The 119,983-nt window shown below is 54.5% G+C and overlaps 7 protein-coding genes across 9 annotated transcripts; 4 read left to right on the top strand and 3 right to left on the bottom strand.

Annotated features, from left to right (window-relative positions):
- Positions 1-947: 947 nt before the first annotated feature.
- On the top strand, positions 948-17,237 carry STMN3 (stathmin 3). 2 transcript variants are annotated; one of them, XM_059480592.1, is made up of 5 exons: positions 948-1,211; positions 11,056-11,151; positions 11,498-11,673; positions 12,156-12,347; positions 12,826-17,237. In XM_059480592.1, the coding sequence occupies exons 1-5, from the start codon at positions 1,193-1,195 to the stop codon at positions 12,883-12,885; spliced, it is 543 nt and encodes a 180-aa protein (XP_059336575.1). In that variant the 5' UTR covers positions 948-1,192; the 3' UTR covers positions 12,886-17,237. The 2 variants fall into 2 exon arrangements, with proteins under 2 accessions (XP_059336575.1, XP_059336574.1); XM_059480591.1 differs by lacking the exon at positions 948-1,211 and having other exon boundaries at positions 11,034-11,151.
- A 3,891-nt stretch (positions 17,238-21,128) lies between these two features.
- Positions 21,129-36,953, top strand: GMEB2 (glucocorticoid modulatory element binding protein 2). The gene is made up of 10 exons (XM_059480763.1): positions 21,129-21,199; positions 23,797-23,953; positions 28,637-28,734; positions 29,458-29,585; positions 30,945-31,048; positions 32,277-32,434; positions 33,616-33,687; positions 34,166-34,303; positions 34,837-34,959; positions 35,135-36,953. The coding sequence occupies exons 2-10, from the start codon at positions 23,823-23,825 to the stop codon at positions 35,779-35,781; spliced, it is 1,599 nt and encodes a 532-aa protein (XP_059336746.1). The 5' UTR covers positions 21,129-21,199; positions 23,797-23,822; the 3' UTR covers positions 35,782-36,953.
- A 459-nt stretch (positions 36,954-37,412) lies between these two features.
- HELZ2 (helicase with zinc finger 2) lies at positions 37,413-67,180 on the top strand. Its single transcript, XM_059480546.1, has 20 exons — positions 37,413-37,475; positions 46,655-47,800; positions 47,895-48,078; positions 48,458-48,565; positions 49,117-49,640; positions 49,973-50,605; positions 51,733-52,516; positions 52,921-52,996; positions 54,276-57,786; positions 58,607-58,692; positions 59,022-59,153; positions 59,396-59,563; positions 59,779-59,920; positions 60,389-60,505; positions 60,932-61,124; positions 61,918-62,052; positions 62,287-62,505; positions 62,768-62,924; positions 63,427-63,594; positions 64,071-67,180. Exons 2-20 carry the CDS (start codon positions 46,800-46,802, stop codon positions 64,193-64,195), a joined length of 8,463 nt encoding a protein of 2,820 aa, XP_059336529.1. The 5' UTR covers positions 37,413-37,475; positions 46,655-46,799; the 3' UTR covers positions 64,196-67,180.
- A 716-nt stretch (positions 67,181-67,896) lies between these two features.
- On the bottom strand, positions 67,897-68,865 carry FNDC11 (fibronectin type III domain containing 11). Its single transcript, XM_059480489.1, has one exon. The coding sequence runs from the start codon at positions 68,863-68,865 to the stop codon at positions 67,897-67,899; it is 969 nt and encodes a 322-aa protein (XP_059336472.1).
- A 12,133-nt stretch (positions 68,866-80,998) lies between these two features.
- On the bottom strand, positions 80,999-97,470 carry STK35 (serine/threonine kinase 35). Its single transcript, XM_059481119.1, is given in 5 exon segments — positions 80,999-83,568; positions 89,771-90,518; positions 95,757-96,166; positions 96,168-97,116; positions 97,212-97,470. Coding segments are annotated over 4 exon segments (2,331 nt in total). The 3' UTR covers positions 80,999-83,568; positions 89,771-89,805.
- A 3,119-nt stretch (positions 97,471-100,589) lies between these two features.
- Positions 100,590-104,685, top strand: PDYN (prodynorphin). The gene is given in 4 exon segments (XM_059481120.1): positions 100,590-100,644; positions 100,647-100,983; positions 103,750-103,897; positions 104,134-104,685. Coding segments are annotated over 4 exon segments (1,092 nt in total).
- A 1,417-nt stretch (positions 104,686-106,102) lies between these two features.
- On the bottom strand, positions 106,103-117,044 carry LOC132078758 (tyrosine-protein phosphatase non-receptor type substrate 1-like). Of its 2 annotated transcripts, none has more exons than XM_059481077.1 (8): positions 116,906-117,044; positions 110,413-110,772; positions 109,892-110,203; positions 109,431-109,778; positions 109,074-109,172; positions 108,651-108,672; positions 108,239-108,278; positions 106,103-107,580 (listed from the first exon to the last, which is right to left on the bottom strand). In XM_059481077.1, exons 1-8 carry the CDS (start codon positions 116,976-116,978, stop codon positions 107,326-107,328), a joined length of 1,509 nt encoding a protein of 502 aa, XP_059337060.1. In that variant the 5' UTR covers positions 116,979-117,044; the 3' UTR covers positions 106,103-107,325. The 2 variants fall into 2 exon arrangements, with proteins under 2 accessions (XP_059337060.1, XP_059337059.1); XM_059481076.1 differs by having other exon boundaries at positions 108,651-108,675.
- Between the last annotated feature and the right edge of the window lie 2,939 nt (positions 117,045-119,983).

Here is a 119,983-nt window from a genome sequence, read left to right on the forward strand (position 1 = left end):
CAGAACAGGAAGCAGTTAAAAGTCATTAAAAAAACTTGCAAACAAATTTTGAAAATGTGTGGATAGTGTTCATTTTATTCTGAGTTAGACATTTTCTCTATTTTTCTTTTCTTCTATGACAGTGTTATGACACTCTGAGATTGGGGAAAAATTAGGAAAGTAGAAAAATCTCTGGTCTTTCTAAGTGAATTTACTGTGGTTTCTACCCCTGAGCAAGCCAGAGCACTGGCAGGTATTCCAACAACCTGTGGTTCTCTGCAGCAGCTGGAATTGTTTGGGAGTGTCTGCATTGCAGCGTGCCAGGAGATGTGTGGGTTTGGGAGGATTCCTTGCTCCCAAGTGTGTGTGGTGCTCTAAAAGCACAGAAGCATTGGCCCCTGGCAATACCCAAAAATGGAAATGATAGAAATTATAGAAAACAGACAGAAAATTAAAAGAAAAGAGGTCCTGATGCCTAGGGAGGGGGAGAAACCCAGAGAATCTCACTGAAATCAAAAGGCTCCATTCTGCTCTTTCTCCTCTACTTTTACAGCAGTTTCCATCTCAAACTGCAGCTCCTTTAGTGCCTCAGTGCTGGTGCAAAAAAAAAGAACTAATCCCATGCCTAAAAACCTGCTGGGATCCCTCCTCCCTGTGCTGTTTGCCTAAAGCTGCTGCAAGGTTTGGGGTTTGGGTTTCACACCTCAGCCCAGTCAAGCCAGACCCCCAACCTGGCCCTGCAGGTGAGGGTTAAAAAAAAGAAAAAAAAAAAAAGAAAAAAAAAAAAAAAGAAAAAAAATCAATTATTTTGCTTAATTCTGCTTTCAGCAAGGGAAAAAACAGTTTAGCCCATCTCGAGCAGACAAGAAAGGGAGGAAGAGGGGAAAAAATCCTCTTTTGCCAGCGCCCGGCTGGGTGTGTCTCGCCCCCCCCGCCGTGGGGCTGCGTTCCTGGCAGGCAGGCTTGCCTGGGAGGGATCTGCCGTCAAAGCCACCCAGGAAAGGAGGCCTGATACGCTCATTAATATTCTGAACTAGTGACCCTGCTTTTTCTTTCCGCCCCTCGCCTTTCTGTGGGCGCTCCAGCCTCTCCCCGCCGCGGATGGCTGCAGCCCCCTCCAGCTGAGTCAGTCCTGCCTCCCGCAGCATTGCAGCACCTCCGCAGCTCCTGCGCTCCCGCCGCTCCTGCAGCACCGCTCTGCTCCCGCCGCAGCATGGCCAGCACCGTCTCAGGTAGGACAGGCGCCTTCTCGGGGCTTGACATCAACGCGCTTCTAAAATCATCGAGTTTGATATGGTTTTTTATCATTATTCTGAAGGTTTGGATTGGGGTTTTTTGGGGTTTTTTTTTTTCCCTCCGTGGGTTTCGGGGGAGTTCTGTGCTGAGGAGGCAGCTGGTATGGCAGCATTGTTCCCCTTCCTCCCCCATACACACACCCCTCTGATGCAAGATAGCAGGTGGGCTTTTTATTTTAATATGAATACACGTGTGATAAACTTGCCAATTTAAAGTATCGTTGCCATTTCATTGTGCCATTAGAAGATGCTGCTACGTGCCAATTAAATATTCTTTTTGTAACATCGTAGAGCTTTTTTTTTTTTTCCCTAAGAAAAAAATTGCACACGGTGCAGCTGGATGTAAGGAAATCAGAAATTACATTTTGTGTTGTGAAGATCATGTATTGCCTAATTGGGTAATGCCCTAAAAAATCCCCCAAAGCCAATTAGAATAACCTGGATGGGTTTTTGTGTATTCTCCGGGTTTCCCAGTCCCAGATTTCTTGCACAGCTCACATTTCTTGGTTCGAAGATGCTACAGGGGAGCGGTCCTCTGATGGCGTTGGGTGAAATGAGATGCTGCAAGGGAAGCCCTTCCTCCCTCCTGCAGCAGCGCCGGCAATCGCAGCGCGGCTGCCCGGGAGCCTGCTCGGGTCTGCCTTCAGGATGGCAGCCCAAGGATGCTGTGCTGCTTCGGTCCAGCTTCCTACAGACCCATCTTGCCCCCTTTGACTGGGAAAGAGAAATTCAAGTGGCTGAAACTGAGAGTGTGGGTGAAGGAGAAGCTTGAAATGGTACCATGAACAGTGGGTGGGCTTAGAGGGTCTTTTTCTTTTAGAAAACCGATTTTTTTTTTTTCTTGGAATGACTCTGAATTCTGCAGTCTACAAAGAGGGGCTTGGGAGGGGGGAGTGAGATGCTGGAGGGCTGAGCAGGAGTGACAGACAAAAAGGAAGAGCAGGCAGTGCTTTGTGCCCCCCAGGCAGGGACCCAGCCCGCAGGAAACCAGGCAACACTTCTTGCTTCTTTCCCTGCCCTTTGCCGAGGTTTCCTGCCATGCATTTTCTATTCCTTGCTCTTTTTAAAAGACCAGTAAATGCAGGGGAAGGAAGGACAGAGAGATGGAGGGGTGTGTATGTGGGGGGAGTATAAGGGCGCAGCTGATCCTGAGTGGGCTTTGCATGCAATTAAAGACATAAAACAGCACTGTAAAAACGTGTTTATGATAGAAAACCTCCAGCTATTGTATATATTCCTGCGAGTATCCCTGTCTCGATAGCGTCTGCAGCAGTGCACTCCTGGGAGGTGCCACCCATCTCCTGCCTTCCCTGCCGAGCAGGGTTGGACCTGGTTTGCACAGTGGGGGTGGCAGGCAAGGCTCAGGCTTACCAGCCCTCTAAACCAAGGTTGCACCGAACTTGAGATGGACGAGGTGGTGGATGAGACACACGTAGGCAGAACATGCGATTTCCAGTTGGTGCATTCTCACCCTCCCAGCCCACTGCATGCCCACAGCACATCTCCTTCTCTCAAAGATGCAGTTTTACTGTCAAAGAGACTTAAGATCATGAAGGAGCGTGAAATGGGGCTTCCTTGTGACTCAGATCAAGCAGAGAAGCAATTTCAAGGAGTAGGAAGTCGTGGAAAGCAGTGCTGTGGCGGCAGGGAAGAGAATAGGGCGCTGTGTGCCAAGGGAGGGTCGGGGCTGAGCCTCGCCCAGCTGCCTTTGCGGGAGCAGCTCCCCATCTCCCCATCGCCCGCAGCTCGTACAGCAGCAATGGAGAGCAGCCTGGAAAAGCAGGAGAAAAAGAACTACGAATCCTTCAATTAACGAATGAGTCTTGTTTGCTTTCTTCATTATTCCTTCTTTATTCCCAGTTCCGTGCGGAGGGCAGGGCAGCTGCAGTCTGCGGCTGCTGCCCGGGGGCTTTTTAACCCCCTCGGGAAGATCCGCTCGGTTTGTTTAAACAAACAACCAAACCCTGGGCATCAGAAGAAGCAGGGCTGCCCTCTCTGTTTCCCCCCTGTGCCCTGGGGCGGTTTTTCCCGGCCCCGGGGCTGTTTTGGGGCGGGATGGGCGGCACATGCTCAGTGCCCGCGGGGCTGCGGTGCCGGCCCCGCTCCGGGCAGGGCAGAGCCCCCGCGCCTCCTCCCGCAGCATCCGCACGGGGCTTTGTGCTTTTGTGCACCTCGGAGCGGCCCGTCCGGCTCCCCAGGGTTGCGGGACTCCCCGCACGGTGGGGTGAATCAAGGGACGTGAGATTCTGAAATGATGCGCAAGGTGACATCCCCACCGGCTGTCTCCGGCATTGGCGTGTCTGGGGAGGGTGGAGCCAGGAGGAAACGCCAGCCTGGCGTTCCCGGCCTCGTGGCTGGGCATGGGAAATGGGCCTTGGCAGAGCACAAGGTTTTCCCGTCCTGCACTGAAATGTGAGAGCTGAGGGACTTCATGTGACTCTGGGTTATCCCCTGATCCCTTTTCTGGGTGGTGTTGAAGGACACCATGTGGTGCTGCCCTGTCCTGACATTTCTACTGCCCACGCTGGAGAGTCAGAGTCCTTTCTATCCAGCTCTCCATCTCGCTGTGCTCTCAAGAAATAACTAGTGTCTTTTTCTTTGGCTGTTGAAAAAGGCTATATGGCCTTAAAAATTATTGGGAATTCAGTTTCACATGCCGAAAGAGCCTATTATTGTAGGCTTTTTTTCCCCCCACCATTGCACCCAAACAAGGGATCTAAATAGTTAGCAAATACTTGTTCTTTCTAAAATACAAATAATATCTTGTTTAATGGCGACATGTGGACTCAGGGAAGATGCTTCAGATATCTCAAAGGAGCCCTTTCTTGTAATCTGTCATTGTTGGTTCAGATCTGTTGAAGGCACTGTTTTATCAGATGAACACATTTTCCTTCTTTTGAGTAAAAGCTGAGATTTAGTGGTCTGATGTGGCAACCAGAAGGCTGCAGATAAGGCCATTGTGACAGCAGTGTGGGCAGCAGAGGGGTGAACGAGGCCAATGATTCTTCATGACAATCCTTGGGGGGACCTGAAACTCACTCAAACTTCTGTACCCCTAAATTAACTGGAAAAACATGCCTGGCTAATCCCTCACAGCTGTCCTACTGACATGGGCTTTACTCCTCCAGATGTGAGTTATGTTTCAAAAATTGAAGTCTCCCCTCCAGAGGGGAGTTAAACCAATGGGCTGTGATTTAGAAAATACAAAAGAACCAAAGGGCAACCAAAGACCATGCGCATGTGCTGTGGCACTTCAGCATCTCCCAAATGGTGAAGAGCTGCTCAGCATATTTCCAAATAATCCTTTTATTCTTTCAAGGTACCTCTACATGATTATTGCCCTGCTAGAGAATCTTATCTCCTCTGAATTTTTTTATACAAATAGTACCACTATATAATGGGGAAATACAATAATCCTCAGTTAATGAGAATGAAACCAAGATCCAAAGAAGCCAAATGACTGTGGTTACAGAGCACATCATGGCACATCACACACCTGACACATCATGGCACTGGGCTCTGTCCTTGGCTGTCTCATGAGCTGCTGCCTCATCATCTCCCCAGCTCTTTCACAGCTGCTTGTCTCACCCAAACCTCCCCATCCAAACCCGTGTTTGCCTCAAATCCACAAACACTCTGGGTTGGCTGCTTCCATTGGGTTCCTTCCTCTGCTTTATAAAGCAACCCAGGCCATGCTTCCCTCCATCCAACAGCAACCCCAGCCAGGGCTCTGCTCCACAGCTTGGGCCCTTCTCTGTTGCTGAGCCCACACAAGAGGAGATTTCCCTGGATATTCTCTCACATGTTCCAGTGCTACAGCTCCAGTGATTTGCTGATGCACAGCCCGGGTTGTTGTGACATTCATGAGCTGCCAATAAAAGCTGGGGGGAAGGAGGTGGGTGATTGGAAACCACTCCTGGGCAGTAGTTTAGCAGATGTCTGACAGAAGGCAGAGTAAACCTCACATCTGCCTGCTCTCATGGATGATTCCACATGAGCCCATGGCAACTGCCGGGCCTGGATCTCATGGTACCATCAGTGTGGGCTACAACTACTGAGCTGGCAAGAAAAAGCTCCAAACCCCTCAAAAAACCAAAAAAAAAAATCAAAACAAAAACCAACCAAACAAAAAGCCCCCCACAAAACAAACAAAAAAAAAACCCCAAACAAAACCCCATTAGTGTTTTCCGGCTCTGTAAGATCTGCTGCTGACTTGTTTGTGGAAGCTGGGCTGGCCAGTATTTTTATGATAGGATTCATAGCAGGAGAGAATATCTGGAGCCTGCTGCTCCCTCAAGGCTTGTTGAGGACTCTGGTAGCTTTTGTTGTTTGTGTGGCATTGCAGTCTCTGGAGGTCTGGAGTACTGGAGGTCTCAGTTCTGTCTGTCTTTGTACCTTCTGTTTAAGCTTTGACTACATTTATAATTGGCCTGTTCTTATTTTTGCATGAGATAATATTCATTATGGAAGCAATTTTTACTTCTCCAAAGTTATCTTCACAAACCAAATTATTTTCTTGTAATAACCTTCCTCCGACCCTGCTATCAGTCAGAGCACATCCACTCTCATCCATTTAAATTTCACATAAATTAACCTTGCTCTTCCTCTGCTTCACTGTGACTGATGCCATGTCAGTGTTGTGCTGAGATGGCTTCCCTCTATTTTGATGGATGCCATTAAATACCACCCCAAAACCTGGTAGCAATTTAGCTTTATGTATTTAGGAAATAGAAAGCAAAATTTTTAATGAATAATAGGTTTCAAGCCCCACCATCCAGGCACATCATGAGCAGGAAAATGAATCCCATTGCTCCTGCACCACGCCATTCCCAGCTGTTCCTCCATCTCTGGCACCAGCAGCACTTGGGGAGCAGCTGGATAATGTCTCCAGGGCTTGGCTTGGAGATAAACACTTTACATGGATCGATGGTGTGAGCAGCAGAGGGGATGTGGAAATGCAGGATGTTCCCTGCAGAGGGAGCACAGGAAAGGAGTCTGGAGAGGGCTGGGAGCACCCTGGGCCTCCTGGTGCCTTGGTGAAGAATCAGGACACCTGGTGAAAAAATGTAATAAAGATTGATTGGCTGATGGGGTGTGGGGTGGGATACAACCAAACCAGAATCAGCCTGTGCTGATTGCAGGGCATAAATGTTCTTAAGGGTTGAGGAACTGGCTGTACCTTTATGGATTGTAGCTTAATCACTGCTCAAATTCCTCTAAAACCAACAAAATGTGAGTTCACTCCACTTTAGAGGATGAGACACTGATATATTATCTCTAACTTCTGCAGTTTATTCACTTCTCGGTTTACACAACTCAGTCATTTGCAATGTTTCACCCCAATTCTGATGACAGCAGTGAAATGTCATGACACAGTGATGAAGATCCTACCAGAGTGAATAAATTTGCTGCTGAGGCAAACGAATGAGAATGAATTTTGCTGAATTTCTCCTTCTATTGCAGTGTTTGCCTTAAAAGAGAAGTGAAATGTCAGTAAGTCACACCTCAGTGAACAGCCCTAATCCTCTGCCCACCAGCAATACAGAGTTTTTGCTACACTTCTGAGACTGAAGCAAGCTTTGGTATCAAGTCCCTGAGGACCTGAGTCAGATTAATTTATACAGAAATGAAATATTTGTTCAGTGCAAGCTGAATTTATTTTTCCTAAGTTAACAGAAGTAAAAATTCTAATAGATCCTCAAATAAAAAGTTCAGCATTCCCTGTCTAATTGTTCTTAAAATATGTTCATTTGTGCACTAGAGCCCTCCTTTTTGGGCAGGAACTCCTTGGCCATGTCAGATTCTGGCCAGCCACATGTCTTTTCCTGGTTCAAGAGTTTTGTCCACTGGCATAAATATGTCCTCAAAATCTTAAATCTATTGCAAATGGGAGTGCAGATATTTCTGAAGCAAATTCTAGTGCTGAGGTTGGCTGGTTTCACCCCTGAGTTTTAAGCAGCTGTGACTGAGCCCAAGTCTTGCTTCAGGATATCTCAGGTTTGATATTCACTTCACAGGTTCCTAAATAGCAACCCAGAGGTTATGGGTATTTATTTTAGAATCAGGGGATGTACCTCTCCTCACAGTTTGCCTTTTCTTGTCTTAGCCTGATAAAACAATTACTTGTCACAGGATGTGTCATGAGCACCAGGCCACCACTGTGCTGCTCCTGTGTCCCACAGGTGTGGGGGACACTGCTGGCTCTGGGGCACACGTGTGGGGCTTTCAGGGACTCATGCAGCTCTCAGGGCATGCACCAGGGGCTCCTCAGGGTGTGAATGTCATTGAGGGGTGTGTTGTCTGTGATCAGAGAAAGGAACAGAGCTGGGGAAGGGGCTGGAGCACCAGGAGAGGCTGAGGGAGCTGGGAAGGCTCAACCTGGAGAAAAGGAGGCTCAGGGGGGACCTTCTCACTCTGCACAACTCCCCGACAGGAGGGAGCTGCCGCATGGGGCTCGGCCTCCTGTCCCAATTAACAAGTGACAGGACAAGAGGACATGGCTCAAGTTGTGCCAGGGGAGGCTTAGATTGGACATCAGGAAAATGTTCCACCAAAACGGCTGTCAAGCCCTGGCACAGCCTGCCCAGGGTCCCAGTGGAGTCACCATCCCTGGGTGGATTTAAAAGCCATGCAGAGGGACACCTGGGGACATGATTTAATGGTGGGCTTGGCTGTGCTGGGGGAACATTGGACCTGATGATCTTGGAGAGCTTTTCCAATCCCAACAAACCCGTGACCATTCTGTTCTCCTATGATTCTATAATTTCAATTACATATGGAATTATATAATTCTATAATTCTTCTCTTCATGCCCGGCCCCGCATGGGAGGTGCTGAAGGGACAGCTCCTGCCGGGGTCCGGTGCCGGTGCCGGTGCTACGGGACAGCTCCGGGCGGGCAGCGCAGCCCCGGCGGCTCCGGGGGTCCCGGGGGTCCCGGTTCCGCTGCCCCTTCCCGCTGCTCCCCCGGCAGTGGGGGCTGCTCGGGACCCTCTCCCGCCGCCCCCCGGCCCCGTGTGCCGCTATTGGCATCTGCGGGCTGGTGGGGGACGGACACGGAGCACAGCCCTGCAGCAGCCCTGGCCTTTGTCCCTCTGCTCCTCTTCGTTTTAATTGGCAGAGAGGGACGGTCAGCTTGCTCTGCAGGAGGGAAAGCAGCACAGGGGAGATCCCGATGGAATGGAATGGGATGGAATGGAATGGAATGGGATGGGATGGGATGGGATGGGATGGGATGCAATGGAATGGAATGGAATGGAATGGAATGGAATGGAATGGAATGGAATGGAATGGAATGGGATGGGATGGGATGGGATGGGATGGGATGGGATGGGATGGGATGGGATGGAATGGGATGGGATGGGATGGAATGGGATGGGATGGGATGGGATGGGATGGAATGGGATGGAATGGGATGGAATGGGATGGGACGGGATGGGATGGAATGGAACGGGACGGGACGGAACGGGATGGAATGGAATGGAATGGAATGGAATGGAATGGGATGGAATGGGATGGAATGGGATGGAATGGGATGGAATGGGATGGAATGGGATGGAATGGGATGGAATGGAATGGAATGGGATGGGACGGAATGGGATGGAATGGAACGGGACGGGACGGAACGGGATGGAATGGAATGGAATGGAATGGAATGGAATGGAATGGAATGGGATGGAATGGAGGCAGCTGTGAAATCAGCCCGGCAAAGCTCCCGAAAGGCAGGGAATGCAGCATGGAATCACCTGTACCAGTGCTGCAGCCTGTGAAACACAAAGCACTGTGCTCTGTGACAAGTGCTGTCAGACAATTAAATTGAATTAAATGAGGGGGTCGGGGGTGTGGCACATCTGCCTCATGCCTTGGTTTCACCCAGGACCAGACATAATGGAGGAGCACCGACCTTGTTGACTGGTTTGTTTGTATTAAATGAGGATGTCTAAATGATAATAAATGATAATGCCTCTCATCTATTCCCAGGGATCCTCCTCAGGGCTCTTGGCAGCACATTAGGAGATGCATTAGCTTCCTGCTCCATGCCACGACTTTGGGCCTCTCAGAGGCTCTCCAGAGGTTTTGTCATTAAGAACAAAATCAAAGATGTCTGGCTGCCACTGCTGGTGTGGCACTATTTGGTTTACATTTGGCAACAGGACTGGGCAGGAAGTTCAAATCAGAATGGGGGGCGAGCTAAAAAAGTGTTCAGTCAAGATCTGAGCTTCAAGGATGGTGGTTTAGCAAAAGAAGGATGCTAGTTATGCTGCAGTTCTGTACCTAGGAGGAAAAATCAGTGCAAGCATGGAAATGGCATAGGTTTTTTCCCACTCAATTAGCTGTGGGAAGACAGAGGAGAATACCTGAAAGATGTTCCTAAGGGCACGTGATACACAGGATGTTACTTTTCTGGGGAATTGTTCTGTGTCTAATTTCTCTTCAGATCACAGAGTTCTGGGGATTTCCCTATCCTGGCCCGGGGGAGGGTCCTGCTCTGAAGGTGGCATTGGAAGCTGAGCTGCAGAGTCACCTCTCTCTGGAGCATGAAATGGAGCTGAGGACAGAGGGGACAAACCAAGGGCAGAAGCAGCAGGATGTGAGGGGAATCCAGGGGCAGGGCCAGGGCAGGAGAGCAGAATGTCTGTGCCTGTGGCAGGGGCAGGAGGAAGGGCAGCACAAGGATGCTCAGGGCAGGTTATCAGGACATGCAGCCGTGAAAACACTGTCCCCATGAGCCTGGTGCCACCCAAGGAGCCAGCCCAGGATAGAGCCTCACCAGCAGCACCCAGTGCTGAGCCCCAGCTGCTGACCTGGCTCGTAGGAGTGATGCTGTGAGAGTTTCACTGATGTGATAAAGGCCATGACAGCCTGGCAGAACACCTCACTGGCTTCAACTCCTTCTATTCTGAGGTTCTTTGTCAGCACTGTGCAAACAATTCACTGTCTTTTGCTGAACTCCAAAAATACAGGTGAATTTTGCCCCAGAAGCAGATTGCTGCAATCTGTGTTGGGGCAGAACTTGGATGCTGTGGTGCATCCTCCAGTCACAGGAGCAAAGAGCAAACTGGAGGGCTCACAGCAGCAGAAAGGATTGAGTGTTTGCTGTCCTTTGCAGAAGGACAGGTCACAGACTGTGACTGTTATTGTGGTCACAGACTGTGCCATCCTCTGCCTGTGTGGGCCATGGTGAAGGCAGAATACACCATCCACCCACATCCTCCCTGAGCTGCTGCTGCAGGGCAGGAGGTGCCTTGTGAAGCTGGGGTCCAGCTCTTCCCCTGGTTCCAGAGCCCCTGAACAGTTTCATCACCCAACTGCCCATTTGTTCTCCACATTGCTGACCTCCTCCTGCCTCTTCACCCTCACCTCAGAAATGCTGAATTATGAAATATTCCCAGCTGGCCAGGGGTTGAGCAATGCTTCCAGGTGTCAGTGGGCATCATTTATCTCAGAGACTGGAAATTCCACTTCCAGAGAAAGGGTGGGGCAACCGTCCCAACATGTTTAACTACACAGGCTGCAGCTCCCAGCTCCTTTGGAGGGAAAACCCTGCACAGAAACTCAACCTCTGGATGTGTTAAATCCCTGCTCTGTGTGTTCCCATAACATTTGCCACACTGGCAGCTAATTTAGGCTGCTCTAGATCAGACACTCCTGGGATTTCCTGGCTGCATGGAAAAGCTTCCATAGAGTCTCATAGCTGCAGATGGGATACTTGCTTAATTTCTCCATGAAAAAAAGATGCTGTTGCCATTAGAATCTCTCTCATGGCTATTTCATATTTTTCAGCCTACAAGGAGAAAATGAAGGAGCTGTCTCTGCTCTCCCTCATCTGCTCCTGTTTCCACACCCAGCCCCATCCCAACACCATCTACCAGTATGGAGGTAGGTAACCTGCTCCCACAGGAGCTCCAGCAGTGTTTGGGTTGTTCTCCCACAGGCAATGTGGGAGCTTGCCAGAGTCAGAGTCTCTCTGCTTCATGCAAGGGTGACACACAAGGTATTAACAGCAATGTGACCTTTCTGTAATTATGCCATGACTTTAAATAAATTGCATTTGCATGGAGGGAATGAAGGTGATCACTAATCAAGAAATTCTGGAGATAAAATAAAATCACCCAGACTGGGACATGGGAAGATCCTAATTCCTGTGTGAGGAGCTTGACGACCTCAGGTCACTCTCCTGAAGGGCACAGGTTCACAGAGTCACTGTTGTTTTTTCCCCACAAAGATATGGAGGTGAAGCAGCTGGATAAGAGGGCATCAGGCCAGAGCTTCGAAGTGATCCTGAAGTCCCCTTCAGATTTATCTCCTGAGAGCCCAATCCTCTCCTCCCCTCCCAAGAAGAAGGATTTGTCCCTGGAGGAGCTGCAGAGGAGGCTGGAGGCTGCAGAGGAGAGGAGGAAGGTAAGGAGATGTCCTGTAGAAGCAGTGACCTTTCTGCTACTAATTGCCCCAAACCCTAAAACTCAGCAAGATTAATCTAAAACAGCTGGGAAGTGTTCTGACACTTGTTATTCCACTGTAAATTGTCAGGTGAGACATAGGAATCATGGAGTGAGGTTCTGCAGTGTGATTTAGGCAGGGAATTCAACTCCATCCTCATCATCACCATGGGATCACCAAGGCACTTGGGGACATGGGTTAGTGGTGGGCTGGCCAGTGCTGGGGGAACTGTTGTCAATGATCTCAGAGGGCTTTTCCAACCTAGACAACTCTATGGCAGCAGGGAAAAAGCACCAAAAGTATCCTCCAAGCAAGAAGATTGTGTTATGGGGTGGAGGGGAGGGTGGCAGAGTGGTTTGAGCAGAGGAGGGAGTCAGGAACCCTCTCTGGGGAGATGAGGGCTGGGAGAGCTTGTCCAGCAGCCTCACCCCATGCCCTGGCAGACCCAGGAGGCGCAGGTGCTGAAGCAGCTGGCGGAGAAGCGGGAGCACGAGCGGGAGGTGCTGCACAAGGCGCTGGAGGAGAACAACAACTTCAGCCGCCTGGCCGAGGAGAAGCTCAACTACAAGATGGAGCTGAGCAGGGAGATCCGTGAGGCACACCTCGCTGCCTTGAGGGAGCGGCTCCGCGAGAAGGCGAGTGGGACCCCGGCACAGGGCTGGGGGCTGGGGGGGCTGGTCCTTATGGAAAATGGGGTCTGGTCCCAGGGTGAAGGGTGCGAGGGACAGGGTGTCTCCTTGGTGGTGGTTGCTGAGGAGGAGCTCTGCTCCAGAGCAGCGTGAAGAGGGGGTTATGTCCTTCAAGGTTGGTAGAGAACAAAGCCTGGATAATCTGATAAGTGCAAGTCCAAAGCCACAGTGTCAGGCCCACCGTGGGCTGTGTGGCTGAAGGGTTTTGCAGGAGAGAGGAGCCAGGAGCGTGTTCACTGGAAGTTCCATCACCTCCAAGCTCCCTCTTCACTCCTTGCAGCTGTAACTCCCACACCCTTGGGATGTTTTGGATGAGAAACTGGTCTCTTTTTATATGTCTGATGCAAATCCTGTGTACAGGAGGAAAATATTGATCACAAGAGCAGAGCGTGTTAGCCCGGTGTCATTTCTCCCATCTTTGCAGGAACTGCACGCGGCCGAGGTCCGCAGGAACAAGGAACAGCGGGAGGAGATCTCTGGATAAAGGGCTTTTCTACACATCTAGCACCTGATTCCTGTTAACAAACCAACCAGTCGACCAACCAACACATTTTATTTTGTTTGTCTAGATGCAACATTCGGTTCTCCATCCCCCCTCCCCGGTGTTTGTCCCCCAGCTACACGCTTCTCTCTGCATCCCTAATTGTCAGTGCTTGTGGGGATTCACAGATCATAGGGACCTCTAAGCAGAATAGCAGCTAGTTCACATCAAATAGAGAATCAATCAGTCAATCAGCCAATCAAACAGCTTCTTTGGAGGGTTTTGTCCTTTTTTTAAAAAAAATATTTCTTAAACGGATGTAAAGAAAAAAAACAAACGAAGATATTAATAAATTCAACCATCAGTGTCACAGAGATACGGATTTCTTATCCGGGGCTTTTCCTCCTCTTGGTGTTTGCTCTGAGCCAAATATCAGTTTCAGAAAAATGGGAAATAAGTGATAATTTCTGTGTGTGAAGCAAAATAGGGAGCAGTCTCCTGTTTGCCTATGGTGGGAGAGAGGAAGGAAAGGGACGGACGGCTCAGGAGTTGCAGTATGCAGAACCCCCATCTTTTGGCTGCCTTCAGAGCCAGCCCAGGTAGGCAGTGGCCACAGCCCTCACCTTTGGGTGATTTTTGAGAACCTGTATGGAAGCTGAGGGGCTCCACCCAAAGCTTGGTGCCAGGTGTTACATCACAGCAAGTCCCTGTCACGGTGGGCACTGCCTGGTGCCCTGGCTGGCCACTGAGCCACCCTCTCCCCAGCTGAGTGGGGACTGAGAGGTCTTGGCTGCTCTGCCTGGGAGAGCTGTGGGTGGTGATTGCATTTCCAGCTCCGTGGGAGCCCTGGAGAGACCCTCAGTCCTCTGTGGGCTCCCCAGTGCTCCCACCAGATAGGATTCTACTCTGTTAGGAAAGCAAATCCAACAAAGACGGTGCGTGGTTGTGAAATTGCCTTTTAGTGAACAGAAGAATCCTTCCCTCTTTCCAGTGATGGATGTGGCTCTTTGGGGCCATCACAGGGTAGATTGCTGGAGACCAAATCCTGGGGCTCTCTTCTGATCTCCACTGAATTCCCAGCTGGATGTGGGAGAGATCCCTCCATGGCCATGGCTTGATGTCAGGGGACTCTGCTCCTAAAAGGAAGGGCTACCTTACTCCCAAAGCCCTCCTCCTGCTCTGAGGGGACAATAGGGCTGTTAGAAAGCTCCTGTGCTGTCAGTGACAAAAGAAAATTAGATTTAGGGCAAAGAAGGAAACTGAGGGTTGAATTTCTTATCAGTAGCTAATGATCAGTTTATAGTAGCAGCTGTCTTAGATAAGCATTTGTGTAGAGCGCGGCATCACCGCCAGCATCACCTCATCCATATAGTGACAAGAAATTTTAAAAAGTTTAAAAAAAAATTTAAGAAGTAATTTAAATGAAATGTTTGTGTGTAAGAAATGGTTGAAACTGTCAAATGTCTGTGTCCCACGTTGGTGGGATCTGAGAAGGTATCTGCGAGATATTAACCCTGTCCTACTCTCTGTGGTGCTGAGTGTTTGCTTGGTGTGTAATTCTGACCTGGAGCTTGTTGTAAATACTGTTTTTAGTACTATGATTATTATGATTATTATTATCAGAAATGTTGTACTCATGAGCAAGAGTTGAAAACAAGAGAAATGGCCATTTTCACTCTCTCCTGGGGGCTCAGAAGGAGTCGGAGGCTGGGCCAGGTGAAGGCAGGGTGCCAGTGGGATGCTGGAGCAGAGAGCAGATGGAAAATGATGGAATTGGGAGCTGGAGGCAGCCGAGTCCTGCAGGCAGGGCAGTGAGAGCGGGGACGGCTGCTCCTCGTGCTGGGAGGAGAAGGAAGGGCTGAGAGAAGAATAGAGGTGATGCTTCAGTTCTAGTACATCTAATTTAGTGTTGATCTAAACCTCCCTGTGTGGAGGTTCCAGGTGGTTCCCTGCAACCCAGCGGAAGCTGGAGGATCTGTCAAGTTTAGCATGTGCTGGAAGAGAGCTGTAAACAGGTTGTGCTGGTCAGAGCCATCCTCCCAAACAGCTCCTGAGTCTCCAGGCTCAATTCCTGCCTGGATCTTCTCTCTCAGTCCCTTGTGCTGCCCTATGTCCCTCTCTTCCCCCTCCCTGGAGCCCAGATGGGTCTCAAGTGGAGACTCATTCTTGCAATAGCTTTTCCTGGCAAAAATTCCCATGGCAAGTGCAGAATGGCCTGGCAGATGGTGCTCATGCAGGTGTGAGCACTGGGAAACTAATTTTTCTCCCCTCCATCAGGTTGGTGCAGTGAGGGACAGTGGATATGGCTGGGAAATGTGTTCCTGCAGGAGAAGCTCCTGCAGGGAGGAGCAGGGAGAGCTGTGCATGGGTAAAGTCAGGGAGCTGCTGCTGAGACATGTTGTGCCAAGGAAGCAGCCTCAGCTGTGGAGCCAGAGGCTTCACGTGTCCCAGAGCCGAGTTTGCCTGGTGCAGGTGGATTGATAGGGATGTTCAGGAGCTTGTCCAGTGCCACTGGGCACTATCAGGGAATTGTGTGACTGCTTTGGCTGCATGGTGTTGGCTGGATGAGGGGTGTCCACCCACTGCTCCAAACCCATTGTGGCCAGGAGCTCATGCAGCGCTGTACCCAACCTGCAGCACGTGGCATGGCCAGGATCATGGCTATTCCATGCCTTCCCATATCCCTTCATGCTATTGGCTATGTGCAGCTGCATACTTCATGCCTCAAATGAGACTAATTAAGTATCCTCATTAACATCCTTACTGCCCCAGCCTGTGTCATTCCTGGAGCATTCCCATGTATTGTGGATGTGGACACGGCATGCAACTCCTTTAGTTCTTGGGGTCACCTTCCTTACTGGGGGGTTTGAGGTCTCCACTGATCCCTGAAGGTGTTTATGAATTGAGTTCTGAACCAACAGTTTCCAGCCCCATTTTAGCAGCATCATATGGACATGGGAATGTGCCTTGTAGGGGGAGCATCCTCAGAGCACCCACCCACCCTGCCTGGGCGTCAAGTGGCAGCAGTATGAGGGAGGAAAGCCAGGAGGGTGACATCATTATGTGCATGCATAGGCCTTCCAAGAGCCCTCCTGGAGAAGAACCTTTGATTTGGGAAGAATGAGGAGCTGAAGCTAAAATGAGCTCCCAGCTGGCACCAACAGCCAGGCAATGGGTGAAGCTGTAGGAAAGGCACAACAGCCCAAACTACAGCTCTGTGCCCACATTATTCCACAGAGCAGAGCTCAACTCTGCCTGTAAATAGGCACTTCCAAGGATGCTGGCCCCTCTGACTGCTTCTGGACTGAGCCTATTCCTTCTTATTATTTTGGAGTCAATAAAAATCTTGCTCTAACCCAGTTGTGGGGTTCCCTTTGAGTTGACCTTCCAGGGCCAGTGGGAGCTGAGGAGTTGCATGCATCCTACCTCGGGGGTAGGTCGGTATTGCTGCTCCCTTTCAAATGTAAACTTCAGCTTGCTTGCTTTAGCTTAGCCCAGCGTGACTCTCTGGCCCTGGCTCTGCAATCCTGTCTCACAGGGTTTGTTCTGTCCCTCCCATGGCATTCCTGTCCTGGTGGCAGTGGCTGTGCACCCGGCCGTGCACACGCGCACAGAAACGCATCCGTGGAAACCATATATGCACATTCACTCTGATACCACTTGAAATGAGTCAGGGAATGGCTGTTTATGGTGCTAGAGATTTCTTACTCTCCATGCTAGGGATGAGATGACACAGCAAGACCAATAAAGTCCACCTTTGTAGTCAGTTGTCTTTAAGTAAAGCAGCAGAGGGGCGCTGGCCCATGCCTATGTGTGGGTGCCCTGTGGTCCCCGGGGTGCAGGGATGCAGGGGACAGCTGGGCATCCCTGCCCTGGCATCCCCTGTGCCTCAGTTTCCCACACCCTTTGACAAGGGGACAGAGATGCTGCCTCCCCACAGGAACCACAGGAGAGCTGATGCCTCCACATCTCTAAAGTGCTCTGAAATGGAAAGTACCAAAGTATGGAGCAGGGATAGGCAGCTGTGCACGCCGGGAGGAACACCCCGGCCCGTGGCTGCAGGAGAGGGTTGGAAGGCGACTGTGTGGGCACAGGGCTGAGCTGTCAGCCCAGGGCTCAGCACCCCGGGCAGGATGTGCTCCTCCTGCCACAGCTGGGGTCACATCCCTTGGGCTGGGTGGGGAGCTGGCACAGTGTCATGGAAAGACTTTCCATCCCTAACAGAGCCTTGTCCGGTTCCCTTCGGTCTGCCACGTGCATTTCATTGTCAACTTGAGGTTGTTGTTGTGCAAAAGAAGTGATCATGAAAAAAAAATAAAGGAAAAAAAAAGAAATAAAGTTGGTATGAAACTGTATGTGTCCGTCTCTCTCCGGGTTGTTTCAGTTGCAAGGCTTCTCTTTGTATTGTAAGAATACTAATAAACAGCATTAAACAGAAAATTGACCTAAAGATTTAACAAAATAGACCTTAATCCTCTGAATGCTCAGTGACTGCTTTTTCACACAGCATGAAAGAGACAGAAATTGACAGTTTATCACCATTCTCAGAGGGACAATGTAATAAATCCTTTAATGAGGGTCCTGCTGCCACTCCCGTGGCTGGGAGTGAGGGTGTGCAAAGTCTTTATGTAGGAAGATCGAAAAAGATACAAAAAAGTTACAAATACAAGTGCAGTTCTGGAAACCACATGAGCTTCTTTATTTAAAAATCCAGTGTTTTCTTTATGAGCTTTTCCTGAGAAAGGATCCAGAGTGGGAGGGAGCAGGGCTGCAGTGCTCAGGGAGATGGACCCAACCCATGAGACCCTGCATGGCCAATGCTCCCAATCCCATCCCTGGAGTCAGGTACACAAAAAGATCCAAAACTGAAAACAGGGAAGTTTGTAATCCTCAAGGACATGTGTGAGAGGGTGCCTGGGTGCTTTCCTTGCTGCTGGGGAAAGGTTCCCCCACCTGCATTTTGGGGAGGGTTTTTGCCACCACAAGTGGTGCCCAGTGTCACTGGCCACTGTCCTCCCTGTCCTTGAGGGGATATTGAAATGGCAGCATCCTCCTGGGCTGTCCTACATCGTGTGATCCCATCAAAATAACCAGTGTGGGAGACTCTCCACAGAGCGCAGCAGCACTGGGGCACAAGGAGACAAACTGAGGGGAAGGCAGGAGGGATTTTAATTTTAATTCCCTGTTCTGTAAGGGCAGGGAGGAGAGTGCCAGGAGAACGGTGCCAGGACAGTGCTGGGGCCATCACGGTGGTGGCAGTGGCAAGCAGCCCATGCCTGATGCTTTTCCCACGTGTCCTCAGGATGCTGCTGCCCGCACAAACAGGAATTCTATTTTTGCAGCTTGACCTTCCTGATTCCGGAGATAACAACCTGACTGCAAACGCAGCGTTGCTCCCTTCTCCTCTGAGATTTGATACAGCCCAGTAACCCAGGCTCTTCTAAAACGTGGATGTAGCAAAGAAACCCCCTGCATTTGTCTTAGGAAAACAGGCAGAGCCCTTGGTGCCAGACAATTCGAGATATATTGATGAGACCAAGCATGGTCAGCTCCCAGCTAGTTAATTCAAGAGACATCCTTCATCCTTTTGTTATCTGAAGGAGAAAACCACATAGGCATGGGATCTGCTGGGGCAGGATGGGGCAGGAGGAGCAGATGGAATTGTGGAGAGGCTCCCACCACCTTCCAGCCCTGCCCACCATGCAGCCCTGTGGGGCTGAGTGCTGAAGATACAATACTGAAGGCTTGAACCACACTCCAGCACCCACAAAATCATAGAATCAAGGAATGGTTTGGTTCCTACCACTTTTCACTGCCTCAGGCTGCTCCAAGTCCTGTCCGGCCTTGAGAACCTCCAGGGATGGGGCAGCCACAGCTCCTCTGGGCACCAGGGTCCCCCCACCCTCACAGGAAAGAATTTATTCCAAATATCCGATCTCACCCTGCCCCCTCTCAATGCCCCTGTCTTGTCACTCCGTGCATGTCAAGAGTTCCTTATGGAAAAAATCAAAACCAAGAAAGCAAAATACCTACATAATTCTGGGAGGGATCCCTACAAAGTGCTTGAGTAAGGGAAGGGATCAGAGACTCTGCCAGGATGAGTGCAAAGGCTCACCTGGGCAGGCAAAACCCAGAAATGTTGCAGAGTGATTTGGTTTGAAAGACAACAGCTCACCCTGTTTCGGCAGCCTCACTGGCACCATGGCTGGAGCAGGTCTGCCCACTGATAAAGGGGCAGAGCAGGGAGCAGATTGGGTGCCAGGAGGTGAAATCATCCCATCCTCTGTGCGAGGAGGAGCACAGGGACCTTCCTGTGTCCGGGGATCTGACAGGAAAAGCCAGGTTTGCTTTCCAAGAGGGAAAACTGGAGTAGGGCAGCATGACTGGGGGTTTGCTGCCTTCTTACCACCTTGATAAGGACACTGCTCTTGGGCACTGTAGGGAGATGGTTTTAGTGGAAAAAGGGACCTTTTATCTGTCCTGTCCCACCCCACTGGAGTCCAAAGGATGCAGCAGTGGCATTGGTAGAGAGACAGATATGCTTCCATGGAAAAGGGAGTCACCATTTGGGTGGGTGATTTAACATTGCTGGTTATCACTGGTTATCTCAGGGAAGGAAAAGAAATACAATTCCTTGTGGAATTAATATCACTTTAATGGTATTAGCTGGGGTAGACTGGTGAGGGGGAGCATGAGGGAAATAGAGGTGGCAGCTGGTTATAAGGCAGGGTTGGTTTCCAGAGGACAAAAAAAAAAAAAAAGAAGAAGAAGAGCCTTAGAGGAAAAAAAAGCCCAAAACCATTAAATAAACCACCACAAATACATCAGACAGGATCATTAGAAATTTGTGTAAAAAAATACTAAACAGACCAAACGCCACCTGAACACCTGTCAGGAAAAGCCACCCACCCAGTAGCTGTGAAAAGCTGACAGAATGGAAACACAGCAAGTGCTTCCAAAAGGGATTCACGATTTTTGGGGCCTCTGGCCTCGCTCATCCGTTCCCAGAACGTGTTAACCACCTACTCACAGAAGAAGTGCAATGTGGTAAAATCGTGCTAAAAGTCCTCCCTGAGAAATTCTTGAGTGCCTCCTAAACCCTGGGCCTCACAGGCACAGAAATGGCAGAAATTAACCAAAACTTGTGACAGCTTGTGGTGGCTGGGGAAACACAGAGAGCAGTCACAGCTCGAGAGTTAGTGCTGGTAAGGACCAGCAGCAGCTTGGGATGGCTCAAGGAGGAAAACAGCCTTGAAACAAACTGCTCAAGGGCACTTTTTAAATGCTGGAAATGTTTAAATGCTGGCCCCAGGGAGACCTTAAAGTCCCTTCCAGTGCCTAAATAGGCTCCAAGAGAGATGGAGAGAGATTTTGGACAAGGGCCTGGAGTGACAGAGCAAGGGGGAATGGCTTCACACTGACTGAGGGCAGAGTTAGATGGGATATTGGGAAAAAATCCTTCCCTGTGAGGGCGGTGAGGGCCTGGCACAGGCTGCCCAGAAAAGCTGTGGCTGCCCCATCACTGGAAGTGTTCAAGGAAATGCTCAGCCAGGAACAGCTGAGGCCTTTCACAAAACCCTGGAGAGCCACAGAGGGACACAGGAGAAAAAGTGTCATGCAGGACCCCAGCTAGGGACAGGTAGGGGACATGGGGGCACACAGGAGATACAGTCGGGAGACAGGCATGGGGCACACAGCCCGGGGGCGACATACAGGGGACACGGGGAGCCTGCAGAACCCTGGAGGGGGACACGGGGGGCACGCAGGAGGGCAAAGGAAGGCACACCGTGTACCCGGTACGGGGGCAGACAGGAGACACGGGGAGCGTGCGGGGCACACACAGGGGACACACACAGGGGACGGGCGGGTACCGGCAACCAGGAGGAGGGCACGAAGGGCACGGGCCAGGGACAGAAGGGAGACACGGGGGGTACGGAGGACACAGGGTGGGGACACAAGGGGGAACACGGGGGGAGGGGGGGTGACATGGGGGATTCCCCCGCAAGACCCCGCGCGCGGGGACCCCCCGGCGGCGCGCGCCGCGCCCCCTCCCACCCCCGCCCGGCGGCGGCGCAGGCGCAGAGCGCCCGCCCGGTCCCTATTTCACGGGGAGCGCGGGCCGCGGCGCCCGCGCCAAATAAGTCTCGGTAGCCGGTGCGGGCCGTGCGCCTGCGCGGGGCCCCAGAGCCGCGCGGCGGAGCCCCGCTCCCCCCGGCCCCGCCGCCGCCGCCCTGCCCGCGCCCACCGCCGCCCGGCCCCAGCGCCCGCCGCCGCCGCCGCCGCAGCCCGAGCGGGGCCCGCGGGACGCCGGCCCGAGGTAAGCGCCGGGCGCGGCCTCGCCCGCCGCGGGGCCTCCGCCGCACGCGCCGCCCGGGTCCCTGCGGAGCGTCAGGACGTTACGGCGGCGGCGGCAGCGCCCGGCCGCCCGCCCGCCCCGCGGCCCCCCCGCCTCCTCCTCCTCCTCTTCCTCCTCCTCCTCCTCCTCCTCCCTGCCAGCGGGAGCGCGCCCACGCGCCCCTCTCGGCCCCCCGCAACCCCCACCCCCTCCCGCGCGCGCCGCCCCGCAACGGGAAGCGGGGGGATGGGGGGGGAACGGGGACACTGGGGCGACACCGGGGCACCCCCTGCCCGCCCGCCAGCCTCGGCACCGGGGCACCCCGGGAGACCCCCCGGCAGCCTCCATGTGCAGCGCCCTCCGCCCCCGGGCACCCCGCTCTGCAAACCGCCCCCCAGTATCCCCCAGCCCTGCAGCCCCCCGGGCACCCCGCTCTGCAAACCGCCCCCCAATGTCCCCCATCCCTGCAGCCCCCCGGGCACCCCGCTCTGCAAACCGCCCCCCAGTATCCCCCAGCCCTGCAGCCCCCCGGGTATCCCCTCTCTGGGTCCCCCTGTGCCGCACTCTGCCTTCTTCACCCCTCCTTGGGGCTCGCCTTCGTCCTGCATCTTCCCTGTCGCTCTCAGGGCAGCCCCCCAGTCGTGCACCCCCAGTTTGTGTCCCCCCACCCCGTGCAGCTGCAACCCCCCGCCTGTGCTGTCTGTGCAGCTCTCCATCTCCTCTGTCCGTGGATCCCTGGGCACCCTCTGGCACCCCATGTGCAGCTCTGTTTAACCCCCCTAAAACCACCATGCATCCCCTCTCTCCATCCACACTGCATCCCCCTCTCTGTGCACAGCCTTGTACACAGTGTAATCTGGTCTCTCTGCCCTCCTGGTGCTGCACCCCAAAGATCTGTCTCCTCTCCCTGCTGTGCTATGCTTTTTTTCCTTTTATGTTTTCTTCCTCACTTCACCCCAAATCTTTCCACATCCCTTGATGCGCTCTCAGCCCCCTGCCAGGTGCACCAGGAGGGACAGGCATGGACACCTTGAGTCCTGGTAGAGCTGGGGTGCCCCTTGTCCCCCTCCACAGCCCCACTGCCGGTGTGTTTTAGCCACTTTTTCGATTACTTATGGTTCCAGCCCACTTTTCCTCCATTCAGTGCTGGTTCCTGCCCAGAGGCATTTCAGCAGCACACGTGGGGTTCAGTCCCGTGATGCTGGGCAGGATGTCTGGGGCATCCTGAAGCTCAGGAGTGTTGCGAGTGATGGTAATCACTGAGTGGGATGGGTTTTACCCCAAAATGAAGGACAAGGATAGAGATAGTGTGACAACAGAGATTGGAGGGGTTGAGCTGAGGGCAGCTGAGCTTCGGTGCTGCTGTGGAAACTGAAGTGCTTCTGCTGGTGGCCTTGTGCTGGGCTGGCACAGAGGGGCCATTGGACAGACCCTGTGGGCTCTGTGGAGGTAAGGAGCAACTCATGGTGTCCCTGTGGGTCAGGCAGGTGTTTCTGAAGGCCATGAACTTGGTTGTGAAGTCACACTGGCCATGCTGGGTCAGTGCTGTGCTCCAGCCATGGTCTGGGGAAGTGGTGGGAGCCAGTTGACATCTCTGCTGTGCTCTGTGCTACTGCTTGGAGTTCTCCATGGGGGTCTGAGCCTGGAACAGCCAGACCTGGGTGAGGTGTTCCCTTACCTGTCTCTGTGGGGGCTGCACCAGTGCTGTAGGAGATGCTTTGTGGGCACCAAGTTCTCCTTACCTGGGCATGGGCTGATCCTCAGCATTGTGGGCAGCAGGGCAAGGGAGGGGATTGTTCCCCTCTGCTCTCCTCAGGTGGGACCCCCGCTGCAGTGCTGCATCCAGCTCTGGGCTCCCAGCATCAGAGGCATGTGGAGCTGCTGGAGCGAGTCCAGAGCAGGTCATGGAGATGCTCTGAGGGCTGGACACTTCTGCTCTAGAGACAGGCTGAGAGAGCTGGAGAAAAGAAGGCTCTGAGGAGACCTGAGAGTCCCTTTCAGTTCCTTAAGGGGCTTCAAGAAAGCTGGAGAGGGAATGCTGTCTTACATCTATTGCTGATTTATTAGAAATGCACACTTTGAAATAGTTTCCAGATGTCACTGTTTCTGCAGGCTTGACGTGCTTTTTTAATTTGATTTTTTTGTGTGTGTGTGTGACTTTGGAGGAGGGAAGAATCCCTGTTTTACTGTGGAGGAGACAGTGACAAGCTCCTCCAACAGTGTGAAATCGTGAGATAGTTTGAAATACATTTAGAAAAGCACCTTCAAACTGAGTATCTTCACAGAGTTTATGATGGATGCCAGGAACATTTATTTTTTTTTGGACCTCTTTCACACTCTGCCCTTCACCTCCTGCACCCCAGTCCCACCCATGCCCATCGTTCTCACCCAGCTTGCAAAGGGTTGGGTTGAGTTGGGTTGAGCTTCCCCTCATCCTCCCTCCTGCGATGGAGCACTTGGGGATTCGCTCATCCCGTTCAGAGCATGATGTCCCTGCAGTCCCTTCTCTCCTTGCTCCCAGGACCCTTCCATGACCAAGCTCACCTTTTGCCTCTGGCATTCCGGAATTTCTCCCCCAGCAGGTGGTGACTGAGCTGGTGCCGCGATGGCGACGCCGGACGTCAGCGTGCACATGGAGGAGGTGGTGGTGGTGACCACGCCGGACGGCGCCGTGGACGGCGCTGCCATGGAGGAGGTCAAGACAGTGCTGGTCACCACCAACCTGTCCCAGCACGGGTAAGAGATGGGGCTGGTGCACGCTGAGGGGACGTGCTGGAAACCCTCCCAGATGGGATTTATCCCCCACTGCTTCCTCCTGCAGCCCTGCTCGCTGTGGGCACCTCAGCGGTGGCCGTGGAATGTCCAGCTCTTTGCTAGGGCTTCCACACCAGGGCTCTGCGGCTCTGGGCAGAACAGGCTCCATTCTTTCCTTCTTTTGAGGTGGGGAAAAATGATTGACCCCAAATACCTTTTTCTGGATTTCTGAGATTTTTCTGGATTTCTGAGAGTTTCTGGATTTGGATGTTGGAGTAGACACAAACCCAGCTGGAACAGGACACCAGAAGCTAAATCAGTGTTTTTCTGCTACTTATTTCATGATGGCTATGCTGAGCTCTGAACTCCAAGAGACAAGTTTGTCCTCACCAGGCTGAGGGTGGTGCAGCTGAGCTCCCCTTCCCTGAAGGCTGAGGAGGTTTGGGGTCGGCTGGTTTTTGGCTGAGCTCTGCAGGAACCTCTACTGCCAGCAATAGGAGTGAGAGAGCTGTCCTTGAAACAGTGTTGCCCTGAATGGAGATGCACTGCTCAAACAAAAAAAAGCGCAGATCTGATTGTTCAAGTGCTGCTGTTTTGCCCAATTTCTGCCTTTTTTGTTGGCATTTTATATTCAGGGCTGCTGTTTGTTCAGGTCTGGTCTGTTCAGTGGCAGGTTGGCCATGGCCAAAGAGCCTTTCTTGAAGGCCCACATAGCAATGGACTTTATTTCTCTGTGGTTTTTTTTGGGTGGAACAGAGCCCAGAGCCTTTTGTGTGTTTTGTTCAGTCAGTGGGCACAGAATCCAAGTTCACACCTGGAGCTGCATCCAGACAGGCTTGTCTGAAATAAGTGGGTGTTGAATGGCTGTTTATTGCTCTCCGAAGGTGTTTGCCTGCTTTTCTCAAACGTGTCTTTGTGTCAGTGCCCTGGGGCTTTGGGCAGGGCAGAAGGTGACAGCTGAGTCCAGGGCCGTTCCCCTTGTGCTGCTTCAACTGAGATAAAGCCCATTAACAGATGAAATTTTGGTAAAGAATGGGCAGGACAGGCAGAGGCAGGAGCTGTTGGTGCTGGGATGGGCAGGACCTGCCCTGCTCTTCCTCCACACCCTGGGTCTGTGTTTCCAAAACATCTTCAATTCCCAGAAGAACAGTGATGGTGGGGAAGAAGGGCTGTACTCCTCTTGTTTTCTGTCCCATGGAGACTCCATTGTCTCCCTCAGTGGAGAAGCAGCCAGATGTGACTCTTGGGATGTGGCTGTTCTTGGATGCAGAGTGGTTCCTGGTTGTCATGTGGCTCTGAGCCTCTTCAGACCCATGTGCAGCATTGTGGTGTTGTCTGGGAAAATGGATCATGGCAGAGGCTGGCTCAGTCAGTTGGTTTCCTTTCACTCTTAGTTCCCTTCCTGTTTTTCTTTGGAAATCTCTTCTCACCCTCCCAGTGTCCCCTGGCTGGTCAGAAGCAGGACAGCTCCATGCAGCACAGGGAGGAATGCTTTCATTTAGTGACAGCTGTGAGCAGAGACGTCTTGGTATGGATGAAGAGATTCCCTGAAGGTTTTCCATGCATCTCTCTGGAGAAGAGCCCCTGGACAGGCCCTTTGCTCCCCCATTCTTGGGGATGGTAGTGGGTTAATAGAAAGGGTGTGAATTTTGGCATCACAGAGTAAAACCTGCCTGACTCCCCTCACTGAGCAGGGCAGTGGGGCTGCTGGTGGGTGGCAGCACGAGCCACCATGGTCTCTCTGTGGCCTTGGACAGTTGCCCCCACCAGGCTCTGCTCCTCCAGGGCAATACCACAGTGGTGCTGGCTCTTTCTCCCTTTCCCTCTGATTTCCCTCTGCAGCCCCAGCTGGTGTCAGGAGAGCAGCTGCAGGCACGGGCTGGGATCCCTTGCTGTTGGCTCAGTCACTGCTCACATGGGGAGCTTTCTGTTTGCTTGGTGTGACACTTAAACCAAACTCAGCTTGGGGTTGGTGCCTTTTTCTAGTGCTCATCTGGGTATGGATTTGCTATTAAAAAAACCCCTCTGTACAACCAATTGTTAAGAGCTTAATTAGTTCATGTGTTCTTAAGGAAAAAGCTGAGGGAAATGGGAAAGTAATAATGAGCAAGAAGCTTTTCTCTTTGGTCTGTGAGAGGAGGGGATCTGTGCTTGATGCTCTGATGAGGTACATGTATTTCTGATCAGCACAGGATTCTGGGGGAGAATTTTCTCTCTCAAGTTTCCAGGCAAGGCAGGAGCAGAAAAGAAAGGAGACGCCAGCCCGCAGAGTTATCTGCACATGCTTTCTTCTTCCCATCTGGTTTGTGGATCCTCCTGGGGAGGAAGATGAGAACCATCCTCCCCTGCCTTCGTCATGGCAACTGGCAAAGGCAGGGCCAGCTGGGGGGCTGCACTCCTGGGGCTTGGAAGGTGTTCGTGTTTTCCCTTGCCTCTGCCTCAGTCTGTTTCCCTGGAATGGGATTGGAGAAACAGCATGGAGACACTCGCCTTTTTTTGTGGTTTTCTCTCCCCCATGTGCCCGTGGCAGACACAGACTTCAGTTGCCTGAATTTTTCATACAGGCTGGGAGTTGGTTTGTTTGTTTTCCTCTGGAGGTTAAAGGTGTGGGCTGGGTTATTCCTCCCCATCCAGTTGCACCTTTTGGTCATTTTTCGGAGCGGTGCAAATGTGGTGGAGTCCTGGAGGAAGCTCTGAAAGGTGCTGACTTTTCTGCTGGAGGGTTTCTTCTGGGTAAGTTGGTGGAGGTTCTTGATCTGGAGGCAGGTCAGGGCTGTGGGGTGCTGGGCTTTGCATGCGAGAAGGGGTTGCTTCCTCTGGCACCCTGCTGAAGTGCCACTGCTGCAAACTGATGAAAAACCCCAGGTTAGAATTCTTCTGTTCTTCTGTCAGACTGCCACTTGTGTAATAATCACCTGGGTGCAAATGCCTTGGCTCAGAGTTTACCTTTTTGGGTCCTTTCACGTTCCCTCCCCATGCTCTGCCAGGGCTCTGGGCTGGTGGTTGCTGTGAGCTGCAGAGGCAGAGTTGTGTCCATCTTCTTTCTGTCACAGCAGGAGCTGTCTCCCCTCTCTGGAGCAGCATCTGAGCCACTCACCTGGTGAGGCTGGGCTGCCACCCACACCATTCCTTATCTCTGTGCTGCTCCCCACAGGGACCTGCCCTGCAGCTGCTGAAGGGAGGGATGCTTTGAAGCTGCAGTTCCACCCTGGAGCTGTGTGTTAGGAGCCCAGAATGGAAAAACCAGTTGCTCTTGAATTTCCTTGTCCCTGTGGCATAGGGGGTGAGAAATGTGGTTGCCAGTGAGTCACTAGGACTGTCTTTTAATTCATCCATGGTACCAAAGGGAGGGAGGTTCAGGTTTATTTTCTCTGTGGAGTCTTCATAGGGAGTTTATATGGCAAAGTATGTGAAAAGCTAATTGTGTTTCTCCCCCTGCCCCTGTGGACTGAGCTTTCTGCAGCTTCAGTAACACCACCAAACATACATCTTAAAAGGAGGGTGGACTTAGATTAGATATTGGGAAGAAGTTGTTCCTTGTGAGGGTGGTGAGGCCCTGGCACAGACTGTCCAGAGAAGCTGTGGCTGCCCCATCCCTGGAATTGTTCAAGGCCAGGTTGGACAGGGCTTGGAGCAACCTGGGATAGTGGAAGGTGTCCCTGCCCATGGGAGGGTCTTGGAACAAGATGAGTTTTAAGGGCCCTTTCAGCCCAAACCATTCTGTGTTTGAATGAAAACCCATTAGGAATGGTCCCTGCTGAGCACTGGCTGTGAGGTACAGGTGGATCCATAGGGGCACCAATGTGGGCTCCCTCCCTTTGGGACCTCACCTCCAAAGCCAGGGGGGTGAGGAGCATGTCCCACATGCCAGCCAGAAGTGCCTGTGCCCTCTGAGTGTGGGAAGCTCCTTGGAGGGGCTTGGGGCTCCATATTCCTGTACCTGGGATGGGAGACCAGCGAGGCAGTGGGTGCTGTGCAGGACCCACTGTGTGACTCCATGGGCAAAGCACCCAGAGAAGATGGAGATCTCAGTGTGGGGACAATGGAAACAGCTGAACAGCCAGCTATTAATGAATGTCATGGATATATCAAGTTTTAAGAGCCTCAGAGATTGTATTGCAAGTGTCTGTAACTCATGTTATGTTATCTCTGCTCACAGATCTGCTCTTGGGGTTTGTCCAACTCCTTTATAGTGTCTCCGTGGCTCTTTGAGGTCCTGCTTCCTCCCTGGAGCATCCTGCATACCAGGGGATTCAGCCAGTGCATTGCCCAGACAGCAGCAGCATGTTTCACACATGTTTTTCCTGGGGAAATCTCAGGCAAAGCTTCCAAAGGCTGGCAGTGACTTCTGAGCAAGGGGCTGTGCTGACAGCATCTCTCCATGCCAGCTCTCCAGCATGGGCCGGGCTGGAGGCAGATCCACAGGGCTGGGATTAAAGGGGAGGGAGAGAGAGCTGGCCTGGCTGCTGACAGGGGCTTGTCTGCTGTGGGGTTCTTCATCTCCACATGAAAAAATGGAGCTGAGCCTCTCAAACCCAGAGCTGACTCTTAGCTCTTGTGGGAAAATGTGATCCGAGGGACTTGTGAGGCAATGTCTCCACAGGGCATCGGGGGTGGGGGTGGCACAGCCACATGGCTTAAGAATGCCTCTGCCTCTCTTCCCAGCGGTGACATCAATGAAGACACTCTGGAGACTGAAAATGCAGCTGCTGCAGCTGCTGCTGCCTTCACGGCCTCCACAGACCTGAAGGAAGCGGTTCTAGGTAGGTCAGCTCTTTCCACAGCCCCTTGGTGGCAGCTGCAGCCCCCCAGTGTGCCCCAGCCCTGCGCTGGTGTCGAGTGGGACACCCCAAGCACTGCTGTGCAGAGCTGCTGGGGCTCGGGGGTGTTCTCTTGTGAGCCTTGGGGATGCCAGTGATGCTGTCCCAGCATCCAGGGGGCTCGGTGACCTGAAGGGAGCTGGCAGTGGCTGGCTGGGCTGCTGCTGCCCTCTCCTGGTCCGGGATGTGTCCCTGTGTCCGGCCATCCCTGCTCCTGCCATTCCAGGTTGCCACAGGGGTGTCAGTTTTGCAGCAGCTTGCTGGCTTTGGTTGCAAGTAAAAGCAAGTTTAGGGAGCAGAGACTGATCAGCTGGGCTAATATTGACTTGAAACCAGTTTTACTTTAAAACCAAGGGTGACTCCACCCAGATAACATCATTCTCTTTTATCAAGAATGGGTGACTTCTCATTTTCCCTGTGCTCAGCTGCAGCTGGATTGGCATAAATCTTAGTGGGCTGTTTTACCTGAGAAATTTGGGTGTTTGGATACTTTCATAGCAAAGTGCAAATGAGTGGTGGCCACAAACCCCAGCACACCCCACCATGCATCATCTACTTGGTTTTTTATTTATTTCTGAGTTTCAAAACTGTCATTGCATGTGTGGCTCAGGAGCTGTGGCTCATGTTTCTCTTTGATCTGTCCCTTTCTCTGATCCCTGTGAGAAGTGAAGATGGCTGAAGATGAGGACAGTTTGGAGGCAGAGATTGTCTACCCCATCACCTGTGGGGACAGCAAAGCCAACCTCATCTGGAGGAAGTTTGTATGCCCTGGAATCAATGTGAAGTGTGTGCAGGTGAGAACAGAGAGCCCAGCACTGGGCTTGTGCTTTTCCCTTGCCCACACTGAGAGGTGACCTGGCTTGTCCTGGTTGTGATAACCTTTGATCAGCTGCTTTGCATTTCATCCATGTCATGGTAGGAAAGGATGACATTTTCCTGGTGCTGGGTACCTGATATTTGTCCTGACAAAATTATTTAGTTCTGGCTGGAGAGATGGTGCCTCAGTTTAATGTGTTATTGAAAATTTGAGAAATTTGGGCACTTGCAGTGTCTGCTCAGTTGGAAAGTTTGAGGAGTGTATTGATTGAGGACCTGCTGAAGAGTTGCTGCTGTGTGCTGGGTAACTCATGGTTAAAATTTACATGAATTCAGGAACATGCCATGAGTGAGTCATTGCTGGCATTTGTACACAGCCTAAACAATGCCCTGCTGAGGGAGAGTCTTCTTGGGCTCCCAGAGGATAGTCCTTGCCCTTCCCAGCAGAGGTGGTCTCCTCTATCCATGAGACAGAGGATAGATGCTGCTGCCTCCTAAAATCTGTCCTCTCTGCACTGAAGCCCTTGTCCTTGTTCAGAGATGCAGTTTCTCATGCAGTAACTGAGTTGCTCTATGTTGGTCAACATGGCCATGGAAAAGAGGAGGCCTGGATTTGAGAAATCCTTTGAGATGGGCTGTAAGGCAGCTCTTAAGAAAACTGGGTCATGATTGGACTCAAGGATCTTGGAGGACTTCTCCACCCTTAGTGATTCTATAATTCTGTGATCCTGCAGGTTGCTGTTGGGTTCAGGCACAACTGGGTGTGTAGGGCAATAAAAGAAAGGAAGAGTTGGCAGGTGTGTGCCAGCTCCCTGAAGCTGGTTTGCAGTGGCAGTGGGTGTGCACAGCTAGAGAGGCCAGAGGTTCCCTGATAGCAGTGGTTGGGCTTGGGAGCAGGAGGTCAAAGACCAAATGGGCTTCTTCTCTCTCCCCTATGGGGCATAAGGTGCCCTGGACCCAAATGTTGGCAGTGCAGCCCAGCTTTCACTGAGTGCATTTAGTGGGAGCATGAGCAGCTCCCTGCTGCTAATGACACTCTGCACAAGCTCTGGGTGTTTTCCCAGCTGTCCTGCCTGAGCTGGGCAAACTCACACACCCCTGGAGCAGCTGTTGACTAACCACTGGTGACAGCTTTAATCTTTCTGACTTGGGCAGTGTTGTCTGGGATGGGGAGTGCCTGTTAGCCATTTGGTTTGGGGGTGCTCAGTGGCACATGGAGGCTGCAGACACTGCCAGGCACTGGGAAATGCCAGCAGGCTGCAGCTGAACCCTGCTCACAGGACACCCTTGGCTCATTTATGGCTCGTGGCACTGATGTTGCACCCCTGCCTTTGCAGTTTCATGATCACCTCATCAGCCCCAAGGAGTTTGTGCACCTGGCAGGGAAGTCGACCTTGAAGGATTGGAAGCGGGCGATCCGGATGAACGGGATCATGCTCCGGTCAGTGCCTTCCCCTGTGCCTCTGGACACTGCTGGGGGATTGTGGTGGGGGGAACACAACCTTTGGAATGGCAGTTCTGCTGCTGAGGGAGCAAATGAACCACTATAAATGTTTGTTGTAATGACAGCCTGGTCCCAAATGGGGTCAGTTCAATGGCTTTGTTCTGTCCTTGTGCTTAGGGAATAATTGGGGACAAGAAATACTTCTCTTGCCTTTTCAGGCCTTGAACCACACTGAGTTTCCAGCTGGTGTAGGGACATTGGAAATTTTAATGGCTGTTGGTGGTTGGGCTATGCTGTCTGAGGATTCTCAGTGTGACTCACCAAATGAAATCAGTCTGGTCATCACCAATGCTCTGGTTGCATCACTCCTGCTTGACATCACTTCTAAATAATTCCTTGGCAAAAAAAAAAAAAGGTTCTTTATTGCAAACATTTCTCTTCTCTAGTATTAACTACAGTAATTCAATTCCTCTATGGTCCTTCTGAGCACCAGCCTGAAACTGTGATTTAATTAAAGTCTTTCTCTGCCTTTGGACAGGATTAAAAAAGAATCACCTCTTTCCCCAGGAATTGTCAGTGGTTTTGTGCTCTTTTCACAGGGTGACATTGCCTTTCTCTGTATTATTCTACTTCAATGCAGGCATCTCCTGTATTCCTTTTAAGCAGCTTTTGCCTCACATAAATTTTGCATAATAGGTTTAGGCTTTGTCAAGGCAGGGCTTTGAGGGGGGGAAAAACACTTCAGGGGAATGTCTAAAGGCAAACCCAACATCCCATGGGAGCACATCTCTGGAAGCTTAGGTGGTTGTTGGCCAGCAAGGCTGGGAATGTTTTGGAGATAATGTTCTTGGATTGGAAGATCCTGTGTGCCAGTGTTGGCACTCCCTTTGAATGAGAGACCTGATTTTAGTTTCTAAATAGGGGTATGTCCTGTCTCCTTTTGAGCTATAGAGTCAAAAAGGCAAGAAAGAAGCTTCCTGTGGTCTCACTCTAAACTGAGACTCCAGCTGATCCTTTGGTTGGAAGCTGGAGCTTTGGAGGGGATGTGCTGGTGGCCCCAGTTAGGGGCTCTCTCTTCCCCTTCCCAGTAAGGCTCCTGCTGGCTCTGCCTGCTCTCCTGGTGTTTTGGGACTCAGAAGTTTGGGGTGAAAGCTGCCAGGAGCAATCTCAGAGCTCTTAGTTGTTGCTGATGTGCCTGTCCTTGCGCTTGCTCTCTGTCTTTCAGGAAGATTATGGACTCAGGAGAGCTGGATTTCTACCAGCACACAAAGGTCTGTTCCAACACCTGCCGGAGCACCAAGATTGACCTGACAGGAGCCAGGGTGTCCCTGACCAGCCAGACATCAACAGAGTACATCCCTCTGACTCCTGCCTCTGCTGATGGTACGTGCAGCCCTTCCTCACCTCAGCAGGGCCTTTGGCACAGCAGAGCCCATGGGTGCCACATAACCAAGGTTCCTGTAGCTGCCCCATCCCTGGAAGTGTCACAGGTTGGACAGCACTTGGAGCAATCTGGTCTAGTGGAGGGTGTCCCTGCCCATGGCAGGGGGTTGGAATGAGATGAGCTTTGAGGTCTCTTCCAACCCAAGCCATTCTCTGATTACATTCTATAATTACAGGTAATTGTTTCATTGGAAGATGTTTTAATTTTTATATAGTTCTGTAATTAACACCTTTAGCCCCTGAGCATTAAGAACAGCCCTGAAAGTGCCCCACACCCCAAGCTCCTGGTGGTGCCTCTGGGACAGGATAAGCCCCTTGGCTGGCTCTGCAGAGCACCCATCCACCACATCCTGGTATTGTGGTGGGGAAGCTGATGCTGATGCACAGCCCAGCCCTCTCCAAGAACCTCTGTTAAACATGAGCTCATTAATGGGAGATGTTTGCCAGCTGCTGGGCTGTGCTGAAATAACCAGAGCCCTGAAAGCTGTGGAGTAAAGGAGCAGAGGGACTGGATTTAATGGCTGCAACTGAGCGTTCCAAAGGCTCTGCACAGCTCTGTGGGGCTCTGGCCAGATTCCCATCCATCCTGCTCCTGCACACGGCATGAATGACGCCTGTTCCCCGGCTCTATGGTAACAAAACTGCTGAGATTGGCAGAGCTGGAGGGAAGGAGGGATCCCCCCTGCATCCCTGTGCAGTGGGGGGCTGCTCTTCCCTTGCAGAGTTTAGAAACCCTCCAGACAAATGGTAGCTGGGTAAAAAGGGCTGCCAAAAAAATCAGACTCTAAATCTGTTTGACTTTTGCCCTGAGCAGAGCTGGTGTGTTTTCAGGAGGGAAATGCTGCTCTCAAGCATGTGTTCTTGTGCTGCAAAGGTTGCAGGAGCAGTCCCTGGGGATTGCACTCTAATGTAGGAAAATAAGTACAGCTGGCACAGCAGCCACTTGGATGTCTCTGTTCAGCGTTGAGATCTGCATTCAAACAGATGTGATCCTCTGCAATACAAAGGAGAAGTACAGAAATGCAGCAATGGAGTGCTTCCTTTGGAAACAGCCTGTGAAAATACAGGGAAAAATCAGGACCTGGGAATTTTTTTCTCTTCTCTTTTGCTATTGGTTGCAGTGAACGGATCCCCAGCTACAATAACCATAGAAACATGCGAGGACACCAGCGATTGGAGCACCAGCATTGGAGGTATGGCCTGGCATCATGCAGGGGTGGAGGAGATGTGGGCAAGCAGGGAAGCAGCAGAGTAAGGAGCAGGAAGGACCCTCTTACCAGAGCAGCCTTGCATGAGCCTCCACTGGGATTATTCCTTCTGTGCTGATGGAACAGCTCTGTGTTACATCCCTCTGCAGCCTCGTGATGAAGTTGTTTCCAAGCACCAACATATCAAAGCCAGAGAGCCAAATGTGCTCTGGGAAAAAAAAAATTCTTATCAGAAGGGTCATGAAATCATTCTCCTTGGTGCTACTGCCTGTAGCAAAGTGTCCTGTTGATGTGGGACAGGGTGGGGACAGCATATCCTCCTTTGTGTCCATGCTCTGCGTGGGCCTTGCCCCAGCCTGGCAAGAATGCACCCCTGCAGGGGTGTCCACAGGGAACCCATAGCAGATTACCATTAAACCCTGCCGAGGATTTTGAGGTTCTCCCTTGCTTCCTCTTTCTCCAGATGACACCTTTGCTTTTTGGCAAGGTCTGAAGGACAGTGGTCTCCTGGAAGAAGTGATCCATGAGTTCCACCAAGAGCTGGTGGAGACCATGAAGGGCTTGCAGCAGCGAGCACAGGATCCCCCACTGCAGCTTGGGGGTAAGGTCCTGGTCATGGGTGGTCAGTCATCTTGGGAGAGGGACTTGTGGATGTTTTTATCCTTAGGGGTATCTGGATGGCATGATAGGGATGTAGCTTATCATAGGAAATCTCATTTTTGACTGATTGATGAAGCTGCCCTTGGGGATAATGCAGGTGACCTCAGTTCTCCAATTCCCTGTGCATGAGGCTTCCTCCCTGCTGGCTCTGGGTCTGGACAAATGCTTGGCTTGGGAATTGAGGTGGAATTTAGGCCATTGGAATAATGATGCAGCAAGCAGCTACTGTGCCAGCAGATTTCTTATCACCCCTGCTAGGCAGGAGAGGACTGTTTACACGGCCAGTGACCTCTTGCCCTTTCTCATGGCTTCTGCCTTCTCCTCTTCCCCAGCCTCTTGCATTACCCTCCCGCAGATTTTGGCTGTCTCAGCTGGACATGTTTGTTCCTGGACATGTTTGTGGCTTTTGCCAAGCCACAAATAGTTTGCTCAGGGAGTTTTGCTTCCTCAAAGATTCTGTGTCTTGTTTTTAAGACGCTGTTTTACTCAACAACGTAGTCCAGAACTTTGGGATGCTGGATCTGGTCAAGAAGGTCCTGGCCAGCCACAAGTGCCAGATGGATCGCTCGAGGGAGCAGTACACACGGGATTTGGCAGGTATGGACACAGCAGTGCAGCACTGGGCATTGCTGCCTGTGCACTTCCTTTTGGGCTGAGAAAGTGGGGGTTGTGTTAAAGCTGGTGGTGTTAAACCAGCCACACCAGGCATTGCCACAGGCCTCTGGGAAGCTTGTCCAGGGTCCAGGCTGAGCCAAACCTCTTCTCTGTCCAGCTCTGGAGCAGCAGTGTGACGAGCACCGCAAGCGAGCGAAGGAGCTGAAGCACAAATCGCAGCATCTCAACAACGTCCTGATGACCCTCACACCCGTCTCTGTTCCCACACCTCTGAAACGCCCCCGGCTCACCAGGGCCACCTCCGGACCAGCTGCCATCACCTCCCAAGTCCTGTCCCAGCCAGCGCAGCTCACTGTCACCCCTGGTGTCCCAGTATCCCAGATTGCCAACCTCCCTCTTGGCAAAGTGGTCTCGGCCCTCCCTCCTTCGGTGCTGGGGAAGAGCCCGGCCCAGCCCCCCGCCGCCAGCTCCCCGGCCTCCCCTCTGCTGGGGGGGTACACGGTGCTGGCCTCCGCCGGCTCCACCTTCCCCGGCACCGTGGAGATCCACCCGGACGCTTCCAACCTGACGGTGCTGAGCACGGCTGCGGTCCAGGACGGCAGCACGGTGGTGAAGGTGGTGAGCCCCTTCCAGCTCCTGACCCTTCCAGGACTTGGCACGACCATCCAGAATGTGACACAAATAGCTCCCGGCGGGAGCACGGTGGTGACTGTCCCGTCCGGGGCCGCTGAGGCCGCCGGGGACGAGCACGCTGCCGCCGCCATCGAGGTGACCGCGGTGGCCGACGAGGCGGAGCAGAAGTGAGAGGGGGGACTTGCCTGGAGGGACGCTGGCCGTGCCACTCTGGGGGGAACTGCCTCTTCTCTGGCTGCGCTGTGGGACGAGGAGCGGTGTCGTGAGGGGCACGGCCTAGCGAGACTCAGAGCAGCTCGTGTTGGGAGCGAGGAGGTTCAGGTCAGAGGGAAGGAGAGGGGAGGAAGGATGCCTGGAGAAGGCAAAGGCAGAAATGCTCTGCCTTGTTTGGAGGAGGGAAGAAAAAAAGAGCTTATTTTTTTATAAAGCTTTCCTCCCCTGTTCTCTTGGAGTAGCTTTCCTGCTCTGGGTTGTCAGCCCAGCCTCTTTGGCTGGCACAGCTGGAGCAGTGTCCATCAGAGGAGTGGGCAGGAGCAGGGAGAAGGTGGTAGCAAAAGGAGGCTGCCGAAGGGGGTCTGGTGTGCAGGGAGCTGGCTGCTCCCCATCCCTAGGGGCTGCAGGAGTGGAGAGGGATGCCAAGAGCAGGAATTCAGTGGATGTGTACAATCATTGACACCAGGAAGAGCTCTGGCAGCATGGGCACAGGCCCTGGGAGTTGGGTTTGTGCGTGACACTGGCTTTGGGTGGAAAAAACAAGTGGGAGCTGTTGTGACAGTGGGCATGGTGGTTGCCCAGGTCTACTGGGGAAGAAGCAGCAAGACAGGAGCCCAGAGGGCTGAGAAGAGCTGTGACTTCTGAGGATTTGGGGTCTTTTTCTAGTTTTCTCAAAAAAAAAAAAAAAATCCATTATTGGGATTTTTTTAAGCCACTGGCGATTTTTAAGCAAAGCCCAGGTTGGGAAGCTCGTTCTGCATGGCAGAGCCGTGCTGCAGAGCGTGCAGAGCTGTGCCCCATGGCCATGCTCCAGGGAGCTCACACTTCCTCACGAGGGCAGACCCTGCTGTCCCCAGTCCCCAGCATCCCATGGGAGCAGGACACTGCCGTTCCCTCCCTGCTGGGGTCAAGCAGCCGTTCTGTAACGGGGTGGTCAGCCCCCCAGTTCTCCTACAGCCACCCCACTCACTGCAGCTCTCACCAGGCCCCGTGCCAGGGCCTGTGTGTCTCACGCTGCCTCTGGCTGGGAGGAGTCGGGTGCTTGGAGTGTTGGGGTTTCCCAAACTTGATCTGGCAACAGCAGCAACGACAGGTCACTTTATTGAGTAATAAATATTTTTTTGAAAGAATGTTAAGTGGTTTATTGTGTTTTCTATGTCCAGGTATAACAGCTGGGATTGTGAAATGGGGCTAAGGCAGGCCAGGAACACACTTTACTAAATATAAATGTCCATGTCCTCTGTGTTCCCTCTGGCCGTGGGTGTGCAAGGAACCTGAAACGTGGCTCCAAAGTCTGGTCGTCCGTGGCACAGCTGGGACTGGCTGCACCCAGTGCTGATAACCACTGGTCCCCAGCCTGTGGTTAGGAGAGTTTTGACACGTAATCAGGAAGAAAAGTGATCTATTCCTCTGAAGCATTAGATTTTGTTTCGTTTTGGCCAAGACTCAGCTGAGGCCGTAGTTGATGAGGAGGAGTCCTGCCTTATCAGAGGTTTTTCCCTCCCAGCTGGCTGCTGCTGAGATATCACCGTCATATCTCTGTACTTGGGACAGCAGTAGCGTGTCAGACTGAGGACATATAAAGGGTTGTGATCACCCTGAGCTGCCTTTTGCCTCTCCAGCGTGAGCAGCAGTGCTGAGCCACACCTGAGGTGGGTTTCCAGCTGAATTCCCCCCTTCCTGTGCTGCAATGGTGAGTGAGTGAGTGTCCCTCAGCACAGGGACACCTTTCCCCAGCAGTGCCAGGGCTGGAAAGCCGTGCTGCCTTTGCCCAGCCCTGGAGAGCTGTGGGCTGAGCACACTGCTCCAGCCATCTCTGCTTTGGCCAAACTCATCTGGGTTACCCAGAGGCTGTGGGAGAGGGAATGTTCAGCTGGAAAGGGGACTGCTGGAGAGACCTCCTGGCTCCTCTTTATAGGTATCTGAGAGGTGGCAGTGGAGTGTGGGGTGGGATTTGTGTCAGCTCTGTGTTGCTGTGGGCAGCAAGGGCAGAGCAGAGCAAGCAGAAGGCTCCGTGTACCTTTACCTGCCCTGGAGACCACAGATCACCTCACCGGCAAAGCATTCCCAGCGTGGGTGTACTCTGCCCTGCACAGCAGCTCGTCTTGGGATGTAAACAGCTCCCCAAGCAATAAAAGCTGGGCAGGCAGATTTGGGCTGGTGCAATTCTCCCCTCCCTTTGCAGCAGCTCTCGGGGCAGCCCTGTCTCCCTGGAGGGAGCCCTGGGCCATTCAGGGATGTCCCGGTGCAGTGCTCCCCTCCTGGGCTGGCCGTGCAGCTCCGGGTGTGCCGCGGTGCTTCCCCGCCCGGCCGAGGGCAGCCGGGGCTCGCAGAGTCAGCAGCTGGCGGTAGGATGAGGGCTGAGAAGGAAAAGCAAAGAAGGGAAGTTGTCTGCAGCGATTATCAGTGTCTGGGTGCGTGGCCTTAGGCTGGATGTGGCCGTGGGCGATCTGGCGACATTCCCCGGCCGGGGGGAAGTCCCGTGTGAGCCTGGCAGCAGATCCTGGTCTGGTTTCAGCAGGGGTGGTAAAGCACTGCTTGTGAACAGCACATCCCACCTGTGGATCAGCCTCTCCCTCCCCACGGCACTGAGCCCTGGGGCTCTGCAGGGGGACCCCCCCCAGCCCCTCCAGGGGGCTGCACCCTCACTGGGGGCTCCCAATGCTGCAGTGGGTGCACCCAAACTGAGACATTGCTGTGGATCCCAGTGGGACAGCCTGCCCTGTGGGGTCCCTGAGTGGATGTTGTGCACCCAAAACTGGGACATTGCTGTGGATCCCAGTGGGACAACCTGCTCTGTGGGGTCCCTGGGCAGGGCTAGGGCTCTCAGCATCCATTCTATCAGCCTGGTGCTCCAGCACTGCCTTCCTGGGGTCCCCTTGGGTGCTCAGGCTGAGATCTGCTCCCCTTTCCTCCCGTGGGGAGCCCGGGGCTGCTCTGCTCACAGCCAGGTGTAGAGGACTCGAACCCAGAGACAAAGTTATGTAAGGGCTGCCGATGACTCATGCCAAGTCCCTGCTTTTCCCTGGATTGTGCGGTGAAGGAGCCTCAGCCACCTGCATTTTCTCCTCCAGGTATCCACGGGAGCAGAGTGCAGTGTTGGGGAAGAGCAGAGGCTCCCACTCCCCGGCAGCACTGCCAGCAGAGCTTTGCCACGGTCCTGCCTGGCAGCTGCCCGTGGTGCCAGGGGCTGTGAGAAATCACCAATTCCTCATTCTCTGCGTGTCTCCGGGCAGGTTGGGGCTGTTACCGGGACAGGAGATGCTCCAGCATCCTGGCGGGAATGCTCTCCCAGCTCCCAGCAGCTTTCCGGGACGAGCAGGGGGTGCAGCGCACAAAGGGCAGCGCGTCTGGCGCTGGGGCGGGGAGCACAGCGATGGTTTCCTGGGGAAACCGCTCCGTGACTGCCGGCCGTGCCGCCTCAGGAACGGAAACCGAAACTCACGGCTTTCGGCTCGGCGTTTGTTTGTCTAAAATCGGCAGATCCCGGGTTTCGGCTCTCCCCCGCCCTAAAGCTGTGGATGTGGTGACGCTGCTTTGCCTCCTCCCTGCTTCAGCAGTGCCTTCCTCCCGCAGGCAGCGATGGAGGGACGGCAGAGCCGGTGCTCCCTGCGCTGCTCCTTGCTGAGCGATGAGCACGGCCGGAAGCTTTATATAACACAGTGAAAGCTGTTTGTTTGCTTCTAGAGCTGGAGGGAAAATATCCCACCTGTAAAATCAGTGAAACCTCCCGATATCCCACCTGTAAAATCAGTGAAACCTCCAGATATCCCACCTGTAAGTCCAGAGTGAAGCCTCAGTGCCAAGGCTGTTCTGCCTGGGTGAGCTGGGCACTGCCCGTGCTGGCTCGGGCACCTCAGGGGAGTGGTGCCAGGTATTTTGTTTGTTTTTCACTGTTGTCTGATGCTGTCACAGAGACCTTTGCTGTGGTTTAGAGTCAGGGCTGCAGAGAGGATGATTCCTGCCCCAGGCAAACAGGGATGGACTCCATCACTATGGACCACTCTGATACCTGGGCTGGGCTTTGCGCGGTCACTCCTTCCCAGGCAGGGATGGGATTGGTGCTGCTCAAACCATAACAGTTCCCAGGGCAGCTGCAAGGACAAAGCTGGGGAGCCCTTTCCCGGATGGGAACACTGAGCACAGGGGCTCCATGGGGTCAGATCCTGCTGTGAGGCTGAGCCACCCCCAGCTCCTGGCTGGCAGAGCACAGAGTGCAGCAGAGCCTGACAGCTGTGGCTGTCCTGCCACTGATCCAGCAGTGACCAGGGCGTTGTTGCACAGCCCTGGTGGCTTTGCTGCCCAGGAATACCTGGTTCCCAGACACCCAGTGCTCTGCTGGGATCCATCCAGTGCCCTCTGCTCCGGTGGGATCCATTCAGCACCCACAGACGACCCGGGCTGCCCCAAGTTTTTGCTGGGAAAACCCTTTCCTTGACTCTCCAGGGTGCTGCTGGATGGGAGCAAGGTGAGAGCTCCCTCTGAGGCTCCCAGTGCCTGCGACTGCACAGAGCAGGAAGGTCAGAAACATCGTTTCTCTTTTTCCACTGGTGCTGACAAACGTGCCAGGTACCAGCCTCTGCCTCTCCTTCCTTCCTGCTCCCGTGCCTGCGTGCCCCACGGGCTGGCTCTGTGTTTCCTCCTCCCATTTGCTTTGCGGAAAAACTTTTGTCGCTAAGGCGGCTTTGCTTCAGGTGGCACCACCAAGGAGGTGCCCATCTGTTGCTGGAAGGATTGAGCGGTGTCCCCATCAGCAGGGACACTTTGCCTCTGGGGCCTGGATTTCCAACTGCCACTTGTAGCTGGAGGTGTGTTCGTTTTCCCCGGTTGTTTCCAGGGCTTGCAGCTGCCTTCTGGCACGAAGATAATTCCATTAAGTGGGAATGCTGGGGCTTGACGGCAGTGTTTGGCACAGCAGCTGCTTTACAGGTCAGGGCTCTCTGAAGCCTTGTGTCCAGGCTGGGGAGGTGGGGCTGCTGTTGTGGTTTCCTGGGGCTGGTGCTGTTAGAGGAACTTCCTGGGATTTTGCTGGGGTGCGTGTGTTTTGGGGTCATATCGGGTTGCAGGGTTTTTGGTTCTGTGTGGTTTATCCCGCTAATTTGCGCCATCACCAAACCGCGCAGGGGGAGGGCTGGGCTGAGGTGCTAAACTGTTGTGGGATGGGTTTGGTGAGGTGAAAAGGGGCTGAGAAGGGGCTGCACAGCCCCGGTGCTGAGGATCCCCCACTCCTCGGGCGCTGAGCATCAGCTGATGGTGCTTGTGTGGTAACCCGTGCCCACAAACCGGGGTGCGGGTGTTGCCCCCCGGCTGCCGGTGCTGCCCCACGAAACAGGATGCAAATGAGACTCGGCTGCTGCCAGGGGTGTATTTGGGGTTTGAGGTTTTTTTTGGCTCGAGGCTGAGCTCTGCAGCGGGCGCATCGCGCCAGGCGAGGAACCGAACGGAAAACGAAAGTGGTGATGAACAGAAAGGAGGGTAGCGCTCCGCACCCACCCCCGCCCCCCGAGCCCCGTTAAAAGGAGGCGGCCGGGGGCGCCGGGCTGAGGACCGGGACTGCTGCTCAGTATTCACTTCAAACTCCGGTACCGGCTCTGGACGGAATCTGAGCGCGGGGAATCCCGACCTGCGGGTGAGCAGCGCCCCCGGAGCGGCCCCTCGGCACCTGGGGGGCAGCACCGGACCGGGGGAGACTCGGCCCGGGATGCGCGGGGATGCGGGGCTGGGACGGGACTGGGTGTGAGGCTGGTACCCCCGGGAGCGCCCGTCCTGGGGATTCACTGCGCCATGCGGGCGGTGCTGTCCCGCCGCTGCCGGTACCGGTACCGGAGTCTGCTGCCCTGAATGCCGGTGCCCGCTCCCCCTGGTGCCCCTTTCCCCAGGTGCCTGTCCCTCCTGTCCGGTGCCGGCTCCCCCCTCCCGGTGGCGGTCCCGGTGCCCGCTGTGCCTCCCGGCGGTGCCAGTGCCGCCCCCCTCGCCCGGTGCCCGCCCGGTGGCCGTGCCGGCTCCTGCTCCCCCCGGTGCCGGCGGGCGGGGCGGGGCGGGGCCGCCGTGATGCAATTTCCGTGAAGCCCGGCCCCGGTTTGAATGCAGGGAGGCCCCAGAAGCGAAACTACCGCCGGCGGCGAGTCCCGGTCCCCGCGGGTCCCCGCAGCGCGGCGGCGGCGGCGGTGAGAGCGGCGGGGGCGCTCCGGGGGTGCGGGAGCTCCGGGGACGGGCGGTCAGCGGAGCGCCCGGGGGGCTGCAGGAGCGGAGGTGCCCCCGGTAGCCCCGGAGCAGCCGTGGGTGCTGCAGGACCAGCGGGATGCTGCGGGCAGAGCGGGGAGCGCATCCCGCTCAGCCCCGGCCCGGCTCGCAGCGTCCCTGCTGCGATGGGACGCGTTCGGCAGGGCAGGGTCGTGGCCAGGGTGCAGGTTTGAGGGGCAAAGCTTTGTTTGGAGGGTGGGGAGAACCCTGGGGGTGCACAGTGATGCCTTCTGTGAGCAATCCCCGACCGCGATATTCTAACCCTGCTGCCGCCTCAGAACTCCGGGAATGGCATCTGGGAGCTCCCGGTGAACTTCTTACAGTTGGATAAAAGCAAACGCAGCATCCGGGGGTCCACGTGTCTCAGGGCTCCGCACACGCTGCAGGGTCTGTGCCTGCACACACTGGGGCAGTGGTGTGGCGGCGGTCACTGCAGCAGCCGGGCTGGTAGTGCCGAATCTTGGGCGGGATGTGGAGGGAGCTGTCTGGTTGAAAAAGGCTGGGAAAGAGGGGCGCCAAGAACTCTGGAGGCTGTTTTTGCCCTGGAGGGAGATTCCAGAGCGGTGTGGTTTCGGTGCAGCCAGGAGGACTGCGGGTGGTGGGGTGGCACTGCCCGGCATCTGCCAGGCAGCTCCTCTGCCACCGTTCCCAAACGCTCCGGGCTGCACTGACCGCTGGCGGGGTGCTGGAGATGCTGGGAAGCTCTTGCACTGTTGCTCTGAGTGCTGCTTGCAGCTGTAGAAAAACTTCCAAGGGCCCGTGCTCGGCTAGGTCCGGTAACTGGGATGTGGGGCTGCAGCCCCCCAAGGCACATGGACGTCCCCTGTCCCCATCCCACTCCCAACACTGACCCACATCCCTTGCTCTGATCGAGGGGCACTTGGCTTACTCCAGCGTAGCGCGTTGCCCAACGTTCTGTCAATAATTAATGAAGCCAGGAGCTCGGGGAAGGGCCACCTTCCTCCTGGTGGGACAGGATGGGTGCAGAGCATCGGGATGCAGAGGCACAACGAGCATTTCTCTACCACGGCCGTGCTTCCCCTCACCATTTCCAGGGAAATGTGATTATCTCTGGCCACAGCACTGCCCTGCAAGGCGCCTGCCAGGGGCGATGCTCGGACACAGCGTGGCCCGGCCCTGACCCACAGCGTTTTCCTGAGCGCAGAGGAAATGCCATCAGCGAGGCCATGGTGTGCTCTGTTTGGGTTTGGTTTGTGGCAAGGCTGAACCAGAGCTGGGCAGAGCATGCATGGGGCTGTGTTGGTGCCTGGGAGAGAGGTAGAACTCGCCCAGATGGGGCTGAGGGTACAATAAACCAGCCTGGCTGGTACAATAAACTGTCATGGTGACTTGTCACCCAGCAGCAGGGCGTGAGTGGCTTTAAATGCCAGGCTGAGCCTTTCAGGATCAGGGTAAAAAAGGTTGCTTTCTCTTTAAATATACAAAATTCAGCTTGTAAATAATGGTCTGTGGCTTGCTGGTAAATACTGCTCCCCTTCCGCTCTTACCTGCCCTGAAGCAGTTGGATTTTGCCCTGTTGACATCACTTTTATTCCCAGTGGGACGGTTGTCTTGGGGCACACCTCCCCGAGCTTCCTCGTGCTTTGTGTCTTCCCTCCACCCGAGCTTGGATTGCAAAAGTTCCCTTAGCATTTTCATTTTCTTTTTTTTTTTCTTTTTTTTTTCTTTTTTTTTTCTTTTTTCCTTTCCTAGTACAAGAGTGCTGTAGAGAGAGAAAAGCTTTAATTTGGCGTCAGCACTAGTGCTGTGCAGAGACTTTGAGCGGGGTTTGCACTTCCTCTTCCCTCCCACCTCCAGACCCAGAGCATGTTCTGGCAGTTTGCTCAGAATCAAACGCCTTCTTGAAAAAAAATAAACAGCAAGGAAATTGACCCCTTTAAAGGTGGAATATTCCCTCTTATCTTTTTCCAGCTGGGATGCCCTGCCTAGCCATGAATTCCGGTGGCACCCCAGCTGTCCTGCTCGGGATTTACGGGCGGTTCTTCAGCGTTCAGCCGGGCGGGTCGGTACCGGCGGGACCGCGTCTCCCGTGAGCTCTGCGGCCCTGGATGTGCCGGGACCGGGAAGTTCGGCTCCCTGAGCACGGAGCCGAGTGCCAGCCATCAGGTTTCGTCCTCTCCCGTGTGTGTAGCTGAGGTTTGCTGGAGTTTTCACAGTTACGGTGTTGCACGGATGTCGCACAAGCCCCGAGCGCCTTTCCCAGGAGGGCTCGGCCGGTGGCGGAGACTTCCAGAGGGAGGAAGGAAGGTGGAAGTGCTGAAGGGAGGGATGCCGGAGTGTTCCCGAAAGTGCCGAAATCAGTTCCACCGGGAACGCGCTGCCCTGGCCAGCTTCAGAGCAGCTGGAGGCTGAGCGTGTCCCGTGTCGCGCTCCGGGTGCGGGTTCGGGAACAGCCCGGCCCCGCTGCCAGCGCCGCCCTCCGGGTCCCCCTGCCCTGTGCCGAACCCCGGGGCAGCTGAGCCTGCGGTCACTCTGCCCTGGGGTCCCGCCTGGCTCCAGCCCATCCCTATCTCCCGGGGAAAGCCCAGTGGGAATGCTCCTTGGAGCAAGCAGCCTCCCCAGGCTCAGACAGGAGGGATTTTGGCCCCCACGAGGTGCAGGGTTTTTCCCTCCTGCAGCCCAGCCCTCGGAGCAGGCTGTGTCTCCCCAGACTCTGCCTGATTTCCATTGTCTGGGGATTTTCTGGTACTCACAGCCCGGAGCAGCTCCAGGGGGTCTGCAGCCCCCTCATCACTGTGCTGTCTTTGCACAGTGGGAATCAGAGGAGCATCCCTTGATGCCCTTGGGCATGGGACAGATTGTTCCACTCTCCCTCCTCTCTTCATAGGTGCTTATTTCCAAATTTTCCCAAATTGTTTCGTTCCGGTGCAAAGCATTTTATCTGCATCAATCAGCAATTAGGCAGCACCAAAACCTCAGCTGTGGCTCCAATTTTTCTTTTTTTGTAGTAGAACCAGAACAAACAAAGAGCTCCTGACCCCTGGACTACAGAAAGTTTTATTCCAGTGACCATGACCTTGTTTCAGCCGGAGGATAGGAATACCCTGGCTGTCTGCTGGCCCCAGCCAGCCCGGGGTCACTGCTCTTCTTTCACTGCCAGCCTGCAGTGCTTCAAGTGCAGGTTTGGAATTGAAGGCACAGAGCTGACTCTGGGTGATTCAGCCCTGGATGCAGAGCCCATGGCATGGCACAGTGGCGTGGCACAGTGACCCCAATCAAGACAGCGCTGGCGTGGGAGTCTGCCACGGAATCCCACAGCTTCCCAGAATGGAAACCTGCAGCTCTGCCCAGTGCCAGGCTTGCTGCCAGGCCTTGAGAGATAAACTGAGCGGGTGTTTATCTGCCGAGCACGTGTCTGACCTGATGCACACACACAAGTAGGATTAGATGGCTCCTTCATGGCTCAGCAGCAGGTGGATGCTGTGAGGAGCTCTCTGAGGGTATGCTGGGAATGTGGGTGATGCTCCAGCCACTTCCAACTTTGTGTTTGTTGTCTGGAGCTCCAGCAGCCTCAGCACTCCCTGGCCACTTTGCCCAGCACCCTGTTTATCCCAGAAAAGAGCAAAAGATACTTAATTAAAAATGCAGAAGCAATGCAGGATTTGCCTTCCTGCTCCATTGTCCACTGACCCTCAGCTGTAAATCCTGCTCTTCCCTGGCATTGCCAGAGAGCCAGTCTGTGGTGGCTGCTGGCCAGGAGCCCAAGTTGGGTGCTCAGCATGAGGCTGTTGGCTTTTCTTGGCAGCACACCCTGCCCAGAAATGTGCCCCGGCATGTTCCCTTCACCCTGACCACGTGGCCCGGCCACCAAACCCTGCAGCATCATTCCCAGGCCTGCTCCTGGCCTCTGGTTACCCAGGAAACTGATGGCAAATGCCAGAGCTGGTGGCTGGAAGGGGCAGTGAGCCGTGAGTTGCCTTCCCCGCTGCCAGGGCCGAGCTCTCCCAGCCAGATGTTTGCGGAGCTGTCGGCCCCTGTTCCAGCATGCCCATCTCCAGCTTTGGGTGCTGCAACCCAGGAGCTAAGAGGCTGGTTTCTTCATTAATTAGTTCTAATTAATCTTTTGTGCTATGGGGTGGATGGGCTGAGGGGCTGGAGCTGGGTTCCTCCTGCTCAGCGTGGAGCTGCCTGGCCAATTTGGGGAAGAAAACAGGATAAAGAAAGAGAAAGTTGGCAGGAGGGACCCAAGGTGGGGCAGGTGCTGGCAGCAGGAGGAGGAAGTTGGATCATGTGTCCATGCTCTGGGGCGATCGGTGGCTGCTGTGGGGACCGTGCTGGGCCCTCTGGAGCAGTTACTGCTTTGCCACTTTGGGTGGTAAATGCTGATGGTCTATAGGGACATTGGGGACCAGGCTGAGCCCTGCCAGGAACCAGCACCACTCAGCAGCCTGATCCCTGAGCAAAACATTCCCCTGGGACCTGGGCTGGTGGGGAAACAGAGCTAAGGGAGAGCTGAGGCAGAAGTTGCCTGGGTGAGGTTCCTGGCTGTGCCAGTGCCTCTGTGTGCACCTGCCAGGGACTGTCTGATATTTCCTGTGAAGTCACTTGTTCCTTGTTCCTTTGTCAGGCTTCATGAGTTTGCACCGATGACCAGCAGGTATGCAGTGAGCTCGGACAAGGCCACTAGCTCCATGGCACCTCCTCCCCACGGTGGCATCACCTTCTAAGATCTTCCCACCATTAATTGTGCCCTGCTCAAGCTGCTGCCCAAGATGCCAACAGCCAACGGCCCAAAGGTGCCACTGGGCAGCCTCCTGCAGCAGCTGGAGCTGCTCCTGGTCTGCTCCAAGTGCAGTGTGAAGGAGAACGAGATCACCTACCACCCTCAGGAGGTGGAGCACAAGTGCATGTACGAGATCCTGCTGGCGCGCTGCCGCAGCCGCCGGAGCACGGCATGGAGGAAGGTGTCCCGGCGGCCCGGCTTCCCCAACCCGGCGCGCTACGCTGTCTGCAGGTACTACGTGATGGGGCTGGGCTGCAGCAGGCACAAGAACCAGTGCACCTTTGCCTGGAGCGCGGAGGAGGCCATGGTCTGGAACTTTGAGAGGGAGCACCAGCTGGAGCGGCGCTGGCTGAAGGCGGCGGTGCTGCAGGCGCAGCTGGGGGGCCACCCCGCTGCCACCCCCCACCTCACTGCCAGCGCTGCCAGCGAGATCACCAGCGAGTTCGGGGGGCAATTCCAGGAGATCTGCAAGCAATGCTTTTTTGGCTGCCCCCAGCGCATCACGGCGGGCGGCTGCGGGTGGCTCTGCGAGTCCCACCGCACCTGGGACCCGCTCCTGGTGCACGCCGTGCTGGACAGCCAGAAGAAGCAGCAGTACACGGCCATCCGGCCCTGCCCCGAGTTCATCGAGAAGCTCTCCTACTGCCGGTTCGTGTCCCGGGGCCAGCCCTGCCGGCACGGCCCGCAGCGCTGCCAGTACGCCCACAGCGACGTGGAGATGGCCGTGTGGGAGGCCGAGAGGGAGCGCGGATTGCAGCGCTCCGACCTGCTGCCGTCCGTGGGCACCGGCAGCACCAGCGGCAAGCCAGCAGCACCTGAGCCCGTGTACTTCTACTGTCACGTCTGCCTGGTGACCTGCAGCTCGCAGGAGAGCTTTGAGAACCACTGCTCCTCCATTGAGCACGTGCAGATGCTCTCGGCCGACAGCTCCATGCAGTGGGTGCACCGCGCACCACCGCTTGGGCTGACCAAGTTCTCACAGTGCAGCAGGTAAGGCGTCCAGCAGGGAAGAGGGCAGGGGCAGCAGGGAGCTGCCGGCTCCCTGAGGATCCCCATGCCACCAGGAACGCCTCTCTCCTGACAGAGCGGAGGTGTGTGAAATGGGGAACAGCTGCACCAAGGCTCATTCCAAAGAGGAGCTGCAGGAGTGGATCCAGAGGGTGAAGGTTTCTGTGAAGAAAAAGAAGCAAGCCCTGAAGGATGGGCTCTTGTCCTACCAGGACCGGCTCCTTGCTGAGTATCGGAAGTGCTCCAACGAGGTGTTAATTGTGAGTGGTGGGCACAGGGTGGGAGTGCTTTGGTCCAGCACATTGCAGGAATCCTCTGGTGTGAGAGCTTGGGAATGGAGCCCACTGCTCACCTTCCTAATGGGAATGCAAAAAGGGATGTGGCATCCTCCTTCCTCCTTTGGAGACAGAAACCTGAGAGCCTGCTTGGGGGGTACTCGAGCTATGCCATGGGTCCTCTTGCTTCCCAAGGCTGCTGTGTGGAGCAGCAGTGGGTGAGGATGGAATATGAGGATGTACTCTTGATCGCTCTTGGGAGGATGTAGCGTAAAGGCAAGGATGAGGGAGGCACTGTGGAGGGCTGTGAGGTGTGTCCCTGGGATGCTGCCTTCAGTCCCTCTCCTCTTATGACTCCCCACAGATGGCTGAGCACGTCGAGGGTGTCAAAGTTGTGTGTGAGCAGCCTCTGCATATTCAGCTGGAGGACAGGAAGAAGAAATACCAGTGGCATTTCAAGGTCCACTCTAAGGTTAGCTCAGTCTTTGCAGGGTTTTGTTTGCTTGGGGGGGTTTTAGTTATAATTTCTGCAAAGGGCAGAAGGGTGGGGATTCGGGCATGTTTAAATGAAAACATGTGCTGGGTACACAGGAGCTGCTCAGGTGGTGCCTGCACTGGGACTGTGTGCAGGGCATGCAGCCACTGTGTCTCCTGTTTTGTGCAGTGGTCCTGGGGCAGACCTGGCTGCTCTCAACACCTCCCCTGTATCATCACAAATAGCAACATTCAGTTGATTTCCTGACCAGGATTTTGTCGATGTTGGGGGCAAGAGCCTGTCTTCTCCAAAGTAGATTTCCCATTTACTGCACACTCGTTGATATTAAACTGAAACCTGAGGTTCTCTGAGACCTTAGAGTAATTGCTGTGTGATTGCATGAGGCGTAAGCTGTGGTGAGGTTGACACCTCAGAGTTTGGTTCCTCTAGCAGCTTTTTCTAGGAAACGTTGCTGGAGCACCTCACCAGCTGCTCGGCTCTTCCCGTGGGCTGCCCTCACTGTGTCCCTGTCTTCTCCTCAATGGCAGATGCACCTGCAGCACGTGGCCCTGCTGAAGCGGGACCCTGGAATCAACTTCTGCTTCTCGGGGAATGGGCTTTCCCGGGGCCTGCAGTACCTCCGTGGGGACCACGTGGCCACCGTGTCCTCCTCGCCCCGCGTCGCGCAGGTGGAGGTCAGCGTGGAGAGCTGCATCCTGGGCATCTTTGAGCAGTGGGTGGTCTTCGACTTTGGCCAGCGCCCCGTGCTCATGCAGAAGCTCAGGGTGAGGGTGGGCCGGCAGGAGGCCCCCCAGCACGTCCCCAGCACCAGGGAGAGCGCCCGCCCCGTCAACTTTGTGCGCTGGGATCGCGGCAACCGCATCATCGTTCCCAGCATGCCAAGGACTGCAGAAGACATGGAGCTGCTGGCAAAGTACAAACCTCCTGCTCTGGCACTGGATTACCAAAGTGAGAGTAGGGAAGTCGTTCCCATCACCCGGCTCAACTATCGGGAGAGGATGCATAGATTCCTCTTCCATGAGGAAGAAGCTGAGCAGGCTCTGATTGCCAAGTAAGTGCCAGATGTGAATCTTTTTGGAGATCCCCTTCACTAGGGACCACAAGCCTGTTGCTAACCTTTGGGGCCATGCTGCTCCTGGGGTCTTCTGTTCATTCTGGGTTGGGTCTTGTGGTGCCTTTCCAGAAAACTGGAAACAAGAAGCATGGCTTGCTGGGTCTCATCCTGTGGCCATGGATTAGCTAGAGCATGATTTCTCTCTGTATGTGCTTGGGGGGCTGGCAGACCCTCTCTGGGTGTAGATGGCAATCCCCTCTCCATGGAGGAGGTCCCAGCAGCTGCCAGATCCTTTCTCTGCTCTTCATTTGGGTGTTTCCTCCTTTCAGACTCAACCTGCGTGTGCTCATCTCGCTGACCCCCATGCTGCAGAGCCTCTCCATGGGGGCGAAGTTTGCTCTCTCTGGGGAGCTGTTTGCTGAAGTGCCTACCCCTTACAACCTCTCACCAGACACGGACGAGGGGTACCTGCTCAGCAGGTCTGTGCCCACCGCCTTCCTGGCGCTTGACCCGCCTGTGGACAATCGGGTTTATGAAGTTTTTGTGGAGCATAAAGCCACCACAGAGAAGACCATCTGGCTACAGATACCAAGCAGATGCTGCTTGGAGCTGAACTTCAAGGCAGACACCTCCCATAAGGTGGAGATCCAGTTCCAAATAGACCAGCTGCTGTTCCGGCAGTGGCACCAAGCTGTGGACAGCCTGTTGGATGAGAAGCTGGTCCTGCCAGATGTTGCCAGTTGCTCCATCCCCTACTCTCTTGGGTCCCCACAGAGAGGGAACAGCAAGCAGAAACAAGCCATCTCCTTCATCACGGGCCAGCCGACCACCAGCCGGCAGGTCCCACCTCTGCTCATCTATGGGCCCTTCGGCACAGGGAAGACATTCACCTTGGCCATGGCCACCTTGGAGATCCTCAGGCAGCCCAACACACGCGTGCTGATCTGCACACACACAAACAGGTTAGCAGGGAAGAAGCAGTGAGAACTGTGGGCAAGCTGGTGCATTGCTAACTGAGGGGGTGAAGGGGAGTCAGGGTGTATGAGACAGAGTTGAGCTGCGCTTTTCTCAGTGTGCACTTCAGTTGCTTTTTAAATTAAATTAGTTTTTGTTGAATTTGTCTTAAACTGCTCTACTTCCTGTTAGGAGGAAGTCTAGCATGGGTGGAAGTCTTTGTGGAAGAGCCAATGCAGACTTACAGAATCCCTGAATGGTTTGGGTTGGAAAGGACATTACAGCTTGTCCTGCTCCAAAGCCTTCCCCTAGGCCGCGTTGCTCCAAGCCCTGTCTATCCTGGCCTTGAGCACTTCACATATTCCTGCCTCGTCATAAAATGGGAATGTGGATGGAGAGAGAGTTCTCTCCAGCCTTTACTGTGTACTCCAAGAAGTAGAAAGCTGCTGCCTGTCCATGCTGGGATAATGTTGTGCTCTAGTTGCCCTTGAAGGCTGTTTGGCTCTGTATGCCAATCTATTGACTTTTCCAGGGAGAGTTTGGGGAAGAGAAAATGCAGATCTGGTCTGAATGCCATTGGATCTGCCTTCAGAGAAACCAGGCCAAGACTGTTAAAATTAGAGCAGTTACACTGAAAAGAGTGTCCACATCTGATCCTGCGGGCTGTTGCTGGCTGCCTCAGTTTTAATGCATAATAGATGGTGACTGCTAATCTTAGCCTGTTCCAGGCTGTTTGCTTGCACGGAAGCTTCTCCTGTAGGTCTTGTCTCACCAGGGGATGGGGATGCTTTGCTGTCAGAGGAGAGCTCCTTGTCACTTGGCCCTGCACAGCATCAGGGGCACAGCTTTTGTGAGGCACATCACATTTTTCCATAAGAGTGTCAAGAGTTGTCGTAGTCTCAAATACCAACTCCTATTTTAAATCATGCTGTTGAAAGAGGCTGGGAATTGGTGACTGCGTAGGCACCCACTCCTTTGTGCAGTTGTGAATGTCTGCTGTGACAAGTGTGGTGTCACCAGAGCCAGGAGAGAAACTGCATGAGCGTTGCAGAATGATGAGAGAGAACTTTGTGTTGCAGAATTTAAGAACAGCACCGACGATTCCTTGACGCTTTTCCCTTTTGCTCCCCTGCAGCGCTGCTGACATTTACATCCGGGAGTATTTCCACAGCTACGTGACCTCGGGGAACCCCTGGGCCGTTCCCCTGCGGATCATGTACACGGACCGGCCCGTCAGCACCATGGACCCCATCACCCAGATGTACTGCTGCCTCTCGCCGGACCAGCGCTCCTTCCGCCGCCCCACGCCGGCCGAGATCGACAAGCACCGCATCATCATCACCACCTCCATGCTGTCCAAGGACCTGAAGGTGCGCCCTGGCTACTTCACCCACATCATGATCGACGAGGCCGCGCAGATGCTGGAGTGCGAAGCTTTGGTTCCGCTCTCCTACGCCACTTTCAAGACCCGCATTGTCCTGGCTGGGGACCACATGCAGATAACCCCAAAGCTGTTCTGTGTTGGGGGTGGGCAATCTGCTGATCACACCCTCCTGAACCGGCTCTTTCAGTTCTACCAGAAGGAGACGCATGAGGTGGCCAAGAAGAGCAGGATCATCTTCAATGAGAATTACCGTTCCACCGCCGGCATCATTGAGTTCATCTCCAAGCATTTCTACGTCGGCAAGGGCAACGCTATCCACGCCAGTGGGAACATCCCACCCCACCCCGAAATTTATCCCCTCGTGTTCTGCCATGTGTCTGGTGTGGCTGAAAGGGATATCTCCATGATTTCTTGGCAAAACATCTCTGAGATAATGCAAGTGGTTGAGAAAGTGAAGGAGATCTATCAGAGGTGGCCAGATGAGTGGGGTGTCCGGGATCTGAAGAAGATCTGTGTGGTCTCCCATGGGACACAGGTACCTAGAGGAATTCTGCATTCCACCTGAGGGGGCTATGCCTGCACTGCTGACTAAACACTCCCTAAGAAAGACCCTTTTAATCTATTTATTTGTATTTGTGCTAGTAAAAGTAGGAAATCTGGGGTCTCCTGTGCCTTCAGTGTTTTTTTGAGCACTCTCCGTTTAGGTAGAGTGTCTTGGGTGGTTGGAGCAGAGATGGTGGGATGGCTTAGTTAAACACTTCTATCAGCATCTTCTAGGCAGGTTAATTACAGAGCAGTGGGAGCTCTGGCTGAAGTCAGCCCACATGTGTGGCTGCTTTCAAGTAGTTTGGGAAACCTGCAGCTGGGCAGGATGAGGGACTCTGGTGTTTGGTGGGTGGCCTTTCTGAGCTGAGATCAGTTGTGCCTCTTTCTTACCAGGTTTCTGCAACAAGACAAGAGCTGAGGAAAAAGCAGCTACAAGAAGTGGTGGTGGAAAACTATGAAAATTTGCCAGGTTTGTGTTTTGTGCAACAGTCCCTCATGCCTGGCTGCATTTTGGGGTCTTCTGTGTGAGAGTCATACACAGCTTTTGCAGTCATGCTGGTGGACATGAGGGTCCATAGCAACTACAGCCACGGGGTAACAGGCAGGGGGAAGAGACACTGGGGTGTTAGCAGAGGAGTTTCCAACACCTTTACATTTTCCTCCTTGTTAACACGCGAAATATTGGCTGTTGTTGTGGAAAAATACCTCTCTGGGAGGTGCTGCCAGACAGAGCTCCCCTGCCCTCTCAGTGTCTCTGCCACCACCACAGTCCCAGTTAGGAGGGAGTGCCTGGAACTCCTTTGGCTGATTTCCATACCCTTCTGGTTGGTAGAGCTTTGATTTTGTCTTTTCCTGCGTGAATAAGATTTCTCACTGAATTAAATCTCTGCCCAGTTGATTACTCATTTCAAATATATGGACTTTGCTTTGTAGGAGGGTAGAAACCCTCTAAGTGCCATCCTAGAGACTTGAGTATGTGTGAATCATGTGAAACCCTAAGTACCAGTGAGGGAGGCTAGTGAGAGAAGGGAATTGAAACCAGGATGGGTACCAATCACAGAACAGCTCACTAGAGGAGGAGTCTCCTGCTCTGGATGACAAGAGGCTGGTTTTGTCCTTAGGGACTTAATTTATGACTCATCCGTGTTTGTTTTCTTTTTTTTATTTTTGTTTTTTTTTTTTTTTTATTTTTTTATTGCACAGCTGGGACTCCTCGTGGTGAGAATAACTGACCCCAGGGGGTGTTTGTGATATCCACACCCTTTCTTTGCAGTCTCTTCCCAGCTCTGACATCACTAGGATGCCTCTTGTTGGTTGTTATTTGTTTTGTGACCAGCAGAGCTCTTCCTGAGGGGAGAGAGGGATCCTTGCAAATGATCACTGCTCTTGTTCCTGAAAGTTCCTCATGGAATTTGAGATTCACAGCAAACTCTACCCCTGTTTGCAAGGAGGGGCTGCTGGTGGCACTGGGCATGCTGGGCTACTCTGTGGGTGCTTATGGCTGCACTGGTGCAGTGCTCTGCCTTTATCCCATCTCCAGGCTGTCCTTTCCTCCCTGGTGTGTGGGTGGTGGTGCCTGTGATGTCCACCCTGGTTCATGCACAGAGGATCTCAGGATCCCCATGTTTCGCCAAGCAGGGTTACATCAGTCCATGGCCATGTGACACAGCGTAGGCAGGTGGCAGCCAGGCAAGGTCTTCCCTGCTGGGATCTCATGAGTGACCTTTCCCTTGTCCCCTCTGGTGCAGGGCGTGAGTTTCGGGTCATCATCATCAGCACGGTCCACACCAGCGAGAGCCTGCGCATCTCAGCCTCCCACCACCTCGAGTTCTTCAACGAGGCCAGAGTGCTCAACACCATCATGACCCGGGCTCAGTCGCTGGTGGCTGTGGTGGGGGACGCCGTGGCCTTGTGCTCCCACGGCCAGTGCAGCAAGGTGTGGAAACGGTTCATCCAGCAGTGCATCGACAAGGGGAGCATCTTCCCGGAGAGCCTGACAATGGCTCACATCAAACAGGCTGCGTGCGACAAGGAGAGCTGGAGCAGGAGCCTGGAGGGGGAAAAGGACGACAGCGACGCGGAATCCTCGAGCTCTGACTATGACAGCATGAATGCTGATGATCCCATCCTGCAGGAGCTCTTAGATGAGAGCAAGAACATGCTGGTGACAGTGTCTGATGAAGGGCTGCTGAATGTGAAGGCCGAGGCTTCAAAGCAGTGGAAAGACAAGCGGGAGTACGTCAGCTTCTCCTCTCAGATGATGCAGCAGTACCAGCATATGCACCCCCAAATGTACAAGAGGTGTGAGCTGATCAAAGAGGCGTTCGACAGAGCTTCTGCCTTCACCCTCAATGACTCCCCTGCCATGAACATCCAGATCAAAGGCAGAGTTAACTGTGGGACAGCATTCACTGGGGACGAGGTGCTGGTGGAAATCCTACAGAACAGCACAGGTGATGGCAGCAGCCACCGCCCACAGGGGAGGGTGGTGGGCATCCTGAAACGTGCCGAGAGAGAACCCACCTTCATCTGCATGATGGATGAGTTTGATCCCCGTGTGATGATACCCATCGATCCCACTGTCACCAAAATATTCGTCCCAGGGCTGAAGGAGAAACCCAATGTCATCCCCATCCGCAGGTTTGTCAAGGGGCAGTACAGAGTGGTCAGCTGTGAGAAGATCAGCCAGGAGATGAGGAGGTGCCAGTTCTTCTGTGTCCAGGTCATCTCCTGGAGGGAAGGGTTTTACTACCCTTTGGGGATAATAACAGAGGTACTGCAGGCAGCACTGACTTTGGAAGAAGGCTTAAAGATCCTCGCCTTGGAGTATGGTTTGGAGAAGAAATACCCGGCTGCTGTCACCAAAGAGTCAGCCAAATACACCTCCAACAACAACATAAACCTCACCAAGGAAGCTCGGAAGGACTGTCGGAATTACATGACCTTCACAATTGACCCTGAAGGTGCCAGGGATTTGGACGATGCCATCAGCGTTAGGGATCTTGGGCGGCACTATGAGATTGGGATCCACATTGCAGATGTGGCTGGCATCATTCCCAAAGGCAGTGCCTTGGACCTGGAAGCAAAGAAGCGAGGTGTCACCTTCTATGCTCCCAAGCAGGAGCCTCTGTGCATGTTCCCACCCAAAATCAGCCAAGATGTCTGCAGCCTCCTGCCGCAGAAAGACCGACGGGTGATCTCCTTGTTTGTCACCGTAGAGAAGGAGACTGATCAGATGCTAAAGGGAATCTTCACCATCTCCGTGATCCGCTCGGACAGGCAGCTGTCCTACGAAGAGGCAGAGCTCTGCATTAAGAACTGCTACAGGGGATCAGCAAAAGCCCTTTGTTTTGATACCCTGGAGGACTGCATTGCTGTGGCTTATCACTTCTCCAGGATCCATCGGAAGTCTCGGCTACAGGAGGACTGTTTCTATGACCGGCTGGATGAGGAAAGTTCCCCAGGTAACAGGGGGTCCCATCAGATGATAGAGGAGTTAATGATCATGTTCAATAGTTTCGTGGCCGAGTTCCTCACCAACCAGGAGGTGACCAGAAATGTCACTCCTCTCCGGTGTCAGTGTGAGCCAAGTCTTGCACAGCTGTCACACATGAAAAACAAGTACAGCCACATCATTCCTTTGTCTATTCATCTCTTGCATCACCTTGGAGAAATGCCTCCTGCTCAAGACTCCCCTAAAAATGTGGAGTTCAGTCTTCTGGGCCCCATCTGGGAGCACCTGCAGTCAGCTGCTAATGCCCGTGACTTCCAGAAGATGCTCGACCTCGTTGTCACTGATGACATCCACCCAAAGCTGGCCCCCGTGGTCCTGGAGTTCAGGAGACTGCTCAGCCGCTCCTACTTCTGTCGCTCCAACTCCACCGTGCAGTCGAAGGCAGGCCATTACTCCCTGCACGTTGACTCCTACACCTGGGCCTCCTCTCCCATCCGCCGGTACATGGACGTGGTGGTGCAGCGGCACCTTCACTCTGTGCTCCGCAAGAAGCCCCTCATCTATTCTGCGGACGACATTGAGTTCCTCTGTCACGACTTCAACAGGAAAAATAGCCAGGCACTGACGTATGAGAAGAGAGCCCACTCCCTGCAGATGGCCAGCCAGCTGAAGGACCAAGTCCTGCAGAAGATTGCCTTTGTAGTGGATATTGAAGAGATGAGCAGGTTCTTTAAAGCCCTGTTTCCCCTGAACAACGAGAGTCTTCCAGATCCGCAGAGAATTAGCTACAGGTCCCTTCAGCTGATAGAGCAGCCTGTGTTCATCCAGCAGCGGAGCAGCATCAGGCTGGCCTGGAAGAGGAGGATGTACTCTGCAGAGACAAAGGAGCAGAGCCTGCGGGAAGGACCCCTCTGTGACAAGAGTGTCACTCTCTTCCGCACCCAGACATGGCAGGAGGTGCTGATGGCCATCAGGAACGAGGAGTTTGACAGGGCTGCATCCCTCCTGCGGCAGAGCAAGGAGCTCTACCACCGGCACATAGGCTGGGTGAGGAAGAGCTCCTGCTCCCACTACATGGAGCTGTCCCTGGAGCTGAGCGCCGGCGACGCGCTGTGGTTCCAGCTCACCACCGACATCAGCCGCGGCTTCCTGGTGCCCTTCGTGCAGCTGTGGTGTGTCACACCGGGCTTTGAGGTCTGCCTGCAGCACATGGAGAAGCCAATCGACTGCTTCTCGGCCTACGCCACGCTGCAGTCCAAGGACAAGTACAAGAGCGCGACGGAGTACAACAAGGTGTGGATGCCCATGAGTGCCATGGAGTCTGCGTCGTGTGCCGTGGCCGAGAATGACTCAATTGTCCTCCATGATATTAAAATAAAGTGGGCAAACCAAAGGACGAGCAAAGGACAGCTGCAAGGGAGCTTTGTGGTGAACAAGAAGTGGTTGGAGGACTGCTCCATTGAAGTGGACTTCTTCCACTGTTACCTGTGCATTCGTTTAGGTGGGCTGAAGCTTCCCAAGAGCCCTCAGAGCGATGAGGAAAGCCTCAGCCATGGCCTCCAGAACCTGTCTTTGCTTGACAATGGCAAATCAGAGAACAAACTTGTGGTTGATCCCGATACCTACACCTGGGTGGCTCACGGGGTCACAGAGGAGTTCAACGATGACGAGAAGTTGGACAGGACTGGTCATCAGACTGTGAATTTTTACATCCACTACATGTCTATGGAGACCATCCCTGTGGAGATCTCACAGGACTCTGCAAGGTTCACAGTGGAGCTCATTCCAAAGATGCTGCCAGACATGTAAGTGGGCTCAGCAGTGTGCTTTGGTTAACCTGGCTTCCCACAGGACCCCTCTGCTGCACCCCCAGGGGCTTTCCTCACTGCTGTGGCTGATCCCCTGAAAAACCTGCTCTTATCCTTGCTCTGACTGGCCATCCTGTTGGTCTGTGGGTTTTTGGTGGGGGTGGCAGCACCCTTTGTGCCTGCTTTCCAGAGGGTCTCATTCTCTTCTGGTTGTCCCTGAGAATGGGGAGACAGGGGAAGGTGGTGAAATTTCCCTGAGCACCTGCTTCTTATATTACTGCAATATGTGTTTTAAAAGGCCAAATGAAGCCGTGGAGTGGGATTTGCTTAGTGGAAGAGTTCCCTGATTTCCAAATCATTCCCCTTTGCTGCTGCTGCAAAGCAAGTTGTCCTCTTTTTAAATCAGAGCTGGTGTCTAGTTTGCCCTTCCTTGCACACAGCACAGGCTGCTATGCACCCCCAGTGCTGTAGCATTCTCAGGGCAGAATATGCTTCCTTTTGCATTGTGAATTTTAGGAAACATTAGAAGCTAACCCAATAAAAGGGTGTGGGCCATAACAAAACAGACTTGGAAAAGGAGTTGTGTTCCTTGCTCTCAACATCTTTGTGGGCTCAGCTCTTCAGTCAGTTGAGAAATGGTCCCAGATGCAGAGGAGCAGAATAAGTTTATGTTATTTGTGGTTTAAGTTCTTTATGGAAGGAGCTAATGTAACAACAAAGAGAGTAAGAATAAGTAAGGCAGTTAAGCAAAGCTGTATTACAACTTTTGCTATTTTATGCAACATTCCATTCATTCCTATTTTTCCTTGTCTGTCAGACGGAAAGAAAAAGCAATTTGGAGGCTCAAGTATGCCTCTGACCTTGCTACAAGCATTGCCCTTGGCCTCGAACCTCCTCAGAAACGTAAGTGCAAATATTAACCTTTCTTACCTTGTGGCTATTTACTTCTGGCCAGGCAGGTACCCTGGCAGTTTCTGTGGGTGATGGGAGTGATGCTGCCATGTAATTTGGGATACTCTGCTGGTGGCTGGCACAGCTGAGATTGTCATTCCCAGGACTCACAGAGATGGTTCATGGGCAGAGAATCTTGGCATGGGACAAGGATTATTTCTAGGTGGTCTTGTAATGGACCACCATCACTAGGTACCTGCTGCACCCTCTTGCTGGATCATTTCTGTGCTGCCCTCAGTAACCTTCTTTAAATTTGCTTTCTTGGCTCTTTGCTCTACCAGTGACAAAATCCAAAATCCTGCAGCAAAAATCCTTTGATATCCCTGGCAGCAACTGGAAACTTAACAAGAGTCAGAACCAGGCTGTTCTGGATGCTCTAAGAAAATCCTTCATGCTCATCCAAGGCCCACCAGGTAAGAGGGGAGAGCAGAATACACCTGCTGTGGTATGAATGGCAGGTGAGAGGTGATCTGCTGCTTTCCATTGGACCCTTGGTGAAGCCAGATGAAGGGAGCATGGGTTGGCATCACCCACAGCTGTGCAAGGCAATCCCCTCCATTCTTGATTTTATTTTGTGGCTGATCAGCTGGATGCAGGTCAGAGCATCAATGTTGTGGTTAAAATGTTCTCAGCAAATTCCTTTTTTTTTTTCTAGGCACAGGGAAGACCGTTGTTGGAACTCACATTGTCTACTGGTTCCATAAACTGAATGAGGAGAGTGTTGAGAAGGACCAAACACAGTGCTTGGAAGATAAAAAGGACAAGAAGAGAAAGTGCATCTTGTACTGTGGCCCATCCAACAAGTCTGTTGATGTTGTTGCTGGTAACTATCATCTTTTAAGCCCCTCAAGTGGCATGTACTGGTGGGAGGGAGAACACGTGGTGTGCAGGTGCTGAAAGTGGGGCTGGTCCTTACAGAGGACCCTGCACTGCAGGGCAAGGACCAGAGACGGGATGATGAGAGAGGGACAGGGAGAGACAGGCCTGAGCACCACCAGTGCCTGGTGCTGTCTGAGCAGACCTGCCCTCCTTCTCCAGAGATGCTGCTGAAGATGAAGAAGCTGAAACCACTGAGGGTTTATGGGGAGGCCATTGAGACGATGGAATTCCCATACCCGGGGAGCAACCGGAACATCTCCCGTAAATCCCTACGGGATGCAAAGCCAAAACATGAGCTCAGGTAGGATGGCATGGCCCTGCAGGCTCCTAGGGTGCTGGGGAGAGGTGGCTTCTGCATCAGTAATGCTGAGAAAACCACAGCAAATAGCTTCATTCCACCACTGCAGAGCAGCACTATTAACCTGCTTTCTAATTAATTTGTAATTAATTTTTTCAAGTGAATGTGTACACTCTAATCTGGCACCTAGTCAGGAAATCCAGGTTGTTGAAAAGTCTCTATTTCCTTTTGGAACAGCCCTGAACATCTCTGACTTCATTCCTGCTTGCAGCTGCTAAAAGGAAGCAGTTGTATTTTATGTTCTCAAGGTTGAATTATTTGGTCTACAAAGATGGGAAAGTTTGGCTGTGAGTTTTTTTAGCTAATGGGGTTTCTCCACATAGGCAGGTGGTGTGATCTGCTTCACTGTAGAAAAAATTACTCAGGTCTCAGTGTTGAGGGAAAATATTTATATATTGACTCTTTATTCAGTGAAATAATCCTGCACCATCGCATCCGGCGGGCGCCCAGCCCCTTCTGGCAGAGGATCCGTCACTTTGACGCTCGGGTGAAGAACGGAGAGGAGATCACAGAAGAAGAAACAAAGGAGTGAGTAGGAAGAGACCCTGGTGAGAGATGGGTGACTTTGGCTGTGTGCCACCTCTGAAGCACAGATTAATAAACTGTGTGTTCAGAATAATGATAAAAAGTGATGAGCTCAAGGTGACAGGTACAGCACAGATCCTCTGAATCACTTTTGCACTGGTGCTGTTGTCCTTTTGGACCAAAAATTCCTATTCTGCCTGTGTGACCCTTGAATCCTTCACCTGGACCCCCTGCCCTGTTGAGCTCAGGACAAAGCACATTTCCTACAGTGTCCATCCAAAGCCCTTTTCTGGGAACACCAGCTCATCCTGGGGAGGGAGGTGAAGCCATAATCATTTGGGAAAGCACAACCTCTGCCTGGTTCCCACGTGAAGCATCTGGAGGTGTTTCCCTTATGCATTAACCTGGTGTTTTCTGCATCAACACTAGGTACAAAGTTTGGTTGGCACAAGGTCGTTCATATCAGCTGGCGTGTCACGATGTCATCCTGTGCACCTGCTCTGTCTCGTCTGCCAGCGCCCTGGAGAACCTCAATGTGAAACAGATCATCATTGATGAGTGTGCCATGTCCACAGAGCCTGAGACCCTCATCCCCTTGGTCTGCCACGGCCGTGCTGAGAAGGTATGTCCCTGCCAAAGATGTGTCTCTGGGACAGCTGCTCAGGGCTCTCAAACCCTTTCCATCCCTTACCACGCTGCTCTTACAAGAACTGTTAGGATTTTAAGGTTTGTGCTTCTTTATGGGATGGGTGTCGCTGCCATCGAAAAAATGTTCTGGACCAGGTACAAAGTATTAACATGACAAGAAGCATAGACAGAGTTTGGGCTGTTCAGCCTGGAGAAGAGAAGGGTTCAGGGAGACTTTAGAACCCTTTACAATGCCTAAAGGGTCTCCAAGAGCAATGGAGAGGGACCTTGGACAAGGGCATGGAGTGACTGGAGAAGGAGGAATGGCTTCACACTAATAGAGGACAGAGTTAGATTGGATATTAGGAAGAAATTCTTCCCTGTGAGGATAGTGAGGCTCTGGCACAATTTGCCCAGGAAAGCTGTGGCTGCCCCATCCTTGGAAATGTTCCAGGACAGGTTAGATGGGACTTGGGGCAACCTGAGATAGTGGAAGGTCTCACTGCCCATGGTATGGGGTTGGAACAAGATGAGCTTTAAGGTTCCTTCCAACCCAAACTATTCTGTGCCTCTTGAATTCTATGGTTCTTTGTGTTCCTCCCATCAGATGGAAACATTATCTAGGACAGCATCTTTACGTCATGTCCAATGTGGTCTTTGGCTGAGGTTGCTGTAAATGTAATATAAATAAGTAGCACCAGATATCTGTGTGCACACAGCCTTCCAAAGAGCTGATGGCCTTTGCAGTGCCTCTACCTTGCAGCTGAGGTGTCTGCTCTTCCTTCCAGGTTGTTTTGCTGGGGGATCACAAACAGCTGAGGCCGGTGGTTAACAATGATGTCTGCAAGACCCTTGGCATGGAGACGTCTCTCTTTGAGCGCTACCAGGAGCAGGCCTGGATGCTGGACACGCAGTACCGCATGGTGAGGCCCTCCAGTGGGTTGTCTTCTCTCCATCACAGAAAATCCAGGCTTGCCTGAAGCATCAGATAGTCTCCATTAGTGCTTCCCCTTCCTAGACACGGGATTGTATGTAGGAATATGTCAGTGCCAGCTCCAGCAGAATGGCATTGTGCTGAAGCCTGCCCAGAAAGACGCTGCAGGCTGAAAAGTTCATTGGCTTTTGTTCACCTCAGTTTCCCTCCCTTTCTCTGCCAGCACAAGAGCATTTGTGAGTTCCCATCCCAGGAGTTCTATGAAAATCGGCTGAGAACGTGTCCCCAGCTCACTCGGAAACCCAGCATGCTCCACCACAGAGACAACAACTGCTGCCCCATCATCTTCGGGCACGTGGAAGGGAAGGAGCACTCCCTCATGATTTCCACTGAGGAAGGAAACGAGAACTCCAAAGCTAACCTGGAGGAAGTGGCGCAGGCGGTGAGCAGGGTCCTGGGGAATTGCTGGGGATGCAGAAAGGAGGGAGTTGTGCTGGAATCATGGAGGGATGATAAAGATACAAAGATCAGCAGTGTCTGCCTGGTGCCTCCCGGCTCTGGAGCACACCAGGACGCCCTTGGGCAGAGGCAGGTGTAGGGCAAGGTGATCGCAAGGCAGGTGCCATGGGTGGCCTGGGGAGGGGTGCTGGGGGTCTCTTCCCTCCGGCCCCGCTGCCGGGTGAGCAGGACGCTGGTGTCTCCAGGTGAGGATAGCCAAGCAGCTGACACTAGATGGCACCATCCGGCCGGACAGCATCGCCATCCTGAGCCCCTACAGCGCCCAGGTGTCCGAGATCAACAAGAGCCTGAAGAGGGAGGGCATCCGCGGGGTGACCGTCTGCACCATCACCAAGAGTCAAGGTGAGGGGACAGCAGGGGCAGGGTTGGGCCTGTCCCCTCCTGCCTTCCTGAGGAGCTGCTCACAGATACAGTCCTTGAGCAAACCCTACCCCAGGGTCATTGCAGCCGTGGAAGACCAGATTTCTGGGTGATTTGTGATTATAGTAAATCCTTTGAAAGCCTCTGGAATGCTTGGGCAGGGTGAGGCTGCTGAAGGCTGGGAGGTGAAAGATCTCTAGTGAATTTCTAATGAAAGGTTCCCTGCCCATGTCAGGGAAGTTGGAACACAGAATGTCCCTTCCAAACAAAACCATTCTGTGATTCTGTGCTTCTACATCTGAGAAGGGTGTTAGAGAACTGCCAGAAGACATTTGTTCTCTTTGGAAAGCAATGACCAGGAGTGCAAAGGCCTCCAAAGCTGGAGAAACCCATAGGGTGGAAGTAGAGAAATGAATGTCCTGCGGGGTAAAGAAATGCTCAGATGCTTCCTTCTAAGAAAATCTGGTTTGTTTCCACTTTCTAGGAAGTGAATGGAAATATGTGATCCTGTCAACTGTACGCTCCTGCCCCCGGTCTGAGATCGATAGGAAGCCCACAAAGAGCTGGCAGAAGAAATACCTGGGCTTTGTTACTGACCCAAACCAGGTCAATGTTGGCATCACACGAGCTCAGGAAGGACTCTGCATCATAGGTTGGTATCCTTGGAGCATGCACAAGCCTTCAGGGGAATAGGATTCTTGGATAAAGGGATGGTGATCCAAACTATGACAACCAGTGATCATGCTTTATTCTTCTGCCCTTTAGTCTGGGGTTTTGAAAACTGGGGAGTCTGGGCAAAGCAGGGTTCATTCCCAGCTTGAATACAGCAACTATAGTTAGTTTTTCTCACCCTTTGTTTTGGACCATGTTGTTTCTGTTGCTTTCAAGCTAGAACTCTGTCCCAACAAAAATCTAGCTGCTCATTTTGCTCCTAAACACACAGGTGTAGGCTGTGATGTGTAGGGAAGCTGCTCACAGATATGACAGCACAGAAAAGGGAGCTGGGATTTCACAGATACCTCCCTGCAAGTGACCCAGCCCCCGCTTAGCTAGAGGTTATAGACAAAAACAGTATCAGCCAAGCCTCTTCTAGCCACTCACCTGCTGTCCCCATCCTGCTGCCCACAGGGAACCGGTACCTCCTGGAGTGCAACCCTCTGTGGAAGAGACTGGTCCAGCATTACTACCACCACAACAGCTGCACTACAGCCCAGGAGATCCGTGTCAGGAGGACCCCAGCCCTCTCCCGGTGAGGAAGGGCTCTCTGCCTGAGCTGCATCATGTGTGCCTTGGGAAGGACCAAATCTTTCCATTATTCAATGACCCATGGAGCCAAATGCAGCGGGGGATCTGGGAGCTTCCCGTGACAACTCAGCTTCAGCGTCTGCTTCAGCATCTTGAGGTGTTTTTAATCAGTGCAATCCTGGGCAGGAACTTTCAATTCTAGCAAACCAAAAAGGCATTGGAAATGGATGATGGGCATGTGACTTTACTGATGATGATACTATTTTTGTAACCAAGCTGCTCAGCAGAACCCTCATCCTACTGCAGCTGCAGTTTGGGGGGACCAAATAATTACTCCAGCTGTCAGGGTTGCACTTTGGGGATCAAATGCTCAGTCTGTTCATCGGGGGGGGGAACGACTGCAAGCAGTGGAGCAGCACAGCAAGATGCTGTTTGCCATGGAGGACCAAAGCTTCTGAGTACTGCCTCTCATTTTAAATCCAAGGACAGGAGATTTTTAAGACTTTTCACTTTTTACTTTTTTTTTTTTTTTTTTAAGTGAAGGAGGAAAGCAACGAGAGATGCATGCACCACTCTTTGTCTAGCCAAAATGATGTTGTCTGAGCGTGTAAATATCACAGTGGCAAGGCCAAGGTGATTTTGTAAATAGATTTACGTGTTCTTTGTAGGAAGGAGGTTGTCCTCACCAGCATAAAGGCAACAAAAAGCGGGGACCTCTCCTACCAGGAAACCTTGGGATTTGTCAGCACATTTTAAACTGTTCAGAATTTTATTTGAAATCTCCTGTTAATCCCCCCTCCCTTTCCTACCCCACTTTTTTTAAAGCTGCTTTTAATTTATTAACTTTTAACTCTGTGAATTTGTTTCACAGCCTTATGGCCTGAGTTTTTAAGAGCAGTGAAGGAGTGTATGTGTATAATGTATTTTTATATTTTCTGTAGCCAAACTGCTGTGAGCTGGAAGCTGTGGTTCACCAGAGAGGCTGCTTTCACCCAGTGACATGTGGCTGGTAGAGATGTATTGTGAATGGAGCCTCTGAAAATCATGGAGCTGCTTTTGGAAGCATGACAGTTTTGAGGGAGGGTCTTTTATCTCATTTCAATTCTGAATGTATGAAGTGCCTGCCTCAGCTCTCCCCAAACCACATGCTTGGCTGTCTTTGGGTGTTCATGTGGGATGGAGCTGAGATGCAATCACACAAGTTTCCCTTGTGGTGTGGATCCCTGTGATGTCACAGCGCTATGGCAGGAGGAATTTTGTGCTGTTTGCAACTGAAATCCAGCGTGGCTCTTTCCCATGTGGAGGAATGGCAATAGGAAAGTACTGTGTCTGTAAAAGTCTCTGTTTAACTCTGTGTTTCTTCTCATGACACTGTGTAAGACTTGCCTCCAGAACCTATGGAGAGGTTTTGTTGTTCTCCTCCTAGTTTAAACTACCTTCCTGCAGTCTGCCCTTGCGGGGTTTGAGCTGTATGCCAAAGACCACCCAGGCTTGCTCTTGTCCTGCTGAAGCATAATAGTGGGCATATGGCTGGCAATTCCATGAAGGATAAAAACCCACAGGAAGTATCTCCTGCTGTTCTAAAGATGCTTGGTAAAAGTTGGTAAGGTGTAAAATTAATTGTTCCTCTTTGAAGTCATCCTGTGTGGGATCTTAAAAGACTCTGCACCAGCCTGATTAGCAAAATATTATTGCAATTCCAAAATAAGATTGTCTGTGGATCATTCTGTGGACTACTGTAATAAAATAATCTGGTTCCAAAGATGCTATGGAGAATTGCAAAAAATGCTGGAATTGTTGGGATAACTACTTTAGCATGGTACCAGCTTCATTTAACAAAGCCACCTTGGTTCCTTTAGAACCAGTGGGTCTCATTTTCATTATCTCCTTTAAGTGAAGAGTTTCTCCCCTGGGTTTTGTGCTGGTTATTTCATACATGTAACCCAAACAAGGAGTCTCACCCCAGATTTGTGGCTTAGTCAGTGCTCTTGGGGGGTTTGGCCAAGAGAGAGTCCTCATAAAGCAACTCCCTTTGTCCTTAGTGGGAAAAAAGTGTTTATTTTTACTCCACGGAGGTAGAATGAAATGTTTTGCTTGGTCTGTGTTGCAAGACAATATACATGTTATTTTTTTTTCCTCTGAGGATGTATTTTATAACTGGTGATTAGGAAATGCACCCAAGCAGCAGGTACAGCCAGGCTGGGCCCTCGGGCTGCTGGTGCTGTCAGCAGGTTCCTGGAGACCTGGTCATGAATAGTCAGGGATAGCAGAAAGTGCAATTAAACTTTTTATAGACTGTAGCTGAGTATCATGTTCTTGTCCTTATGCTCATGGAGTGAATCATAGAAATCAATAGAGGAAAAAAAGTTCAAATTAGCCTGCTTTCATTTGCATGCAGAGTTTTGAATTTACTTTTGGAAGAATTTTATGTTCAAGCAATATTCTTAAAATACCAAACTTTTGGTAATCCCAATAGGAAGACCCTGGCAGCGTGGTGCCCAGGGCATCTGTCCAGTCACAGGCTCTGTGTTCTCCACACTCAAAGACAAAAGCACATGGCTGCAGGACACAAATGTCAGTTCATCCAACAGCATTAACTTAATTTCCTCAGCACTAGCTAGAGCTTGAGCACAAATTGAACAAGGGGAACCTGTGCAGGCAGCCCAGCATCAGGCAGGCTGGACTGTTTTTGAGGATATGGACAGATCTGTGTAGGACAATCAATTTACTGCAATAAATCGGTGGGGTTTTTAAAAATAGAAATGAAATGTCAAGTGTCATGAAGTCTGAATTAAGGAACTTGAAATGGGGCAGGTTTTTATCTTTTGTATGTCTATGACTCGCAGCAAACCTCAAATGACCTTTTGGATACCAATATTTTTATCTGCTTTGACTGTTCATAAGAATGAATCTCAACATTCCTTTTTTGATATTTAAGCCATAATTGTAAAAATTATTTGAATTTATTTAAATAATAAATTTTATTACTAAAAGGTCTGTTTATGTGGTGGTTTGACTAGAATCTGTGTGGGGCAGCTTTGTTTGGACTGAACCAAATGGTAAAAAAGAAAATCAACATTAACTGCAGGTTTTTGGCAGAGAATAATTTTTTATATATTGATGCATTACCCTTTCCTGTTTGTTGGGAGGCTTGGGGATTTATTGTTGGGTTTTGGTTGGTGACTTTTTCTTTATTAAAGTGATCTTTTCATACACTATAGAGGTACCATGCTTAGGTACCTATATGGCACAGGGTGTAAAGGGTGAGAGAAAGCAGTGACAGACATACCTCTGGGTGGGTGATTTGAAGAGCTTAAGAATTCAGTTTAGGTATTTTGGAAGAAGGACAATACAAACCCAAAACATCATTGGAAGAAGTTGACACTGATCATCCTTCAGTGGATGGAAAGCACTGAATGGTAGAGATGCTTCTGTCTCCTGTGCTCTGCTTCAGAGGTGTCCTGCAAGATTTTCTGGTTCTGGCTGCTCCCACCATTGCCTCTGGCAGTGGGACAAAACTCTTGAGTCCCAAATGTTGCCTAAAGATGTTATTTTTTGTGAGAAATTTTGAATGGATTACTGCAAACCTGGAGAGATTTTGGGAAGGCACCTGTACAATTGCTTTTGAAAACAGAACGAGTTTGATTTAAAACAAACTGTTTAAACAATTTCTTTTTAATTACTCTTATTCATCTTTTTCATTAAACCATTAAACTGAGGGAGTCGGTCTCGTGAGCCGCCTCATCAGGCTGCGGTTGGGGGCTTCCTTGGTGTCTTCAGCAGGGTGAGTTTTTGTCTTCAATATAATGCAGTCGTGCCACTGCGAGTAGACGAGCGTGTGCGTGTCGGATCTCCTCACTTTGAACTCGTACAACCTGCCAGGCAGCAGGTGGTTGATTACGCACGGGTTGGAGATGACTTCCTGCGTCCGACCGTATCCTGGTTCTGTCTGACTGTCATCTGTCACCAGCTTGATCTCCAGCTGCCATCGTTCCAGGTGGGACTCTTGACTCTCAGTGAACCACTTGAGCTGGGCCCAGGTCTGGCACGCGAACGACTCTATCCGATCAAAAATCGGCGGCTTCTTCGTGTAGAGAGAAAAAGTGATGGGAGGGTGTAGAGCACCCCCGAGATGTATCTGTGACACCAAACTGTGCTTGACGTGGAGCTTCCTTGGCTCTTCCAAGGAAATGAGCTTATTGAAAAACATGGAGAGCTTGAGCACTCTCTTTATATTCAAGTCCCACTGGGAGAGGAAATCTTCTACGTCACAGATCTGTACGTAACGGCTCAGCTCCTCCCGGCCTCGTTCCAGCTGTTCCAACAGCTCTGTTAAAAGTGCCAGCTGGATTTCAGTCTGTTTTCTTCCCACCTTCTTGATCTTCTGGAGTTGGCAGGGGTTTGCTATTTGCAAGATATCGGCAAAAATCATCATATTGTTCTGGTCTCTCACGCACACGTGTCTGGGCTCAAACTTCAAGTAAAAATAACACTTCTTCAGAAGATGAACTTTGTTCCAGTGGTACTGGAGGTGGTGGGGGTTCAGGTCAGAGCGCAGGAAATCCAGAACAAGGTTTTTGTTTCTCAGGTACTGCTTCATGCTGGCATTGTCATCCTGTTCTTCTCTGGGTGGGGTACTGTCCGGAGTGGTTTCAGATTCATGCAAAACCTTAGCCATGTTTCCAAAGCTTGGGTGCTGTGTAGGAAAGCAACAATAAAAACATTAAGAACCAAAGGAAAAGCAGCTGGGAGGGAGTACAATCATGGCCGTGACTCTTCTCTCTTAATTAAAGCTTAGCTTATAAAGAACTGTCAGACTAGATGTAGTTTCAGAGGAATTTTCCTTTATACTTGTCTGGTGTCTAATGTTTTGTATCCTCTACTTATATGTGTTCCAACTGGTCTCCCTCTACCCGCCCTTGAGAGGTTCTACCTCTACTTAATAGATTCACTGACAGGAACTATTCTCTGATACACTCTGCCAAAATTTCTCCCTATCTTATTATCTTGTTTCATTCTAATTAGCTGCCTTTGTACTCCTGTAAGCAATTTCTTTCCATTCTTCTACCTCTCTGGAGATGCCTATTTTTCTCTCTTTGTAATCTGCCAGGCTGTTGAGGTTTGAGGCCCATCTTCTCAGCCAGTTCTACATAATCACATTGGTGATTCAAATTAACCCTCTGCCCCCACACGAGCTGGAATGCAGCAGGCAGAACAACACAATCTACCGAGTGCCACTTCACGACAGCTTCCAAGACGAATGACAGCATTTTCCTTGTGCTTCTACCTTCACCAGCGGATTGACAGTCATAACCTGACAGTGTTTTCTGTGATGTGCTGCTTTCCCTGTCTTTAGGTTTAGTTTGAATCATCTCAGACCATGAGGTCTACTTGGATTTTCTGCAATGTACAGCAAGAGGATGACAGACATGTAAAGCACCTCTAAACAGGTAACAGTTTGCTGTGGGGGTGTTTAGGCAGTGGTTCTTGCAGCACCACTTCTGCTGGCTTAATCTTAGCTGTTTACAGGGGTCTGGAGTGACAGGACAAGGGGGAATGGCCTCAAACTGACAGAGGGCAAGATTAGATTGGATATTGGGAAGAAATTCTTCCTTGTGAGGGTGGTGAAGCTCTGGCACAGACTGCCCAGAGAAGCTGTGGCTGCCCCATCCCTGGAAGTGTTCAAGGCCAGGTTGGATGGGGCTGGGAGCAACCTGGTCTACTGGAAGGTGTCCCTGCCATGTCAGGGCATTGGAATGAAATGAGCTTCAAGGTCCTTTCCAACTCAAACCATTCTGGGATGATTTTATATCTCATTTACTGGCAAAGATATGCCCTGCCTGATGCCATCTGTGCCAAGGTGGAAGGTGTTTCTGTGTTGTTCTTTAACCAAAGTGCCTGTGGCTCACACAGCTTATGTACCACAAACAGCAATTAGCTAAATAAATGCCTGTGTCCCTGTTGTCAGTGATACTGTAATGAAAACCCAGACGGATATTTAGGTGGCTTTCACAAGCTGAATACACTTGATTTGAAAACAAAATAAATATAGCATTCTGAAACCAAGATCTAATTGGGATATCTTAATTCTTACATGCCCTGTAGAAGCTAGATGGGGAAATCTACTTAACAAAGCAATTTTTCTTGGCCTCATTTTCCCTAAATTCATAACAGAGCTAATAACACTTCCTCATAGGAATTCCAAGCATTTGTAAACCTTTCAGCTGTCTGGCCCTGAGCTGCACCACAGTTTATAGTAAGTCATTCATATGCAACTTTTTCATCCAAGAGAGCTGTCAACTGAAGAAAAACAAGCTGTATTTCCTTTTCACTTTTTTCTTTCCACAAAAAATCCCGACCTAAACTAAAGCAGTGCCAGCTCCCGGCATCGTGTATGAAGCAGCAGGACCAGCACATGTGCCAGGTGACATTCCCCACTCTTGGAGGGATTTGGCTCTGCTGAGCAATGTGTTTGCCCACAGACCGAGCTGTCATTGTGCTTATTTTCCCTTGCTTTTCCCCATGTTTTTACATCCCTATTTTTCCCTCCTGCCAGGGAGGGCTGGCTGCATTCCCTGCTGCTCTGTTTGCAGCCACGAGGAGCTGCATCACCCAGGGAGGGGGCTCTGTGTTCACCCAAGGCAGGCTTTGGAGAGGTCTCAGGGGCACCAGGGGCTGCTCCCTCGGGCCCTGGCCCACCTTGTCACATCCCTTGAGCAGTGTCCAGGTGCCATTCACCCCCGGGAGCAATGTCCAGGTGCCGTTTAGACCCCAGGAGCAGCGTCCAGGTGCCGTTCAGTCCCGGCAGCAGTGTCCGGTTGATATTCACCCCCGGGAGCAGTGTCCAGGTGCCGTTCAGACCCCAGGAACAGTGTCCAGTTGATATTCACCCCCAGGAGCAGTGTTCAGGTGTTGTTCACCCCTGGGAGCAGTGTCCAGGCGCTGTTCACCCCCGTGATCTGCGTCCAGTTGCTATTCACCCCCGGGAGCAGTGTCCAGGTGCCGTTCAGACCCCGGGCACAGTGTCCAGGTGCTATTCACCCCCAGGAGCAGTGTCCAGGTGCTATTCACCCCCAGGAGCAGTGTCCACTTGCTATTCACCCCCAGGAGCAGTGTCCAGGTGCTGTTCTCCCCCGGGATCTGTATCCGGTTGCTATTCACCCCCGGTATCTCTGTCCAGACGCTCCGGTCCCGGCGCGGCCCCGCCGGATCCCCCCGCGGCCTGGCCCGGCCCGGCCCGGCCCCGCAGGTCGCGGCCGTTGCCACGGCGACCCCTCGGCCTGGGGAGCTGCGGCCCAGCCGGGGCACCCCGGGAATCGTTCGTAACCCTCCCCTCCGTCACCCACGGAACCGTTCGGCTTGGAAAGACCTTAAAGCTCATTCCATTCCACGCCCCAGCCGCGGGTAGCGATGGCAGTGAATCCCACTAATCTCCTCCCCAGCCGCTTCCCCCCCTGCCCGTCCCCCGGACCTTCGGAGGCCTCAGGCTCGGTGACACCGGGCGTCGTGGGGAGAGCGGCTCTGCTCTGCCCGTGCGGCCGGATGTGCCCGCGGCGTCTGCGGAGCGGTGACACGGCGGTGACACGGGCCAGCACCGCGGCGCTCGGTGCCCGCCGCTGCATCACAATGGCACCGATGGTGGTGGAACCCGGGAAGGTGGAACGCTGCGGGATGGAACCGTGAAATCACAGGCTCACCGGAGGGCTGGGGCTGGAGGGTCACCCCCTTCCACCCCCCTTCCACACCTTCCACTAACCCAGGTTGCTCTGTCGCCCTGATTTTTTAAGATTTTTTTAAGCCTTCTGGTGTTTAAATTCTTGTAGCAAACTTTCTCACATACTTTCTATAATAACTTATAGTTTGCATTCTTTTATGGAGGAGGAGAAATTTGATGGACTGTTGGTTTGTCCAGTGTCATTGGAGAGGTGGCGCTGTCACCCTCCAATCCACTGTCACTTTTGGAAAACTATAAATGTTGGAGTCAGAAAATAAACTTCCCTTTTCTTCACCTTGAAAGCAGCAGTGTGTGGCTTGTGTTGTTTCGTGTCCCATAGTGATATTGCTCCAAGCCCTGTCCAACCTGGCCTTGGACACTTCCAGGGATGGAGCAGCCACAGCTTCTCTGGGCAGTCTGTGCCAGCCTCACAGGGAAGAATTTCTTCCTAATATCTCATCTAAATCTCAGACAAAGCCCTCTGGGCTTTATGACATTGCTGCAAATGGGGAGAATCCTGCAAAGTCCTTTTGGGGGAGAATCTTGCATTTCCTTCTGACAGAGGCCAGACACCAGCGCTTCACTGTCCACAGTGAGACTGAGGCTGTTTCACACTGTCAAGAGTTTTGTTAAACACATAATCCTCATAAAAGAGCTGTGTTGAAATAGGATATAAAATGCTCCATTAAGTGCAGCGAACTTCCTTCTGGGAAGGAAGGGATTTTCCTGCTCTGCTTTCCTATGGGACCTGGCTGCCCAGTCAGCTGTGTTGCTGTGGAGAGGAGAGTGGCTGGTCTGGTTCAAGGTGGCAAGCTCCATACCACAACTGGTGAACTCATCAACAAACTGGTCAAGCCTCTGGGGCTGCAGGTGCCTTCGTACTCCCTGTTATTAAATCTTTGGGTCAGGGCTCAGCCTTAATGCTGTCTGGTGTGCTCAGCTGGAGCATCTCTGCTAAGCTTTTTTAATTGAATGACAGGCAAGATTCATAACGCCAGCCCTGGGCTCCTGCTCGAACATCAAGGGAGGAGGCGATGTGTCATTTTAAGAAATCAATGCATCTTCTCAAGGCAGCCAGGGCTTACGGTTTCATTTCACAGCTGCCAAGAGATTAACTATACAACTGTCAGGTGTGATCCTCTAACAGACAAGGGAGATAACAATGAGTGAAAGCAGGTTGGTACCTTTGTTTGGAGAGGAGGGCCAGCAGAGATTAATATTTTATAATTATACAAAGTTTCTGTGGGAAATGAATGTTCGTGCTCGTGTCATGGGTCTTGATCCCGTTGTTTGGATGGTGTGTGCTGGGAAAAGGAGCTGTCCCTTCCAATCAGCCTTGGTGGTCTGAGGGTGTGAGAAGAGCCCTGTGGAGGTGCAGCTTACCCTGACTCCTGCTCCAGCTGGGCCCTGTGCCAGATGCCCGAGGAGGAATCATGGAATCATAGAATCACAGGGTGGCTTGGTCTGGAAGGGGCCTTACTGCTCATCTCATTCCACCTGAGCACAGCACAGTGCATGTTTGAAATGGGCTTTATTGCACTGAGAGGCCTTGCACTGAGCTTGCTTGTACTTCTATTGCCATAAATACTAACCCGAATCCCAACTTTAGCGTGGAAAAAGGGAATCCCTTTGGTTGCCCCTACCCTGAGCTGCTGGCCAAGCTGTTTTCTTGGTTTTAGGGATGGGAGAATAAACCTGCTTAGAGTCTGAAGCTGAAATTTTAGTGTTTTCCATCCCTTTGCAACAGGGATCAATTCAGCCACAGGATTTTATAGCATTCTATGAATCTCTTTGAATTAATACACATACAAATGTGTTTGAAGGCTCCAACACCATGTAACCCTTTTCCCCCCTCATCAGCTGAGCTGTCTCTGTGACAGAGCTGACAGCCACTGTCACCCTTTTGTCACTCTGCCTGTTCTGTCCACAGCATCAAAATAAAGAACTTGTTAGTCCTGTCTGAGATCAAGATATAAGCAGACAATTGATTTTCCTCCTTCCTCTCATTAGTGAGTTCTGACACTTAATAAAACATATATTTCCACACTCAGGGTAAGCAAAACATCCAGATAGTGCCTGTCAGAGAAGGCTGGGAGCAAGGATTAGTCTTTATGGAAAATCAATAGCTGGAACAGAAAAATTGGCAGAACCCAAATTAAAAGTCACTGGCAATTTCTGTCTTCATATTTCACATCTGCATTTCTGAGAAAGAGATTTGCTGTAAAGGTAACAACCACAGAGGCAGGGAGGAGGGTGGACTTTGTGCCTGGTTCCTCTTCTGTTGTTTCCAGGTGGTACCTGGCAGGTGGAGGTGGGTGCCAGGTTTGGAGCAGCTCTTTGGGCAGCACCTGGTGCAATGTGATCCCTGTTCCAGGACAGAGGGCTGAGCAACACTGACCTTTCTGCTAGAGGTTGTGTCCCAATGGCAGCACTGTCATTAAATCTCCCAACACCCCCTCCTCCAGGGTGCCTGAGTTATCCCTGCAGCCCCAAATCTTACCCATCCTTCATGATATTCACCTGGCTGCGTGGAAGCAGGATTTTCAGAGCAACATAAAGGCTCCAGCCCCCATCATCACAAGGGTATGACTGATTTACTCACTGCTCGCTCCCAGTTTCACTGGTACCTGAAATAAATTATACATTCCAAATATATTCCAACTCTAAATCACAGCCACACATCAGTGAACTCGTGGTGTTCGTCAGACTCTGATTCAGAGGCTCACTTTGAGAAGGAAGAGGAATTGAAGTTTTCTAAGGAACCCGGGGGAAGGAAGGAGAGAATTGCTCCTGTGGGATGCAAAAGCCCCAGCTGGACCAGGGCAGGAAAGAGTTAATTGTGTCCCCGAGGCAGCAATTATCTCCAGCTCATTACACCCACTAATGGCACCCGAGGAGGGAGTCCTAAAGCCTGGACGTGCCAGAGTTTGTAGTGGCTGTTTGTCAATAAATTTGGGGGCTTGGAGGCTAGTTTGGGACAAAAACCTTCTCTGGTCTGAGCCCCGCGATCACGCAGGGCTGAGACCCCGGATTTCCTCAGGAGCATTTGCCTCATAGGCTCTGCTTTCCTCCCCTGCTGATGGACGGACAGCCCGGACAAGCCTTGGCACCAAAGGGGACCCCTGGGGTGGACACCCCCTCCTTTCTCCGGCGGTGACATTAATTTAAGCACGTGTAGACGTGAGAGTGGAGAGCCCGTCTGAGCCGCAGGCTGCGGCGGGGCTGGGTTATTGATGATCCCGCCCAGGGAGATGGAGCGGGGTCAGGGGAGCTCCTTTATCTTGCTGGAAGCTCATCAAAAGCCCGTTCGGATCTCTTTGTGCTGAGCTTTGCAAGACAGACGTCCTTGAGCGTGAGTTCAAGGCAGGTTTTCCTGTCCTGGATCCCATGAGGGTGGCAGCTTCATCCCAGCAGCGACTGTGATTCCCCTTTTTCCAGGAAACTTCCCAAGGGGGTCACGTTTCCTTGGATGTGGGAGTGGGAAGCTTGCTGAGCCTGCAGCTCTGTCCCCGTGTCACTGCTCGGGTGCAGCACGCCAGGGGAGCTGGATGCCTGTCCTCCCCAGGGAATGGGACATGGACACAGCTCCGAGCATTGATCCCGCTGGGATCGCGCTGCCGGCACGGCGGGCAGAGCTGCCCTGCTGTGATTTATTATCCGGCTGGGCTTGTGCTCCCTCCCATCTGTCTGGGCTGCCGTGTCCCGTGGATAAATCAGCCTGGAGCGTTTGATCCCACAACAGCCTACAAGCAAGGGGACTACAAACTGCCAGGGCAGGAGCAGGGCAGGGGCTTTTATTTCTTGAATGCTACAGTGGTTTGAGGAACGTCTGTCTGTGTGAAAGGCCAGGACTGGGGCATGTCTGTGCCTCAAGGAGGGATTGAGGCTCACAGAGAGATAATGACCTGCTTGGGTTTGTGGAGAAGGGGAGGTGAACTCTGCACAGCCAGTTTAGTGCCCTCACTGATTCCCAAAAAGCTTTTCAGGGGGGCATGAGCACCTTTCACACGAGCACAGACACTGGCCCTTCCTGGGTTAAACAGGACTGACTGTGGGGCTGGATCTGTGCAAAGGGAGCAGAGTCAGAGCTTGGAGAGATGTTGGGCTTTGATGTTGTCTGCTGCTCACAGGGATGCTCTCCCCGGGGCCTCAGGCTGGGGCAGGGGCCCTGAGGATGCTCTCCCCTGGCCCTGAGGCTGGGGCAGGGGCTGTGGCACCCCATGGCTGTGGTCTGGGAGTTGATCCAGGGGGGCTGGAGGGGCTGCAGCACAGAACCAGAGCAGGGTGGGGGTCCCTCTGGGAATCCTGACAGCCCCTGGCTCCAGCAGCAGGACAGAAGGGTAAAATCATGCCCAAGTCATCCCATCCATCTCTGCCTCTTGCAGGCTGGTCCCGGGGGAAGTGCAGGCTTTGGCAGCTCTAAGTGGGGTTGGAGGCGGATGCAATTCTGGAGAATAAGATTCCGTTGCAAAACCTGTAAAATAAAAAAAAAAAAAATTAAAGTTCTTGGCTGAGAAGCTTGTTTAGAGATCTTATCTCTGGCAGAGGAAATAGTTCTTAATTCCCTGTCTTGCTGCCTCCCAGCAATTTCTGGGTCCCCAGAGGGGCACAGGGCATCAGCTCTGTCGGGAAATGAGCTGGGGAAGCAGCTTTTGTTCACGGAACTGAGACTGACCCAAAGTGGCTCTGGGTGAAGCTGCTGCTGCTGCCACGTGCAGTCCCTGCTGTGGGGAGAGGCAGGTGGGGTGTGCGTGGGGTGGGCAGACTGCACAATGCATTTGAGACAGATTGCAGGCAAAAATTACATTTTTTGAAGCCTTGGGTGGAATCAGGAGGTGGTTTGGGTAATGTTGCTCCCCCTGCTCCATCCCCAGGTCCCCTGGGCAGGGCTGCCTGGTTTCTGCAGAGGAAGGGATGGGAGCCACAGCCATTCCACACACATGGGGGGCTGCACTGCTCTGTCTGAGCTGGTGAGCTGCTGGGATATTGTGTGCAATGGGATGGAATGTATTTAAGCTTGGTGCCATCCACAGCCTTGTCTGCCGTGTGCCGTGGGGCTGGGCTGTCCGAGGGCCCTCGTGACTGTCCTAACATTGAACAGGAGGACAGAGGGTGAGGAGGGTCCAGGCTTCTGGCTCACAATGGGTCAGGGGGGAGAGCAGAGTCCCTGCTCACTCAGCTTTTGTCCCTTGTGTTCATTGTCACCTCCACCCGCATCGCTCCGAGAGCCTCCTGTGAGTCATCTGCCGCTCAGTGGAGTGTGTGGGCTTAGTGCAGCTTTAGCTGTTCATCCTCTGCTGTGCTGGAGCCTGACACGGGCAAGTGGAGCAATTCATCAGTGTGGGGATGAGGCAAATGAATGTCCTTTGCCGATACAATGGACCTTGCCCTCCTCCCACCAGCTCAAGCAGCAGCTTCCATCTGAGCTGGTGTCGCTCTGGCCCAGCGAGTGCTGCTGAAGTGGCTGCTGCTTGAGGAGCTCAGGAGATCTTAATAGAAATATGGACTTACATTTTATGATGAATGACTTAGTGCTTCAGCTGTAAAACACAGCCTCTGTGGAGAGGAGGCCCTTGAAAATGTTCCTGTGTGCAAGCAGAAGGAGGGAGAGCAAAGCCATGGCTGCAGCAGCACCTCACCTCTCTCTACTCTGAGGTTTAGTCCCATCAGGTGAGGTTGGTGCTGGCACTCAGGACTCTGACTGGCCTCACAGCCATGGTGCCTGCCAGGGCTGTCCTTGCCTTCCCCACCCTGGCCCTGCTGCCTGGCTGTGGCCTTTGCCACGTGCAGTTCTGCCCCAGCACATGCCCCACTCCTGGTCCCTGAGGAGCACAGGGCTGGTGGCTCCTGGGGGATTCTGTCAGCTGTCAAATGCTTGACGCACCTTTGTGGAGTTCAGCAAACCTCTTTGCATATGAAATAGCAGGTCTCCAGAGAGCAAATCCAGAGTGAAACATCTCTTCTGGTGACTGACATCAACTTCCTCATTAATGGTGCTTTTCTGCTGTGCTGTGGGGTCACCTGCCCTTACCGGCTCCTCACCCGCAGCACACGTGAGAGGTGAGCCAGGCTCCAAGCCCAAGCTCCTGCTGGGGTTCAGTTTCATCCCATTTGCAAGGGCTGAGCTGGGAGTCAGGGGCCATGGGGCTCACGGAGCTCATTTTGTGTCTGGTCACAGAGACGAGTGAAATGCCACAAGCCTGGAGTCAACATGATCCTTGTCACCAGTGTAGCTTAAACCAGAGGGAAGTCACAAGAGCAGAAGTGTTTTTGGAGGTGCCACACAGCATTTGTGACGGAGGTTTTGGGGGTGCCTGCATTTGGTGGGGAGCAGCAGTGTAGCACAATGGGTCTCTACAGCTGCGTTTGTCACAAGGACAGGGACAGTCTTGGGGCTTGTCCCACGCTGGGGGACAGTGTCACGGGAGCCAATGCAGCCCCTTCCCTGCCTGCAGGCAGGATGCTGTGGGCAGGACCGGGGGGATGTTTGAGCCCCCAGGCTGCCCCTCACAGGGTGCCGCAGTCACTGCCCGAGCTAACCCAGCAGGAAGCGGGAGGAAGCGCAGCTTGGGGCCCCTCGCCAGCCCCTCGCCATCGCTGCGGCTGCGGTCGAGCAGCCTCCCTGCGGCCCCACTGGGCTGAAAACATCCATTTTAGGTGCCTGTCGGCAGCGATTAAGGCGCACAATGGTGACGGCCGTGCGGGGGGAGCCCACGGCCACGCGGCCGGCGGCGCTGGGGCTGCCGCAGGGGGAGCGCAGCGAGCACGGCCTGCCCTGCACGTCCCAGCGCGGCTGCCGCGGGTCGTGCGAGGCTGCGGGGCCGTTACGCAAGGGCCGAGGGTGCCGGGACATCCTGAGCCCCACGCCGGCTCGGGGTGGCCCCAGGCTGCTGCACTCCTGTGGGCATCACCCACAGGAAAACTTCCCGTGGCTGCAGGATGCGGCTCAGCCTCGTGATGCTTTTCTCATCCTGGCACCGGGGACTCCCAGCTGCTGTGACCAGCTTGGGCATCTGGGACTTGGGGCAGAGGGTCTGTGCAAAGGGAGAAGCCCATCGTGGCTGCTCAAGTGGCAGCGCTGCAGGGCATTTTCCTTGGGGGGTTTGCAGGCACCTTCAAGAGTGGGCAGCCGGTCCCTTCTGGCTCCTGAACCATGGGGGTGCCAGCTTGTGGCCAGATGGGGAGGAAGGGGCAGGATGGGGAGGTGTTTCTGTAAGGGCAGAGGCCAAGCTTGCCTGTCCTGCTAATCACAATGCCCTACTTGGTGTCTGCATCAAGAACGGGGCTAATCCTAATCCAGGCCAAGGATAAAGGGCCACAAGTGCTTCATGCCAGGGAGCCACGTTGTGGTTGGCACTGGCCAGGGTGCCTTGGGTTTAGTGCCCTAAGCCCCGAGGTCAGTCCAGCTAGCCCAGTTCCAGTTCAGGCTTAGCTGGACCTTCCCTCCAGGATGGAGCCAGAGCTGCTTTAGGGCCTTGGCCTGTCCACTGCTGCCAGGGACACCCTTTCAGCCTCACTGCTGTCAGCACAGCACAGGACAAACACACAGAGCTCACGTTTCAAGTTGTGTGTGGCTTTTCAACCCCATCAAATAGCTTTATTCACACAAACGTCCCTTAATTTACAAAGCCTCTGCCATTCATACACATCAGGGGATCCACAGTGTTCAAAAAACTTAAATAGAACGTTTCATACCAACCCAAGGAAACCAAGTACAAAAAAGATTTATATAAAGTTTTCACACATAGGTCCTAGATAACCAGCTTCTGTGCAAAAAAAAAAAAAAAAAAAAAAAAAAGAAAAAAAGAAAATTACAGATTAATTTACTAATATTATCTTTAGTTTGGAGTCTGGGTTTAAGCCTTCTGCTCTTGCTAGCTCAGCACAGGAGCTGTGGGGATCAGGGAGAGCCCTCAGCAGGGCTGGGGCAGCCATGAGCCCCTGTCCTGGGGTTCACCCAGAACCCTTCTGGTGTGGTGGTGAAGCAGCTCACCCTGCAAAGCTGCTGTTTTCTGCTGGGTGAGTGAGCTGAAGGTTCATGCTGGCCTGGGCAGCTGCTGGGCATAGGTGCCAGGCTGGGGCCACCAGGCACTCCCATGTGGCCCCTGTGAGCTCTTGCAGCAGCCCAGACACCCTCAGGGCTAAAAGCATTTGTGCAGGCTGCAGAGAAATGATCTGGCAGATCACAGCTGGAAGAGAACAGCTCCCTGCACTTCCCTTCCAGCTACACCCACCAGACACCCTGCCCTGAAGTGAGAAATGCTTCTGGACATGAAGGGCCAACACGCTGGATGTGCCTGTATCCAGCTGAGGAACACAGGCACAACTCCTCCCACAGCAGTGGCCACAAGCATTGGCTGCACCCCTGTTCAAAGGAAATGGGGCTCTGCTTTCCCACTGGCTCATGGGATGGGGGCTGTGAGGAGTGGAGCACTGAGCTCTGCTCACCCACCCCATGCCAGCATTGCCAGGAAGGGGACCAGGAGCAGCCTTGCCCTGGGCAGCTGTAGTGTGAGCCTTGGGCAGCACAGGCCTGGGCTAAGGAAGGAAAGCAGCAGCGTTTCCCCGTTCTCCCGACCTGCAGAGAGCCCAGGGAAACAAATCCCAGTTTGTGGCCTGCAGCAGCTCCCCTGTGATGCTTGGCAGGCTTAAACCCAGACTCATACTGCATACGGAGGAGACAGACACCGCACACAACGGAGGATTTCCACGACGATGGTAACGCTTGCTTTACATCTTATTGCTCCAGAAAGGCTCTGGGAGCCTGTGATATGTGAAGGAGCTGGGTCCTGAGGAGTAGAGGAAGACCACAGGGGTAACTCTTATCTGTCACTAGCACTGCTGAACCTCAAACACAGCAGCAAGGGGATACAGGGGAGCTAATCTAACCCCTCTAGGCTACAGCCACCTCTGCTTTCCTCCCCATGGACCAAAGCTGGCCGGGAGATCCCCGTGACACCTGCATGATGCCGGTGCTGTCGGCCTTGCTGCAGGCTGGTGCAGATAACACAGTTCCCAATCCTCCTGAGGCTTGGCTTGTTCCCCCCACCCACCCCACATCCCTCTTGTAAACAGCAAAATCAGAAGTAAACAGTTTCATACAATCACTCCCCTGGCGTGGGCACCATCTGGGGCCAACGAGCCCAGAGAGTTCTGCAAGGGGGGCTTGGCTCCCCCCACACCAACCAGCTACCCCCAGCACCTGGATGCTCAGCTTCACTGCAGCCAGGAAGAGACAGACAGCATGGCCCTGGGCTGGGAAATGGGCCACAGGCTCAGGATTGCCTTCTTAAACTTGAATTTTCCCAGCAGTGCATCCTGGTGCCAAACATCCACAGCAGAGGAAGAAGTTTGGCCTGCAGGGGCTGGGCAGGTGAGACCCAAAAGACCCAGCTGGGAAAAAACTAAACATTCTCCATCCCACAGCATATGCAGGTTTGAGCTGTTCCCACCTTGTTCTAGAGGGAGTGCTGGTCTGGGCCAAAGTAACTGAAGGAGAGATGTGGGGAGCTGTAAACACAAGGCAGGTTCCTATATAGTCTGGGGAGTTGAGCACAAACAGCAGCAAAATCAGAGAGAAATGCTCTTAAAAGGACAAACTAACCAGGGAAACATCCATGTTGGCCAAAGGCTAGCAGCCCTAGGACTCCTCCTTGGAAGTGTTTGCTAAATCCTAAGTAAGGCACTACGGTCTAGCTCACTAACATCAAGCTGCTTGAAAAACACATCTGCAATGCAAAAGCTGAGGTGGACACGTGTGGTTTGAAGATGGCCTGAAACAGCAGTGGACCAAGAGGGCCAACCCTTCCAGGGCCTGCTGGACTCACTCCTGTCCTGAGAAGAACAGGGCAATGCACTCACTGCCTTCCAGCTTCCCCTCCTGCCCTCTTACTGTGCCCCTTCAGGCCAGGGTTTGCTTAGAACAGCTGTGACAGTCAGGAGCAAAGGCTCTGCCAGGTGGAGGAAGGATGGTCCAGTGATCAGGGCACTAACACTGCACTTGTGAGCTAAATGGTTCACTCTCCCCTCCCTGTGGGATGCAGCACAGGAAGCTGCAGGAATCCCACCCAGCTGCAGCCCATAGAAACATCCCTAGGGACAAACACAGTGTGAGAACAAGGGCTTGGCAGTGCATTTGTGCTGTCCAAACCTTCACAAGTCACAGACAGCCAGTCTGGAGCCTCCTGGTCCTCCTAAGAAGGACTAGGTCTTTCTGCAGCCACAGCTTTAGCTTTGTGTTCTGGAAAAGATGGAAAAGAAGCTCCTCCACCCTTTCCCTGCTCTGCCTGAGCCCACCTGAATTTCCTCCATTTCCATTCATTCCTGTGAGCTCAGCACAGTACACTGAGGAGATACATAGAGGTGCTGCCAGTTAGGAACCTTCCAGTGATGGCAGAGGAAAGCTGCAGGCAAGGAGCAGTTCCCACAACCAGGGATGAGGGGAGCAGGTGCTGCCATGGCCAGCTCCAGACTGAGCACCCTGGGTCAGACCAGCCCCACTTCCCAAACCACTGCTGGTGATTTCACCTGCTGAGAAACATTTTAGGTGGTTCAGAAGCTGCAGAGTGGAGAAGAGGTGGTGCTTTACATTGCATTTACAGTGAGCAAAGTCTAAAGATCATCAACACAGGGCAGCCCCAGAAAATGAGTTTTGCTTTAAATATAGGCAAGGAAATAGAGTTTTAAGTGCTCAGCCTGAGGTTCCAGTCTCCTGACCTGAGCTGTACTATACTGTAGCCTATCCTGAATAGCAGCATTGCCTTTTGCTTCCTGGAGATCATTAGCTAGCAGGGAAAAGTGTCCTGTGGGAGGCTAAAATCCAGCCCTTGATCCATTAGGCCAAACCTCCTTCTCTCCACAGCATTGTTCCTATTGACTGAAGTTTGGCATTAAATGGATCAGAGCAGTGCACTGCTCTCTGTTTCTCTTGTACTCAGATGATGTCAACCTGAAAATGTACTCAGCAGCTCCCCAGTTCCCTCTGTATAGAAAGACAGTCACAAAGACGATCATGAAATCCAGCTTGGGAAGACCTGCTTTGCCAAATGGCTTTCCAGCTTGTTTATCCTACTCTATCCTAATGTCAGCTGCTCACAAACCTGGGCAGCACCACCTATTCAGGAGCTGCCTGGCTATGAAGTTATTTAGCTGCTTGCAACATGTGGACCAAGAGATTCCTCTTTCCTAAAGCACTGCACTCCCAATGCAAGCCTACCCACCACTTTGCTCCCATTTTCCCTAGGCAAAATCAATAGCTTTGAACCCAAAGCTGTGCCCAGCTGGACTTACAGCTGGTGCCTGGCAGTACACCTCACCATCAGGCTGCTGATTCCCACTTCCTCATGGAACCACATCCCTAAAAACATCTAATGAGTCAAACAGCAGCACAGGAGACACAGGGAGGGCTGGGCAAGGGCAGCTCTGCTCTCTGGATCTTCTTTCAAAGTTTTGTGAGTGACAGCTGCCAGCTTGTGTTCTTCCACAGGCACCTGCAGCCCCCTCCCACACCCCCACAACACCCTTCCCAACACAAAAAAGTAACACTCAAATATTTCACATTGCAAGAGATCCTGTAGACCAGGGATCTTCTGTATTATCATCTTCCCTTATCTTTGACTTCCTTCTTGCACGTAAATAATGGAGATTATGGGTCCCTGGTAAATAAATCTGCAAGAAAAAACAAGAGAGGAGAAAGAGAGGTCAGGTTTGTCAGTGGTTTGTCTCAGTTACTACATTGTGACTGCAGGCATTGGCTCCTGGATGGAAGGGGTGTAGGACACCACTCCTGCCACCTGCCCACTTATCCCAGTTAGCCCAAAATGGGTGCTGCCACCTCTCTCTACTGCCCAGTGCTTTGGCTATCGATCCAGACAGGGACTGGGCTCAGTTTACAGTCAGATTTTATCCCAGAAGGACTCAGACAGCAGTGCATGGAGCACACTGCCAAGGACAGCACACATCCAGCTGCCCCAGGGACAGGCTGGCTGGGGCTGAGCATCTCCTCACACCCCCACACACAGCCCCATCCCACACAGTCCTGCTGGAACAAGGACAAGTGTTCCCACAGCAGAGCCTGGCCTTGAGAGTCCATGTGATGTGTCTGTGAGTGCTGGCTCCATGCACTCCACAGGAAAGGTGGAACAAGCTGCAAGCCCAGAGCTGCCCTGCACCACTCGCCTGCTGCGTCAGCAGCAGCTCGGGCAGCACAAGTGGCTCTGCAAAAGCTGAGTAAAATCCAGGCTGGTGCAACTGGAAACAGAGCAGGAGAGGTTTGGTGGGTAAAATCCAGGCTGGTGCAACTGGAAACAGAGCAGGAGAGGTTTGGTGGGTAAAATCCAGGCTGGTGCAACTGGAAACAGGGCAGGAGAGGTTCACAGCTCAGCCTACAAGGATGCTCAGTGCCAGGGATTTTAGAGTTGGATTTGTTGCATCAATCCCTGCTTTGGCCAAAGCCTCAACACACAACGACCCCCATGGTCCCTGCAGCACCCTGCAGTGGTGCTGCACCCATTCATCCACAGCCCTGGCACCCTCCTGTCCTCTGAGCTCAGGGACATGGAGTGCTCAATGCTGCACATAAGCCACCAGCATTTTCCACATAGTTTGTCTGCAACCCAGAAAATTCCCTGTGGACAGCAGAAGAACAGCACACCTATATACACATGATGTCACTTCTGTACTGAAAATCCATCCTTTAGGATGTCCCAAACTCAAGGAGGCACCAGCAGAGCTGAGGGCAGTGGTTGTGCTGGGAAGCAGTCGGGGTGGTCCATGAGCTCTAAACTCAGACGGGAAAAAAATGTGTGGGGTGAATTTAACTCCCCCATTTCAGCAGGGGCAGGTCCCAGGCCACCAGGCAAAGGGTTCTGCAGAGACACCAAGGGAGCAGTGGGAAAGACCTGCTGCAGAAAAAATGCTACTGCCCAGCAAATTACTCCAATACCTTAGCCCTAGGAAATCTCATTAAAGAAATCCCTGCCTGAGGAACACATTTCTAAAGGACAAGGCTGCTCAGAGCAGAAGGCAAGGTCATGGGCACACTCCTTTCCAGGAGAAGTTAACCAAAGGGATGCCACTTTTGCAGGCTGCCATCAGAATAAAGCCTTTTTGTTTGAGGAGGTGAGAGGCACACAGACATCAGGTCAGGGCAAACACACAAGGATTCTTCTGGAAGGTTTCTCCTATTATGCAGCTTTGTTAGCAAGTAGGGCAGGGTTTCTGTTTGTGCTTCCCTGGAGTAGGAACATTATGAGGGAAGGAACTTGCTTGAGCAGCCCTGAGCTCGCTGCTCTGAGACAGAAGAGCTCGCCCCACTGACGCACGTTTTTGCAGGGGCTTGTTCAAGAGCTTTTAATCCCTCCACTGATGCCATTTATAGCTTTAATCAGCTCCAATGTTCATTTGGCATCAGCAGGATGTGAAGCAGCAGCCCATGGAGCCCTTGCCCAGCACATAAGATGACACCAATGTGTGGGTCACACAGAGGGGCAGTGAGGTCTGCATGGCAGAGAGGACTCAGTGCAGAGGAGGGAGAGACAACCCAGCAGCTCCTGGTGTTAGCCATGTCATCTGCCCCTGGGTGGGGACACTGAGTGCAAGGGAACGGAGCTGAGTGCCTGATTTACCTCCTGAGCCTTCCCTCATGCTCTGTACCTATACTTGTGATGCATTCCTTGGGTGCATCCTTAAACCCGACTGCAGTGACCGCCCCCAGAGGGCAAAGCAGGGATGACAGCAAGTAAACACAAACACCAATACAACTGGCCAGAGCTGACATGGTCCAGGTCACCCTCAGGCTTCGTTTCACCCCAGGTAGAATCAACACTGTCCAGAAGGGTGTCACCACTCCATGGAGTGGTCCCTGTGATGCTGCATTCACTACTATGGCTAAGAGGAACTGACCTTGCTTTTACTATGGCTTTTGTCCACGCCAAGATCCACAAACCACTGAAAAACAGTCCAAAGTCAAAACCAACATTGTTTTAGGAATGAAATTGCTGCTCTTTAGGCCAGTGAGTAAAACTTGAGCTGAGTGATACTAACAGCCAAAATCTAACTGGATGCAGCAGTCCCTGCTCACTGACAGCTCTCAGAGCTGTTGCTGTGTCCCTGATCCCTGTCCCTCCTTCAGCTCTGAAATTCCACAGGGCAGCAGTTTATCAGCAGTGCTGGGGGTGGCTGGGCACAGCACCAGAGAGCTCTGGCCAGAGCAGAAACCATCGTGCAGGGTGAGCAGATAAGCTTGTTCAGCATCAGCTCCTGGTGCACGTGTAAAATGCAAAGAGCAGAACAATGCAAATACAAACAGCCACTTTCAGCTGAAACTGGAATAATCAAACCCAGTGAGAGAGGAGTGCTGGAGAGAACCAGACTGGCCACAGCTATTGAACACCATCCTGCTCATGACAGCCCCTGAGATGCTTCAGCCTGCACAGATTCTTGCCATTCATCTTGAGCATCCACCCAAAATCAGACCAACTGTTTTAACCACAGTGAAAATATCATGGAATGCAAACCTACCAGAACAAGCTGTCTCTACACTGATCACAACCATTGTAGTTTCATGTCCTGTGTGAATCAAAACTGCAACATTTCTTAAGCACATAAATGTCAGTGGTGGGTGATGCTGTACTCACCCTTGGTGTTTCTGTGGCCAAGGCCCCTGTGTCACTGCAGGGAGAAGCAAAAGGCCACACTGCCACTGTACCTTTTTCCTCTACAACCTGTCTGAGGGTTGCACAAAGCCATCCCATCAGAGGATCCCACCAGAGCAGCATCTCTGGGAGGCCCCTCACCATCCCCAGGGAATCTGGAGGGCAACTACAAAAGTGACATAGAAAGATGTTCTCATTGCAGGAAAGGAGAATCATTCTAGTTTTTCAGTATTGGGAAGGAAGGGTGAAATACTCCCCAGTGGGCAGTGCAGTTAGTGCTGGGCTATCACAGAAAGAGACCCATCAGCAGATACCCAGCACAACCCAGCCACTCCTCAATTGTACTAGAAAGGCTTTTGTCCTCTTTGCCCAAAAGGCAGCTTTTGCCAACAACTCTAGAGAGCTGTAGATAAACTTGGTTTTATCTAAATATTTGCAGAAGGAAGCGAAGAAGTGTTCAAATGAAAAAGAGAATACCTTTGTTTTTCCCACAGAAATGCTGCCCACCTCTGCTGGAACTGTTTGCACCAGTGCCACCAGCAGTGGGAAAAGCAAGGAGATAATGAGTTATCTCCACCTCAGGCAGCCCAGTGCCCAGCATAAACGAAGCAAAAAACACCTTCTCTTCTGAGAACTGACATTTCCTATCTGCATTTTGGAAGGGTAACAGAGCATGAAGCTCTCAGGTGTGTGTAGCATCCATGGCAGAACTGAAGCTGCTGAGACATTAAGCAAAATCTGAATAGGTCAGTGGCATAGCAAAGAATAAGCAAAAATCCGATTCCCTGGGTCAGGAAGGGTTACAGTTTTCCAGGTTATGACATGAACCAAGGCTGAGCAGGTCTGAACTGTCCTGGGGAAGAACCTGCTGCATGACCCAGCACAGCAAAGCTACATGCCAGTGCCACAAATAAGTTGGGAGAGGTTACGTGAGTTTCTCGGTCAACTAAAATTACCTGAGAGCAGAATTCAGGCTCTGCTCTAAATCCCATTTTAAGCTTCTCAAGCAGGTTTCCAATTTAAGATTTGCATTTAATAGCAGCCAGAAGAAGGTTGATTTGAATACACAAGTACACCAGGAAGACCACACAGCAAAGTGCACCATACATATATTCTGGTTGCCCCACGAGTGAGGCAAAGAACACTCTGGGTTTGCAGGGACATATGGCTGGGGCTGGGCTCTATGTGGGCCAGGCAGCCACGCTCCATGTGCCAGGTTGGGTTATGTAAGAGCATCCCTGGCTGCTGCAGCTGTGTCACGACGGAGCCATCGGTGCAGACTCACGGATGGACTTGGGGGGGGCTGCAGGAGGCAGCTGGGTCTGAGCAAACAGCCGCGGGGTAGGACTGTCCCCTCGGTGTTTGTTATCCCTTCATGTACTATTCCGCAGATCTGCGCAGGATGAATTTCCCCCGAGGGCAGGGGCCGGTTGCATAACGCAGCAGCATCGTGTCAGCACAGAGGCAGCGCAGATGGCAGAGCCCGGCCTGACCCTCCACGTGCGGCAGAGCTGCTCCCACAGCCCCGGGCACGGGGCAGGGTGTCTGCCCCGGGGCTGGAGCACACCCATCTTGAGGGCTCTCATTTCCAGATTCACTCCCCCACCCTAATCCCCAGCCCACACTTCACTGGGACCAGTATCCAGCCCCAGGCAGCAGTGCTTGAATCGGTTACTCGCACTTGAGATGGGTGGTAAACATTTTGTGGGTGGAAGAGTGCAGAGGGGATGGTCTGTGGACCAGTTTGGACAAACCAACAGAGAAGAACAAGACCCACCCAATGGGTTTTTCCATTTCCATCCCTATTTCTCTGCAAAGAGCACACAGTGTACCTGGGCACACAGAGAGAGGGGGGTCAGGCCCCACAGCGTTTTTCTTAAGCTCAGGAAACCTCAGGTGGCAGCAATGAGGGATTTTAGCAAAACCTGCCAAAACACCTCCACCTTCCCCACTGCCTGCAGCTGGGGGCTTGCTCTCAGAGCTGGACAGACACACAGCCATCAGCTGAGGGCTGATGCATGCTGGCCAAGGACATTATTTCCTTGCTCTTTACCCTCTTGCATCCATGGTCAGCTCCAGTCCAGCTGGCTGTGTGTGGTTTTGGGGTGAGGTGAGGGCTGGGCCCAAGCTGTGATGCCAGCACCTGACACAGGCAGGCTGTCAAAGATCTCCTGGGACCAGTGATGGGCAGGCAGCTCTGCAGGAGCCTGAGAAAGGATGTGGGCTGGAAAGATGTCAGCTCACCCCTGGTAATCTGTAATTCTTCAGTTTCATTGAAATGTTTGGCTGGGAGAATCCCTAGTAACAGCTTCTGTTTACAGACAGCTTTGCCATGTAGGCAACACCTCCCAGTCCTTCTGTGTCACTGGTGAGGGACACTGCCAGCTAAACCACGTCCCTGGGGTCCTTCCAGACCATGTGTGACCACCCAGGCCTCAGGATCAAGACCTCTGAGCTTGAGACTGTTTAGCAGGGGGGGAGAAGGGAGGGGACTCTGGGCAGAGCTGAGCTCAGTCTGAGCAGAGCTGTTTTTAAGCTTCCTTCCTTAGCAGACACAGGTCTACAAACACAGATGCTGGAGACCAAAGCATCTCCTGGGTCTGGGCACTGCCGTTCACACCAAAGGGAAGTCCTGCCTTGAATAGGGAAATGAAACAGAGCCACAGGATGGACCCATGTGCCTTGTAGGTGAAAGCAAAGAGTTCTGTGCCAAGACAGATGTGCCACTTGGTGCTACTCATTGAGCCAGCTGGGCCCCGAGGTGTCCTGTCCAAGTGTCACAGAGGGGGAGGGTGCTAGACAGGGAGCTCCAGCACAGACTGTGAAAATTACATCACACAGCAGAGAAGGCAGAACTGGCAGATCCCTCCCTGACCCTGAGAGAGACAGATGTCACCAAAGCTTATACCAAGTGCTTGCAGGTGTCTCTGCTGTGCCCCAGCCTGTCTCAGCCACTGGCCAGGACCTCTGAGGAGCAAGGCTCCTGCCCAGCCCTTCCAGCTCCACTGGGCCCTTGGGCAGTGACAGGATGTGCAGCTGCTAATTCAATTTCTCACCTCTATTTTATTTTTGCAGTAGAATAGGTGAAAACAACCTCAGAAGCAGTGCTCTGATGAGTCACTATAGAAATAGCTCTAGGAACATAAAAGACTCCTTTGTGCCACTACAAAGTGCACTAGTGGACAGAAACAAGACAAAAAATGTGAATCACTTACCCAGCTGCAAAGCACAGCAGTGCCCTGCCCTGAATTTAAGCAGCACATGTAACCTGGTCCATTCTGGTTTCAAGCTCAAAGGCATCAGGTCGATCCTGTGGGTTAGCAGCCAACATGTCTTTCAAGAGCTGCTTGATCCCCTCAGACATGGAAGTCCTGCGTTTCTGAGGGATGTGCAGCTCCATCTTTGGGTTTTCTAGCAGCGCTTCCCCGACGGGCACAATCTCAGTCCCCTGCTTGATGTAAGTCCCCAGCAGCTCCTTCTTGGTCTCAGCATCAATGAAGGTGATCCTCTCAATCATGGCCCAGATGATGATGCCGAGGGCGAAGATGTCAGCCTTGGCAGTGTAGTGTCCCTCCCACACCTCGGGTGCCATGTAGAAATCAGAGCCACAGGCTGAGGACAGCCAGTACTTGTTCACATTCACATTTTTGTTCTCATGCCCACCCTCCTTGCCCCGAGCAGTCAGGCCAGCACAGACCTTGCTCAGCCCAAAGTCAGCCACCTTGAGCACAGGGGTGCCAGATTTCTCAGTTATCAGGATGTTGTCTGGCTTCAGGTCCCGGTGGACAATGTGGTTCTTGTGCAGGAAGGCAATGGCACTGGTCAGCTGCAGCATGAAGCTCTTGTTGGTGGCAGGGTCGGGCCTTCGGGACAGCACATACTGGTTGAGGTCTCCTCCTTCACAGAACTCCATGACAAACCACAGGTAGCAAGGCTCCTCTGCATAGCCCAGGATCCTCTCACCTGACCAGAAGAGATAAAAAAAAGTGGGTTTGTCATACACATTTTAAAGTCCACACTAAGCCAGGATGGCCGAGGTTTATGTGGATAACAAAAATTTTGGGAACGTGACTGGGACCTATTGCACTGCAGTGATGCTGGCACTGCTGTGGCTTCAAGTGCTTTGGGATCCTGTTGAGCAGGACACACCAGCACCATGTTTACCCAAACCCACTGCTGGGAACCAGCTCAGGGACCTCCTCCTCCCAGCAAAGTGCAGACAACACATGTTCTTCAGTCCTACCAGCAGGCCATTCTCCCCAGGCTCTGACAGCCAAAGCAGCAGAGGCTAAAAGCATAATTAGCAGTGAGTCTACAGGAAAAATAAATCACTTCTGTGAATGCCTCCTCTCCCACCTCAGCTGTGCTGCAGGAGGCAAAGGCTGGCTCATTGCATACACTTTACTGGAACTGCACACAGGGAGTAAATCACAGCCCTTCACACTGCCAGCACAGACCTGCCAAGAGTGGTCACAGCAGTGTCCCAGCCCTATGGCCCACTGGGTCTTCCCAGAACAAATCTGTGCATTTAAGGATTGCATTTGTGCTGGGGAAACTCTGCCACTTCATTAACTTTCAGCTCTCATTAACTGCCAACAAGTCTTTAATGAGAAGAAACTGGAGGTCCAAGCTGCAAAATGTTTGCTGAGTGTAATCTCAGCCACACTTGTGACTGTAAATACTCCTACTGCTCAGTATTTCACCCCAAACAGCTTCTTCCTTCACCAGACATCAAACTGAGCTCCTCAAGCTCAGAGCATCTCAGGCTTTACTCCATAAAACTCCTGCCTAAGGAAGGACTCTTGCACATCAATTAGACATGTGAAGAACACAACAGCATCATATCAGCTCATGGGGTCAGGTCTGCCACTGGTGCTCCCCAGGGATGCCAGGATGCCCCAGGGAGCATTGGCAACAGACCCATCCCCATTCGCTGATGTCAGGAATGCAAACCCCAGGGTCAGATCCCAAGTCTCCTCCAGAGAGCACCCAGGTGATTGGCAGAGCCTGCACACACCACCAGAGCATCATTTTGCTCTAGAAATTGATTTTCTTATCATCAAGTACCATAAGAGAGAAGCTGGAGGATACCAATCACCTCTGCCACAGCTAAAAAGTCCCACAGCTGAACTCAAGTGTTTTGGGAAGCAGTTACATAACTCCACCCATTTGACAAAGTTGGGTTTTGTTAGAGCAAAGCCCTAGAGAGCATCTGGGAAAGCAAAAAACTTCCAGCAGCAGGTAAAGCCAAGGACTACCGGGGCCACCCAGCCCTGGGCTGCACTGGTCAGCAGGCAGTGTGGGTGGGAATATTGGTTATTTGCACAAACAGTCTGTATCCATGGCTACTGCTATGGAAATGGAAATCGGCACAACAGAAAGATTTGGCTGTACCTCCCCATCCGCAGCAATCTTCTGCTGAGATTAGGTCTGAAGGTCAGATCCAGGGGATGAAAGAACAGGGTGGAGTTACACAGGGCACTGGGTGCACTCTGGGGGTCTCATCTGGCTGGAAGGAGGCTCACCATGAAAGGACCAGCTGGGAGCAGCACAGGACAGCTTGGCTCTGGAGACCAAAATGCTGACCAGGAAAAGCAGCTTCTCTGGTGCAAGCCACCTTTGGCATGACAGCATGGGAGCAGAGACCTCAGCACAGCCAGGACAGCCCCAGCTCACACAGCTGCCATCACTTTGATTTGTTAAATCTCAGAGATTCACAGCAGGACACAGGGTTTGGCTTTCCTGCTCCCCTCTGCAGCCATACAGCCCCAACACAGGGAGCAGGAGTGTCTGTGTCTTCTCTGCCAGGAGTCAAACCATGACAGGGAGGACGGCAGAGCCCCACATCCCTCACACACAGCCAGGTGGGAGCATCCACACAGCACTGCTGGCAGCCCCTTCCCACAGGCAGTGGCTCAAACACTGGCTCAGCAGCATCCAGGACCTGTTAGTTCTGACAAGCCAAGGTTTGTTTTTAGCATAAGGAAGGCTCTGACTTAAAACTTGGCCCCTGAACGTCAGCAAACGCAGGAAAGATGACGGGGATCCAGCAGTAGCTGCGAGCACCAGGCACTTCACTTTGGGTGGAGCATTGTGAGTGGAGGCTTAAGCCAAAAGTAATATTTCCTCATTTTCTTTCTATAATCTGAAAGTGTTTTAGTTGTTAAATCATCTTCCTGCCTTCAAAACAAACAGCTTTAAACATAAAGAGCTGGCAAGATGCTCCCAAAAGATGAGATGTTAGCAAACTGCAGACAAGCAGTCAGGAGCTGAGGAGATGCCAATGACAGGCTGGACCTGTTCTCTATCACCAAGCCAGCATCCCCATGTGCTCCCTGCCCAAACACAGCATGGCAAACACTCACACTCCATCTTTCCAGCAGCACACACACACCTCCCCCACCCCATCCCGGGGAGCTCATTAACAGCGTGCTAATTTGCTTAGCTGCACAGGGGAAATGAAAATCCAGCGAGAGCAGAAGCAGCATCCCAGTGCCCACCAGCACATGTAACCTCTGACTCCCTCTGTGCAAGGAGGCTGCACCAGAGATGGGAGCTGGCAGCATGGAATTCCAGGTAGCTGGAATGATGGCAACACACAGAGGTGATGCCAGGGCAGCCCATGAGTGAGGCTGAGTGGTGGCAGGTTGATGGCCCCATAGATGACACGGGAGGAACAGAAAGCAACCCCTTATACCTGTTCACTTAAGGCAGTTCTGTCACTGCTCTAGGTTGGGAACAAGAGGGGCATGTGATGTGCACAAGCACTGGAGGTGCTCTGAGCACATTGCACAGGTGCCTCTCCTCCAGCTCAGCACCGAGCTTCCACCTTCCTTTTCACACCCTGCCCTTTAAATTTAATTACTCCACACCTCGTTAAAACGCTAAAGGTTCAGCCTCTGGCCGTAGCTGAGAGCAAACCCTGCCTGTATCCCCACAGTTGTGCTCCAATTCAGAGAGTCTCAGATTAATCCTGGCCGTGCCCTGAGCCCCGGCACGTTGGCACGGCATCTGTGCTGGCCCGTAAATAGCCCAGCTGCGGTCGTGCAGAATGGCACGGAGCGCAGCGCCACGGCCACCGCAGGCAGGCAGGGACAGACCTGCAGGGCTCATCCAGCCCAGCCTTTTGTTGTGAAAACATTTACCCACATCTATCAGAGCCAAGGCTTGGGAAGGCAGCAGGCACAGGCTGCCTGGCACAACACAGTCCCAGGCAGAGGGGAAGGAGAATGTGCCCCAGCTTGGTTTGGGGAGTACAACTACTCCTGTCCAGCTCTGCTCCCCTCTGAGGGGCTGCTGGAGGACCAGGGCAGGCAAAGCCCTCCCCACTGCTGGGAATTCAGAAGGCTCAACCCCCTCCAGAGATGGGGCATCCATGGGTCTCCTTCCCCACCTGCACATGGGACACCTGCAGCTACCCGAGGGCTCTCCCCAAGCCAAGCCAGCTCGCCTCAGGGTGTGCAACACGACAGAGGGGGCAGGCCCCCTCACGCCTGCTACAGCTGGACACACCCTAAGGGAAGAGCTGGCTCCTGTCCCAGGGAGCTGTGTGCCCTGGCTGTACAGGAATTTGGACACTGCCCTTCTCAGGGAGCCTCCCTTGGGTGGCTGTGTGAAGAAGATCAGGAGCTGGATGCATGGGGAGAGCCAGGCACGTCTGGACATGTCCACCCAGCGGGGACACAGAGGGGACAGGCAAGGCAGGGACAGTCAGAGCCACAGGTTTGCTCAGAGGATGGATCTCAGGAGCTTTGCATGAACTCTGTGCCTGCCACAGGGTCTGGGGGATCAGGAACACTGAGCACCCCAAGGAGCTGACAGGAATCCTGGCACCCAAGTTTGGGGAAGGAAGGATTGGGGGGGTTGGTTCTGCTCACAGCAGGCTGGGAGGAGGCTCAGGGGCAGCGAGGGCAGAGGGCTCCTGTATTTTTCCACATCTTCACAGCATATTGGCAAAGCTGGGTCTGACAAGCAAAGGGAGGGAGCAAAGGGAGGGAGCACTTTGGAGATGTCACCATCACAACCATTGACTGTGATAGGAGAAGGTGACCCCTGACAGCCCCGTGATGCTGTTGAGGGACCCCAGGGGAAAATGGAGGTATCAGCCTAGGCTACAGGCATTAGTGCTTCCAGGGCTATTCCTACAGAGCCAGCAGTGGGGGGGACACAGGAACAGTCCTAAAACTGTGAGAGCTTGAGCCATAACAGGCTGCAGCCTTGGGGTGCTCAGAGATGGGACAGTACATTGGGCAGAGAGGGGGAGATGTCCCCTTGCTGTGACTGGGGCACAGTCACAGGCTGTGAAGGTCCCCAAGGGGATGTGTGTGGGCTGTGGCACAGGCCAGGGTAGAAGACGGAGCCTCAGGATTTGGAGTCAGTGCTGGCCAGGGGTCCAGCACACAGGGATGTCCCCCAAGGGTTAGGTTTGAGCGTGGAGATGGCAAGAGGGCCCCTCAGGACTGGGGGTGGGACTGCAGGACACATGGAGGAACTCCACTGGCACTGCTGCAAGACATGGGTGGGGCTTAGGGAATGGTTTCCTGGGAGAATCGTACAGGAGAGTGGAAGGGATGCACATCACAGGGGGATAGAGTCCAGACAAGGGTCCCTCAGGTGTGTTCAGGGTGAGTGGCAGCAGAGACCCTGTGGGGAGCCCTGTAGGGACAGGACAGAGATGGCTGATAGGAGCAAGCCTGGAGCAGATACCCCAGAGAGGACCCCAAGCATGCAGGGGTGATGGGTGCTCAGGGAAGAGCCCAGAGTGGTTACACTGGAAATGCAGTGAGTCAGGGTGGGAGGAAGAGCATTGTGAGAGCTGGGGGGAGCATTGGGCGCTGTTAATCACAGGCAATGCCCAGGAAAGATTTGAGTAATAGGGTGATGGGTAGCAAGCAGGGCAGCAGCAGTGCCTGAGGTGTGGATACTGTGGAAGGGTGTCCATGAAGAAAGGAGACAACACCAGGATGTCTCGCATGGGGCATCCCAGCAGCCACCTGCTCCGGGGGTGTAACCTGGGACTGGGGCAGGAGGATCCGGGTGCGGGGGTCACTGAGGGCAGCAGGGAGGCGGCACATCCAGGTGCTCAGGGGTGGGGATGGGTGACACGGGTGCCAGGGACAGGGTCCCCGCAGGCCCCGGGCGGGTGAGGCGGCCCCGGAGGGCGTTGGGGCCCAGCCGGGGCGGCCCCGGGGGTGCCGGTACCTTTGAGGGAGGTCTCGACGAGGCGCAGGTAGAGTTGGCTACGCTTGTTGCCGTGGCTCATGCGCTGCCCCAGGCCGTGCCGCTGCAGGACGCACTCCTCGAAGCGCACCACGTTGGGGTGCTGCCGCCGGAGGCTCGTCAGGGCCCAGAACTCGGCCAGCGCCAGCTCCACGTTCTCGGGAGCGTCGCAACGGATCCGCTTCACCGCCAGCCGGGCGCCGCTGCGGCCCGACACCGCCTCGTACACCACGCCGTAGGCGCCGCGGCCGATCTCGGCCAGCAGGCTGTACCGCGGGCCGCCGCCGCCGCCGCCGATGCCCGGCCCGGCCGCCACCGCCGCCGCCATGGCCCCGCGCCGCGTCGCCCGCCGCCGCCTCCCCATCCTTTGTGTCCCGCGGCGGCCGCCGTCCATGGCCCCCCCCCGCCCCGCGTGCCGGGCAGCGCCGCGCGGGCGAGGGGGCACGCGCCGATGCCGCCGCCGCGCCGCGGGGCGGAAAAGCGCGCGCTGCCGGCCGCTTTAAGCGCTCGGCCAATCGCGGCCGCGCGGCGCGAACCACCGCGGCGCCGGGGGGGGGGCGGCGGCCGCCGCGACAGGGCTCGGCCTCTCCCCGGTGCCGGCCCCGTAGTCGGAAAGAGAGGTCCGGGTTTGCCGCCCCGGGCGCGGTAACCGGGTCGCGGCGCCGCCAGCGCGGCTCGGCGCGGCCGGGGCTCAGCGCGGCGGCAGACCCCTCCCGCTCCCCCGCCACGGTGGTACGCGCCGCGCCGGTGTAAACAGGCCGGTCATGGGGGCCCCGGCGTCCGCCGCGGGTCTCCCCCCTCCATCCCTTCCCTCCGGGCCTGGCCCGCGGGAGGCGCTGCGGGCTCGGGCCCGGCCCGCGGGGCTCACCTGGGGAGCGGCGGCGGCGGCTCCGGGCCGGGCGCTGCACGGCGCAGTGTGAATGGGCGGGGTGGGGGAGCGGCGGCGGCGGCGGCGGTGGGATAAGAGCGTGACCGCGCGCCCTGACGTAACCCCTTATGTAACGGCGGGGGGTGACCCGCCCCCAGCAGCCCCCTCCCCCCGCCCCGGGACGGGCGGTGCACCGGGGGGGCGGGATGCCCCGGGATGGGATGTACCGGTGGGACAGGGGTGCAGCGGGGGGGGCTGCGTGTGATGCCGCCGGGGCTGGGGGGATGATGCTCCGGGACGCGGTGCACCGGGGAGGGGGCGGTGCGCACGTTGTAGGTGATGACCCGGCGGGGAGGTGATTCCCCGGGGAGGGGGTGGTGCCCCGGGACCCAATAAATCCTCGGCACCCGGTAAATCCCGGGACGCGCTGCGCCGGGAGCAGCCGCGCGGTGCTGGATGCTCGGCGAGCTGGCGCTGTGCAGCCGCACCGGGAAGGGCGGGCATGAGGCTCGGGGTCGGTTTCACAGCTCCGGCGGCATTCGGGGACCCTTCCTGGCCGCTGCGCTCACCCCGAGGGTTCGACCCCACTGCCGGGGATCCCCGGGGAGTTTCCAACTGGAAGTTCCCCAGGAAAGTGGCTGCGATCCCGAGAGGATCCCTGCGGGCTGGGACCGAGGGTTTTGGGGGCACCCCAATGTGGCGCGGCACCCACCGGGTGTCCGCGTGATGGCACTGGTCACCAAGAGCGGGACACGGCGACCGCCCTACACCGGGACCCCGAGGGCCGGCGAGGGCCAGGGGAGACCGCGGGGCTGCAGTGATGTCCATGTCCCCGCGGGGTTGAATCTTGGCTAGTTTGGTGGCATTTCTCCTGCGAGCAGGTGGGGTGAACCACAGAGGTCCCCGTCCCTAAATTGCTTTTCACTCCCTGAGCCATGAGCATCACCAGTGTCCGTCCACTCCGGGCTGCCCGGAGCTCTCATCCTGTTCCTGGTGCTGCTGGCAGCCCCCGGGCTCGGGGCTTTGCACGCCGCCGCCCCGCTCCTCGGGAGGAGGAGGGAATATCTGGGGAGGGAATTGCGATCCAACCGAAATGAACTTTTCCAGCCGCCTCTCCCGCGTTCTCCTGCCCCCTGCACGGTGCCATTGGCAGCGGGCACTGCTGCCGGTCAAAGACGACGTCTGCAGCGCCGGCTCACGGAGGAGCTCTCAAAATTCCCATTTTCTTGCCCCACTGCTGGGCCATGTGCCGCTGCCATCACGCAGCCCCAGCAGCTCCCGGCTGCGTCACGCCGGTGCCCGCGGGGAAGGGACGGCGACCCCCGGAGCTACCGGCGACTCTAATGCGAGGCTGCCCCCGGTGCCACGGCGCCGGCTGCAGCTCCTGCAAGTGGTTTGACCTCAATTTATTTTTAAATGGAGCCGCTTCTCCTCCCGGGGAGGCTGCGGGGGTCGCGCCGCAGCCCCGCGCCCCCGGTGCCGCTCGGCAGCGGCGTGACTCGCCGTGTTTACGAGAGCGCCGCTCCTCGTACCGCCGTGGAGTGGCACTTGTGCCTCCTGCCCACGCATGGAGGTCACCGTGTGCCCGCCTGGGCAGCGCTGGCCGCCCCCTGCTCGGGGCTCCCTTCGCCGGAGGCTCCCTGGATCGGAGCTCCGCGGGCGGTTTGGAGCAGAAGCGCGGTGTTTCTCCCCATGTCCCGCAAAATTCGTCTGAACGCCTCCCTCTCCTGCTTACGGCAAGGCCAGGCAGGCGTGCAAGCGTTTTGGGAGTTTCTGGAAAAGCCGTGTCCCTGAACGGGATAAAGCTGAGCGTGCTGGAGCACCCACAGCGCAGCCACTGCCCGTCTGGGGATGCTCCCACCGGAGCTCTGGGTCGCGGTCCCCCTGCTCGGGGACAGCCTCGGCAGAGCTTGTACCAGCTGCAGGGGCGATTTACCGCGCCCCAGAGCATGGGGAGCCCTGTCTGCTCCGGGGCAGGGTCCTTCGGGGGGGCCTGGGGGCTCAGGGACAGAGTGGCAGCGCCGTGTGACGCCAGCTGGCATTAACTCCCACTGCTTCCGCGGGTGCCTGGCACGCTCGGCCCCCTCCTCGCCGAACGCGCCTTTCACTCATGTAGTTGGGAAAAGTTAACTTTTCTATTACCGCACATTTCACTTACCCAGGTACTTAATTACCATTGTCCCAGGGAAATGTCAGTGTGACTCAGAGACACTTTCCCATTAGGAAGAGACAGATGAATATTAAGTTGAGTTGCTGGTGGGTGGGCTGGCTTCCAGCTCCTCTCCCAGGGGACCCTGTCACCCTCCACGCCCTGGACCCGTGCAGGACCCTCTTACCCAGCTCAGTGGATCGGTGGCACTTCGCTCTGGGGACAGGAGTAATTCGACCTCCCACCCGGAGCAAAGGGAAGGAGCCTCATTCCAAACGACTTTTCCCTCTGCGTCCTGGGGATTTGTTCGATCTCTAACACATCTCCCTCGTGTGCAATTACCCTGTGCGGGGAGGTGACTGCACCCCAGGCCGCTGGGTGCATATATACATTTACACATATTGATATAAAAATATTGGCTTTGGTGTAGAAATGCTCCACCCCGCCGTGTCTGTGGTGCCCGCACAGCCATCAGTCCCAGCAGCAAGGGTTAAACTGCCCGAGGGCTGCCCACAGCCCCTCGCCCGGGGTGCTGTGGTCGTTTGCAGATGCGTTTTGTTCTTCTCAGCTTTGTTCTGTGCCTGCCCAGCCCAGCACAGCCCGACACAGCGAGGCGGGGCCGTGGCCGCCCTCTGCCCCTGCGGGGCCTGAGCTCCATCCGCCCTCGCTGCAGCGCCAGGGATGGAGGGGTGGGTTCCTCCCTTGGCCCTGAGGGGGCTGCAGGGTCTGCCCTGCTCCCTTGGTCCCTCCGTGTTGGCACAGCCCAGCCCGGATGAGTTAAAATCCACCTCCAGACAAAAGCCTGGGGTCCCGCCTGCTTTTCAAGGATGCCGACGGACCCGATCACCAGCCCTGACAGAGAACCACGGGCACAGGTTGCCGTGGCTGCCGGGCGCCCAGCAGAGGGTCCCAGCCGCGTCGATGGCCCCCACTTCCCTCAGCAGTGCTGGGGAGGGCTGAGCAAGGGGGGCACCAGGTCCAGCAGCTGGTGTTCGAGCTGGGAGAACAGCAGGTTGCTGGGAAACATCCCTCTTGAGCTCCGATAAAAATAGCTCCATCTTCAAGGCGAGAGGACTGGCTGCACTGCCAGCGGCGCGGGGGATGTGTCTGCACCCTCCGGGGTGTGGGGGCCCGCACAGGATGTCCTGTGGGGTCTGCACCTCGGACCCCCGTCCCCCATGTCTGTTGTGACATGGTGCAGTGGGACAGAGCTGCAGGGGATCGGGGATTGCCTGTCATTGCCCCACTGCTGTTCGCCTTTATCCCCAGATCAGACTTGGAAATGTGTGAGAACAGGAATCAGGGCTGAGTGGGGAAAGTAGGGGTGTCTTTTTCCCCCCACCCAGCTCCCCTGCCTCTTTGGCTCGTCTCAGTGTTTGCCCTCATGAGGAGGGGGTTCAGGGAGATGTGGAGCTGCGCTCTGAACCCTGGCATTGCCGAGCTTGGGGGGTTTCTATGCAAAGGCTTTATCACTGACAGCAGCTAGGCTGGGTGGGTTGGGACATCCCTTTCCCGGGGCGTGAAGACCCTCTCTCCCTTCCTGCAGCTCTGGATGGGCTCACTTGAGGACAGTGCCTCTCCCCAGCCTGGGGAGCAGCGTGAGAGCAGGTCAGGGATTCACCTTTCCCCCTCCACCCTTCTTGGACATGATTTGAATTCGGTGCCCAGGGGATTCACACCCCCAGCAGCCAAACCCCTCTGGGACGCAGCTGTGGGGGAAGATGGACAGACCTCAGTCCTCTGCCACCTTCCTTGTCTGGGGCAGGCGTTTCAGCCCCGAGGACCGAGGCAGGGCACGATGGATGTCTCCGAGCAGTAGTGGGATGCGCACCCCGATTCCCGGGGCGGCCGGGGGCTGCGGGGAGGCCTCGGCGGTGCGGGCGAGCCTGCTGGGGAGGTGGCGAGGATGCTGCGGGGCTGATTATTCACAGCTTCCCTCGCCCCGATTGGCTCTGCCGCCGCGCACAGCCGGGCCCCGCCGCAGGAGGAGACTCCGTGGCCATAAAAGCGGGGTGAGAGGCAGCCGGCGGCGAGTCCGGTGGGCAACCGGGGCGGCACCGCTGGGCCACCTGCCAGTGTGGCCTTGCCACCGATGACTGGCGCAGCCTGACGCCCGTGGAGGGACAGCCACCGGCCACGAGCCGTCCTGACTTGGCGAAGCGGGTGTTCGGCGGGACGGGGAGCAGCGGCAGGTAGGGCTGCCGGGGGTGGCATCCCCCTTCCCTTGCGAGGGCACCATCAGGGCATCGCTCTTGCTCCCCAAAAAGCAACAGTTTAAGAACAGCACTGCTGAGAGTGGCTTGTGGTTGGAGTTGTGTTATTTTGGGGAGCTTCCACATGGCTGTAGCTCCCTCCTGTCCCTTGAGTGGTTTCAGAGCCCGTGAGCAGCAGTCCAGAGCTCTGCTGGGGTTCATTTCTGTGCTGATGCTGTGCCTGCCATCCTGGCAGAATCACCCAGGGCTTGGAGGGGCAAAGGGAGTGGGCAGAGAGGATGGGGGGTTCTCTCTCCCCCTTCTTGGCTCAAGCAGCAGTGTGGCTGCAGTGCTTGAGTGATTCTATTCCAAAAGTTACCAGCTTTTTTGAGAAGCCTTGTCCTGATGGTGTTTCCAGGAAATTTTTTGGAGGTGAGGAAAGGAGATGTTGGAAGGTTGATTGTTCTTCTCCACCAGAACTATGTGCAGGACCCAAACCTGTGAAACTGGACCTGTGTGGGAGGAGGGATCTGCTCAGTGTGGGAGAGCTGTTCACATCCTTTGTTAGGTATAATCACAGGTTAGTCAGGATGGGGCCAGTCTCTGCTGTCCGGTACACACAGTCCTGATTCCTCATCCCTCCTTGGGTCACCAGGTCTGTAACTGGCCCCTGGGGTGCATGGATGATGCTTGGGGGTTTTCCAAAGCAAAGCCTGGTATTTGAAGTGGAAATGGGACAGGGGAGGAAGGGAAATCAGCAGGCATCTGGCACAGGTAGGATGTGCTGAGAGTGGCCACAGAGGCTGGGACTCACTGCTGGCATTGCCAGACCCTGCCTTGGTCCTTGCAAGGTGTTCCTGCAGGAAGAAAGGCTCCGGAGCCTTGGGCTCCTGCAGGTAACGCAGGATTGAGCTCGAACTCTGCTTTTCTTCTTCCTCCCTTTGTGTTCTTTTCGCTTTTTCCTCTCCGCTGCTTCTTTCCTCTTTTGTCCAAAGCCCTTTGTTTTCTTCCCCTTTTCCTGCTCCCGTTTTCCCAGTCCTCCTCACCCCAGCTCCAGGAGCTGGGGCATTTGTGGCACCACCTGGACACGGTACATTTGCAGTGGGGTGTCCCAGGGTGTCCTTGGCCACGCCGTGCTCAGGGAACTGCAGCTCCCCTGAGTGCCATGAAATCCCCCGTCGGCAGTAGGGTGACAGGGATGGGACACACCGTGTCTGGAATGCCAGAGGTCTGAACTGTGCAGTGTCAGACAAACCAGCATGGGAACGTGCCCGGTGCCGTCCCTGTGTGCTGCTCTGGCGGCACCCACGGGCACACCGGCAGCGGAGGAGCAAGAGAGGGGAGCGGGTGGGGAAAGGGAAAGAAAAGGTTCCCGGCGGGGCTCGGAGAAGCAGTTATCAGCTCTTTATCGGAGCTTCATTCCCCCTGGAGCTGCAGCTGGCACCTACCTGTGCGGCGGGCACGTCCTCGCTCCTCTCTGCGGTCTCGGTGGCCCTGATGCCATAAGGGACTGTCTCCGTGTCAGAGTCCAGGCTGGCTGAGGTCCCACCGTGCCCCTGCCATCCTGGGCAGCTGCCATCCCGTGCCCTGCCACACTGCTAGGGCACTGCGAGGATTCACGGAGCTGGTGGCTGTGCAGCCAAGGAATGCAGACAGCTCGACACACGATGGTGCAGATAATTTAAATTAAATTTTAATCCAGCATGAATTAATACTGTGGCATTAACAATTCTTCATCAGTACCAATTACAGTACATTAGCTGCTACTGCTGGAGAGCACAATAGTCTCTAATATGCGTCATTAATGTGTAACAGATCCCTCTGGGTCATGCCTTACCCACCCTAGATAAAAGCAGCAATGGAGGCGGGCAGGGGTTTGCAGCCAGTGCACCCCTTTGGGGCTGGCTCTTACTCCAGGGCTATCATGGTCCCAGTGGCACCGTGATCCTGTGGCACTGCTGCTGGGGTTGGCAGGGGCCCCTCCAGCCTCAGCCAGGGTCAGGTTTAGCACTGCCACCTGCAGAGCCCCTCTCCTAGCTGAGCACAGTGTCCTCGTCCATCCACAGAGGCCAGAGGCTCTCAAACATCTGGAGGATGGCAATGGTGGTCTGCAGGTAGGCTGGAACCCAGAGTCCTCCTTTTCCCCTTCTCCTGATGCACCAGCCCAGCAGACTTGGTGGGTGGGAGGGAGGGGAGATGAGGCTGCCCTGGTGTGGGGTACAGCAGCCTGGGGTGAGTCCACACTGGGCCATGGCATCCCCCCATCCACCTGCTGCCACAGCTCCGTTTGCTGGGGCTCTTTTCCCCAGGGCCAAGGGGAAGAGCTGGTGATTCATCTGCCTGTGCCGTGCAGACGTGGCAACCACAGAGAAACCCAGTGCTGGGGGAAAAAAGGGACTTTTCTTTTTAATTGTATGGTAAGAGATGGAGAGGAACTGAGATATGAGATGAGATGAGATACGAGATGCAATACTGTGGTCCTACCCACACTGACTTGGTGGCCACCAGGGGCTGGCAATGGCTCTGGGCTTGTGCCAAGGACCAGGCTGCAGCCAGGGTAAGGGGTCCCATCCTGTGGTGTCCTTGCTGGGAGCAGCACCCACAGGTGAGTCATGTGGGAGTGGGCACAGGCACAGGTCCCTGTGTATGATCCCAGGAGCAGCTCACAGATGGAGGTGGTAGGTGCCCAGTGCCTCTGGAGTGGTGATGGCCCCCAGAGCTGGCACAGGGATGGTGACAGGCTCTGTGCTGTCTTCCCCACTCCAGGCAGCGTCTGCAGGGCGAGATGGCACGGTGGGCACTGGCACTGGCACTCTGCCTGTCCCTGTCTGCGGTGGCATCTGCCGACTGTGTCACCCAGTGCTCCCTCTGCGCAGCCCAGAGCCGCGGTGCCGAGAGCAGCGTCCAGCCCCTGGTGAGTGCCGGCCCCACGGGAGCCAGGGAGCCACAGCAGTGGAGTGCCACGGGTGCGGGGTGGCAGAGCTGGGTGGCACCTGGTGTGCTGGTCACGGGCATCCCAGGGTGCTGGGGTTGTGCAAATTTGGCTTCTCACCGAGCTGAGCGGCACGGTGGGCACGGACCCCTGGGCTCGGGGTGGGGTGGGAGGAAGGCAGGGGCTCACCCCGAGCACCTGTGGCCGCTGTTTTACAGATGTGCCTGTGGGAATGCCAGGGCTCCTTGTCACCCGGCCCCGAGTGGGAGATGTGCAGGAAGGCGCTGGCGCTCCTGGCCCCGCTGGTGGCCCTGGCCGAGGGGACAGAGCCGTCCCCACAGGAGGCAGAGGAGCATGAGGCAGAGCCAGAGCAGGCTCTGGGCGCTGCAGAGCTGCCACCAGCGCCGGCCAAGCGCTACGGGGGCTTCATGAAGATGATGTCCAAGGCGAAGCTGCTGTCCCTGCTCCGCGAGAACGCTCACAGCAAGGGCGGCCTCAGCAAGAAGTCCGGGGGCTTCGGCCGCAAGCCGGGCGAGCGAGCGGCCCCCGAGGACTACCCGGGGCCGGCAGGGGACGGGGACGAGGAGCCCACGGGGGCCGAGGGGCCGGAGCTGCACAAGCGCTACGGGGGCTTCCTGCGCCGCATCCGGCCCAAGCTCAAGTGGGACAATCAGAAGCGCTACGGGGGCTTCCTGCGGCGGCAGTTCAAGGTGACCACGCGGTCGGACGAGGACCCCAGCGCCTACTCAGGGGAGGTCTCAGACCTATAGAGCCAGGCATGGCTCCCCACACTGCCACTGCCACCCCGACCGTGCCATCGCCCCCAGCCCTGTCCCCTGCCCAGCCCGGTGTCACCCTTGCCTCATTCGCTCAGGGGACCGTGAGTTCCGTCCCATTGTCCCTCTGCCCATCCTGTGTGCAGGAGGGGACAGTGCCACTCTGGCTGCTGGTGGAGTGGCTGTGGCCCAGCCCAGGGTTCCCGGGGGTATTGCTGGGGACACAGATCCTCCATCCTCCCGTGGCTGCCGGAGCACAGCAGGGTCTGCAAACCACCAGAGCTGAGCTACAGGGCAGGGGGCTCCGAGCACTGGGAAGGATGAACCAGGGCAGGACCAGGGAGGCCACGGGCAGAGGTGGCTGGTGGAACCACAGCACCATCACCAGGTGTTCAAGCAGTGCTGAGCCCAGCCCTCACTCCCCTCCCCGAGCCTCTCACAGTGTCCCACCGATCCCAGCACCCTCCTGGTGCCCCTGGGCTCCCCCTCCAAGAGCGACTCCAGAGGCAGGGTCAGCCCCAAGCCCCAACACCCAACTCCCCCCGCAGTCAATAAAAGGCAGATGCCAACGAAGCTGAAGCCATCTGGGTGCTGAGTGTGCTCTGCAGGGCAGAGCAAGCACCCCAAACTGGGGTGCCCAGATGGGCCAGGGGTGCTGGCTGTGAGAGCTGCAGGCAGCACACGGGTGGTGTCCTTCCTGGGCCATGGGTGCCAAAAGGAATGTGGGACCCCACACACCTCTGGAGCCATATCCTGGGGGTGACAGAGCCATCTCAGCTGAGCAAGCCATGCTCAGCCTGCTGCAGGGGTGTGTAGGGTGCTGGCAAGGGGAGACTCCCTTGGGAATCACCACTGCTGCCCAGCTGGGAAGGGGCAGTTGTGCTGAGGGCAGGGGGCAAACTGTCCCTTTTCTGCTCAGTGACCCCTCCAGCAGCAGCTCAGCACCGAGGAAACCCAGCCTGGGCAGCAAGTTCCCTTTTGAGTGTCTCTGTAGCCCCACATGGCAGTTCCGGACTCTGGTGAGACAGTTCATGCCCCAGACACAGCCCAGGCACCAGCTCCATGTTGGGAGAGGGGGGAGGTCACTGCAGAGCACTGAACACTCAGCTCACTCACAGCACAGGCTGGAGCCAGCAGCCAGCCTGCCTGCACACCAGTCTGGGCACCCCAGCTCAGCTCCCTGCCCATGGGGTGCACTGCTCCCCTCCCTCATGGTGCCCAGGGGAACCAGCACCACAGCCCCCATCCCAGCCTTAACCTCCTGCCTTCTCTTCCCTCCCTCCAGCTCACACGACAGGACTGTGCAGGACGAGCCCTCCTCTCCTCCTCCCTGCAGGACACACAGACCCCCAAGCCCACCCTGCAGCCCCAGTGCCAAGGTGACCCCCCTGAGCACAGGGACACGCTCATGTGCGGGAGCAGCACAGCACTTTTCACTTTTATTATAAAAATATCTTGCAAGCAAAAAGAAAAAAAAAGAAAAACAACAACAAAAAAATGTCTGTACAAGCAGTCACATTGCTCCCAAAGCACCCCAAGGACCCCAGGTGCCCTCAAGCCCCCTGCACTTCCACTGCTGCAGGAGCCAACAGAGGGTCAGACTCCACACAGTGGCCCAGGCAGGGGGCACAGGGAAGACATTTGTCCCCATGGGCGGGCTAGGGGGAGCCTGCTTGGCCCCCAAGACAGAGCTGGGGTGGGGGGAGCATAGAAGTCTCTTATAAACTCTGTAGGGTTTGGGGGATTCTTTACTGAGGCCTCGGTCTTAATTTTGCACATCTTATTCTAGTGTTAAGTACACAGCAGTACACCCACGTACAACACAAAACATTGGGGGTTTCAGCTCTAAAAATTAACAGTTACATGTCAAACAGTCAAAACATGTTACACGGTACCTGCGGGGAGCTCCCAGGGGGAGCCAGGCTGGGGGGGCCCTCGCACGCTTTGTACAAGCCTGGGGCAGCGCTGGTGGGTCCCAGGGCAGGGCAAGGCTGAGCACAGGAAGGTGGTGATGATGAGGAGGATGCTTGGTGCTGAGGAGCCAGACCTGGAGCTCCCCTGGACGGCAGGGCGGGGGCCTTGGCTCGTTGGCCTTCCAGCCTCTTGGCCTTGTGGCGAGACAGAGGTCCCGCAGAAGGGACACTTGGGAAGAGAGGCGGACACTCGGGTCCTTCCTTTAAAGCCAGAGTTTGGTGTCCAGGCGTGGTGGCAGAGCCCCAGAAGGCAGTGTGGGGACCCTGCTGGTCCTGGGGAGCCGTGGGCCAGGCAGGGGCATCCCCATGAGAGCTGGTGTGGAGGCACTGTACCTGTCCCCTCAGCCCAGCTGGAGCTTCCCAAGGAGCTGCAGCTCCGCTGGCTGAATCTGCTCACGGGCAAACCCGGCACACTGAGGTTGAGCAACCCTTGATGGGGGTCCTGAAAGGATGGAGCTGGCAGCCCCAGGACCAAACTGCCCCCAAAAATCATGTCTCTCTGGATGGGAGAAGACCCCCACAAGTACTGCGGGCTCCATTTCCATCCTAAAACACAGGTACCGCAGCGCATCCTCACATCGCTCCCGCTGCTTCCAAGAGAACAGTCTGAGGGAGGAGCAGAGCTGTTCCCGGCAGGACAGGGGGTCCCTGCAGCCACTGCTCACTTCCTGGTGATCTGGACGCTGGCATATTCGGAGCCAGCCTCCTCGGGGCGCGGGGCCGGCCGCTTGGGCGCCTTGCTGAGGTGCACCATGTCCAGGTCGGCGTAGGTGAGGTTGTCGTCGCCGTTGGGCGCCTGGTTGCTCTGGATGCAGGCGTACTCCGACTGCTGGCTCATCTCCACCATCCGCTGGATGCTCTTCCTCTCCTTGTCGAAGTTCAGGTCCGCGTAGGTCAGGTTGTTGGGGTCGGATTCCTGCATGAGGCACCAAGAGTTCCTCCTCTAGAACGATGCCCCTGGACCCACAGCCCTGTTCTGGAGTCAGTCCCACTGCAGTTTGGCCTGGGGCACCTCAACCTTGCTTCTATGGGGGAACAATGCCAGCAGCCACCACCCTGAAGCCATGCTCTACCCCGTGCTATAGCTTCACATCGTGAGCCATCCCATCACCCTGCTCTGGCTTCAAAACCACTGCCACAATTCCAGAGCTGTCACTGAAGCCACTGCATCCCAGCAAGGCCAGACTGCCCAGTGATGCCCACGTGGGAGCTGGCAGAGCCTGGGTGGGATGGACAGATTGCTGCTGATCACGACTTCGCTCGTAGCTGCGTCACCAAATGCAAAATAACTCCACAAATAGCCTGGCTGGCTATCGCACAGCTGGTTCTCCAGGCAGCACCAACCCAGACTTTACTGGGAGGAGAAGGAGAAGAAGAAGGAGAAGGAGGAGGAGGAGGGAGGGTGAAGGCAGAAAAGATTCTGGGAAGTGGCTATGCTCTTCCTGGGGCAGCCTGTCTTCCACCTCTGGCCACAGAGTGGAGACACTGAGATGTTTCACTGAGAACCACCACCCTCCACTGCCATCTCCAGTGGCTCCCAGCCACCCTCCCTCCCCAGTCCCAGCATGACCCACCTGGGTTGTGGCCTCGCTGCTCTTCTCTGGCTCATGTAACCTGGAAGGAGGAACAAAAACAGTCAGATGGATGGAGGGTCCTGTTGCCCTTTCCCTGGTGATGGAGGTCAGATGCAAGCCAAGGTCCGTGCAGCTGCACCCAACAAGACAGGTCCTGAACATTGGCTTGTGCTGGTACAGCTGCCTCTCTGCTGGCCAGAGACCAGCTCCCACCATTCTGCTCATCCCCACCACAAGCAAAAAATCCTCAGAACCCCAGCTGGGGAGATGGGCAGAGACTGTGCTCCTGCCTTCCCCTTCACAAGTTTTGGGGATATAGCTCTGTCCCAGTCCTGAGGGACTCTGTGGACTGGAGGTATCCAGCTCAGAGTACCCACAGGTTACCCAGTGACTAGAAGAGATTTGCACTCACCTGGCAGACGGTGAGCTTTTACCTGCTGAAAGAGAAGGAAAAAATTAGGGAAAAAATAATTCAGGAAACAAGATAAATGCCCCATTTCCCTGGGCACAGAGAACACATGCAGAGACTGCTTCAAGGACAAGGACACATCTTTTCCCAGAGGCAAGTGCTTGCAATTCCCTGGAGTTTCAATCAATTTCATTCAGGACTGCTCCTGGGGGAGCACAGGAGGTGCAGGGCAGGATTTAGACCAGCCAGAGTTTTCCCTGCAGCCTCAAACAACCTGGGCAGCTCTATCCATCACCCCACTGGGTAGGACCTGCAGCTGCACTGCCAGGAGTTATTGTCCAATGGAGCAATGTGAAACACATGGGAAAGAGAGGAAAAATGGGGTTGGGAGCAGCTGCCTCCCTGCCCCACACTTGGCTCCCTTACCCTTGATCTGCTTGGTCCGGATCAGGTACAGAATGGCAGCCACCAGCAGGGCCAGCACGGTGCAGACCACACCCACCACGATGTAGATGAGCATATCATCTGAAACACCAACAAAAAGGTCACCATGGCCCAGGAACGTGGTACCACCCAGTCCCAGCAGCCTCACAACTGCGACTGGCCCAGTGATGCATGAAGCACCAAGCAGGACAGCTCAGTGCCTGCCACTGGCATATCCACCAGCCCGCGATATGGAGATTTGGTCCTTTAACCAGATTTTGACTGGGGCTTTGAGCTTCCTCAGGGGTGACAACACACAGCCACCCTGCCAAGCACCCCATCCCAGCAGCTCTGATGCACCTTTATTAATCTGGAACTCGTTGCTCAATCCTCCCAGGGTTGGGTTGGAGATCCACAGGACGGCTGAGTCGTTGGCAGGGGCCTGGCCATCGTGCACCACCCTGCAGGTGATCGTGGACCCGTTTTTCTCCTCCGTCGCTTGCACCTCCACCCGGCTTCTCAGCTCAAACAAGCCCCGGGACACCTCCAGTGGCCTGGAGAGGTTCTGCCCCTTTATCTCAATCCCATTCTCCAGCCAGGAAATGGACACCTTATCTGGGTAAAACTCCTTCAGGAGGCAGGTGAAGGCCACGGTCTTGTTCACCTCAGCAGGGTTCGGCTCAGCGCGCACTTCGATGCTGGGAGGAACTGGGAAGAGAAGCAGAGCTCGGTGTTTGCTGTGCCCCACAGGGTGCCCTGCCCTCCTCCCAGGGACCCCAGCCCCACAGAGCAGCACCCCCATGCGAGCCCCCAGCCCTCACCTCTCAGCACCCTCCTGAGCTCGAATCTCCCTTGCAGCGGGGCCTGCAGCGTGGGGTGTGACACCTCACAGGTGATCTGCGAGCGGGCATCGTCCTTCTGCAGGGTCACCTGCACTGTGCTGGACATGTTGTAGGTTTTCATCCTCGTCTGAGTGACCTGGGGTGGCTTAGCCGTCATGGGGTTGCTGTTCTTGAACCATTTCACGTCAATCTTGTCAGGAAAGAACCCTCCAGTCGTGCAGGTGAAAGGCACTGAGTCGTTCGGCCTTGCTCTCTGCTCAGGCCCGGACACGAGCGGGGTGCTGGGTTTGGCTGTGGGGAGAAGCACGGGGCCCTCAGACCGGGCTCTGCCCCCTGCCCAGCCCTGGGCCTGCCTGGAGCAGAGTCTCACACAAGGGCACGGGGATGGCCCATGGGATCCTCTCCTGGAGCAGCCCTGAGCCCCTTCCCCATCCCTGCTCCAGCTGAGCAGAGCCCACTGGGTGGCTCCCTGCAGGAGCTGCTCCAGGAGCCCCACTCACCTTGCACAGTCACCTCGGTGCCACTGCCATGCCTAAAGAACTCATCAGCAGCAAAGGCATTCTTGACAAACTTCACACAGTAGTAGGTGCCCATGTCCTCAGGCTGGACGTTCCTGATGTGGATGGTGAAGTTTGTGTCTGACTCACGCACTGCCTCCGTCACACGGGAGGAGGGATCCCTGTTATTGGGGTCATAGACAGTCTTGTTCCCACTGCCCAAGCCTTTCAGCCACATCACAGGACCTGGTCCAGCAGCTCCAGACGTGGTGCAGATCAGGGTGAGATTGTCCCCCGCTGTCACCGTCACCTTGGCCTGGGGCTGCTGCAGAGCGAAGTCCTGACCCGCCTGGGCATCCACACCTAGAGAAAAAAGAGACCAAGTCTTGCCTGGTACCACACATCCAGACTCCTGATGGTTCTCCCAGCCCTTGGACAGGCTGGGCACCCCAGGTGATGGGCTGTGGCCACACTGCTCTGCCTGCAGGGCTTGGCAGCAGAGCTGGACAGAGCTTTGCTTGGTGACTGTGCTGAGCCCTGTACAGATGGAGCACATCCCAGCTGCCCGTGTCTCCAGCACGCTGGGCTGCCTCCCACAGCAACCTGGCTTTGTCAGCCAGGAGAAAGAAGCACACAAAATGAGGTGCTCCAAAGAGCCAGCTCCCATCACCAATGTGACACTGCATTTTCTATCCTGAATCTGTCCCATTTCTGCATGGGATCCCAGCCCTGGTGATCCTAGCACAGCACAGCCAATCTCCCACCGATGCCAGCCAAGCAGGTGCTGTTCCTGCTCAGCAGCAAGCACAGGGAGACATCACCTTTGGAGCATCTCCATTCCACTGGTCCCTAACCCAGTCACTTGTGCCACACCTCCCTGCACAGACAGACAGAAACATCCCAAATAACCCTCACTACACACCCATGGGCTACCCAGGGGTTAGTTTTGTCAGTGCTTCCTATGCCAATATAGTTATTGCAACCAAATTCACATAAGATTTCAGTCCTGGTCACTGCCTAAAGGAACATTTTTTTAAGCTGCATGGGGAGAGAAGTGGAGGAACCACTTGGATCCACCTGCTGGTGACAGGTGGCCGTGGCACCCAGAACCAGTGTCACAGTCACACAGAGATCTCAGTGTTTGAGCAGGTAATGCTGAGCAGCACGGGGAGCACATGGACCAGCACCCCACATCCCTCACAGCAGAATCATGGAATCACAGAATCCTTTAGGCTGGAAAAGCCCTAAGATCGCTGAGCCCAACCATTAAGCCAGCACTGCCAAGCCCCTGACCAAACCACGACCCCCAAGTGCCACATCCACACATCTTTTAAATCCCTCCAGGGATGGTGACCCCACCACTGCCCTGGACAGCCCTCTTACCCTTTCAGTGAAGAACTCTTCCCAAATATCTAACCTAAACCTCCCCTGTACAACTTGAAGCCTCCTGTCTTGTTGTTTGTTATTTGGGAGAGGAGAATGACCTCCACCTGGCTACAGCCTCCTCTCAGGGAAATCCAGGACAACAACTCGTGCCAAGGCTTCCCTTGGGACCCAGCAGGACAATCTCTGGCTGGATGCTCCCAGGAGGACCTGCTGCAGGACAAGCTGCTCTGACCCCTCTGGCCACAGCTGGCTGTCACAGAGACCGGAGCTGATTTTTGGCAGCTGTTAATCCCTCCTGACTCACAGCGGTATGTGCTGTACCCACAGATGTTTTCACTGTTCCACTGTGTCTGGAATTATTCAATCTCCATGGTCAGAATTACCAGGAGCAGTTTCTCCAGACTGCCCCAGTTAAAGGCTTTTTGCCCAGGGCATCAGTCCACAGCATCCTCAGCCAAAACCTTCAGGCCTTGATGTTTCCCTTTGAAGCCATGTCAGGGTTAACACACCAGCAGCATTCAACATGAGAACAAGTTCTTCCCACAAAACAAGCACAGAGGGACAGAGTTGGTTTGTGTCATGTCCAGATGAGTCACTGACTCTGAGCCTTGGTCCTGCACCTGAGCAGTGGTGCCCTGGGCACCTGCAAGGCAGCCCTGTGTTTCTCAGATGACACCAAAATTGTGGGGAGCAGCCCTGGAGCAGAGGCCTCGTGCACTCCATGTGCTGAATGCAGCACTGACACGGGGCAAACACCACCAGATCTGCTTCTGTGGCAGCTCCTGAACTTCTCCATCTCCTGCTGCCGAGAGACCTTTTGCAAGAAATGGTTGAGAAACACACAGAGGAAGTTCACAAGCACAGAAGCATCATCACATCATCTGTCTCATGCCAACCCACTGCACGTGGATGCGACACAGGCAGGGACCAGGCTGCCACAGGCACAGAGACTGGCACCCCCAGCCCTCCCAGGTACCCAGGGGGCCACAACACCAAGCACTGGCTCCACCACACTGGGCAAACAAAGCTTATTAGCTGGTGGCACTCAGCACAGCAAGGAACACGTCCCATGTGCAGCCACAGGAGCAGGAAGCCAGGGCCACCCTCACCACTCACTGTGCCCTGTGATGAGTGAGTTACTCACTGCTCCCCTCTGCAAAAGCAACTTCTATGGAGTGGTTACCCCCATGAGGGTCCCCTGCACGGCCCCACACAGCCGAACCTGAGCCAGCCGAGCGCCTCCTCCTCATCCTCCCTCTCTCCATCTGCCCATCTCCCCATGAGGCACATGGTATGCTGAGGGGGAGAGCTGGGCAAGTGCCTGCTTTGGGGCCCCAGAGCTGACCCCAACACCAAAGAGTGTCAGGGTGGGCACTGCTCAACTCCAAAGTTCATTTCTTGACTGCAGTGGAACATTGAGCTGACCGTGGCTGGGTGCCCTGCCTGTGGCTGGTGGGCAGCAAGGGCTCCCCACCACCTTGGCACAAAGGTCCTGCCTTCCTGGAGCCACAGGGATTTACCCCTGCAAGCAGCAGGGATCTCTCCCAGGGTGCAGATTTGCAGCCACAAGTGGAAGGTCTGTATGCATTCCACAGCCCAAGCTCACATTCCCTCCTCACCGGGGCAGCAGCATGCCCACCTGCCCTGCGCAGGGATTAGCAGGCACAGAGCGTGCTGTTGTCCAGGGATAGGATGCAAGGTGCTTTCCTGCTTTCCTGACTGCTGCTGCTCCCAGAGGATCGAGGGGAAAAAGGGCTTCATGCTGCCGGCTTCACTGGCAGCTCTTGGTCACTGCACAAGAGTCACACCATGAGGCTCCAGGCAGCCCCTCAGACAGGACTGAAATGGGGCTTTGGGGTATTTTCCCACATATTCTGCTCTGCTGCCTCAGAGACCCTCACCCAGCTCTGCTCAGACCACCCTGTTCTGATTTCTGCTCTATGACACACACTGCCAGATCCACCACAAAACACCCCAACCAGGACCACCCCATACCTGGCTCCTCCACCTACTGCCTGCATCCATCACCCCAACCAGGATCAGCCTGACCCCTTCCCACTCAGAACGACCCCAACCCCCTGCAGCAGCTCCGAGCAATGCTCCCACCCCTCCACCCCAAAGGGAAAACACAAAGGGGAAGTTGGCAGAAAACCCCAGAATACATTAGTTAGAAAATGCAAAGTTTCCACCAAAGCTTCTTTCCTCTTTCTCCCTGAACACAGCTTCTCCTCACATGCAGCTGATCCCTTTCCTTCCCCTTTTGAGGGGCTCACCCAGTGGGAGTGGGAGTGAGAGCCCAGCCAAGCTCCCTCCCAGCAGCTCATGATGTGCTTGTGCACCAGGAGTGGGACATTCAGGGGCTTCAGGCCACAAAAACATGAGACACGACAATTTTTCACTGTTTCCCTGCTTCTCCCCTGCTGCCTGATGACACCTTTTTCCTTAGATTTCAAACCACTAGGAACTGGAACATGATCCTCTTGCCCCCAAGATCATGGGGAACTTAGGTGCTCTGACCCTGTAATCTGTTCTATCCTACACTCCAGAATTAGCCAAGGGTTTTAGAGCCCTGAAAAGCATCACCTGACAGTTCCCACGTAGGAGGGAGCACCCTCGCAGTGCAGACCCAGAGCACTTCCAGCCCAGAGCAGAGGCAGGAGCACGATCTAGCAGAGCCTGCCTCCTTCCCCTTATTCAGTTTAATTTGGGAGCAAAATAATCCCAGCTCTCGCTGCAGTGCAAGTTTTCCATGTCGGTGACACATTTTTTTCTATATTCCACCTTTTGAAGTATTTGATATTGAACAGATTGCAAGAGGCCGGGGTTTAATTCAGGAGAGGCTGCTTGGATGCTTCCTGGTAAAAATAGATTTTTTTTCCTCTGAAGGAGCTGGGTAAGGAGCTCCAGGATGGCTGCGTGCTCCAGAAACAACGTGCAGCTGGTCACCGGCATCCCAAGCCCCACAGTCACTCACTGAAGGAGCAGGCCAACGGGCAGGGGAACCCCAAAATAATCCTGCTGGAATTTCACCTGCAGCAGGGCTGCCAGGGGCGGAAACTAACAGGTGCTGCCTATAAAAGGCCTGGAATCTGCTGTTTAGGGAAGGCAAGGAGAGCCCTGGGGATAGCTGCTGAGCCCTGAGCAGACCCCAGGGCGCTCAGGGAGGGCTGTAGTAAAGGCTGTGCTTCACATCCGTGACATCAGAGGAAGCCTCAGCTCACAGGCAGCCTCCATTTCCAAGCTCCCCTCCTCCAGCATCAGCAGAAATTCATCCCAAGAGCCAGAGCCCCAGCAGGAAACTGAATTCCCCTTTGGAAGAGGCTCTGTGGAGCACAGCTGAAACCCTCTGTGGGGACAGACTGGCCTGGAAGGGCTCTGCAGGGCACAGTTCCTCAATGGGGCTTTGCTGTTTGGTTTCCCACATCTCACTGCCTTTGCCCCACAGGAAGGTCTCCTCCAGGACCTTTCCTTTTCCCCTTCACTTCTGCAGAAGCTGTCAGAACAGCCGGCAGTGGGAGCCTGGGCCAACTCTGCTGGAGTTCAGCTCAGTTTGAGCCACGGCCCAGGAGGGATTCGCCATATGGAAAAAAAAGACGTGCACGTTTGCACCTAAAATCAGGGATGAAAACCACTTCAAAACACCAGGGTGGTTTTTTCCCATGGCTGGCTCAAAGAAATGGGGTTTTTACTCCAAGACCACATTTAATTAAGTTCAGGAGCTTTGCTGGAGCTATTCTTTCACGCAGGAAATCGCAGTGGCTCACTGGGAAGCCGCGCTCACCGCCAAAGCCTTCTTGGCTCTCGGCAGCCTGAGTTTTCAGTTTGGGGCCAACTCTTCTCAGTTGTGATCAGGCGACTCAAAGCAAGGAGCGTTGTGCTGAAAGCATTAGCTTTCTACCCAAGTTTGCATCCAACTCTTTGCCCGAGCAAAGCTTTGATGGTAACTATTTCAATGGGCTCGGGAGAATGTGGGTTTCCCCCGCGGAACCTGGGCTGGGCTGTTTGTAGTGGGATCTGGCTGGAAGGGATGGGGTTGGAATTGAGCAGAAAGCTCAGCAGCGAGATGCTCCTGAAGATGCATCATTATTGCTGCAGGTTTGCCTCAAAAACCCCATCCCTCTTTGGCAGGGAAAGCAATTCCTTCGAAATCACCCAAAACGAAACACCCTAGAAAGGAAGCATCCTTGAAAGCAGCAGTCAGCACAGGGCTCGGTTCCTGGTGGGATGAGAGACTTCCCGCTGCCGGCAAGGGAAACAGCCAAGAGTGGCACACTCTGACTGGTCCTTTGCAGTGTCCCCCAGCTTTTATAAGGGACTGGTGGAGCCATGAACCCCTGGGAGGTCTGGGGCACCCTGAGGCGACACAGGACTACACGGCCAGAGGTGTTGCAATTCCACCGCCTCAGTGCCCAACAGCTGAGAGCCCACTGTGGGGTGAAGCAGGAGGGCAGCAAGAAAAACAAGTTCTTGCCAGAGAAAACAGTCAACCCTCACCGAGCCTCCCCATGCCCTCTCCACTACCATCTCCAAGTGGGAATTCCGGCTGCTTGCTGAGTTTTGCCTCACCCATAGCTGGCAGGGGGTGCTCGCAAATGGGTGGGAACAACATGCCTCTTCATGCCCCTGCCGAATTCCCTGCCTCGCTGGGAAAGGGCATGTCTGCCTGCCTTGAAGTTGGGTTGGGGAAGAGGCAAGGGCCCTGCGGGAGCCCCTCGGCCACCGCCGCTCTCTAGGTCACCGCAGAAAGGTCAAAGCAACCGTGCGCGGAGAGGCGGCGTCATGTCGGTACCGGAGGTGTGCGGGGAGAGGATCGGGGCAAACGGGGGACAGGGCAGGGAGACAAGGGGGGGGACAGGGCAGAGGAGAGGAGCAGGGAAAAGGGGGGAAACAGGGGAAGAGCAGGGAGAGGAGCTGTGTGGGAGGGAAAGGTGGAAAACAGGACAGAGGAGGCAGGAGCAGGGTGGAAAAAAGGGGGAAAACAGGGCAAAGCAGAGGAGAGGAGCAGCGGGAGAAAGGGGAGGACGGGACAGAGCAGGGCAGCAGGGTGGGAAGGAAAAGGGGGAACGGGGCTAGGAAAGGAGCAGGAAGGCAGGCAGGAGCCATGGCTTACCGGGCAGGGCGAGCAGCAGCAGGCACGGCAATGCCCAGGCGGTGCGGCCGGGATCCCGGGGATGCGGCTCCATCGGTGCGGGGAGCGGAGCCCGCGGCTTCAGAGCGCGGCCCCGCGCCCGGCTCGGCGGCTGGGTTTGATAAATAAAACAAATTAAAAAAAAAAAAAAAAAAGGCAAAAGGAAAAAAAAAAAAAAAAGCAAGAAGAGCAGAACTGCAGCTGGCGAAGGAAATCGCCCTTCTCAGCCCCAAAATGAGGAAGGAGGCCGGGCTCCCCCCGTTCTCCCCCCGCGGCGGGCGGGCAGCGCACACGCACGCACCGACACGGACCCGCGGCCCCGCCGCACCCGTGGGCACCGGAGCGGGCTCGGGGCCGCTGACGGGGCCGCCGCGGCGGGGCCCCGGGCGGGCGCGTGCCCCGGTGCCGCGCGGAGCCGCCTCCCCCCGCGCCGCGCCGCCTCCGTTGCCGTGGTACCGGGGAGGGACGGAGCCGGCCCCAGCTCCGAGACCCCCTTCGGCTCCCAGCAGCCCCGGTGCGGCGCCGCTTCCCGCCGTGGCGGGGGCGCAGCCAGCCCCGCCCGCGCCGGGGCAGAGTCCTCCGGTCAGCCCGGTGTGCGGCTGCCTTAAGGTGGGCTGGGAGGCGAACCCCGGCACCGGCCGCCAGCAGCCCCGCGGTGCCCGGTCCCTGCCCGCCGGGGCACAGCGAGGCGGCTCCGTGGCCCCAGGATGGGGGCTGGGGATCCGCTCACTCGCCGCAGGCTGCCGGTGTAGGCAGCGCTTGGGCACGGCCACAACACGCAGCCCTGCATCCCCGAGCTGGGACTGGAGACAGGGGCACACAGGGGCAACAAAACACAGCCCTGCATCCCCGAGCTGGGAATGGGGACAGGAGCACACAGGGGCAACAAAACACAGCCCTGCATCCCCGAGCTGGGACTGGAGACAGGGGCACACAGGGGCAACAAAACACAGCCCTGCATCCCCGAGCTGGGACTGGAGACAGGGGCACACAGGGACCACAACACACAGCTCTGCATCCCCGAGCTGGGACTGGGGACAGGAGCACACAGGGGCAACAAAACACAGCCCTGCATCCCCGAGCTGGGACTGGGGACAGGAGCACACACAGCCTTCGCGGTCCTGACCACACACAGGGGCCACCTGGGCTGAGCCAGGACAGCCCGTGGCAGAGGCACAAACAGCACAAAGCGTTGGGGTCCCAAGTGCCCTCCCAAGGGACAGGTGAGCCCATGGCAGAGGCACAGGGGGTGTTTTGCGGTGCCACAGGGACAGGTCAGCTTGGCCCACGGGGCTCAGGGCCAGGAGGGGACATTGGTGCAGCACAGACAGGCACAGGGTGGATGGGGAAGGAGAGGAGATTCATGCACGGCACGCTGGGAGAATGGGGACATCCCCGTGATGTCCCCTCCGAGGGAGCCTGCAGCAGGCAGAAGCAAGACTCTGAGGACAAGGCAGCTGGAATGGTAGGCAGGGCTGAGGAAGAGGATGTCAGGGTGTCAGCATCCATGGGATTCGTGTCCCTGCACCGCCCTGCTTCTCCCTGACACCAAGTCCTTCCCAGGGGAGTCACAAGGACACATTCTCCACTGCCTGCACCTGTCACAGCTTCTCACACAGCCCAGGGGCACTTCAGCCAGGCCAGGCCAGGTACCTGGGCTGCCAGGTGCGATGCTGGCAGCTCTCAGCACCACCCCACTGTCCCCTCCGCCCTGGCAGGGACAGGGCAGGCGCTGCAGAGCAGGCGCTCCCAGCCCACGCAGCATCACAGCTCGCACCATCACTCTGCACACTGGGCCGGGTCCCCGAGGACAGCACTGGGTGCCACACTGGAGGACCCGCTGCCGGCTCCCCCTCCTCCTCCTCTCCCTCCCTCTGCAGACAGCCGCCAGGGCTGTCGGTTTTATTTAGAGCCTCGCACAAACACAGCCGAGATATCTGAAGTGACTTGGCACCATCAATCTGCGCACGGCATCCGCCCGCGCATCCCCGGCCCCGCCAGCCTCCCCCTCAGCCCCAGCTACGCCCATGGGGCACATCCAGCCTTAATTTAGCGCTGCTGGGACCGGGAACCACGCCCCAGGCTTCTGCACCCACCTCCCTCTGCCATCCCCTGGCAGCTGGAGGCTGCACTCAAGCGTTGTGGCCAGTTCTGATCCCACTGGAAAAGCTTTTGTGGCCAGCAGCGTTGGTCCTGGAAAGCCAAGCACAGCCATAATTTCCCTTCACAGAGCTGGCCAGAGTGGCCAACAGGGAGCAGGGGTCGAGAGGAGCGCTTGGATTTGGCCTTTTGTGCACAGCAATAATTTCTTTGCACAGGGATGGGACACAGGGACACATCACTACAAGAGGGACACTACACCTCAGAGGAAGCAAAGGTGCTGAGCTCTGCTCTCTGGTGACCAGTGATAAGCCTCCAGGGAACTGCATGAAGCTCTGTCAGGGAAGTTTGAGGTTGGTATTGGGAAAAGGTTCTTCTACCACAGGGTGTTTGGGTACTGGAAGAGGCTCCCCAGTCACAGCCTCAAGCCTGGCAGAGCACAAAAAGCATTTGGACAATGCTCTCAGGCACAGGGTGGGGTTCTTAGGGTGTCTTGTGCCAGGACAGGAGTTGGACTTGCTGGTCCTTGTGGGTCACTTTCAGCTCTGGATGTTCCATGGGATTAGCAGTGGATTGTGGAAGCCCTGCAGCTACACCACCGTGGGCAGTGCATCCCACCCAGCCCAAGTCCAGGAGCAGAGACCCTCAGGGCAAGTGAGTGCCCAGCATGAGGGCAAATGCCAGGGACACACTGCAGCTATTCACAGCCACCTTTCCTGGTTATTTTTACATGGAAGCACAGATCCTGGAGGCCCGGTTGGCTTCAGCCTGCCTGGGATGCTCTGCTCGGTGTGGAAGGTTCAGACAACCTGTTCTGAGGCGATTTCAGAGCAGAGCCAGCCTGCACACAAGCAGCAGCCACCGCAGAGCGCTCGGGAAGGGAAGTTAGAGCTTTAAAAAGCTCTGCAAGAGAAAGTACTGCACAGAGCAGATGGTGCGGCGCGAGCTTCCCGGGAAGAG

This window comes from Ammospiza nelsoni, chromosome 12 (assembly GCF_027579445.1).
Source record: "Ammospiza nelsoni isolate bAmmNel1 chromosome 12, bAmmNel1.pri, whole genome shotgun sequence".
Classification (NCBI taxonomy): Eukaryota; Metazoa; Chordata; class Aves; order Passeriformes; family Passerellidae; genus Ammospiza; species Ammospiza nelsoni.

Excerpts from the sequence above, each read along its gene's own strand:
- HELZ2 (XM_059480546.1), top strand. The coding sequence starts at position 46,800 with ATGCCAACAGCCAACGGCCCAAAGGTGCCACTGGGCAGCCTCCTGCAG. Across the intron at positions 48,566-49,116 it reads ATTTCAAGGTCCACTCTAAG|ATGCACCTGCAGCACGTGGC; the intron begins GTTAGCTCAGTC and ends CCTCAATGGCAG. Across the intron at positions 49,641-49,972 it reads GAGCAGGCTCTGATTGCCAA|ACTCAACCTGCGTGTGCTCA; the intron begins GTAAGTGCCAGA and ends TCCTCCTTTCAG.
- STMN3 (XM_059480591.1), top strand. The coding sequence starts at position 11,034 with ATGGCTATTTCATATTTTTCAGCCTACAAGGAGAAAATGAAGGAGCTG. Across the intron at positions 11,152-11,497 it reads CACCATCTACCAGTATGGAG|ATATGGAGGTGAAGCAGCTG; the intron begins GTAGGTAACCTG and ends TTCCCCACAAAG. Across the intron at positions 12,348-12,825 it reads GGGAGCGGCTCCGCGAGAAG|GAACTGCACGCGGCCGAGGT; the intron begins GCGAGTGGGACC and ends CCATCTTTGCAG.
- GMEB2 (XM_059480763.1), top strand. The coding sequence starts at position 23,823 with ATGGCGACGCCGGACGTCAGCGTGCACATGGAGGAGGTGGTGGTGGTG. Across the intron at positions 23,954-28,636 it reads ACCAACCTGTCCCAGCACGG|CGGTGACATCAATGAAGACA; the intron begins GTAAGAGATGGG and ends CTCTCTTCCCAG. Across the intron at positions 28,735-29,457 it reads CCTGAAGGAAGCGGTTCTAG|TGAAGATGGCTGAAGATGAG; the intron begins GTAGGTCAGCTC and ends CCCTGTGAGAAG.
- LOC132078758 (XM_059481076.1), bottom strand. The coding sequence starts at position 116,978 with ATGGAGCCGCATCCCCGGGATCCCGGCCGCACCGCCTGGGCATTGCCG. Across the intron at positions 109,779-109,891 it reads GCTCAGGAGGGTGCTGAGAG|TTCCTCCCAGCATCGAAGTG; the intron begins GTGAGGGCTGGG and ends TTCTCTTCCCAG. Across the intron at positions 108,279-108,650 it reads AAAAGCTCACCGTCTGCCAG|GTTACATGAGCCAGAGAAGA; the intron begins GTGAGTGCAAAT and ends TCCTCCTTCCAG.
- FNDC11 (XM_059480489.1), bottom strand. The coding sequence starts at position 68,865 with ATGGCTAAGGTTTTGCATGAATCTGAAACCACTCCGGACAGTACCCCA.